Below are 107,083 nucleotides of genomic sequence, written 5' to 3'. Positions count from 1 at the left end.
AAGTTCAACATTATTTGAACAAGTACAAACAACTTTAGTAACCTTTTTTCAGTCATGTCTGGAGCACCTTCCATGTTATTCATATTTAAATGCCAAACTGGCTCATTGTTATCTCTTTTTCTGATCATTTTACTAATGACAAATCCGAGGGGGGGGGGGGGGCGACTATGAGGCTGCAGCCACCCCCATACCAGAAATAAATTCTTTCACCCTCTGTCTATGCATCTTAATGTTAAAAAATATATATATATATATAATTTCCTACATCCATTCTATCTTTATCAATTATTTTGTTTTCGCTCTTCTTAAGGTTGATACACAAATTTGCGATAGTAACAGGAGTGTTAGTTTTCCGAAATTTCCCTTCAAATTTCTGAACTTTTTCCTTACCTGTTCCAAATATTTATACATTTACTCACTGAAAGAAGGAAAGGAGAAAAAAGTGTAGATATAATAGCTACTTGTTTTTCTTTCCTTCTCTCTCTTTAATTTTCGTGTTTAATATCAATTCTTAAAATTTTGTCTTCTTTCTCGCTGTTTTTCACTATTTGTTTAACATCTTTCAGCTTTTCTTTCTTCTATTTCATTTACATCACCTTGTCAGCGTAATTGTTTTGCATCCTTAACAAGAATTGAAAATTTTGCCTTCAAATTGCATACCCTAGTAGCACCCGATATCGTAGCGTCATCTATACGTTATTGCCGTATATCATTTCATCTACCCGATATCGTATATCGTTTCTACTGTATAGCTCGTCATCGGCACGATATCACGAGAAACGACATTTTACAAAATTGCTGATAATAGTCATATTTCAAAACTGTACCGTTGTTTTATGAATAAAATGGAATAAATCAAAAATAATTCAGTTTCAATAAAAAAAATTCAAATATTTGAAATTTCACGCATTTCTCTAATTGCGAGGTGATGACGCTTACGTTATCGTTACAATGACGCGTAAACGATGTAGGAAGATATCGCAAACGATGACTGCACAATGACCGCTTGCGTTATCGTTATAATGACGCGTAACGATATTGTCACTGGCGCACGCTCTGTCGGATTAGACATCGTTTTATATCGTAACCCGATGACGGAGCGATATAGGATTGGTTATTTTCACGATATCGTCGTACGTCATTGTAATTTTTTCTTTCTTGTACCCCTTTATATTGGATAGTCACTCCTCTCTAAACAAGAAATTTCAAAAAATAACTTATTCTACGTTCGAAAATAGGTTATTTTTCTTTTTTTTCTCTCTCTCTTTTTATTTTTTATTTTTAGGAATGACAACGATGTTTTTCGCTTCATCCAGCCAGAGGGCGTTCGCGCTGTTTTCAAATTCAAATTTCAAATGTAAACAAACATTTGCTTCGAGCAAACGTGGAAGATTTCATAATTAATTTTCGGGATCTACATTACGACATTTGACTGTTTTGTGTCAACAAGCCCTAAAATTCAAAGTCAAACTCTAAAATAAGGAATTTGTGACTAAAATTTAAATATTGGTTTAGCGATAGTGAGTTTGAATGCAAGGTAATTGAACGCTGTTATGGTTGAAACATGATTTTTTTTTTGTTGCTATTTGAAACTAAATCACAAATTTAATTCCTTATGCAAAGCTGCTTCATTAAATTTATTTCAGATGAAATTCGATTAAAATAAACACTTTCATTGTATGTAACTAGGTTTAGTATTTTTTTAAACTGCACAATAAAAATGGCAGATACGCTTGCCTGCTCCTGGATTACCCATCTCATTACTAGAAATGCTGCAATTTTGAATGTTCTACAGCAAGATGAATTATAGTTTGACATTTTGATTGTTTTAAAGTTTGATTTTCTTCATTATATCCCCCCCTCCCCCTGCATTTTAAGAAGACCCTGTGCCCTCTTTTTAGTATTCAGTAAGTACACTGTCCTTGCGGGAAAAACACACAGAAGATCTTGTTTTAAAAATAGGCAAAAAAGCATCGGCGGGATGGTTTAATTGATGGAAAAAACTGCTTTTCTTTTCTGCTAATTTAGTAATTTATAATTTAAAACAGTTTAGTTGACTGATTGCTATTTTAATTTGCAGCTGTAAAAATGAATGCTTAATTGAAAAAAATGTTATTGTATTCTGGATTCTTTTTGGTTATTGTTATCAAATTATATTTGTCCCAAAGCTATTGCATTAAGCGTTACTGTACTGTTTTTTCCTAACATTTGCAATGAGTATATGTCCATTGCCTCCCTCCCCCTGAAAAAATTTGAAATGATGGGCTTAGTGCACAGTAGAACTTCTTGAAATTCTACCTTATGGTTGCAAAAACAGACAAGAAAGCTAGTGAAATAGAATTAAAATGTACAGTGAACTCTCGGTAACTCAAAGTCCCAAGAATCTGGTTAAAACCTTCCAGTAATCAGCAGTTTGAGTTATCGTAATTTCCGTTCCTATCATTCTCAAGTATAATTTTTATTTTGTTTCTCAAAAATAGTGCATGATACATGAACTATTATAACATGCATAGTTTGTATAAATTAAATATTAGTATGTACTAAATAAAAATAACTTTACAGAAAACAGAATAAATTTTTTAAGATACTGCCACTTAATGGGGTAACAGATAAATGACTACCCCGATTGTACGAATAAAACCTGAAACCAAAATGTTCCCTTTGTCGAAACTACAATCTTAAAACGAAATTTTCGACGATCTTTACTAATGATGCTAGGTAACGGTGGGAGTCGGAACAGCTCTCCTTTTTTTTTTTTTTTTGGAAATTGAGGCTCGAAAGTGCAACTTTAAATGATCTTTTTTCCTTTTTTGATGTGGTGGCTCTAGCGAAGAAAATTTTCAAATTTGAAGACCAAAAAAAAAAAATAGTAGGACATCTTTTATGACAGCCGGGAAGAAGGCGTTTAGCCGTTCTTAACCAGAACGATTTCGATATTGAAGACTTAAATACGCAATTGGAAACCATCTCTGATTACATTGCGAGAAGGGATAGGGTTCGGTAACTCTTCCATAAGTGTTTCGAAATTGCAGTCTTACCAAAAACATTTTTGAATGATTTTAATAATGTTGAAGAAGAACTGAAATCGGGGGTGCTCTCAGGAAAAAATTACAAAGTTGAGGACCTAAAAACGAAATCTTAGACGATTTTCAATGAGTTGGGAGTAGGGATGAAACCAGGGTCACTCCTTTGGAAAATGTTTGAACTTAAGGTCCTAAAAAAGAAATTCTAGACGATCTGTGTTATGATGTGAACGTGAGTCGTTAGAGATCTTTCCCATAAAAAGAATTTGAAATGAAAACTCTATATATGCATTTGTACTACCTCTAACGCGTCTGATATTACTGGGTTGAGGTTTGGGAACTCTCCTCCAGAAATTTTTTTTCATTTTTGGTCAACTTCAAAATGTTGGGAAGGGTGAGGATGCTCCTGAACAAATGTTTGGAAGTTGAGGTTCTATAAATGAAATTGTTTGCCAGCTTCGATGATGTTAGAGAGAGAAATAGTATTCGGGACTCTCCTCAGAAATTTTCGATATTTAAGTCCTAAATGCGCAATTGGATCGTTGTAAGAAGGAATGTGGTTCATTGAGTTTCACTCGGAAACATTTTGAAATTGATGTTTTATTCAATTTGTTAGGCTACCTTTGGTAGTGTAAAAAAATGGGGTTAGGTTCAGAAAACGCCTCCTTCCTCCTATTTTGCTTTGTCCGTAATATATTTTTAATTTCAAAAATATGTTGTAAAGCATCCTGCCATACTTTTTCTTTTCCAAAAATATTTAACTTTTAGTTTTCCCGTAAAGGAATTTTCAAATTTCGATCTCAAATTTTTGTTCCCCCTGAAACAAATTATTAACACTTTGGGCTAAGGTGGGTATCTTATGTTTTTTTAATTTTATTTTTATTTAAATTTAAATATCATGTCTCTTGAATTTCTTGATACACTTTTGTTCACCATTCATTTTTTACCTTAGGACGATTTAGAACTGCTGGTATCTATTCTTTACCGTGTTCTAAATTACTCTTCCTCACTCTATTTTTTTTTATTCTATTTAAAACATATTTTGGGGCATCCCATGTATTTTTATCCATTTTTCTGGGATCTTCGTGATGAAATTTTGAATAATAATACTTCTAAAAATAATATGTTGGAAGCAAACTCCGATAACAGATATAATTATGAACAAAATATATAAAACTGTGTACATAATTTACTATCAATTTGGAACTTGCACGCAATTCATGTGTATGTAGAGAATTTAAGCAGTCTATGGCAAATATTTTGTGCAAAATAGGTGATATGTCTTGCAGAGGTGCCCCAATGGAGGGGTCATGGGACTTTACTATGACATCCCCAAACTTTTTCACTCTTGAACCTGTGCAACCTTTTTTTTTCTTTTTCTTTGTGCCCTCGAATCTGTGAGCTCTTCGGGAGGACCCAGTCTAACCCTGAGCAAAGCTATACTTTGAAGAAATTATTGTTCAAATCAAAGATATTGAAAATTATCTGCTTTTACTGGAAAAGGACCTCGACTCAAGCATACACCCCCTCCCCTATCCTCAAATAGCTTTTTTTCTGCCTAAAGAGCTGGTTGCATATCTATACTAGTTGAATTTTGCTCCTTCATAATAGCACACCACAGTTTTTTTTTTCAACAAGCTATTAATTTTTTTCCCCATGACTTGTGCCCTTTTCGGCTTGCACCTTTAGCCCAGGGCTTAGGGTGGCCTATTGTGTAATCCGGCCGGATTAAAGACTCCAGCTTAATTGAATAATTTTCCTGGGTAATTGAATAATAGTAATCAGCTTTCACAAATATTTTTGTTGAAAATTTTTTAAAATAAATTTGAAATTAGTAAGGACAATTATTGACGTAAAAATGTAAAACAATATTTTCCGCCCTCAACGGGCGGCGAGAAAAAACTTGAATTTTCCATCAAAACATTTTGTCTATTCTTTTTACTTCCTTTTACAAAAAAGGAAGTATTGTATTCGCGAAAAAATTTTCACTCAAAAATCGCCCTTAATTTCCATTTTGCTCACCCCCAAATGAATGTTGAGTTTTTTTTTCGATTCGACCACATGCGGAAAAGTGCCTAAGAATGTATAGACACGCGAAATATCCATTTTGACCATCACCAAGGTAATTACAACGACTTTTCTCGTGACGTCTGTATGTATGTGCGTATGTGTGTGTGCGTATGTGCGTATGTATCTCGCATAACTCAAAAATGGTATGTCCTAGAAAGTTGAAATTTGGTACATAGACTCGTAGTGGGGTCTAGTTGTGCACCTCCCCTTTTGGTTGCTTTCGGATGTTCCTAAGGGGGTCTTTTGCACCTTTTTGGGGGGAAATCATTGTTAATATCAATGCAAACTTAAGTGGTGTTATAATTTGGTAAACACTTGGCTTGGCGACGATTTTTTTTTTTTTTTTTAAATAACTTGGTATTAACTTGGCCACCGATGGAAATATTTAGAGAGTTAATCATTGAATCACATTATTTTTATTTATTTTTGAAAGTACAGTAATTCATTTTCAAAATTATTTTTTGGCAACAGGGGAAAAACAAACGATTTCTTTTTTCTTACTTTTTTTTTTTTTACTTAAGTATTATTTTCCCGAAAGAATTTTCACTCAAAAATCAACCTTAATTTCCATTTTGCTCACCCCCGAATGAATGTTGAGTTTTTTTTTTTTTTTTTTTCAAATCGACCACATGGATAAGTGCCTAAGAACGTATAGACACCCGAAATATTCATTTTGACGATTCCCGAGTTAGTTACAACGAATTTTTTCGTGACGTCTGTACGTACGTATGTGCGTATGTGCGGATGTGTGTATGTGCGTATGTATGTCGCATAACTCAAGAACGGTATGTCCTAGAAAGTTGAAATTTTGTACGTAGACTCCTAGTGGGATCTAGTTGTGCACCTCCCCTTTTGGTTGCATTCAGATGTTCTTAAGGGGGTCTTTTGCCCCCTTTTGGGGGAAATCATTGATAATTTTGATGTAAACTCAAGTGGTGTTATAATTTGGCGAACACTTGGCGATATATCGCCAGTCTTTTGATCGCCAAGTTTTGTCGCTAACTTGGTGACAAATTTGGCGATTTTTTTTAAGTTTTAAATCTGGTTTCAATTTGGCCACTGTAGGAAATATTTACAGAGTAAACTATTAAATCACATTAAAATTACCAATAATGGGAAAATGACATGAAATTGGAGTAAAAGGAAGTCATGTGATTCACACATCAGCTCGTTTTACTTCCTTTTACAAAAAAGGAAGTATTGTATTCGCGAAAAGATTTTCACTCAAAAATCGCCCTTAATTTCCATTTTGCTCACCCCCAAATGAATGTTGAGTTTTTTTTTCGATTCGATCACACGTGGATATATGCCAAGGAACGTACAGACACCCAAAATATCCATTTTGACGACCCCCGAGTTAATTACAACGAATTTTCTCGTGACGTCCGTATGTACGTATGCATGTGCGTACGTGCGTGTGTGTGTGTGTGTGTATGCATCTCGCATAACTCAAAAACGGTACGTCCTAGAAAATTGAAATTTAATACGTAGACTCCTAGTGGGGTGTAGTTGTGCACCTTCCCTTTTGGTTGCATTCGGATGTTCCTAAGGGGGTGTTTTGCCCCTTTTTTGGGGGAAATCATTGTTAATTTCGATGTAAACTCAAGTGGTGTTATAATTTGTCGCACACTTGGCGATATATCACCAGTCTTTTGATCGCCAAATTTTATCACCAACTTGGCGACAAATTTGGCAATTTTTTTAAATTTTAAATTTGGTCTCAATTTGGCTAATGTTGGTGATATTTAGAGAGTAAACAATTGAATCACATTGAATTTGCCAATAATGGGGAAATGACATTAAATTGAAGTAAAAGGAAGTCATGTGATGCACACATCAGCTCGTTTTCTTGCTGCCATTACAAGAAAAGACTATAGTGCTGTCGTAGGAGTACATTTGAGACATAGAAACAACTTGGTATTAAGAAAAACTAAATTATTTTGGACCAAATGGAAACTTCGAGATAAACGAATATTTAAGTCATAAGCCATCGAGAGTTGACTGTAGTATAGTACAGTGGCGTAGCTAGACCCAACTTTCGGGGGGGGGGTTACTTCTTTTATATATATATATATATATATATATATATATACATATATAATATATATATATATATAGTATATATATATATATTATATATATACATATATAATATATATATATATTATATATATACATATATAATATATATATATATTATATATATACATATATAATATATATATATATATATTATATATATACATATATAATATATATATATATATTATATATATACATATATATATATATATATATATATATATATATATATATATATATATATAAGATAATCGCTTGGAATTTTTTCCTTTTCTTTTTTTTTTCTTTCTCATCTCTCTTCTTTTTCTCTTCTTTTTTTTTTTTTTTTTTTGAGACTAACGTTTCGGGGGGGGTTTTGTCCCCAAAACCCCCCCCTTAGCTACGCCCCTGGTATAGTAATCTGATGATAAATTTTATATGCTCTTGAAATAGAGGAAGGGCTCTTGGTTAAATTTTGCCACAAACTAAAATTAGGGTTAAAACAGTTTTAACTTTAGTTAAATAGGGATGCCCACCTGGGGGGGGGGATCATGCAGCCGACTGCGTCCAAAAAAGTTTTAGTGGGGGGATTTTTTACCTTTTTAGGGGGGTCTTCGTGATTTTTAGGGGGTTTGGGCACTCCTGAGTTAAAACTGTTTTGTGAAATTCCTTAATTGGTCTTAATCAGGGCTACAATAACAAATATAGAGTGATTTAGCAGTAAGTTACCGCCCCTAAGCTAGGGCTAAGGCAGAAATACAGCGCGGTTATCGAGGCCCGTATCTATAAATTTTGGGCCCTCCTGCAACAAAATCTGTAAGGCCTCCCCTCAAAGGCCAACAGTGTAAATTTTCAACGTTAATAAGTCTTAGTGCTCATGTTTTATTTAAACCCCTTAAGGACGTGCCCCCTCCGCACTCCAGGGTCTGCGGGTATGCAGATCAGAGCCTGCGGTTATCACATCCAGAGACTGCAGTTTCGTTCTTATTAGAACTCATCAGTCTAAAATAGTGAATAACCAAGCTGGAGACAGATGTAATCTCATTGAAGCTGAGAACGCCAACAAAGGGAAGATAAAGTAAATTTATCTCACCATTGAGTGTCTGAAGCATTGCGCAGTTCGACTCATGATTAAATTCACAAATCAGGAAAAAAACCTACAAAACGTGCAAAAATGTAAGCCTAACTTGAAAGATTTATAGAATGAAAGCCGTACCGTCTACTACGTTAAGCTGATTCCATATAATGTAAAAATTCCTTCAAAACCGAAACAGTTTTGAGGTTTTTAAACTTGGATTGAAATTAAAAGATTGGTTAAATCTCGGAGAGCTGTAAAATTATGGGAAACTTGTTTCTTTGCTGACATAACTTATAAACGAAATGAGTTTAACAAAATCAACATTAAAAAACCCCACGTAACTACCTCGATACGCTTAAACAGGTAAGTTAAAAATCAATAAACTATAATATAATAAGAATAAAATAAAATAAAAACACTTGAACAAATAAACCCAAAATTTGAGAAGAAATATTGAAACAGGTAGAAACAAACAACTATCACATGGTTAAAAATTCATTGTTTGGGGGAGGGACGACCCAGTGAGCCGCTGGGACACTGCAAAGTTTTTGAAGAGGGCGGCTTACAATTTACAGATCCGGGCCGGCTGGAGGGCCATGGTTTCAATTCCTGTCGGTGTAAGTTTATCCATGTTTGCTAATGGTGACTGGTGCATGATTAATCTGTCGAGATCTCAGTCTTTCAAGTTATCCTGTTTGCATTTTTGAAATTCACCAGCCATAAATGAGTTATGTTAGCCGTAAAATTTGTGGATTAATTTTGAAAAAAAAAAACCCAAAGGCATTGGTTGAAATGACAATAGGGAAGTATTCGATTTTCTAATTTTATTTTTATTTGATAGAGTAACATACATGAACATCATCTGCGAAAAAATTTTTACGATACGACTAATACTTTTTTTTTAAATAATTTTTTAAAGTTCACGCGCGAGTGACGTCATTTGCTTGTAAGTCCTTTGACTGACGTCACTGCCGCGCTGCGAGGCGGCGGGGTTGGCTAGGACAAAGAAGTGCTTGGCGATCTTTGGGGGAAGGCGCGGGAAAACAAGAGCCTTCTAACAGCAGCGCGCATAAAAGCGATAAAAGGCTAGTGAAAATCCTTTGCTATCTGTAGGGTTTAATGCATTCTGCGATTGTTTTTAATTTGATTTTCTTTGTCATGGCTAGTAGAATCAATTACAAGTATTGCTTCGTTCCTGGATGCGTATCTACATCTAAAAAAACTCCTCACAAGCGATTTGTTATTATTCCGTCCCAGCAGGATCTTCGAAAGAAGTGTTTTCAAGTGTGTTTATTAATTAAAATTTGAAAATGAAAATTTGCACTTCATTTTAATTAAAAACTATGTCAAGTGAGAAATACAGTTTGAAATATATGTTCACAACTGTTCATAAATAAATGTTTAATAAGCATATGAGATATTTTTTAAAAAAAATGCAAGTAAACAAAGGAATTTAAACCCCGCACAATAAACTTAAATAGAAAGTAATAGATGCATTACTATTTCCATTTTAATAACAATGCAAAAACTATTAATACTTTCTTTTTAACATTCAAACTATCTTCAAATTTTAACTATTACAAATTGATAATTTAAAAATACATTTTCAGTTTATCACCAGAAGCGTTTCTATATATACAAGACCTTTCTCACCTGCAAAAAGGTACTTATTTTATGAAATGAACACCATTTTCAAATTTATTATTTTTAACAAAAGAGCAAAAAAATATATTTTTCCTTTTTTTGCTAAGTTGCACAAAAACTCAAGGATAATTAACATGTATTAGTGGATTTAAAACAATTTTCCACAAAAAAAAAAGCAGATCAACTTTTATTGCCAACAAAGCGAAAAATTTTCATGCAAAAACTGCTCTAAAACTTAGTACTGGAATCACTTGCAGTAGGGTTGTTACAAAATGCGCGCCTCATTAAAAGCCGCCAAGTAAGAACTGGAATAGCGCTCTTACATTGTAATTTATATATTCAGATAAAAAAAACCATCGACACACAAATGGAAATGATCAATCTTGATAAGGGAAACTAATGCGAATAATATGAACTGCAAACATAGACGGATATGTACGTACAATTTTAAAGAATAACAATGGCGAAACTTTGTTGTCTCACTCCCCGTACTTCTAGGACATTAAATCTCTCGTCCTTTCGAAAAAAGTCAAACACCATGAATGACTTTACTTGAGGAAGGTTATTGGATTGACCTTTCGTGAATCCTAGCCCCATGATGGAAAAAATGCTGGTTAAATGACAGAGGCGTAGGAACTTAGTGGAAGTAGGGGGAGCTGAGACACATTATGCCATAACCAAAAAATAATTTGGGGGGGGGCACTTAATTTTTTCTCCATAAGAAATTAGCTTCTCTCTCCATCTCTCTCTCTCTCTTTCCCAGCAAAGTTTTCAATCATATTTAATAAATACATTGTATATAGAGATAATGAGGTGATAAAACTCCGATTTTGAAAGGGGGTCGGTCAGTACTCGAATATGAGTTCGTATAAATAGAGGAGTTCCGGAGGACCCTCCCCGGGGAAAATTTCAAAATTCTTGTTCTAAAAACGAGTTTTTAAGCGATTTTTGGAATATTAAGGAGAGAAATGGTACGAATAAACTTCCCTGAAAATTTTTCGAAATTAATGTTTTAAAAACGGATTATATACTATATTTGTTAGCGCTAGTGAAACTAATATGACTCGAGGGATTGTCCTCGATCGAATTTTCAAATAGATTTACATCTCCCTCCCAATATTTCGAATTTGAAGATCCAAAATCGCAATTGTAGACCATCTTCAATGATGTCAGGGGAAAAGGCTGTTCTAGGGCTCTACTCTGGTAATTTTTCAAAAATTGTCCTAGAGAGCGTTCTTTAATGGTGTTATCAGAAAAGGTTCAGAGGTTCCTTCTCCTTATTTTTTTCGAAATTATAATCTCTAAAAAACGCGAATGCGGATGATATTTGTCATCGTTAGGGGCAGGTCCCGAATAACAAAATGTGAGGCCCTAGACCTGCAATAATTTCAGGGCTCCCTGAAGACTCTATTAGTCCTGTTGGAATGCATTTTCGTGGGCCAAAGAACTATGTAAATTATTTATCATGTGCATTCATGAATCCCCTTCGGGGCACTCGAAATTGTGGCATGGTAAATTCGCTACTGGCAAAATTAATAAAAATTCTCCTTTAAAGAAGTTCTTTTCTAAATAAAAAGTCATTATTTTTTTATTATTACTTTTAAAAATACATGGAATTTTTTCGTATAGTTGTAATGCTATGCATAATTCTTTCAGTAATTTGGGGCCCCTTAGGCAGGCCCGTGTCCAGGATTTCATAAAGGGAGGGGTTGATACTTTTTGCCTTTGTAACTTACGTTGTTCAAAGGAAAACTAACTATACGTGTTGAATAGTTAATTTTAGTTCGATAACTAAGCTTTTTTTAAACGTTTTGTGTGTTTTTTTAAAAGAAATCTTATTTGTACGGTTGAACATTTTGTAAAAGCGGAAAAAAAGTCACACATATTCGTTTTATGCCACCTAATGTTAGTTTCTTTTTTTTTTCTTTTGTTTTTCCATCAAATAACATTGAACAGGAATTTAATGAAAACAAAAATTTTATTTAAAAAAAAAATGCTGTTTTGCATAGAAACATTTTTGTAATGTGTGAAACGACTAATTCATCCAAACACTAAAGACGTACCATAAAAAACCTATAGTAAGCAAAATTAACCATTTTCCCAGCCCCTAAGTTTTTTTTCTTTTTTTGGCTACATCATTGTCTAATATTCTTTTAAATAATTTTCCCCTGCATGCTTACAGCATTGCCGGACTCTTTAGCCATTCCTCCATCGTTAATTTTTTCAAGCTCTTAGAAGCGGAGGTGCTTGGGAATCCTACAATTGAGGAAAATGTTAATTGTTAGAGATGGAGAAATATTAAAGAGGGTGAATACTGTATCAGAGTTTAACTCTAAAATTAATTAAAACTTAAAATACGTTTTGGAAAATCGTTTAATGATTAATTGATTTCTTTTTCAATGGGAGGGGTTTAACCCCTAAAACCCTCCCCTTGGACACGGCTCTGCCCTTAGGCCAGGCCAATTAGGCCCAGGTCTAATTGGCCTGTGAGGTAATCAAGCTCTGGTTAGGGGCCGAGTAATTTTTTGAAATTGAATTTCCAAAAACGGAATATTATTTAATTTCCCATGTTACTGGAGAACAAGGTATTCAGGAACTCTCTTTCGGAAATTTTCAGGGAACTGAGTCCTGAAAACAAAATTTGAGGTGCTCTGTAATAATTTTGAAGGAAAGGGAGGACTTTGGCAGAGTAGCATTTAGAAGACTCTCTTATTTTCTGAGAACTAGAAAAAGGGAAAAGGATGAAACATTGGTGGAGAAACAGAACGTTAGAAATGTGTTAAAATGAAATGTTCGTTATATATTTTATTGTTCAGATAAATTTTAGTAAAAGTCTTTGAGAGAAACTAAAATATTGTAGGAGATTTTTTAATAAATGAAAAATAATAAATGAAAAGTTACAATTTTGGCATGAAAGTATATCTGTAAGTGACAAAAAAATCGTTAATTAGGAAAGCAAGAAATATGAATAACTCTAACTTCTTAAAGTATTATGTTCAAAATTTTTCATTTTGATAAACTCGCACCTTTCAAAACAGATTTTTACATAGTAACTGTTTTTATAATCATTGAAAGATCTTAAGAATATTATAATAATGAAGATTTCTCCGATTTTGATTTATGTGAATTTTTGTTCCTGTAGTGTAAGTACCTTTAGTATTCCTTGAATGATATTTCTCTTTGCAGTTTTATAACTTCATGAAAAAATCTATCCCTGTCGGTTTAAAATGAAATAAAGTAACGGATACATTTTTTTTAAATTTTTTTTACCGTGGGATAGTTCTAAAAATTGCGTTTTTTATCACAGCAATGATTTGCGCCCCCAAAATTAATTTCTGAGTACGCCGTTGATTTATTATGTTGTTTCTTTTGATAATATTTCCCATCAAAAAAAAAAAAATTGTTTGAATAATACCTATTTCGGGCGCTACGGGTTCTCTATCTGGCAACAGATTACTTTCGGTTTCGATAGATCATCGAACAATGACATTTTTGCTATCTGATGGTACCTTTTGATCGAAACATAGAATTTAAACCCGAAATATATGTACGTTCATGATCCCTCTAGAATTAATTTAGGGCTGTTCATTGTTTTGTAACTACATAATTAGACTTTTGGGAAATCTTTAAAGAATTTTCTTTGTTCGGGGCTTAACTTTTTTTAAAGGAGTGAAAAATGATCAAAGAGAGAAATAAACGACGGAGTAAAAAATAAATAAATATATTTGTTTGTAAATGGGGATCCCCCCTCCCCGAGTTCTTTTTATTTATTTGTTTATTTTTTAATGTAGATAACTGCAATGAATAAAGAAAAATACCACTTGGTCTTTTAGTTAAACTTTCATGTAAAATTTTGCAAGTTTATTTTAATCAACCAGTTTCAAAGGACGCCGCTGGAAATTCTTTACATTGTGCCTAAGAAGTCAGATATCTTAAAATGAGATAAGTTTCTGGAAAGTTGAATCCCTTGATTTGAACAAGTTGCTTACCTTAGTAACCTTTTTTATAGTTATGTCTGTATCACCATCCATATTATTCATATTTAAATGCAAAACTGACTCACTATTCTTTTTGTGATCACGCGACAAAAAAACGGTATGCGAGGCAAAACCAATAAGAATGTGAACTAAACTGCGATGCCGCTCTCGAAACACGAGATGAGGTGGGGAGCAAACCCCTATCGGTACTGGTACTGATTTTTGCAGGCCGCGGGGCAAAGCCCACTTTTCCGCAGCCGGTAGGATAGCTTGTCAAAAATTCTTTTAATCTTCTTCCGGGAATCAAGAGGTGTGTAAACAGTGAGAAAAAGGGTGAATGTGGACTCAAGTGCACGGACCACTCCGTCTGTCCCCTGTTTTTGTTGCTTATTGGGGGAAATTCTTAGAAAAGGCAGATCACATTTTTGAAATCAGGTTTGAGGTAAACAATGTATGACAGAAAGCGTCTGTGTGAGAATTTTTTCGGGGGAGCTGAGCCGGTCTGAAATATTCCAGGGGGAGCTCAAGCTCCCCCAGCTCCCCCGGCTCCGACGCCTATGTTAAATGATTTAAAAAGGCTGAAAAAGACAGTGCTATTCACCTCCTGGTAGGCGCAACACGGCATGGAAATGGAGCTCTGATCGGAACAGGGAAATGACGTCAGCTGCTGACGTTTTAGGCCACACCTCTTTTTTGCGCATTGCTCTTTAAAAAATTCATAAAAAATCAATCGTTGGTTTTAAAAATCCGGCCATGGTGAATTTTTGTGTTTTGTAAGCCTGTCAACATTGTGCAATAGTTAAAATTGGAATATTTGATAGGTTGATACTTCCCTATTGCATGCGATTGTGGATGTTTAGTGGGGTCGTGACTCCATGATCCTCTCCTTGTATCCGTCCCTTAATACTCTGCTCTTAGCCAAAATTTGACTATGTAGAGGGAGATGATGCATGTAGTTGTTTGAATGCAATAACATGCATTTTGGGCAAGTCAAATATCTTTAAAATGAAAAAAGCATGTTTTCAGCAGTTTTGAAAATTAATTTCAACACTAGCTGGGTCATTTTGATAGGCAAAATTTTATTTTGTCATTTTAATGACCTTGCTTGTTTCTATTGAATAACACCAAAGAATAGCTATTGCTGTTGACTAGTGCATCAGGTGGAGCAAAGAAAGTTTGCGAAGTAAGTGTTCATTTTATTATGCAGATCAGCAATTCTCAACCAGTGGTCCCAAGGACCAAAAACTGGTCCACAGAAAAATTTGACTGGTCCTCAGAGGTTTTTGTTAGTTCATGTTAAAAAAGTTACTTTATTTTTTTTTAAAAAGTAGGAAAGAAAAAAAAAGATAAAACGTTTAGCTCACAACATTTAGAGTACAATCCCTGGCACACATGTGAGTTTCGACATCTTGAATTCAAATTATGTTTTTCGCAGCCACAAGTTATGATAGGATCATACTCTTTGGGATTCTTGTTTTTACAAATGCTTCCTATTGTAATTATAATTAAGAAGAACTTAATTTGGACTTCAAGATGTCAAAATTCAAATTAATGCAGGGAACTGGATGCCAGATGCTGTGTGCAGGGTTCTGGATGTCTACAAAGGATTGTATAAAGTCAAGAGGGTCCGGCACAAATGAAATCTATTCCAGGTCAGGTGACATGGATGCCACAGCCCAGGAGGAGCACCCGTCTGTGGATGCTGGGGGGGGGGATGCAAACAGGAAAGAATGTCTTTCAACATTCAAGTAAAACCACAAACAATTGTGACTTCTCAATAAAAAATTTTGCATTATCTAACCTATACGATATCTTTTACGTTAATTTTGTTATTAATATTCATACTTTTCTACTTTGTTTAACATTGCAGTCTTTATTACGCATGTATAATTATATCAGAATAATTTCTAATCTTATTCTTAACATTTAAATATTTTTTTAAAAATAGTTCTTAAAAACCAGGGCTGCAAAGTGGGAAGAAAAATGACCAACTCCGACTCCTTTACTCTAAAATCAGTCCGACTCAAACTCTGACTCCGCAAGCACAGGGAGTATTACAAACTTTGGGAGAAAATGACTCATTCCAACTCTTGAAATTTCAAACATTTGATTCCTTCTTCACCCCAAAATCAATACAATTCCGACTCCGCAACCCTATTTAAAACTAAGCAAAGCTTGATTAAACTATTTATCAATTAATTTTTATCAAAGGTGCCCACAGGAAAAGATTATGGTGCAAGTTGTGACATCAAAAAAAAATAATAAATAAATAAAGGGGGGGGGAGCAGTAATTCATTTTTTAAAATTTATTGATTTATTTTTAATTTAAATTATTAATTTACTTCTATTTATTTATTTATTTAGCTTGTATGTGTGTCATTGACGTAGCACAGATCTTTTCTATCAAAATAATAATAGCAATAATAATTAAAATAAATAATCAAATAAATAATTTAAAAAAATCAATAAAATTAAGAAAAAGTGAAAAAATAAAAAAAAAGGAAAGAGAGTTGAGGGGGGGGGGGGCAAACCTGATTTTTATTATTTCTTTAAAAAAAGGATGATCATAATTACAGCTAGCGATGTCGACATATAAAGCGAAATAGGGTGATATCGGAGTAGTCAACCAAATGATGACAGCACGATGTCACTTACGATATCATCACAATGACGCTTACGTTATCGTTACAATGACGCATAAACGATATAGGGGGATATCGGAACTATGGGCGAAACGATGACGACACAATGACGCTAACGTTATCGTTACAATGACGCATAAACGATATAGGGAGACATCGGAACTATGGGCAAAACGATGACGACACAATGACGCTTCCGTTATCGTTGTAATATCGAATACGATATTGTTACGATAGCGCACGCTCTGTCGGATTAGACATCGTTTTATATCGTGACCCGATGACGCAGCGATATAGTATTGGTAATTTTTACGATATCGTCGTACGTTATGTGCTACTAGGGTAACAAATATGTCTAAACGAATGAAAAAACTTTGAATATACATTTAAAATTTAGAGTTTTAACACTGAATACAAAATTTTAGATAATTTCAAATGTAACTCAGAAAGATTCATTAGTCATTAACACCCCTAGATAGCAGATAATGATACAGAACACTTTCGTTTACATCGATAAACTTTGGTAATGACAAGGAGACCTCAGCAAGAATTTTAACTACCTCAGTCGCCCCCAGAACAAAATTCTGGATTCGCCACAGCATTGGACAAACAAACCCGCATGCAAAACTAATAAGAATATGAACTGAACTGCAATGCCGCTCTCGAAAGCCGAAACACGAGCTCAAGGTGGGGAGCAAATCCATATTGGTACTGATGGTACTGATTTCCGCAGGCCGCGGGGTAGAGCTCACTTTTCCGCATTTCTGGAATCAAGAGATGTTTTAACAGTAAAAAAAGGGTGAAGGTGAATTCTAGTGCACTGACCACTCCGTCTGCCCCCTGCTTTTGTTGCTTATTGGGTGGAAATTCCGAAATTCCTGGAAAAGGCAGATCACATTTTTGAAATCAGGTTTGAGGAAATCAATGTATGGCAATAAGCTGCAGTGCTGGAATTTTCCGGGGGAGCTGAGCCGGTTTGATATATTCCAGGGGGAGCTCAAGCTCCCCCAGCTCCCCCGGTTCCGACGCCTATGCAGTCATTAGGTCAGGCAGAAAAAATTATTGATCTGGGCATCTTAATAAGTCAGTATTCAAAGTTTAGTCAACAGTGCAGCATAGCTAGTAACAAAGCCAATAAGATTCTTGGGTTTATCAATAGATCCTATTTTCAAACAGATCTAAAGAAGTTCGTCTGCCCTTATATAGAAGTTTGGTAAGACCTCATTTGGAGTATGCTGTTCACTTTTGGTCTTCTTATCTTAAAAAAGATATTAATGTATTGGAAAGAGTTCAAAGGCGGGCTACAAGGCTAATAAATGGACGTTCTCATTTAGACTACGATTCAAGGCTTAGAATGTTAAAAATTTACAGTCTTACGCAAAGAAGAGACCGGGGGGACATGATTCAGTTGTTTAAATTTAATGAAATGAAAGATGTTACGGGGCTAAAGTTTAGCACTGAAAACAGGACAAGGGGTCATTGCTTTAAGCTATTTAAATCTCAGGCTAACATGGATATTAGGAAAAATCATTATTTTAGCAGGGTAGTGGAACCTTGGAGCAACTTACCAGAATATGTGGTAATGAAGCAGAGTAGTAGGTTGAGCAGTAGATAGTTTTAAGAGGACCATTGATCTTCACTGGGGATTGTAAATTGACTAGGACCAGCCTAGATGGGCCCAGAGCCTGTTGCTGTCGTCACTTTTGTATTTGTAAGAGTATTAACTTGAGACTCCGTATAGGGACTTTAGTATCTTAACCACAAAAGGGCACCGAAGAATCGGAACTCCGCGGGCTACGTCGCCAATCTCAACCGGTAGCTAGCGGTAGATAAACGAACGCAAGCACGGGGGTTGAAAAGGAGAAGCCAAAAATCTGTGCCTCTCATCGATTTTAACACATTAGCACGTAATGTAATGTAGTGGGATTAGAAAATGTCCGTCTGTCATTTAATGAATTTTTTTTCGTAAACAAGCAGAAATTCTTCTCTTTTGACATGGATGAAACAATTTTAAAGAAATTGGAAACATGTTCAGAAAATGACGTAAATGAAGCATTAGTGGAGTTCAACAAAAAAGTACGTATTTTGTTTAATATTGTCTAAACGCTTGTGGTAAATATGTACATGGTACGTATTGACCAAATTTCAAATGTCAAGTTGAGCAATATAAAGGGTTCAAAATCCAACCCAAAAATTTCAATGCTCCTTTTTTTTTCTCTCTCTCTCTCTTCTTGCATACATATTACAAAACTTAACTGTTTAATTATCGAAATAAAATGATTTTATATGTATATTTTAGAGATGCACCGAATATACCATATTTTGCCGACTACCGAATGTTCGACTATTTTTTTTTTGAACTGTAGCATTGAATTTCATGCCAATTTAAAACAAAGAGTTTTTCGATTTTGCGAAATGTAAATGCATTTTCATTAAATTTATCAACATTAAGTATTATTATTATTAATTTGAAATAAATAAAAAATTAAATTATTCCAAACGCAATAAATGATAATAATAATTATTTTTATAGCAAATAACCAATTTGGTTTATGTTTATCTGCAATTCTGCATAAATGATTAATTTTTTTTTTCCTGATTTATGATTTGATAAAACTATGATTTATGGTAACATGTTACACGTCATAAATAAAGAATCTTGCATGCATTTACCTTACATGCAAATACAAATTGTTAAAATGTCATTTCAAAATTATAATCTATATTCAAGTGACATCCTGCTATCATGGTGGTCCCCTCAGTAAATGAGGAATAATTCTGTTATTAAAATTGAGGAATGAAATTCAAACGTTGCCAGCTATTTTAATTTTTGATCTTTAAGTGTAAGGGATTATTAAAATTTGATTACAATGATTCATTTTAATTAGTTGTATTTGAACAATTTTTCATATGGTCTAAAACAGGGGTTTCCAATTTTGTACAATTGAGTTGGAAAGCTAAATAATAATGAAACAATATTTTTGAAAATATTGGGAGAGCTAGAGCACAGGCCCGTGCCCAGAATTTCATAAAGGGAGGGGTTGAAAGTAGGGATGCACCGGATATCCGGTAACTATCCAGTATCCGGCCTATCCGGCTGATTTTTTAACTATCCGGAACTATGAGGTATCTGATCCGGCAAACCACTCCGGATCTGGATATTCGACAGTTTTTTGCAGGATATCCGGGCAGTTATCCAGTAAAAATGTGAGAGATATCCGCGGTTGATGTGGGGTTATCCGGTACGAAATGAGGGTTTAATTTTGAATTTACTTTTGCAAAAATTCCAGTTAAAGCTTTCACAGTTTCATAAACTTTTCAATGATGCTTTCTCTTTTAATTGCTGCTTCAAAAACGATCATTTATCTTCAAACCTAGCTTCTGGCATTCCCCCGTGTGTCCCCCCCCCCCTCTCATTCGGGAATCTGCTGAACGGTATGTTGCCAATAATTTCTCCCTCCCTCTCTCACTCTCTCTGCTTTAACATGCTGAAATGAAAAGTCGACCTTGAAATGGTTCATATCAAAACGCTTGAAGTTGGAGGAGCGGCCGTGTTGAAAATTAAAATACAGTCAAGTTCCGACTTGCGGGAGGAATGCATTCCACTACTCCTCTCGCGTAAGATAAAATTTAGCGTAGTAGAAAAATGTATGAATTCGGATTTTTAGAAACGCTAAAAAATTTTAGGCATATGTAAACACCTCTCACACTATTTTGAACCATTTCTTAACTATATATTATTTAGTGTAGCTAAAATAATTTATACAGAAAACAGAAACCGATTATCACCGAATAATGCAGAAAAACTTCTGTTTGTAATGAAAAATCTAAAATATTCCCCTGCATTGATAAATAAAGATTCTTAAGTGTATATTGCATGAAATGGAGCATAATTCTAACTGTCATATTCAACGCCGATCTTAACTTGAGTCCATTGGAAATTTTAGAATGTTGACTAAAGTAATAATTGCTTTTACCAGAATAATTATTTTAACTAAGACTTTCAACTGATATTTAGCATTTAAAATAGACAGTGAATATAGCAGTGAGAAATAACAGCTATAAGTTATTGCTTCATTTTCTTCTTTCTAATTTTTTAATTGTATAGTATAATTTTTAATAATATATTTAAGAATTTAATTTGTATTTTTTAAGAATGTGTATTTTTATTTTTTCTAGAATTAAAGTAAAATTTAAGTTTATTGTTCAAATATAAATTTATAAATTTCATTTAAGAAAGATTGAACATGTTTAGCATATTTTTAAATATTATATATAAGATGTTAATTTGCATCATTAAGAATGTGTAACTTTATTTTTTGGAATTTAGTAAAATTTCAAGTTGATTATTTAAGAATTGGTTTATTAATTTATTTTTAAAAGCGTGAACGTGTTTAACACTCGACTCTTAATAGTTTGTTTAAAATGTTGATTTGCATCATTTACGAATGTGAATCTTTATTTTCTGAAATTAAAGTGAAATTTTCAGTTGATTATTTAAGTATAATTTTATTTATTTTTAAAAAAAATTGTTAACATGTTGAGAACGACTTTTAATATTTAAGATATTAATTTGCATTTTTTAATAATGTGAATCGTTAATTTTCTGGAATTAAAGTAAAATTTTCAGTTGATTATTTTAGCATAAGTTTATTAATTTGTTAACTGGGTTGCCCACCTAGGGGGGGGGGGTATTTTCTCTTTTTTTTGGGGGGGGTATTTATGGTTTTTAGTGGTGGTCCCTTGCTCTTAGGGGGGCACCCCTGTATTTCAGATGCTAATTTGCATCTTTAGAGAAAATGTACCTTTATTTCTGGAATTAAAGTAAAATTTTAAGTTGATTATTTAAGTTTATTTACTTATTTTTTGAGTCAAACTGGGCCTGTTTTAATATTTTCTTTTTTAACTTGTATGTTAGAAAAATTTTACACGTGTATTATCTGTAATAAAAATGATTTCAAAGCAAAGTTTTATTTTTTGTTATTTCTAATTTTGAAACAAGAAAATGTATTACTTTATGATGAAGTTTGAAAAAATTTCTACACGTCATGCAAATCTAATAACAAATACGACTCATTATACGACCTTTAATATTTCAACTATGAATAATTAAAAGTTAAAACCATGTGTACATTACATACAGAATTAATTTTTGCCGAAAGTTTGTCTCTTTCGAAAAAATCTGTCGAAATAAAACAATATTTTAATGTTTCATTTTATATATAGCACAATTCCTAAATTAAAATATAGAGGCTCTAAAAAAGTACATTTGAATGTACTTAACATGTTTTTAAAGAAATGATATGTGGAACAAGTTTGATTTATTGTTTTGAAACGGCGTTGCAGAAAAATATGCGAACATGCAATGCAATCGAAATGCCAGATATCCGAATCCGGCAGGTAAAGAGCATCGAATATCCAGTATCCGGCAAAATCACTATCCGGTGCATCCCTAGTTGAAACTTTCCCCTTTATAACTTAGGTTGTCAAAGGAAAACTAATTATGCATGTTGAATAGTTCATTTTAGTGCGATAACTAGACTTTTTTTAACGTTTTGTGGGTTTTTTTAAAAATAAAATCTTATTTGTACTGTTCAACATTTTGTAAATCTGAAAAAAAAAGGCAAACACATTCCTTTTATGCCACCTAATGCAGGTTTATTTATTTTTTCTTTTGTTTTTCCATCAAATAATATTGAACAGGAATTTAATGAAAATAAAAATTTTATAGCAAAAAATTGCGGTTTTGCATAGAAACACTCTTCTAATGTGTGAAACGACTAATTCATCCAACACTAAAGGCATACAATAAACAAAACCTAATAGTAAGCAAAGTAACCATTTTCCTTGATCATAAATTTTTTTGGCTCTCCTCTGATATACCCCCCTCTTGGCGAGATTTTAATTTTTCGCTCGATACGAAAATCGCCAATAAGGCGATAACTTGGCAACCCTGGTTTTGCAACTTGAACGCTGGAAAGTAGTTTCTCGGAGTCTGTCTTTTTGCACGTGTCTGTGTGGTAGGAGGTAGGTGCTCATATGTTCCGCTCTTAGGGAGATTTTAAGTTGAATACTCTAAAATAAAGTTTCAATTCAAACTTTATTTTAGAGTATTCTTTTTCTTGTTGTTTTTTAATGTTAATTTAGTTGAATTTTCTATTTTAATTATGAGTTCGGTTTGTGATGTTGTCCAAAAGTATCAATTGAAATTTTTGAATGAATCTTCTTTTTCTTTTTCGTCAGGTCGTCCAACGTTTGGACATACCGGAGTCCTAAATAGATTTTTTATATTTAAACTAATTGAAAAAAAAGAGGTTTTTTTAGAATTTTTAAGGGAAATTGGTTTACTTAAGAATGAAATGTTATGTTCTAGATGTAATTCTGTTATGAAAATTAAAAAAACTAAAAAATGTTCAGATGGGTTAATTTTTTTTTGTAGAAAGGTTATTGGGGGTGTTGTTTGTGGAAAAGAAGCAACGATCAGGAGTGGGTCATGGTTTAGTTCTAGCAAGTTGAAAATAGAGGAGATTTTTTTGATAACATATGAGATTTTAATTGGGACCAAAACTGCTGATATTGAAAGTCAATATTTTTTTTCATCACAAACTTTAGCCGATTGGCGAAATTATATTAATGAAGAAATATTAAATTACATTGAATTAAAATCCGAACAAATAGGGGGGGGGTTGGGAAAGTTATTGAAGTTGATCAATCTAAATTTGGGAAAAGAAAATATAATCGGGGACATGCAGTTGAGGGACAATGGGTTTTTGGGGGGGTTGAACGGGGTTCGGGGAAAACTTTTTTGGTTGCTGTTGGGGATAGGGGTAGGGAAACTCTATTTTTGGCAATTAAGCAGTGGATACTACCAGGCACGACGGTGCACTCCGATTGTTGGAGGGCATATGATACATTGGGGGAGGAGGGGTATGAGCATTTAACAGTCAACCATAAACTTAATTTTGTAGATCCAGAAACTAAATGTCACACTAACACAATTGAATCCACATGGAGACACGTTAAAAGTACTCTACCAACATATAATAGATTAGGGGATTTTAAATTTTATTTAGCTTATTATTTATACAAAAAAAATTGTGAATACAAAAATGAGGATATGTTTGTAAAGTTTTTGGAAATAATTCGCGAAATTAATTGGGTGGAGTACAAAATACAAGTAAAATAAGGTTGTTTTTTTTTGGAATTTTTTTTGTCAAAACAAACATAATTTAAATATTTTTGTAAAGTAATGATAATAAAAAATGGGATAATTTCCCTAAGAGCGGAACATATGTGCACTGCCTCACGTGAGGAAGTAAAAGAAAAGTAAAAAAGGTAAGTGAACATATTTTGAATTATTGTGTTTTTAGTGTGTTTCTGGTAGTTTGTATTTTGGTCTGGTTGGCATTTTTGTAGCACAAAAATGGTGTTAATTTCACATAAAATCTGTGACTTTATTGTATACTGAACGGAGGAGATCTGTGACTTATATCCGACTGTGATGTATATTAAAAGTCGGAGGGATAACGGACCGAGCGGCAGCGAGGTCCTGGCGAGCCCGAGGTCTCATAGTACTTTCGTAATGAGACCGAGGCAGGGCCGGCGAGCCGAGGTCTCATTACGAAAGTACTATGAGACCGAGGGCTCGTATCCGGGAGAAACAACGGAAAAAAATTAATGCATTAATTTCATTAAATAATTAATGACATAATTTGAATTTTTCCTGTTGGCGCTAAAAAAGCATCGCTAGGAACGATGTATGACATATGACGTCATACATAGTTTTCTTGGCGACGCTTTTTTGGCGCCAACAGGAAAAAGTCGCCAAGAGGGGGGTATATCAGATTTGTTCCGTTTTTTTTTTTTTTTTTTTTCGCAACGTCATTGTCTAATATTCTTTTAAATAATTTTCCCCTACTTGCTCACAGCATTTGCTGGACTCTTCAGCCATTCCTCCTGTTAATTTTTTCAAGCATTTAGTAGCAAAGGTCGAAGGTGCTTGGGAAAGCTACAATTGATTAAAATGTTAATTCTTAAAAATGGTTAAATATCAGAGGGCGAATACTGTATCAAAGTATTAACACTAAAATTAATTAAAACTTAAAATACATTTTGGAAAATGGTTTAATGATTCATTGATTTTTCTTCAATGGGAGGGGTTTAACCCCTAAAATTCTTCTTAGTCAATTATCTGATAATTCTGAGATCGATGAATCTGCAGATCATGGTACAGTAAACATCAATGACTGAGTTGTCATAACGCATAGTTCCAACCAGTGGCGGCTCGTGCCTTGAAAATGTGAGGGGGACAGATGCACTTGCAACCCCCCCCCCTCCCCCCCAGTTTTTGAAGAAAAAAAGATGACTTTTTAAAAAAATATTTTTTAAATATTTAAACTTTTTTTAAATAATTATTTGTGTTGAATAAATAAAATGAAATTCATTTCAAACAAGGGACAAGCTACAAAATACCTAAACTATCAAGTAAATCCCAAAAGATATTAATCTTAGCTGGCGGTGTATTTCATTAATCTTATGGTTTATGTCCATAATTGCTGGCAGAGTGGTGCACTTTTAATCCCTAACTTTCAAAATAAAATTTAATTAATCAGATTGGGAAAAGCTGCAAAATGTATCACGAAAATTATTAATCTCACTTTTATACCTAATACGCTTTCCGGCACTGCAGTACGCCTCCCTTGCAGCACCGCTAAGATGCTGTAAGGGAGGCACTTTCACCCCCTGGCTTTTCAAAATAAATAAATAAATTTTAAAAAGCAATATTAATCTACTATTTTTCTCTTTAAAACGACATGGACAGTAATTTAAAACAAGTAAAAATTTCTGTGTAACAATAGTATAAAACATTTTTTTGAATAAAAATAAAACAAATCTTATAACGATGCATGCGCGCACATACCTACAACACAACCCACAACAGTGGCGCAACTAGAAAATGATTTTTAAGGGGAGGTTGGAGGACACAAGAGGAAAAAAAATCTCATCAATTTGATTGATTTGGTTTCCTAATCAAATTTCTCAATTTTGAAACTTGTAGCTTTAAAAATGCAATTTTAGACTGTCTTTGGTGATGTTAGTTGATAAAAAAGAAATTTGTAGAAATTTTAAAAACTAACATGATTTTTATTCATTGTGATGTAGCAAGTATTTTATAATCAATTTAATCATTTTAGATCAGTTAATGTTTGATAATTAGAATTAAAACTGAGACATTTTTCTTCATGATTTAAGGCTGACACTAGGGAATTTCCCTAAATAAACCACTTAAATTGCCCAGCCTTTTCTACTTTTGTGCATTTTATGCCATTTACATTTTCGTAAGAATCAACACAACTTGGGTCTTCATCAACCTGCTAATGCTAGAATATTGCTATTTTAATTCTTCTTAGTTTTTGCTTTTGGTTTGGTTTTCTAAAAGTGGACCAACCTACTCTGGTTTCAGTTCTGAAAAAATGCCTTTTTTTTGTAAAAAAATAAATAAATAATAAACTACAAATAATTATGAACAAAAAGAACTTACTCTTGAATAGAAATTCAATTTATTACCCTATTCTTCATGAAAATCATTTTAAAAAATAAAGTTGCGAACTTATGAAAGTTACTCTGCACTGCCAATACAACGATGAAATATGTTTCTGAAATAAAATTTTTTCAATATAACTACCACATGATTTCACTGGGATTTTTAGGACTATAGGTGTTATTTGTTGATCTTAAGTTAAAATAAAAAAGATAAATAGTACATAAAAAGTAGTCGAAAACTTTGTACTGCATAGTGAATAAAATATGACAACGTATATAAAGTACAAATTCAAAATGAAAAAAGGTTAAAAAACCAGCAAACAGCTGTTTCGGCACTCTAAAATACAAGTGCCATCATCAGTGCAAATAAAAACGAAGACAGGTTCAACCCGACTAAAACACAGTCGAGGCGAACATTGGAATGAGAGACGAGTTGTAAAAGATATATATATGAGAGCAGTACCGGAAACGATGACGTCAGGATTACGTCAGAACTACAGAGGACAGTTGCACTCAGGAGAAAACATCACGCACAAAAAATAAATCAATCAAATAACAGACTTCCAAACATTAGGAAAAGGGGGAGTGCTAGACAAATCATTGACGATTAAATTAGCATTTTTCCATATGTAATATGACTCCCAAAAATCTAAATCATGAATGGACGAACACACGTGAATAACTTTGGCGGAAGAAAAAATAAAATTATGGCCACAAGACCAACAATGTTGAGCAATAGAGGAGCGTTTGAGATCCTGTTTTTTGACGTAGTTTTCGTGTTCATTTATCCGGAATTTGAGGGATCGTCGAGTCTGCCCAATGTAGGCCAATTTGCACTGGCAGGAAACACTATAAATGCCCCATTTGTCAAGGTTCTGAACAGGGTGTTTTCTCCTGAGTGCAACTGTCCTCTGTAGTTCTGACGTAACCCTGACGTCATCGTTTCCGGTACTGCTCTCATATATATATCTTTTACAACTCGTCTCTCATTCCAATGTTCGCCTCGACTGTGTTTTAGTCGGGTTGAACCTGTCTTCGTTTTTATTTGCACTGATGATAGCACTTGTATTTTAGAGTGCCGAAACAGCTGTTTGCTGGTTTTTTAACCTTTTTTCATTTTGAATTTGTACTTTATATACGTTGTCATATTTTATTCACAAAGATAAATAGTATTAAAACTATTGAGAAAGGTCTAATGTGCCCCATGGTCCAACAAACCAGATTCCCCCTACTAGTATATAAGTCAAAAACGTGAAATGTCTCTCTAGTTTTTTGAATTCAATATTGCTACAAATTGTTGCCAATTGTAATTCTTCTAAAATAATAACTATCATATGGTTTTCAAACTTTTCGTAATGAATTTGTGTGTATTTATATACATAGATCATATTTATGTTTCTGTTGTAAATGTATGTTTTTACCTTTTAATTATCATTGATTGTTGTCCCAATTTTTTCAGCATGCTCAGTCTTTTTCGTTTCCTGAGTTGGGTGTCCAGTTGAAAAAAGTATGTTATTTACTTGTATGAATGTATGAAACTAACTTTTTTTTGTTGTTGTTTTTCTAGTTCTTGATTTCCTGAAAGTGTAAGGGTAAAATTTTTTACTTTCGCTTAAATGAAGGGCTAAGATTAAATTTTTATACAAAAAGAAACTCCCCTCCATGCTTTATATGTGGAGGAGATCATAATTTTTTATGAGATAGATAAAAAAGATGAATTCCAGGAAAAAGGCGGCGTGTCACTTGAGTTTTAAAACTTAATATTCTGTCACTTGCCATATACCATTCTCTTCAGAAATAACTGAACTTCTTGAATCTTAACCTTTTTTTACCAAATAGTTTGATGACTTCCAGAAAATCAAGGACAAAATCAAGTTTTCTCTTTGTGTTTTTACAGAGCAAAAAAAATCTTTTTTGTTACATACTGTAATTTCAATAAACTTGTTGTCAGCATATAATATTTAGGTTAACTTTTATCTTTTGAATCTCTAGTTAAACTTTTTGGGGAGAAATTTAAAATTTCTTTTTTTTTTCGACCATGAAATAGGTCCATTACTAAGGTGACAATTGGATGTCCTTCCGATACCAAAATATTACATCTCAATTAGTTCACGAAGAACCTATTGGGTATAGAAACTAATGTTTTTTTATGCAAAGCAGAATTATGCCCCTCGTCAAGGAGGCATAGTTATAATCAGGGGTGCCCATCCCCCCCAAACTCAATGGCGCAAATCCCCCTCCTCTCCAAAAAAAAATTTTCTCGCTGTTGAATCGGGTTAAACATAACAGTTTTTAGAGTGTTTAATTTCTAGTCAAATTCATGGGGGGAGGGGGGAGCGCTAAGAAATACCATTTGAACTGGAATAATGTTGGATTGTTGACCCGCCTTGCCTTTCCAAATTTTACAACGTGGACCTTCAGTAAACAAGTTTTGGGTACCCTTGAATTTTGCTATACCTTTTTTTTTTTTTTCAAACGTCTGACTAATTACAGGGAGAGTGGATTCAATTTTCTGGCTTGGGATGGAGTCATTACTAGATGTACATTATGAGTATTGAATCGGAAATTTATTGTCACTTAAATAAGAGGTCCGGGGGGTTCTCCCCCGGAAAACTGTAGAAATTGTAGTTTTAAAACCGCAGTTTTAGACAATCTCTGGTGATGTTAGGGGGATTAAAGGTTTGGCGGCCCCTTACTGGTAATTTTTCAATATTGAAAAGCGCAATTGTAGATAGTCTAACATTGTGTTAAGGAGAGCTCTCCTTTGTTTTAAAAATTGTAGTTCTAAAAACACAATTTTAGACTATCTGTGGGAAGTGTGGATGTTAGGAAAAGAAGAGATCCTAGTGCTCGCCCCTGTAACATTTTCAAAATTGAAGTCTTAAAAATGCTATCTATGGATGAGGGAAAAGCAGTTTTCTGAAATTGAAGCTCTAAAATCGCTATTGTAGCCGACCTTTGTGACGTTAAGAAAAAGAGTTTTCGGAAGCTCCCCGGAATTTTCTCGAAATTAAAGGCCTGAAAACCGAATTTAAGACGATTTTTTAATAATGTTGACAAGAATGGGAGGGGGAGTGCTCTACTTAAATTTTCGAACTTGTAGCTTTAAAAACGCCGTTTTGATAGATCTTGGTAATGTTAGTGGAACGTGAATTTCGGTGCCATTCTCCCGGCAATTTTTTGAAATTGATATTCCAAAAACTCAATTCTAGGTTTGTCTTTGATCGTGTTAAGGAAAGAGGGAGGAATCACGGGCTCTCTCCTATAAATTTATCAAAATTGCAGTACTAGAAATGCAGTTTTATATTACTCTTGATGATAAAGAGGGTGTTATTCTGGCGTTACAGTGGGGGCGCTCTCCTGGAAGTTTTCCAAAATTGAAGTCGCATAACCAAAAAAGATGGATCGCACTCACCGTGACAGATATTTTCCAAAAATCCTCAAAAATAAATTCAGCTATTCAGCACACATCGAAAATCAGAACTCGAGAATTTTAACGAATCAAATATCCTCCTATACATATCAGATATAGAAGAAAGTATAAATATGATTTATGAAAAATATTTTAAACACCTTAAGAACAGACTGTTCTACTTACATCTGCGAAAACCAACATCACTGAAAAAATTCTTCATAAACTTAAGATAGCTAATAAAGAAAATATATTAATTGTCGATTGGAGGGATAAAATATATGTTATTCGCAAACTTCAAAATTAGTGCTTAACGATTGTCAAGGTGCAAATGAATCAATTATTTTAGAGCATACTGGTCAGAATTATTTCAAACAATAAAACATTTTTGACCTCCCTCCCTCTCATCATTGTTACACGTATTCATCATGCAAAATTGTGCTACTTCCAGAAAATTTATAAAAAATTGATAAGAAATCAAATCGTCTGATCCAGCTTTGAAACCGACACCAACTCTATGCCGTCTTTGATGTGTTTCCTTCATTGAAAAAGACACACGGTCATTAAATTTTGGAAAGAGTACCAGGGCCGTCGCTAGGTCAAAAAACTAGGGGGGGGGGGTACGCTTTTGGCGGCACCTTAATTGTTTCAAACGCATGTTCCAACATGCAGAGAGAGAGAGAGAAGATTTGACTTCCGGTTTAGCAGGGATAGTCATATTAGTAGACCTTAGTATTAGTAATATAAATTTAATCGTAAGGACAATAATCAGTCAGAATTAGGGTGTGTCGAAGGGCTACCTTCTTAACTCATTTCGAAATTGAAGACATAAAAACGCAGTTTTAGACTATATTTTAAATTTGGGAGGAAGGGGAGAGGAGGTCCAGAATATCCTCTCCCGATATTTTTTCCAAATTTTGAAGTTCAAAACACAATTGTGCGTTATATTTAATTATGTTCAGAAGTGGGGGTCCGGAGGCTCTCCCCCGGGAATTTTTAAGATTGTTATTTGAGAAACACAATTTTAGACGATCTGTGGTGATGTTGAGGGAGGAAGAGACTTGAAGTCATCGTTCTATAATTTTTGGAAATGCAAACTTCAATCACGCATTTCCAATTGTGAATTATTTCTAATTGTGGCACGTAAAGGGGGGTTCAGGGGCTCTCCCCCGGGAAAATTTTGAAAATTGTAGCTCGAAAAATGCAGTTTTAGACGCTCTATGGAGATATTAAGGAAAAGAGAGATGCGGCACCCCCTCCCAAATTTTTTTAAATTTTGAAGTCTTAAAAACGTGATTGTAGACTTTTGTTTTGTTAAAATTTAGTGCATCGCCAGTTTCTTGAAATTAAAGCTCCGAAAACGTAATCCAAGCCAATCTTTAATGAGGGGGGGGGGGGGAATTTCGAAGGGGCTCGCAACCAGAAATGTTTTGTTATTGAAGCACTAAAAGCAATATTTAGGACATTTTTCGATGATGTTGGCGAGAGAGAGAGAGAAGGGGGGGGGGGGAGGGGGCATTCTCTCAAAAAAATTTTGATTGGTTGAAACCGCAGTTTTAGAAGAATTTCCGTACGGTTAATGGGTGGAGAGATTTGGAGTCCTCCCCTGGCAAATTTTCAAAATTGAAATTCAGTTAACGCAATCGTAGACGCTCTTAAATGCTTTTAGAGGGGTAGAAGGTTTTGGATATCTCCCCCGAAAAATTTTCCGAATTGAAGCCTTAACAATGAAATTTTTGATGATATCGGTAATATTTGGAGAACGACAGTTTCGGGACACCTCAGGGAGTTTTTTTTTTAATTAAAGTCCAAAAGACGAAATTTAATCAATCTTGAATGATGATGAATGATTAATTGAGAGGGCGTTTCTCGGAGGTTATGTTGGGAGCACTCTCACGGTTCTTCGAAATTGCAGTCCTAAATACTCATGTGTAGATCATCTTCAATGATGTTTGGTCAGGGAATGGATTTTGAGAACGTTTTCCCGGGATTTTTTCAAAACCTAAATTTTAAAAACTCATTTCCAGACCAGCTTTTGGGACGTAAAAAGAAGGGTTTGGAGTTCCCCACTCTTCCTTTCAGTTTGGCTACGTCCCTTCTATCTTCATTTTAAATTTTAACTATTGATAAACATATTGTGGTAATATTTTTCTTCCAATTTTCCTTTGCCAAACACGATTATTTGCTTGGATTTTCCATAATAAAGTTTTCAATTTCCCACCTAATATTTTTGTTTTCTTGCAATACAAGCGTTCGCGACCTTGGAAAAAGGACTTAACATCTTGAATGGATGTGGTAATTTTCTGTGATACCTTAGGTCTCTGTTCCACTTCATTTTATTTTAAATATGCCACCTGCATCTCTTGATCAAGCTTTGATTTACTTACGATTTTTACATTCAAACATTTTGAACTTTTGTTGTGAGTATTCATTAAAATACTTTGAATCTCTATTTGCATTTAACTGGTTTTCTCTCTCTCTCTCTCTATTTCAACTTTATTTCGGTGATCCATACATTTTTCTCCTCTTAGCAATGATTTTCAGGACACCATTTTTCATCAAAAAAAAGAAAAGAATGTTTCGGCGACCCCTATCCTTTGGTCTGTCCTAATGAAGATGTCCCATTTATTTATGTATTTTTTTTTAAACTGAAGAACCATGAAGTATGGTTTTGTATAACCAGGGCCGCCGAGAGACAAGGCGTGCGCCATGTTAATTTTGTCGCCGGTCCTCCCTCCCATTATGCTAATTTTACTCTATGCATAATACTTTAATTTGAGCCGAGCCCCTAGTTTTCGACTAGGCAGACATACCCACTCTGCGGCTTAGTGAAGAGTGTACTGTGCTGAATACTTTTTTCGCGTTAATAAAAATGTTTGAAGCGTACATTTCAGCGGTCTTTACTTATCTTAATAGACACTCTTAATAAAAGAGAATCGTGGATGTTCCTAAATTGTATTTTAAAATTACATTTTCTATTCGAATTTGACAGAAAAAATACTTTTTGTCACTATTATTTCAATTGTTCATTTTATTATTACTATTTTAATTTTTTAAAACAACGAAGAATTTCCCCTTTTCTTCGTTAGTTCCATCGCTAAAATGAAATTGGCGGCCCCACTTCTGAAAAAAATGGTGGGGGGGGGGTTGCTATGGTGACGGCTCTGAAGAGTACGTGAAATGACGTTCTTATTGAATGAGTTTAAATATTTTTTCTTTTCAAAATTCAAAAATTTCATGTTTTAAAGAAAAAAAAACATTTGAAAAATTCCCCCTCCCAAAAAAAATTTTTGATGGCGCAACTTGCGCCATAATCCCCCCTGTGGGCACCCCTGGTTATAATTTTAATGGATAGTTGATTTGTGTAATTTTTAATGGTGTAGCAGAAGGAAAAAAAATATGGTAACGAAAGGACATTTAACTATGGGCTGATACAGGGTAAAATTTTAGAATGCTAGTATAAAAGAAGCTGTTGTTTAAAGTTAGTAGTCACATTTAAAACATTTTTAAGTAGTATTTTACAAAAATTATGTGTGCTTTTATTTAAAAAATAAACTTTTATTTCTTTTTTTTTTGAATGTTTCGTGACTTTATTCAATTGTGTGTGACGAAAATCTTGAAAACTACACTTAAAAACTCCTAAGCATATGAAAATTATTTTGGTATGACATGTTTGTGATATGACAAGCCAATTCAAGCAGAAATATATGCTTAAAAACTTGAAATTTATATTGAAACATTATGATATTGAAACTGCTTTCAGATTTGTTGCCACAAGTCACAGGAAAGGACTGTTGAGAGCATTAATTTAACCGTTAAATGCACTGCAAATAGATCAGTAAATTCATAGATCAACTTTCAAAAAGATGGAGAAAAAAGGATCCATTCTCATCCTGACACACAAAATATGCACTATTTGAATAATATAACAAGTTATGTTATTGAATATAGTAAGTATTTTAGCAAATCGAATGAGATTTCACTTCAAAGTCAACAGACTCTCAGTTATAAATAATGTTAAAAATGAAGATACTGCTGAATCCAAAACACCAAATCATAAGAATATGCCAAAGGATTCATTAACGTTTGGACAAGTTTTATTAGTTGGATGGAAGGGAAAGAAATTAACAAAAAGTAATGTTGGACAGGTACTTCATATAGAAGATGAAGGAATAGAAATAACTTGTTTGAGAATGCATAATAATGTGGGAATTGTCTTCGTGTTTGTTGAGAAAAGTTCTATGGATTATGATAAAATTATTGAGTATTTAAAGAATTCAGAATTGTAACAGATGGCTCAGGCATTAGATAGCATTGTTTCCAACTGCTGTATTAACTGAATAAATGTTTGTAAGTTGAAATTTTCCAAGTTTAATTGCTTTGGACTTCTTGTCCTTCCATTACTGTCCTTCCGTTACCCTTAACAAATACATAATTTATATGCTTAAAATAATTATTTTTTAAAACTAGAGGTGGAATTGTAATGAGTAAATACTCCTGTATGTGCTCGAATTTTTGAAGAATTTTCCGTTTTATAGTTTAGTTGAACTTTTGGGGAGAACATGATAGCATGAAAATCATGTGGCACAAATGTCCTTCCGTTACCAGTTTTTAAATTGAATTTAAAAAAAAAGTTACTTACGAAAAAATCTTGCCTTTGGATTTTTTAGCAACTTACTATGATGTGTATAAAAGTCTATGCATCAGTTTTTGAAAAAATATGTATTTTGATGTGCTCACGGACAAAAATGCATATTTTTTTTTTTTTTTTGTAAAACTGTTTTTCCCTTACTGCTGGAATTGAAGAAAAGCAGTATTATTTGACAATTTTTATGTTTGCTTTCCCGTGTTCTAGATGTTAGCAGTTGATGTCTTGTTTTGCTTCCATAAGTTGATCTAAATTCTAAATGTTCCAAAATTTAATGAATATTTTAAGTCATAATCAGCTCTAAATTTTATTTTAATGGAGAACATTAGTATTCATAACATTTTTAGCAATTCATTTTCATGCCTGGGGATAAAATACTTGGAGTATATTAAGTTTTAATTATGCCAAAAAATAATTTAAAAAATGTATTATTCATTTGCACTTTTAAAGTTAAAGAAAACTTTCCATTTCCTCATATCAATAGAAAAGGATCGCATAGTTTACTTCACAGTTCTGTAACAGAAACAGGGAAAATAAGTAGACGAAATTCTTTTTTTCAGAAAATAAGCCTTGAACATTTTTGAGATACATACAATAAAAAAATCAATTGATACCCCAAAACATGTTTCTGTTCTTTTTATTAATACAAGGACCTTTACACATATTTAAAAAAATGAGCAAAATTCTGCATTTTCATGGAAGTTTTTCATACGTACTTTATAACTAGTTGCTGGATTCAAAATTTGCCTTTATTAAGATAATACTTTTAATTTTGTGTATCTACTTTTTACTTACTTTGTGCCTAATTGTATAGTCACAACATGAGTAATAAAGTCACAGCCATCAAAATAAAAAGTAATTTTTATCATTGCTTTCTTTGATAAGAAAAAATACAAGAAATCTAGTTGATTCTGCCCTCTTAATTAACAATATTAAACTGGCTTTTTTTTTTTTTGTAGGCAGGGGGGGAGTAAAAGGCTTTTCCAACATATTTTTGCCAATTACTTTACAATGTATATAACTATTTGTTAAACTTAACATAATAATAAGTGTTTAGATAACATTAGTGTCTTAGTAATAATGGCACTATTGTGAAAGGCATTATTGTTTGTTGTAATTAATGTTTGATAAAGCATATGTGTGACTTTCACGCTAGTTCAGATTTCTCTACGTTACTTGTGTATTATTTTACACTTTTCCTTTTTCTCAGGTTGACAGATATCTTTGTCTAAAAGCATAAGCGCCGAGCTTTAGAACAGCCTTAAATGAGGCAGTGAGAAGCAAAGGGATGCAAGTGGCAAAATTAAAAATTTGGAGATAACCAGTACAAATAGTAGGGGAACCTCTCCTATGTCTTGGGGCAAGATATAGTACCAGTAGCCCTGGTAAATGCTACTGTGCAGTATGATTTAGAAAAAAAATTCAATGAAAGCCTACCTAGGATGTTATCTTTAAACGCATTTTACTCAAAACTTGAAAATGTCCTCTTACATCCCTTTGCTTCTCACTGAATCAAAAGTACTGTTCTATTTCATTGTAATTTAATTCTGTGTAATATGACTATGTTGATGCTAAAACAGTTTTCCTAAGCCTTATTAGAACCTTATTTGATGAACTATCAATTCATAATTAGATCCATGAAAGAACAGAATATTGCATTCTGTTCTGTCCACAAAATTGATATTGCCCATGGAAGGATAATCTGCTACCTCAAATTTTTTAAATTGTTAAAAGTAAACTATTTAGTAAAGGAGTGTTCAGTTAAAATGTTTTTTCGTTTTTTGGGAATTAAAAAAAATATATATGTATTTTGTCCTGATGCATATTACAAGAAAGCATTTGAGAGCATTTTAATTCTCTGTAGAACATACTATGAATTTTAAATGAATTGTTCAATTTTTAGATGTAAATTGTACTAATTTTCATCTCTTTAAGTTCACAACTCTGCTATAAGTTACAACTTTTTTTTTTTTGTTTGTTTGCTTGTAAAAGTTCTAAGCATAAATTTCAGTTTAGTTTTTATTAAGATTTTGCATTAGTTCAGCTAAAACATTTTAAGAACTTCTACATTTTGCATATTTTTGCTGAATTTCTCTAATTCAAAACATTCCTGGAGGGGGGAGGAGGGCGTGCTCAATGGTATAGATCAATGCATGACAATAGTGCTTTGCAATGAAAAAGTTTTAAATATTCAATTCAGTATTTTGTTTAAATCTATCAATTTGAGCAGTCTCAATAATTTGAATGTACTTTGAACTATATTTCATATAGATGTCTTAAATAGTTTGTTTTTAGTCATTTAATAGCTTTTGCTTTAAGACTTTTTACTTTTTAGTTGAGTAAGATTAAGTAAAATACTAATAATAAATCTTTAAAAAATGCAGCTATAAATGCACTGCAATTTGATATATAACTTAAATTTTTTCGGGAAAAAAAATTAAAATTAAAAAATTTATTTATTTATTTTTTTATTTATTTAATTTGAAAAAATCAGAATATTTTCAAAATTAATGCAGTACACTTCTTTTTTTTTTGGCACTTTTAAATAAAATATAAGACTTTTTTTTTATTTCAATGAAATTTTTCATAATTTTTAAAATCCAGGAATTATGTATACTATTCATTTATGTTACAGTAGTAAATGGAAAAAAATGCTTAAAAATTGTACTTACTTTTTATTTTCATACGACGATCTTAGAGAATCTTGGTAAACCATCCAATAAATGTCATCAATCAACAAGCTTAGCTTTTTCAATCATGGTACTTGTTACTCTTCCGAAAATGCCTAGAACTTTCACAAAGAACCCATGCCCGTGCATAGTAGAATTCAATTCCATCTTCGTTAATGCGTACAACTTTCACAAACAACACTAAGTCATCGCATTAACGTTAATGCGTACAACTTTCACAAAAAACACTATGTCAGCACATTGATGGTAATGTCTGCAAGAAGTTCAAAAGTTTCAGTTTCAGGGTTGCTGGCGATAACGCTTGAAATTGGATTACCGTTTCAAGTGTGCCTTGTGTTATAAACAGAATAAAAAATTTCCCTCTTATTATTGAAGATAATAAGCTATTTTCATTCAGCTATGAGTTGCGCTCCGTTTAGTGAGATACGACAGTTCGGATGGAAATGATTTAGCTGGCGGTGTATTTTATTTAATCTCATTGGGTTTTTTCGTTTTTCATTTCTTTTTTAATACAAACATTTCTGTTCAATATATTTCGCAAACCTTTTATTCAGCATAATATCAATGGTTTACGTTTAATTAGAATTATGAACCGTGTTGATACCTCCATTAGTTAATTTTTAATTGTTGCATTAAGATGCTTTTTTAACCAACACGTATTCACTTTTCAGGGCCCACGAAAGGCCATATCAGCCTTGTCAGAAACTAGGGGCGCGGGTACTTAGAAGGGCTCCGCTCTTGAAAACTTTTTAGGGAGATGGGATCTAGAGACCAATTTGACAATGGTTCCACCTTGTCCTTCGGCGGCCCTGTTAATTTTCCCTTGTACTATAATTTAAAAAAAAAAAAACTGATTGAAGAATGCAGTTAATTTCTTGAAATTTCAAGCACTCATCCATCATACAGAGCTATAAAAAGTTAGGTATTTTTGAGTCAGTATTTCAATTTCTTCATAATTCTGTTCCGTATTTCCGTTCCAACCAATATATCGGACGGATAGAAATCTAAATATCATTACCGTGGTAATAGTTATATATCGATATATGATGATATATTGGTATATCTCCCAGCCCTACTCTCTACCATTTTTATATCCGACAAGTGTAAATAGCCTTCACTGTTGATCAAATGCTTTTTTTTATAATTGTTTTATTGTAAACATTCAAAGTTTTAGGATGTGCAAAATAACTTATTAGTTGTTTTTTATTGTTATGCTTTAACACTGTATTCTAATTGTTATCTTTGATTTTGTTTGTAGCGGTTTGTCACTTTACTATTCAAACAGATTTCTAATTGCAAAACTGGGCAAACCATATGTCTGGAAACCATTCGAATCTTAAGTCGTGAGAAGTCTCAAATTGAGGAACTCTTCACGAAACAGATGATTGGAGTTTTGGTGAATTTAGCTGGTCTAATTGCGGAAGAAGAAGAAATTCTTAATCATTGTACTAGAGTTTCTGACACTAAAGGTAAATATTGAAGTGATTAGAATTCATAGTTTCCTTAAAATGGCTTATAAACACGATTTTTTTAATAATTTTTCATTTTAAATTATGCAACAATATTTCATTATAGATGTGGGGATTATTATGAATTAACTGATGTTACAATTTCTAAAAGTTGTTCTTTATCTATCTTATATATTTCAATGCAACCATATCTATTTATGTATGTAGTGTGTACGTATGACATTCCAGCTCCTCAAGAAGGGAAGAGTCAAGAGTTGAACCAGGTATCAAAAGAATTGAAATTTTATGAGGATCATGGATTGCTTAGTATTATCTTTTTATGGCTTTAATTGATAGAGACATGACTTTAACTGAGGAGATATAAATAAAATATTCAATTTTCAGCTATTTTTCACCCATTCTGTATTAGCAAGCGGCAGTTGGCCACTTGCCTATGATGCCTCTTTTTGTGGTTAATAAAATTGATGAATTTTTCAAACTTCTTTATTATTGTTTTTTTTTTAAACAAAAAAGTAAAAATTGAAAATTGATGTTTTTTTAATTTTTTTTTTAGAATTTATTTTTCTAATGTAATTTAAAAATGTGTTTACTTTGTTTGCAAAAGGAAAACAAAAAAAACTCATTGTGCTTTGTTAGTACTGCTACTTTTCTAAGTTAATCTGATAATTGAACTTTGAATCTTTCTATGATTTACCTAAGTGCAGTCTTTTTAAAGGAGCTGTATGATAATTTTTCTGCTTGTAATGTTATGTGTGATTAAAAGAAATGTTTGTTTTCTTCCTTTCAGTTTGACCGCTCTACCTTATTTCGAGGAAGCATTTTTGGTTTTTTAATTTGCAATGCTCTGCTGGATAAACTTTTGAGAATTTTATGGAAATTATTCTCTGTATAAGGTCTTGAAATATTGAAACTTGTTGCACTTATATTAAATATGAGTTTATTAATAAAATGTATGGTTGTAAAAAACAAGTTCAGTGTGTAAATGATTTATGATCAATCGAATAAATGAATTAAAATCAAACAAAAAATTGTCTACATTATACTGTTGTAATAAGTTGTAAAAAGTACAGGAAACTTTATTTTAGGCAAAAATTTGCCTAATTTGAAAACAAATTTAATGTCAAAGGCAATCAAATTTTGATAAACTAAATTTTAGCTTAGGTTAAATAGGATTCTGATTCCACCTTAATCTGTATAAAATATTATGCTGTTGTAAAGTTTTGAAAATACATGGGGGAAAATATTTCTCCGTAGAAAGATTTTATTATGTGTTACTGTTTTTAATTGTTTATTATGTTTAAAATTTAAATGCATCAAATGCTGTATCTTATTCCAATATGATCTCATGTTTTCCTGTCACATTTTGATATTTTTTTAAACTATAAAACTTATAAATCTTTTAAATTAAATTTGCTGCAAATTGGTTGTAAATTAATGTTGGAAATTCAGCACATTGTTTTGAGGAAAGGGGGCCATGTGTTGTGCTTTACTTAGATAACTTGAAGTAAAAAATCTGAAAAACATTTCAAGTGATGGCAGTACCAGTTCTACCTCTTTACCCAACTTATAGAGTAGTGACCCATTTTGTGTTTCTTGGGTGACAACTTCTTTGTTTTAGTACATGTCGTATATAATTTCATCACTGTCTTCTTCGGGTAAAACACAACTTGTGCTAACTAATAAGCTAAACTTAATTATTGTAAATCATTGTATGAACATTCAGATGAGATTGTAACAATATTTTATTTATTTTAATTGAATTTGGAGTTCTTTATTTTCACAAGTTTGCACTTGTGAGCACAATATCTGAGGCAGAGTGAACAGCTTACATGTTTCTCTCCATATTATTAATATTAGTGTATAAGTTATAAAGAAATGTATAAACATTTATAATTAATATTTTCTACAATTAATTTACAAATTTACTGTTAATTATATTTGTAAACGATCTTTTTTACAGAACAGTTACAGGAAATAAAAGGACTTGGACTCAAAATATTCTAGTTTATTAAAAACGTAATATTAAATTCCTTTTTTTTTTTTTTTTTTGACATTATCATGCTATCTGAGACCAGAAGCAAAATCTTTGTGTACCCCCTATAAAGACATGTGTGAAAACGTGTCAATATTTTTTAAAAAGTACCATAAAATAATGAAATAATTCAGTAAAAATCTTTTAAAAAAATCCTACAATGCAAAGAAAAAATTATTTTGAAATGTGGACATTTTTACTCTAAGAAATTTGTAATATATTTTGTAAAATAAAGAAATGAAAAAAAAAATCGTTTCACATGTGCTCCCTTTCTTTTACCTAACCGTTTTAGGTTTTAAATGTTTACATCTTAACTTTAGATATTTCTGTTAAGGGTTAGGCTAAGATGTTAAATTTAGAATGTTAAAAAAATATGAAAATAGTATTTTCATGTTTTGTATTTCATGTTTCTGGTGTTTAATTATGATTCTTTAATGTTTTAGTGGTAGTTGAAGCCCAGAAGTGTTTGTGCAATTTGATTTTCAATAGTTCATTTGTGCAAAAGACATGTTGGTAAGAATTATTTATATTTATTACTCTTTGAAGTTTGTTAATGTGACACTTTAAAGTATTAATTCTGCATATGCTTGAACTGTTTCATGATAATTTTTTGCTTTATGAGATGCATGCAATATTTGTAAGTGTTTCATCAATTTTAATCATTTATTTTTACTGCTCATAATTTTGCCTCAATTATTTATTTATTTATCAGTCTCTAAAATATGGGGGGGGGAACTAGTCTTGAAAAAAAAATGTCTACAGAGAACATATGTTTATGTAGAGAGAGATGTATGTAAAAATAACTAGTTTTTTTTTTTTTTTTTTTGTATAGAAGTACAGAAATATTTTGAACTTCCCTGCAAATATATTTCACTCTTTGAAAATTAGAAATATGCCTCAAAAATTTAGTCGAACATATTTTTACGCTCTGCATTCAAATAAAAATGTACTATAGCTGAAAGTGAAGAAAGAAAGAGCAATTGCAATTTTTAACATTACATTTATTTATTTTTATGTTTTTAATTTAGAAAGTCAAGCATTCTAAATGTTAAAAACAAACGTACTAAACTTGCCTGGCAATCTTCCTTTTTGTCCTTTGAAACTTAATTATTTTATGTAATTGATTATTATTATGGTCTTCCTTATCTTCTTATATTTCAATTATCCAACATGAATTTTCTTCTGAAAAATACATATATATATATATTAGGGTGGTCCTTATTTATATGGGAAATTTTTTTTTCCAGAATTCAACAAGTGACGCCCCCTAGTTTTGTGACACTATAATAAAAAGTAATCTGTGCAAAGTTTGAACTCACTTGGTCAATTATAACACGTGCCCCTAAGACGTTGAACTTTAACACTTTTGATAAATTTCTCACAAATCTTTTAGTTTTTACTAGTTTAGAGTTTTTACTTCAGACCCGGTATATCGTTCCTCCTAGGTTTGCAAAATATTTTTACCGTCAGGTACAACTAAGATTAATCTTTTTAATTACTTCATATCATCTAAAGATTTTGCTTTGAATAAGAATGAAATAGTGCTTTAGAAACTTGACCTTAATCGTACACTTTTCTCAATGTGTCTCAAACGTGTGCATTTTTTTCCGATAGTCTTGAACTGTCTGTAAAATAAATTGTTTTTGTGACTCATATTTGGTAAATTCATTGTGAAATTCTTTGATTAATTATGCAGCTCTTTCAAGTGTATCATTCACAACTTTCAGCATTTTAACAATATCTCTTCCCTTTAAATAGTTTCCTTAATTTTGCCATGAAACAGGGTCAAATAGGAAAACATCTTTTGGTGTTAGTAACTTATCAAACAACTTTATTGACTTGTAATTGATTCTATAAAGAGGTAGATCTTTACTAAGAAAGTTGTAAAAATCATCTACTGTTATCTAAAATTTGTTAAACAGTCATCAGATACGTCTTCCTTATCAGCAAGCATTTTTTGGAGTCGTCTTTTCCTATCTTTAAAGTTAATTCCTTCATCCAATACGGACAAAGCTACTAGTTCATCCCCTAAATACCATAAGTGATTTATGATTTTCCAATCACTGCTTCTGCTACATGTTTGTCATAATTTTGTAGGCTGCTAGTTTTTTAGACACACCATATTTTAGAAAAGAGCCTAGATTTGGTTGCTGCGAAAAACCATATCTTCATACAGCATTTAACTGTAAAACAGCATTTACGGGCTTTCGCTTCATGTAAGGTCAATTTAAATTATTTTCGATATATATAAAATTTTAAACAGTAAATTCCTTTTGCCACCCATCTGACTCAGGGATAAGCTCCAGGTTGCCGAAAACATTTCCCTACAGGAGGGACTTCACCCGGAAATATTTTTACAAGTTATAAAAATTCTCTGTAATCTTTCTGAATTCCGCTTTTTACGAACAATAATGTGTCATCAACTTCGTCCTTTAGAATTTAAGTGGTATGTGTACTTGATTGAAATGTTATAAGTTCTGAACAATGGAGATCTTTCCAAAAAATTTTGAAGCACTTAAATAATGGAATATCGGATCTAGACCTAAGAAAGGCAAGAACTTCTTTAAAGGCACACTCTGCAGTACAATTTCAAGGGCATAATGATGGCAATCCAAATATAATATATCACCGTTCAGTTTTTGCCCTAAAAAATTGCATGCACAATTTATACGGCCGGTATTGCAAGCCGTTGTATCAAACACTACAGCTTGAACAGTTAGTAATGAAAAGCGATCATCTAAGATATCATATACAACCGAAGAAATATCTGAGGAGTCCGAGTAGCTGTTCGACATAAGGGCCTGAAGCTATCATGGTAAGCCTATCGGCATTTTCCCTCCTCTTATATATAAATGTAGCTTTGTATACCAGTGAATAACTAAAGTCTAAATTTAAATTCATAAAATTAGATTTTACCCTAAAAGATTTTCTCTTGCTCTCTTACAAGATCATTAGGATTTAAATTTACTGCATCTACGTAGGCTGCTAATAAAGGAACAGCATCTTTGTCCCTAATATGGCATTTGTCTAACAGTGATGAAAGGTGAGCAGATATCAATAGTTGTCAAGCTTGTTTGTGTTGTGGTAGACTAGATATCGAAAAAAAGGTTCTACAGGTTAGGATAGATACCCATTTCGGTTTCTAAATCTTGTGAATTGCAAGAAGAATTTGATGATAATAAAGGACTATGTACTGAAATAGAAGAAAATTGATTTCAAGTATAGATTTTTACATTATTCCAAGTGGGAACTTTTTTAAATTTATATTTTAGACATGGGAAATACAGTATATTTTTATGTTTGAGTCATCAAGGATTTTTCAAAATTTATATTTTAAGAATAAAAAATTGAATAAACATTTAAGTATATTTATAACTGAAGAACAGCGAATTAAAATATAATTGCCATTACTTATATTTATAGCATTGAAGCCTAGTGACCCTATTTGCCACCACAGGAAAGTTTGCAAATCAACACTCCCAAAGCCTGGAGGAGGCAATTTGTTGTTGTCAGAGATCATTCATTGATGGCCTAGGCCATTCATTAATGGCCTTTAGAATCCCTTGGGCCCATCTTGGTGGAAATAAATGTTCCCATTCCATTTGGTTTGAAATGAGCGCAGAATAGCGGTATGCCTGACCCAAGGCCATTGGTGTTCATGTATCCTCTGTAACATGTAAAATTTACCGAATGAAAGTGAGAGAATTGTTGGTGTGGAAGTGGGAACATCTATTGAGGTTCAAAATTACTTTAAATATGAAACGTAAGTATATTTTTACATAAAAATGAGAAAATCAGCACTATTTTCTTCAAAACTCACAAAAGAGAGCCCTAGGGGCACGTGTTAATATTCATGGATTGACTTAAAATTTTGCAAAGATCATTTATTTGTATAATCGAACAAATTGAGGGGGGTGTCGCGAAAAATATCTACAACTTCAAAAATAAGGACCACCCTAATATATATATATATATATATATATATATATATATATATATATATAATATATACACACACACACACATACATCTTTATTTATCGGTTTTTCTAGTTATCACTATAAAATTTATTTCTCTAACCTGCTTTTTTTAAGGGTATTTATTTATTTATTTATTTACTAGCAGTACTCGCACAGCGATGCCCGTGCTAAAAATTTAATGGAAGTCTGTTGAATAAAAAAAATTCACTCCCCCTCTCCCTCTGATGTGAAATGATCGTTTTTCTTTGTATAAAATGCGTACACACCTTTTCAAAAAAAAAAAAAACTATTCAAGTTTCTTTGGAATTTAAAACTTTTCGTCAAATCATTAAATTAGATTCACAGTTGCTTTAAAACTCGATTTAGCGAGTCAAGAGGTTTTTACTGCAATTTTAACTATTTTGCCAAATAAGCAAAAAAAGACATCAAATAATATCTTTCGAATGTAAAAATAATTCCGCAGCTCTATTGTTTATCGCCAAACTTGCCACGCAACCACGCTATTATAATCCATCCGTCCAACAAAAAAAAATTATCCCATGGAACATTCAAGAATCGTCAGAAAAAAGAAGAAAATGTCCTACATTTCACTCGGATAAAAACAAATCAAAAGTTTCTTTTCTTTCAAAACAAATCGCCAAAACAATGAAGTACATTAAAGGTTGCCTTTAAAAAATAATCCTAAACTGAACTACCGATCCGTGCTTAACTTATGAGCTCGGTTCGTCGATATAATCAGTCGATATATATTACGATATATTTCCGATATTTATTTTGAAAATATCACATCGGCTTTCAAATCTTTATATATTAAGAGCTGCATTGCCCGGCTTTGCCCGGTCTACCTTGAGAACAAAAATTGTGTCAAGTGACATATATTAAGCAATTAATTAAAAGAATAACTTAATAACTTAAAGAATAACTTAAAGAAAAAATAACACCATGCAAAATTACTCTTCCAAACAATGACGACAGATATTTAAATACTTTTAAGAAATTAAAGTGCGAAAGATGAATTTTTAAAGCGTAACCACGGAAACATGAAATAAAATAAGTTGAAGAAATCAGATGCAAAGGGTTCAAAAAGCGTAACCATGGAAACGCGAAAATAAAATGGTTGACAACCTGAATCAAAATGACATATTTCGAAATTGATTTAAAAACGCTTGTAAATTTTTTTTCTTTGAAGATAGAAACTAATTTTTTCGACCAAAGGTCGAGAGGGATCTGGAGTAAAAAATCTCGCTTTTTCCAATGCTGTCCTAAAGAAAACTGTGGGACAATTCCTTCACTTTTTATTGATAGATTTAATGAAGAAAGTATTGCCTAAATTTCAGCTAAGCCTAAAAAAGTTCAAGCTAAAAACGCAAATTACTCAAGTCGTAATTAAGTTAGAGCATTGAAATAAATTGTTTGGAACGCAGAAAATTCTACCCTTTTTAACGATATACAATATTAATATGTGCAAGTAATTTTTCACCCCTTTAATAGCCAATAATAGGCAATTTACGTGAAATTTGGCCCCAAATTCGAATAAAAAAAGAACTATTAATTGGATTTTTTTCAAATTATAGCCTATGTTACTCAGTAAGAAAGCACCTTTCATATAGTGAAAGAATTTTTCAAATAGGTGCAGTGGTTCCGGAGATTACCTCGAACATATAAACACACAAAAATCCGCCCTCTCTCTTTATATATTATTTATTTATTTATTTTTAGTTTATTAATTTGAATTTCTTTCATCCTTTCTCCTTTCTCAGCAATAATGGATGCATCGAAGGAATCATGTTACGTTTAAGAACTTATAAAGATCCTGATTTGCCTAATGATGTTAAAGTAAGATTTATTAATATATTTTAATCATTTAATTGTTTTAGTAAGATTGTGGGATTTTTATATGGTATGGATGGTAAATTATTTTAAAGTGCACTGATTTATTTCTTGATAAATTAGATTTTTCTCATTCATTTTTATGTCCTCACATTTTTGAAAGTTTGGAAATAATAACTATATTTTCTCCTCGGACCCTAAATATGCTTCTTTAAACTTTCTGGCAACTTTATTTTCAAAATATATGCAATTTGTTTTTAATTATGTTTATTTATATCAGTTTGTTAAAATCAATGTAAAATAAAAGCTTGCTATGATTTTACTTTAAAATATGAGTATTGTATAGTATGATAATATAATTGCAATATGAGCATTAATTAATAACTTTCTTTCAGTTCTTTGACATGAGAATGTTGTTTTTGCTGACAGCTTTGTGTGCTGAAATAAGGTTAGTTTTATTCACTATTCATAATTACATAATTAATCTGTTTCTGAACCATTTACCGCAAGTAAATATTGAATTTTCGCTAAAACTTCACCTTCCAAAAGTGTCAAATTAGGGGGTTTTTTTTTTTGTTGAATTAGTACTTGATGTGTTTTTGGCTGTATGAAAAATTTCACATTAATCAAAAACTTTTCCATTCATCTTTATACATAAAGGGCTACTTCTGTCCCAATGTCCGGGGTAAACTTCAAAACTACTGGACGGATTTTAACCATTTTTTCACCATAGATAGCTACATTATCAGGAAACAACTTAGGTTATAATTTATTGCTAAATAACTTAGTTTAAAAACATCGTGATCGAAAACAGTAAATGTCATGTAATTTCCACATCAAATGATTAAAGATTGAACCCATTGTTACAAAATTCGTTGCCTAACAACACCAATATTAAAGTTAATCAAAATGATAGTTTTGAATCAAGGCTTCTCCGGAGCCATCATGATATTTATTGCTTTCTTAGGATTTGCATCCTTATCTTTATACATAAAGAGCTACTTCTGTCCGGATGTCCGGGGTAACTTCAAAACTACTGGACGGATTTTAACTATTTTTTCACCGTAGATAGCTACATTATCAGGGAACAACTTAGGTTATAATTTATTGTTAAATAACTTAGTTTAAAAACATCGTGATCGAAAATAGTAAATGTCATGTAATTTCCACATCAAATGATTTAAGATTAAACCTATTGTTTCGAAAATTCGTTGCCTAACAACAGCAACATTAAAAGTAATCATAATGTAAATTTTGAATCAAGGCCTCTCTGGAGCAAGCATGGCATTTATTGCTTTCTTAGAATTGCATCCTCATCTTTATACATAAAGGGCTACTTCTGTCCGGATGTCCGTGATAAACTTCAAAACTACTGGACGGATTTTAACCATTTTTTCACCATAGATATCTACATTATCAGGGAGTTTTAAAGTCTTAGTTTAAAAACGTTATGTTGGAAAACAGTAAATACATGCAATTTCCCCATGTTATGATTAAACATAGAGTAAAGAAATATACATAGAGAGGCCCCGTCTATGGTAAAAAGGAGATGAAGTTGAAGCTGGAATTTTGTTATACAGCGGTGCAATGATGAGCGGGGCTACGATAACGTGATCGCTTCGCGAGTATAGTTTTCACCAATCTCGCAAAGAGACCATATAAAGTAGCTGCCCGATTGGTTTGCATTTTAATTCATGCTTTAATGCAATTTCAAAAATGTGCTTCATAAACTTGCAAAAATATCTAAGTTTAAATTAACAACCAGTAATAACATTCAGTAATGGAATGTTTTGAATCAAGATGTATCTTAAAATACTTAGCAAGAAGCTAAGGATCTTGGGATGCAGCGGTGCAACTTCCGGCTTCATTTTCTTAGTAAAGCAGATCCTCTCTATGTAATTTCTTTACTCTATGTGATTAAATATAAAACCCATTGTTACAAAAATTCGTTGCATAACAACAGCAATATTAAAAGTAATCATAATGAAAATTTTGAATCAAGGCTTCTCCAGAAGAAACATGACTTTAAAGTCATTTAAACATTTAAAAACTCCACTTTTCGCACCCTGAGGGAAACATAGTAGATAGTTTTTTTTTTTTTTCTTTTCTTTGTGTGTGTGTGTGTGTGTGTACTACTTCATTAAATAAAGCAAGCGCACGGTTTTTTTTAGTAATCTTTGTTTTTGTTACTTCATATTTTGGAAATTCTTCAAGTTTTGATATGCTTAAATTCGGGCTTTCGTTTCTAAATGAATATTCATTGGTTCTTTATACTTATTGCTATTTTACTTTTAAGGGTAAGGGAGAAGCTCGATTTTTAATCACGTCAAAGCGGTTTGTTTTGAGTAGTTTTTCAGTTAAAACAGAAAACGAAAGAAAGTAGCGATTGTTTCTTGCAATATTATTACTAGTCCAGGCAACGCCGGGTATTTTTGCTAGTTTGCCATAAAGGGGAAAGTATCAGAATAATTAGTACTGGAACATGCACTGATGCTGCTCCCTTAATTGGTTGGTTTGTTGTTTTAAGAGTATTTATGGTATTTAACCAATCATTTTATTATTATTGCACTCATAAAATGAAATAAATTTCAAAAAATATGTGGATTAAGTTTCATTACTCTCATAAATTTCAAGATCAGAGACAAAAATAAACATTCTGAAATTCATATATATTTGACATCAGATCAGGACGCTACAATGCAAAGTACCATCCAATTACAAAGCCACTAAAATAGAAAGCCTACAAACTGCTTAATAGGTCTCACTTAATCATACATCATTTTGCAACATGACTACAAAACATACAAATGAAATACTAAGCTTTTAGCTAAAAGTATTCCATTCATATATTTATTTCCAACTAAACTGCTGGTTGTTCAATAGATTTATTTTGATCAATTATGAGGAGGTTCTTCTGCCTTTGTACCATGAGCCTGACTATGACTTTTAAGGACACTGTAAGACAGGGCCGTATTTAAGCAGAAAGTTTTTAGGTTTTCAAAACCCCTCCAAAATTTTTAAATACTATTCCAAAAAATGCTTTTCATTGCTTTTTTTTTTTTTTGCTGAAAAATATATTATTGCTATTTTATTTTTTATTATACTTTTTTTCTCAATTAGATTTGAAAAATGATTTTATTATGATTGAAGAACTATGCAATCTCTTTGCTTTATCTGCAGTATTTATTTTTATTGTAGTTATTAAAAACTTCTTTTCTTACAAAACAATACTGCATTTTACTTCTGATTTTGGATATCTGACTCCAACAAAAACATCCAAATTCTTTGAATTTAAAAGTACTAAACTGTTATTTAACATATTTTAAACATATCAAAAAATTTAGGTGCATATATTCAAATGTGCATACATGAGTACACACATTTATTCCTTTGAGTTATTAAAAAGACATCGAATGTTTAACAGAGGTAATTTAGTGTACCCAAAATATAGTTTTTCTTCATGTAACTGATACATTGTTTTTCACGTTTGCTCATACTAATCCCTTAAATAGCATCCTCTCATTTAAATAAACTGTTGTAACAAAAATCAATAGGCTATACGAATGAAATCAAATTTTATTGAGCATATAGATTTCACTAGAAATGTGGCGAAACCCTCCCCAAAACAAAACTCTGGTTATGACCCTGTTGCAAGAATTTTATTTGGTGCTATGTTACATGCAGGGAAATAAATTACTTACCAGATTAAAATGTTAAGATTATTATTATTATAATTTTTTGCACATTTGATGTTTATATTTTGCTCTAATGCAGTATGAATGTACTCCAATATTAAAACTTTAGCTACAGATTTGTCCCCCTCCCTGTTTTTTTGTGCCTTGTGCCCATGCCTCATTTGGCCATGTCTTAATCTGGCCCTGTTTGTACAGAAATTTTGTGAGACCTCGTTTAGAGTATGCTGTTCAGTTTTGATCCCCTTATCTCCAGAAAGATGTTCCCTTAATAGAAAGGGCGACAAGGCTAGTTAGTGGATCTTCAGATTTGTGTTATTATATCCAACTTAAAAATTTGTATTGTCTCAAGTAAAGGAAAGTCAGATGGGACATGATTCAGTTGTTTAAATTGATCGAAACCATGTGATGCCAAACCATGTTGATGGGCTAAAGTTTTGCAGGAAAAGCAGAACTAGACATCATTGTTTTAAGCTATTCAAAGCTCAGTCTAATCAGGAAAAAATTACTTCTTCAGTAGTGCTGTTGGGACTTGGATTAGCTTACTGGAGGAAGCTTTAATGAGAAAGGAAGCAGATAGCTTAAAGAGGGCTATTGATCTTTACTGAGGACTGGAAAATTAACCACCCCAGCTGGACCCCAAGCCTGTTGCTGGTCGTCATTTTTGTATTGTAGTCTATTGTACTGAAATGTCACATTTCTTGTTGAAATATTTGTAAATTAGAGTTTCCTGACTTTTTTTCTTGCCTAGGCCTAAAGTAAGGACTCAGCTTCATGGTTTGACTTATCTTATGGAAGTGTTGGACTTAATACTGAAAGATAATGTTGAAAGCAGTTTACAACAAACACAAAGTACTGAAAATCGACGCAAGTTCAATAAAAGTAGCAAAAGAGGCAAGAGTAACCAAAATGAAGTTGAAAGTTGTTTTGCGCCTTGTCTTGTTGATAAAGAAGTAGAAATGGCGTGCGAAGTTTTAAAAGTTCTTTTTAATCTTACTGTGAATGTTGATAAATACAACATGGAAGAGGTAATTTATGCTATTTTTATTTTTCTTTAGATTAAAAAACTCTTTCATGCACAGGCACGTAAATTTATTATGTTATTTTAAATTACAGGAAGAAGAAGCTCATTATATGAGGCTTGTTAGTATATTGCACGATATCTTGTTGAGTGATGCCAAATCAGCAGAGAAAAAGGAAGATTTGCAGAGGTAAATTCATAGTCATGAATTTGAATACATTAAGTTTTTAATTTTTACTGATGATAAAAAAAAACATTAAATCTCACATTTTCTTGCTACACAAAGAAAATTCAAGAAAAATATTACGTGGTTTTTCTTACGCTCTTACCCCTGCACGAAAATAGATTCGAGTATGTTGCTGTTAATCAACCAAGCAATGGTCGCAATAAAAAAAAATATTTCTTCTTTCAGCCACACGATTGATCTCCTCACGAATATGCCAATGTCTAGTTATGAAGAACTTTTAACCCCAGTACTGAAAATAAATGATGCTAAGAAAGACAATAGTTTTGAATATGATGGAATGAACATGGAAGCTGTATGTGTACTTCTTAACTTCTTAGAGAAAAGACTGGATAAGGTATTCTTTTAATTCTTGCCATTATGTTTATTTCTTTTTTTTTCTTGTTAAGATTGAGTAACTTATTCATTAGTATGCATTATTTTTGGAAGTGTGAGGCATCTACAAGTTACCAAAATCATATTTAGTTGAGTTGTATTTTTTCAGCATGCATATAAGTACACACACTGATTATTTTCATTTGTTATAAGTCATTGATTATTTAACAGGCATGCAAGAAAGTAATGTGTTGCATACATCAGATTTTTCTTCCAATAGCACATGAAATCTTCAGTGAATGTTATACTATGAACTTAGTGAAAGATTTTATTGTGCGAACCGTTGTTGATACAATCGAAATCAATGCCACCAGGAATCTTTGATTGAGTTCCCTGTCTTTCATTTACCTATGTGAACTGTGCACCAATATGTTTGGTCTCCACTTTGAGCACTTGCTTTTGAGTTCTTTGAGCACGAAAGTAAGGAGCGCTCATTCAGTCATGGAGGTGGGAGTGGAGGGAGCATGGTGCAGATTGGCCGTTAAAATATTTTTTGGTGACAATTGAAAGTCCTTGGTTTCTTTTTTTTTGGAAAGAGTTCTCATTTGGGGGGGGGGGGTCTAAAGCATTTTTGGGGGCATCCTTATTAAATCTGGTTGTGAAACCATTGACGTCAAACATTTTATTTACCAGAGTGAAGCTGTAAAAGTAATCTAACCTTAATAGGGTGATAAAGCACAGCTGTATGAGCAATATTCATACATGTGTGGTTGTGAAATGAAAACTATGAGAAATTAAAGAGTAGTTATGTTTAACCCATTCTTTGCCCCAGCCGATGCAGGATCGGCCGCGCAGTTTGTGTTAAAACTGCCCCGGCCGATTCAGGCTCATCGCAAGAAAATGGTTCCTAAGTGCCTTCGACGATCCTGTGTCGTCACGGCGTTTCTAGCAGTTTTTGCTTCAGCCGAATATGTGTCGGCGATCCTTTCAGGGGCAGAACCCTGTTATTGCGCTTCTCTGTTGGGTTCTGGTGCTTTTAGGGGAGCGGTAATCAAGCTCTTTTCCTTAGACAAGAGGTATGTAACTTACAGTATTTCACGAAATTTGTTGTAAATTATTTTATTTTACTAAGATATTAACCTTTCAATTTCTCTTAGATGGGACACGTATAATTCTTCAAATAATCAGGCATTATATTTTTATCTTTTCGTAGAAGCTTTGTTTCTTAGCATTCTGGCATTTGGACTCCTGATGAACAAGTGTGAAAATATTTCCTTACATATTTACCAATATTTCTATGCCTGAATAAAGCAAAGAAACAGAAATATTTTTTTCTTGTTATCAAAAATCCACCTTCTTACCCAAGCAACCTTCATTAAATTGTTCATAATCCTCAAATTCTATAATTTATTTTACACACTATTATTTTTTTAATTGTCTTACACATCTTAATTTTGTACGAGTATGTTTTTTTTTTATTATTATAATGTGTTTACTACGCTTTTTAGTTATTTGTATCCTATTATTATTTTTTAATATTTATTCATTTTTAAATCATGATATTTTCAAACTTAAATTATAACGTTTTATATTCGCGGCACCCTTTGATGGATTTTTAGTGATACAGTTTTGAATATTTTTAATTTCACAAACAAAAATTATAACGACCGCATTGACTATACGCAATAGATGCAAAACATAAAATATATACTACAGTACAAATGAAATGATAATATCTTGAGTTCTTTTCGCTCTACTCATACGAACTCCCTTTCTTTTTCAGATTTTATTTATTGTTTTAAAATAGCTCCAATGTTTTAATTGAACCTTTTTTTTATGAGATTTTAAGAATAGAAACAAAATATTTGGTTTCTTTTCAATAATCAAACTGCCTAAATTAGTAAATAATCCTATGAAACTAACTAAAATTTATCCAAGTATGTTTTAAAAAAAGAAAAACAATCCGACTCGATTTCAAGCAAAAATTTTTTTTTTCTTCTGAAGACATGTTCCCAAGTACGGGCAGTAAAGCTTGCTTTGAAATTCCTTTCTGATTCAAACTGTTTTGTTGTACGAAAATAATGCGGAAGGATTGACCACAAGACACCAAGGGGGCACCTCCTTAGGGAATCCGCCCAGGCCGATTCCTCTCTCAGCTAGGGGCTTTTAGTTGCATGCACAAAGGTATCCTTTAGGGAAATAGGGGATTAGCCGCAAGTTTTGATCTTTTGTAAGCATTTATCTTTAAAATACTTCCCACGCTTGAGCAACTGATATCTGGACACTCAGAAGGGATTTAAAAGTCATCGGAATTAGGATAAAAGAACCCACCAGTCTCTGTGTGTATAGGTCGTTTTGAAGGGTCACAATGTATCAAAAGGCATCGAAGAATACTTTTTATCCTCTTAGAAAATCATTCCCACAGTTATTAAAGCGTTTTGTCCATTCAACAGGTCCAACTCACAGGTTGGATCGGTCAGTCAATTGTTTGAAGAATGCTTTGTTGAGCCATTTTGAAAGATAGATCATCTTACATTTAACAGTTCTTAAGTGTATAAAAGGGAAAAAAAATGATATACTGAGATAAAAGCAAAAAAAATAATAATAATAATTGAATAATATAATTAGTGTTATGAAAATAATTGCTTTTTGTCCTATTCTCTATTGTTTATTTTCCCGTTATGTACTGTGTAAATTTAAGGAATATTTCAGCACATATTAGCAACCTTGTATTTTATTGCACTATTTAATTCAGGGCCGAAAAACCAATAAAGCGAAGCGATTTTCGAATGCAAGCTGAACAGCAAAAACAACATTAAAATCCCGATAGCAAAATGGGGAAAAAAGTGCTATTACAACGTAGCAAAAAGCAACTCCGTTCATTATCTGCGGCATGTGCGTTAAGGGGTTTCGGGCTGATCATGTAATGGGTTAAAGAATTAATATCAGAACAAAAGGAGATGCTTCAAAAAATATTTTATTAACAGGAATAGATTGTTCATCCTCAAAGAAATTTCTCAAAAGAGTATCCTCCAGCTGTAATGACTCCATTCTTATCAGCTGGCCACTCTTATAGATTTAGACTGATACACATTTGCTTGAAAATTTTACATGGCCCATTTGATGAGCATTTACACAATTATGGCTCACATATCTGGGTTCTATCAGCCTGCAAAGCTTCTCCCACTTTTTCTGATTCACCCTGTGTGTGTGTATATATACTTATATAAAATATTTCATTTAAAAATATGTATCATTATGTAACATATATGCATTATATTGTTAGGATAGTACAAATAATCTAAACAATTTCTTCATGAATTTTGTTTTTGGTCACAGTAAATTTACATAAGGGCAAAGTCAGTGCTATCATTTGCAATATGTAAGATTGAATAAGTTATTATTATGCTTTGTTTCTTTTTGCCCAAAAAAGAAGTCATAAAATAAATTAAATTTATTTTGCTAAGATATGTTTGAAATGTTTTGTGCTATGTAACATAATAATGCTTTTGTATGATTTTCTTTATGAAGTATGTAAAAATAATTTTTACTGAACCAAAAATGACTGCATTTTAAGAGCAAATTTTAAACTATGCAAAAATATTTCAACCTAATAATTCCCCCCCCCCCCCTTTGCTGTTATTTAGCCTCATAAAACATATAAGGAAATCCTGTCTCCTATTCTCACTACCTTAAGTGAATGTGCTCGTTCTCATAGTACTATAAGAAAGTTTTTGCGCAAGCGAGTAAGTATCAATCTTCTTTTCAATATATTTTTGTGCATGTATTTTGTTTTTTATCGCAAGATCAAAATTTTTGTTAGTGTAATTGCAGTCCAACCATGGGTTGTATGGAATTGGCAGACGTCCAGTGAAGACAAGTCTCTGAGTGAGGGGCAAAAGTAAAAACTTGATGCACATGTTCCGCTCATTTGAACAAGATTGCTGAATTTAAAGGCTAACATGCATCTGAAAAAGCTGACATCCCTGAAAACTAATCGATGCGTCCATTTCTGCCTGCAAACCAGATGTTTGCCTTTCCATACAATCCGTGGTCAGACAGTACTTATTTAACAAGTTATGAATTTTTATCTTTTCTCGCTAAGTCTCAATTTTGAATTTCCTTTGAATTGTCTATCTGAAAATACAGGGTGTGTCAAAATGTATGTACACCATTTGGAATGTCAAAGAAAATTCATTTAAAACTGAGAAAAATTTGCTACTGGGTTAAAGTCTATCTGTGTAACAGTTATTGGTTCAATCCTTGTGTTAATTCTTGTAAAATTGATGCCCCAATTTGTTAGAAAAAAAAGTTTGATACCTTTTAGAGAAATTGGTGCCAAAAAAAACTAACCACTTCTAGTTCCCATTGGAGACCATTTGTATACCTAATTTTGTTCGATTCATTGCATTATATTTTGATCCAAAGAAGCCAGAAAATGTTTATCCAGATACAGACACACACCGGTTGACCTATCTCAAAAATGTCGATATGTGTTCATCACCTTTTAAAAGCTTCATGAAATTTAGAAACTCTTATTTGTTAATTTTTTCAACAAAGAAAACTGTTTCAGCCAAAATTAAGTGTTCATTATTCATTTTGCTACAAGTTTTGAAATTAGCAATTTTCTAAGAAATCTTTATGCAAGGAAGGAAATGGCCACTTTTGAAATCAGATTGCAAAGGAATTAATTATCAGAAACTTAAAAATAAGGAACAGCCCATTTCATTATTTCATTTATGTTATAATGTAAAAAATATTGGATTGGACATCGGTTCTAAAATAGTAAACATTTCAAAAACTTCTTTTTCAGGTTTTACCTCCTTTAAAAGACGTCATGAACAGACCAGAAGAAGGAAATACTTTAAGAAATAGGTAAATGTTCTTTTATTATCGTTACTAGCCCAGTAAATTCAGGATTTTTTTATAATTAAGAAATATTTTCAGAATTTGTTCCTCATAGCATGTAGAGTAAATCTTAAAAAGTCCCCTAAATTTGTGTGTCGATACAAACATATACCATCCAAAATGGTGGATCAAAGATGGCCACCTAGTACTTTTTGCCTTCCTTATAACTCGGTCAAAAATGCAGATTTTTTTTAATTTAAAAACAAAACTGTATGTTCTAAAAGTAATACTGTTTTGGTATATGCCCTAAAATAACAAATAAAAAACGTTTTTTATTTATTTTTTTTTTTTTTGTTTTCTAGTGATAGCAAGCTACAATTTTTTGACCTCTTATTTTGATCCTTATATTATACTGCTGTGTGCAAGTAAACAGCAGTAACTGCAGATTTTGTAATTTTAATTTTTTTTTTTTTTTTTTTTTGCATTTTGAAATCTATATTACTATAGTTTTGTAATATAGATTTCAAAATGCAAAATGTTTATTTGGTTGCCGCAAAAAAAAAGCAATTTTTTATCAGTGGTAATTAGCAGTAACTGCTTTTATTGCAATATTGTGCTGGAAGTCGGTAGTATGTACTTACAGCTCTTTATCTGCCCACGGAAGAACAGTAACTTTCTCCCGTGGGCAGGCAAATGGCAGTAACTGATTTTTTTTTTTAGTAAATTTTTTGCCTATAACCGTTCTGTCATGGAAGGGTAAATGGCAGAAACTGCAAAAAAATCTCCTTTTTTTTTTAAATCTATGTTACTTTAGTTTTGTGGTGCAATCATGTTTATTTGGTTTGCTTCTAAATAAAAGCATTTTTTATTATCAGTGGTGATTACAGTAACTGATATTATCGCTACATTGTGCAGGTAATCAGCAGATATATTTACTGCTCTATACCTGCCCATAACCGTTGTCCGAAGAATGGAACATAAATGAATCGCTGCCAAAACTTGCACCAAGACACAAAATCCATTCTCGCCATTTCTTTTTTAGTTCAACTAAGCACAAGCAATAGCACCCTGATGGGAGGTTATTGTGTGACCTCTCAAAAAAAATCGGCAAATTTAGAGACAATATTGCATTTTTAAAGATGATTCCTAGTCTCTTCTCATTAGACGTAGGTGTACGTGCCAGGTCGTATTTTATCATTCCTTTAAATTGGGAGTTATCGCATCTCAAAAATTTAACTTTGGGCGTCCTTCAGCTCAAGAGAGATTTAAAACAATTATTTAAGGAAAATAATCAAACTTTATTTCAAATAAAGTCGATTAAAACGTTTTGTAATTTCGCAGCCATCAGACATTTAAAAAAAAAATCTTTGATTCTTCATATCTGTGTTCTAAAAACAATAAAACAAAATCAGTTCTTGCTAATATACAGTTATAAAAGATAATATACGAGAAAATACAAGCAATACTTGGCAGATGATAAATAAATGTGTTATAACAGAACAGTGTTGTTCCAATTGTTTTGTTTTGTCGCAGATGATATTTTTCAATTTTTAAAGCAGCTGCACTTTTAGTAGTTCAATGAGAGCCATTGTTAACGCATGAAGCACTTCTTTCGCCTAAATTTTCATAGAGATTTATTGCATTATTGCAAAGTGCGGAATATTAAGCGATATGTCCTAATTTTTAAAAATGCCTAAAGAATCTTCCAGCCACCAAGTGACAACACAGAAACATAAAAGAGTTCTGTAATGCCATAAGCAATCAAAACACGACTATTGTCAACTATTTGTTGTCAGAGGAATCGGAGCAAGAGCACTCATCTAGTCCACCCTCTACTCAAAATTCTATGCAGAATGTTGAACTTCTTCATCCAGCTGATACAGTGAATCATGCTGTCCCTTGTCTAAGACAGCCTACAAAAATATGATGTAGAATTCAGGCTCAACGCATTGCTCGAGATGCAAAAAAACTTCAGCTTAGAAGAGCTTGCAATTCCAATACTTGCAAGCTAAACTGCAGCAACATGATTTCCCTTGAGGAAAGAAAGAACATTTTAGAAGAATTTAAAAAATTGTCTGATCACCAGAAAAATTGCTGGATCTTCCAAAGAATAAAAAAATCTGTAAAAGGGAAGAGGACTGAATCGCTGCAACGGAGGTTTACTTTAAATTATTTACTCGAAATATCTACTGGAACCTATCCTGTCTGCAAAGTTTTCTTTCTGAGCACCTTCGGGTTCCACCCGAAGAATGACAAGATAATATCAACTGCCATTAAATTTGCTGGATATGACTTGATTGTACCTCCACGCTCACATCGTGGCCAACAAACCCCCAGAAACAAAGTTGATTGAGACCCTATATGAAGTCGTATTTTATCATATAATCTGAGCATTAGTCAATCATTAATCTTCCAAGCTAATACTATATTGTGCAGTTACTGCTAATTACCCGTCAAAAGTGTTTGAAAATTATTAGTGCGAAGAGCAGGTAAATAGCAATATCTGCTTTGATCAAAATTCTGATTACAAGATCAAAATAAAACAGACTCTCTGAAAACTATTTCGATATAAACATATGGAATGGCCTAAAATCAAATTTCAATATTTTATTTATGTTTGTGGGAAATCAAAAATGCGTTTCTTCAAATATCTCAAAAACTCATTATTTTCTTCATTATTATTTTTGAAATTTTAGTATTAGGTGTTAATGCAGCTACCCCTCGCCATTTCTCTCATTTGGATATATCACGCTTTTACACCGTCTCCCGAAAAGTTATAAACAGGGACGGATCCAGAAATTTTTCAAGGAGGGGGCGGTTTATTTTTTAAATTTACCTCTTACAACGTATCTTATTTACACATGTGTGTGTGGGGGGGGGCGGGGGTAGGAGCAAAAGCATCATTTTTATCTAAATTTGAAAACAACTAAAATATAGAGGTTTATCCAAGGAGGTCTGTGAGTCTATTCCTTGAGTCTCTTGAATTTTGGTATAATTCCAGGGTCGCGTTGTCCCTCTAATATCATCAAAGGTCGTCTAAAATTTCGCTTTTTGGAACTTCAGTTTCAAAAAATTACCGGAGAAAGTCTAAGAGCCCATTTCTTCCCCTAAATCTGCCAGAAATATCTACAACACATCTTTAAGGCTTAAATTTTGCAAAATGCTTGAGGAAAGGCCTCCAGACTCTAAACATCACCTAAGATCATTAAAACTAGTCTTTCTGAAACTTCAATTCTGCTAAGTTTCAAATCCCATTTCTTTCATTAATGTCATCAAAGATGGTCTACGCTTGCATTTTAGGACTTCAATTCGGAAAAATTGACGATGTAGGGTCGCTCAAGGGCGGGGCGATAGCTCCTATCTCCCCTCCCTTGTATCTGTCATTGGTTATAAGTATGTAAAACCTTGCTTTGAATTTGAGATCATTGGAGTAAAAACATTGCATTTCTCAGGAAAAGTTGTTTCTGTTTTTAATAAATGAGCAAAATTAGTGTTTTATATTATCTAAAATTGTTGCAGTTTCAGCTGTAACTTTAGCTTCTTATTTCATCATAAGACAATAAAAATATTTTAATGCATTTTCTATCTGAAAAGAATATTGTATTTTTTTTATTTAATTATTTATTTATTTATTTATTTATTTTTGTAGTTTGTATTAGGGTCATTTCATGGTATTTTTGACATTTATGTATAGTCCGTAACTTGACCTTTTTTTGCCATAACTTTTTAATTTACTGTTTGATTAGCATATTGTTTTATTTTGAGCTTTTCCTACAAACACACGAACTCAAATTAAAATAATTTGCAAATCAAGCAGTAAATTTAAAAAATATGGCAAAAAAAGGTCACGTTACGTACTCTACATAAATGTCAAAAATACCGTGAAATGACCCATTAGGAAATTGTCCTAATATGAGAATGAAATTTTTTGTGAGTGCACGCATCATTTGTTTGTATATTTAATGTATTGCTGCTTTTCATGACTTCCGACAAGCGCAATATAATGAAGGGTTACTGTATTTCTACCTTGAACTTTTATTACTATTTATACCTTTATTATAACTTTCACTATTAACTTATAAGAAACTTTACTATTTATACCTTTACAGTAATGTAGGATTACTGTACTTACCTTACATACAAATATTCATATTCCTGGATGATAAAAACTGAAACAGGGTTGCCACAGATCTGGGAAAAGTCAGGGAACTTTATTAATCGGGGAAATTCGAAAAAATTCAGGCAAAATTGATTAAGTGAATTTTTTTTTTTTTTTTTTTTTTTTTTTTTGCTGGGGAAAAATTAAGTACCCTTTTTTCCTATGCATTTTATACCAATTATTTGTTAAATAAAAATAAAATTAATGAAGTGCGATTATACACTGCCACATATTTATGTGTCTTTTTTTCCAAATCAAAGCATTGAAGCTTAAGTTATTAACCGCGGGATGAACTTCCTAAGATTGCTTTGTTTCTGTAAAGTTATTTATTTTAGGTAGCTTGTATTTTTTTTCCACAGGTTCCATGCTAATCAAATAAACAACCTTACAAGCAAAGAGAACGCTGTCATTAATGACTTGGCTCATTTTCCTTTGCTCATTGTCTTGTAGTTATTAGCATACGATAATCACGATTTCAAGAAAATTCTTTGTTTTAAATTAAAACTGGTAAAAGCTTAAAAGTTATTACTTGGCACTTTTGATTTAATTGCTAAAATTGAATGTTAAATGAAAATCAACTTTGTTTTTTGCCATTGTATTATTCGCTGTCGCCTTAGATTTTACAAAGGGTTTTTTTTTTTCTTTCAGACTTTAAAATTCTTATATTTTAAACCAAGTTATATATTTTGAAATTAATAATTGTTTTTTGCATTTCAGTGTTATTTGTTACAAAAAAAAAAAAAAACATTTTTCGACAAATAATAAAATCATTTGAAATTCAGTTGTGTACATAAGTAAATATTTTTACTATTTTTGTTATAGTTAAAATGCTGTATTCATTCATTAAAACTTAAGTTCTTGATAAGAGAACAGCTCAACATGACTGATTGTTAAAAGGTTTCAAATTTTTTTACGTAAATGTGTTTATTATTTATGTGAGTAAAACTACATTACTTTTGTACTTTTACTATTGCTTGTTATTCTCACAGCAACACTTATACTGCATGAAAATTCAGTTCAAAATTATTTCCATATAAACTTTTTAGTTTTATTATGATTAGATATGTCTTTAAGAGTGGTTTTAATATTTTCTTAGAATTCTTATGTTAACTGGTTACTGGAACTAAAGTATTTGTTTTAGATTTCCTATAATATTTTTCTGTAGATAATTTAATATACTATTTTTACTAAAAAAAGGGGGGGAAATCTTTACAAAATATATTTTTAGTTAACAGCTTAAAACGTTTTAAACGCTGTATTTTATTTAGGTAATATGCAATGGTTTTCAGGTAGGGTAAAGAAAGGAACCATCATCACTGGTAACTTAAATCAGGGAAATTTGGTGAAATTAATCAGAGAAAAGTCAGGGAAATTTTTTCTGAAGTTTCTGTCGCCAACCTATGAAAACAATTTTTAAAAGTAATGTAAAATTTAGTGTTTTTAGTTGCGTAACAAACTATTTCACTGTTTTTGTTTTTTTAATGTGTATAAAAGTTGTTGCAAATCAGATTTTTCCCCTATGATTATCAGGTTAGTAAAGTTGATGACATCTCCTGTTTTTGATGTTAAGGAACTCGTTGCCGATTTCTTATTCGTTCTATGCAAAGAAAATGGTAAGTTTTGTATCAGTTCTCAATGATATGAAAATGCAGAGTTTATATAGATTATGAATGCATGAAAAAAAAGTGGTATCAAAAATAGATTCTAAAAATGAAGCAAAAATCCCTGAAATATAGAAATCAGATACAAAGTGTTGAAGTTCACCGAGTCTGCAGTGCAAATTATTTTCAGTCTCAAAAACACTTGGAAATACATTTTATCCCATTCTAATAATTTTCAGTGGCAATAGGTTATTGCATTCTTCCTCACTGCGAACTCATTGTTATTACCGTCAACTGTTCTTCATAAAAACAGATTTTGGGGTAATGAAATTAATAGAGAAAGAGAACTGTGGTGTCTTGATCGGTAAGACATTGAACTCGTGACCGGAGGGTCCCGGATTCGATCCTAGTTGGTCGAAGATCCACCATCTTCATTAATGGTGACTGAGGGACGTTAAATATGCTCGTGGTCACCAATTCCTCCAAGTGAAACAATACCTCTGGGGGTGCTGGATCAGTGATTGCTGGGTTTCTGGTCTGAATCAAAAAATCAGAGCTGTCTTCAGGGTCCTCACCAATTGGTTAAACCACAAATAGTGGTAGGTATGGGGGACCCTGGTGTGAAGAGTGAAAAGTGCTCTTCAGACAAGTTTTTGCCTGTCGATCATGCATGATGTAGGCATAGGCAGGGCTCCCAAATGGTCCGCTTTTCCCACGAAAGTCCGTTTTTTATGGTAAAGTCCGCTTTGGACCGCTTTTTAACATTTTGGTCCGATTAGTCCGCTTTTATATTGTTTTTACTTAAATATCAGATTTTAAAAGTTTTTCATTTCGTTAAAAGTTACTGTACACCCAAACACGCCGCCGCAGCGCGTGTTAAACAAGGTTTACACGCCAATGAAAAACCTTGAAAAGTTCTTGCGGGGGGCGGGTGTCTCATTTTCAAGTGCTTGAAAACCTTGAAAAAGTATGAAAAGTTTCTTTATTGCTTGAATTCTTTCAAAAATCATTGGATTGTGCTTGTAATTCTTTTAAAAATATTTCATTAGTGCAATTTTCTGAACATATATATATTCGATATGATTTATCGCGAAAAATTGCTTTCGTGTTTGAGGTTCAATACTTTTTCACCTTGTTAATATTTTGATACTTTTTACAATCCTAAGTGATTTTGACATGTGCTTATCTTAGCTTATTTTTCGTTTAATTTCAATAATTAACGAAGGAATTATTTTGGAAACCATGGCAACATTGAACTTACTCGGACTTCGCGGAGAAATGCTTCTCTCGTTTGAAATTTCAACCCTTTTGCATCTTGTAAATATTTCGATGTTTTCCACAATTGGAAGTTATTTTGACATATGCTACCTTAGTTTAGCTCATTTTTCGTTTAATTTCAATAATTGACGAAGGAAATATTTTGGAAACCATGGCAACATTGAGCTTATTCGGACTTTGCGGAAAATTGCATCTCGCGTTTGAAATTTCAATCCTTTTGCATTTTGTGAACATTTTGATGTTTTTAACAATTGGAAGTTATCTTGATATATACTGCTTTAGATTAGCTTATTTTTCATTTAATTTCAATAATTAATGAAGGAATTATTTTGGAAACCATGGTAACATTGAACTACTCAGACTTCGCAGAAAATTGCTTTTAGTGTTTGAAACTTAAATCTTTTTGAATCATGTAAATATTAAAATATTTTGCTCAACCGAATGTTATTTTCTCATATGCCACCTTAGATTAGCATGTTTTATGTTTAATTTAGTATAAAATAAAAAAAAATTATTTTATGGGAAACATGCCAACATTGAGCTCGGTTCGTAAAAATTTGCTTCTCTGAGCTTTCAATCATTTTGCATCGTATTAATATTTTTATACTTATGGCAATTAGAGTTATTTTGAAATGCTACGTCATATTAAATCGATTTAATTTTTATTTAAATAACTAAAAAATTAATAATTTTTGTGTTGTTTAATTCAAGTTTATTTAGTTTTCCTAACTTAATTTTGATTATAATTAGCTCTTTTTCGGTTATTACTGTTTTTTTGGGGGGGAAGGGGGATATTAAATATAAACAATTGAGCATATGACATTTTAAAGTAGCGTTTGTACATGAAACAAAGTTGAATTATGTAATTTTATGAAGTTGAATTTGTGTACATCATTTCATTGCATGATGCCTGCTAAAGGGGAGAATTTGTTTCCCCCCCCCCCCCCATAAAAATTCAAAGCACTCATGGCCCTTTAATCATGGAGCGTTTTTTTTAAATGTAAGCTTTGTGATTCTTGAAAATATACTTTGAATATGAAAATTGCAAAATTAAGCCTCATGTGGTCTGCTTCTCTTTGTAATTGAGCATTTTAGACATTTTTAGGAAAACTTTCAATACAGTAGATCTGTTTGGTGTGTGATAGATTCATATTGGTTGAGAAGGGATATAATGCTATTAAGAAGCATTACAAGACAGAAAAACACAAAATCCCTGGTTCAATTACAAATGTATCATTACACCTATATGGGAGGGAAGGGGGAGGCACTTAGCTCAGCACTTAAGGAGGCTGCCTTAAGTGCTGAGCTAAGTGCCTCCCCCTTCCCTCCCATCCAAATGTTTGTGTAAATAATGTTATTGTTCAATGGATAAAAAGATCAGTTATGCAGAAGGTGATAAAGGAATTGTATCATTAAAAATCAGTATTATGGTTAATTAACAAATTATCTTCACGGATTTAGCCAGCAGGCAGCTAATTTGCCTTTTGGTACTTCCTTGGGTTTAAATGAATGGTCCTCCCAAGATCCTCTTTTTAATCCTAACTGGTCCTCTTTAGTCCTCTTTTTGATTGAAAATAGTCCTCCTTAACCCTTTTCTAAAGCTAAAATGTGTTGGGAGCCCTGCATAGGCAGCAAAGTCCTTTATCGTAAAATCAGTTTAGCGTAGGATAGAAGGATGCTTAATGCCTTAAAAAGTTTTGCAACATATTGACAACATGAATGTTTTTGTATTCAAGAGTAAATTCTACTTTTCCATGCTGACTGCCCTATTATATTAGTATTTGTTATATTGTGGAAAAGAAAGCCTGCTTGCCACATTTAAGAGTTTTGTGAGTTTAGCAAAATGAACTGTCTGTGTAGCATCTACTTATTGTATTGCATTTCTGTTATTTAAATGAAAGACAGTTTTGTTAAATAATAATGCTTTTTAAATTTTGTTTTAGTTGGGAGACTAATAAAATACACTGGATATGGAAATGCTGCTGGTTTGCTGGCTAACCGAGGATTAATGCTTGGAGGCAAAGGAAGTACTGTGTACTCAAGTGAATCAGAAGATAGTGATACTGAAGAATACTTACAGTATAAAGACAAGTATTGCACTTTGGTCAGTTAAAAAACATAAATTATTAATTTTTTTGCAATTACTTCTATATGGAGAAAATGTGCTTCCTTTCATAGAATAAATCCTGTTCTTGGCTGTTATCAGGAACCTTCGCCTAACCCGATGGAAGGTATGACTGAAGAGCAGAAAGAATATGAAGCACTGCAATTAGTGAACATGATGGACAAAATGTCAAGGTAAATATTAATACTGTTGTGAATTAATTTGGAATATTTACATATTGTTACATGTTCGGTGCAGCTTCGAACTTTCTTCAAATGACGACACAGTTCTTGAGAAAAACACTGTTGATTTATTTACCACTATTAACAAGAAATAGCATTAACAACTGCTAAATTAACCACAGCAATTAGGCAAATATTGATTATAAAAGCCAACCCGACTGTAGCACTCGTATTCACATTAAAATGCACAAAAACACAGCTCAAAAGACAGCCCAACGGCTCAGTCGAGACTGACTTTTTATCACGCGTCACGGCTATTTATAAACATCGAAAGAGAGCTTCTCAAATATTCCAGAAAATCCTACACTGTTCTACCACTTTCTCATTTCTTTTCATTCACAAATTTTTTCATTCTCAAATAAGGGGACCGTATACAGTGGCGTAGCTATGCTTTCTGCCGCCCGGGGCGGTTCCTCAATTTGCCACCCTTTTTATGGGAAATAGTTCATACATTAAAGAGTCAAAAGTGTTTTTAAAAAATTTTGAAAAAGAAAAAAAATATTTTTTTTTTCCTTCTTATTTTTTTTGCAGAAGAAAAAAAAGGAATTCAGAACTCCACCGAAAAACTCTAAAAGTGAAGTCAAAATTGTTAATTTAAGCAATTTTTGGTAATGGTTTATAGAAAAGAGGCTTGATTTTTTTAAATCAGTTTTGTGCTTTTTTTGGTGACGTTAGGGGGATTGGGAGTTCGCAAGGAAATTTTCCGAAATTGAAGTCTTAAAAAAGCAATTTTAGGCTATCTTTGGATACGTGAAGACATTGGGAAGGTTCAGCGGAGCTGTCCGGTGAGCTTTTCAACTAAACTGAAAATCTTGTAAATGTAGGTAGGCTGTATCTAGTGGTGTAAGGGTCTCCCCTAACTCCAACAAGGACTGGATTTTAATCCCGAAATATTATCAAATTTGAAATCAATTTTAGTTTATCTTTGATGACGTTAAGGAGAATGGGGAACGTACGCGAGCTCTCGAGAAATTTTCTGATGCCGAAGTTTCAAAAACGGAATTGTAAGCTATCTTTCATGGCATAAATTTCTGACTAATTCCAAAAACGTTGGGAAGTCAGATGGTTTTCCTGTTTCCCTACAAAATGTTTTGAAAATGACTCCCTAAAAACGCAACTTTAGCCTTTGTTTGACGGACAACGTCATGAGAGAGAGAGAGAGTTCGGAGGGGGATTTCCCACCCGAAATCTTTTTCGAAACAGTTGCTTATTTTAAGCTCTTCATCCCTGAGAAAAGAAGGCTTTGCTGTCTTCCCTTAGAAATTTCTAAAAACGAAATTTGGAGCCAACTGTGATAACGTTAGGTTCGTGCACATTTGGGATCCCTACCTTAGAATTTTTCTGAAATTTCAGTTTCAAAAACCCAACGTTAAGCTATTTTTGAGGACATTGGATGCAATGGAGATTTTAAAATTAGAAGTTGATGTCCTTAATACAAATATTAGATTATCTTTAACCACATTAAAGGAAGGGTCAAGACTCGACCACCCTCAGGAATTTGTTGGTATTGAAATTTTAAAAACTCAATATTAGGCTAAAAGATTAGATGTAAAGGGATGGGGTGGGAGTTATCCTTTGGAAATGTTTCTTAAAACTGCACGTTTGGGCTGTTTGGTGACGTTAAGGGATAGGAAGGCTCTTCTGGTTGCTCTTCCCAAAAAATGTGACACCACCCTCAGTCTGTAGCTTCAGACGCAGGAAGAGAAAAAACAAACAATATAATCCTGAGATGTCCACAAAACCAACACGTGTTTAGTATTTGAGTAATTTTATTGTCAAAGTCGTACCACAGCCTTAGACTTAAAAGACCTTTTTTTTGACTCCAAAAAAAAAATCAAAAACGTGATTTACTAATTGGGGAAACGCGTTGAATTTTTTTGTATCAAAAGTGTGAAATTGCCGCCCCCCGAAAAGTGCCGCCCGGGGCGGACCGCCCCCTCCGCCCCTCCCTAGCTACGTCACTGACCGTATACTTCAGCTGAATGTTAGGGGGTTGTATCTACATTACTAGTGATGTTCCGGATATCCGAGGGAAAATAAAGATCTGTGTTCGTATCTGTATACGTTACGTTACTTTTTTGACGGATCTTGAACGGATCATTTCTATTCCAAAATTTTTTAAATATTTGAATAAAAGACTCTTAAATTCCGTTTAAATTAGCTTTTATTCCCTATTTAAATTATGAGACATCATTTCAGAAGCCAATTTGTTCCCCCCTCCCCCATTGCAAAAAGGAAGGGGAGATAAATTTTAAAAGTGTGTATCAGTGTGTCTTTTTGTGGCATCGCAGCTCCTTAACAGATGAACCGATTTTGATAGTTATTTTTTCGTTCAAATGGTGACTTGATCAGAAGTGTTCTTAGCTTGGCCTTTTTTTTGTGGAACTTTAATTACCGGAGATATTAATTAAAAAACGATCTAACATTTTTCACAATTATGGTAGTAAAAATTTACTCGTACGTTAATAACGTTGGCCCTAATTTAAAGTACGAAGTTTTCTGCGTTTGATATTTATTTGAAACTTCCAACTTATACACAGTAGGAGCTATAATCTTGTTAAGTAAATTTTAAAAGCAATTCTAAGTCTTTATACGTGTGATTGGTAGCGATTTCATAGTCGGAAGTTGAGAAAAAGCTCAATGATTTAAAAATTTTACCTGCTGTCAGTTCATATTTGTTAACAAATGTGTTCTGACCCCCGAAATTCATCTTAATATGAGGTCGGCTCTCTGGGACATGTTTTGTTTTTTTTTTAATTTTAAATTTAATATTAGTTTTTGTTATTGTTTTGGGGTTTCTGTTATTCTTTGTTTTTGTTTTTCTCGGCATCCTTTAAAAAAAGTGAAACTAAATTCTCTATTTACTGTTGGTAAAGGTGTTCCCCAGTGCTGACCCATTCCTTCCAACTCTTCCTCAATTTTTACGGAGATTTCTTTAAAGAGTAAATCATAGTCATTATATTTTTGCCGCAGTTGACATTTTTGAAGAAACTGAAATTATTCTGACGGGAATACCTTCCGTAAAAAATTTTACACTTGGATAGTTGAATTGGGTTTTAAAAAAAATTGAGATCCGTATCCGTATTCACGGATCTTGACACTAATGATCCGGATCCGTATCCGCGGATCTACTTTTTTAACGATCCGGCACATCACTATATATTACATGAAACTATTTACAGGTTACGTTACTAAGACAATTTTAGATGAAAGATAACGCCAAATTTAGCTAGATTACAACAAATTAATCACAAAAAATAATTACTACTTACAGAATTTGTAACAATATTAATATAGTTTCAACTACAGTCTTTTTAGTTTGTTGCAGAGCAACATAGTAATGGGTAAATTTCAACAGAAAAATAATTTTGGGTGGTAAAAATTTTTTGCACAGACTTACAGTTGGTGACTCAAAGGTTATCATTTATAATTTATAATAAATGGCAGCACAACTATCATTTTAATGAGCCTATATTTATTTAGAAAACTAACAAATTTTTTTCATTGTTAATATGTTTAGTCTTAAGTTACTGGCAATATCTTCGTAACGAGAATTATGTATTGCTTTGAGCTTTTTCACATTTTGTAGCAAATGTCAAAAGTCTGAAAGTGTAATATGAAAACATTTTATCTTTCAAACATAGGAACAATAGGAGGAAAATTTACTGAAGTAATTATTACTAATTAACGATATGGTAACAAAAGTAATGCCCCCCACCCCATTGGCGCCCATATGCAACATTTTAAGGGGGGCTCAAATATTTTTCCCATGTTTTAGCAGGATATTTTCTCTATAGAAACTGGTTTCAGTACAAATTAGAGTTATTAAAGTTTGACATTTTTAATAAATTATTCATTAATGGCTAGAGAAGAAATGTGTTATCATTTTTGCAAAGAAAAAAGTACTAAACGCAAGGAAGTTTTAATTTCTAATAGAGGGGGGGGGCTTGAGCCCCCCCCCCCTTCCTTTACACACACACAATAAGTGGAAATGTGACGTGTATGCAAAAGGAGCTTGACTGTATTTGGACTTCTTAGGATCCTTAAAAAAAAGCCTTTCTTAGGTGGCTGCATTAGAGGTTTTACCTTTTGCAAACCACGTGAACCATGTGGGATCCTCCAATATAGTATGCATTCTTTCATGTGGCACCACTATTGATGAATTCCATTTCCACAAGAATTTCAAAGCCCAGCTTCTCCACCAGATGGAGGCACCCTGTACTGTCACCAGATCAAAAACGTAGGTTGTGGGAGTGGGGGAGTGTATAAAATTGATCACACTCTTTAGTATTTCAAACGCACCTTAAATGCAGAGAAAAAGAATGGGCTTTTTTTTTAAGTTGTTCATTACTAGATCTAAGTATTGACAATATGTGCCTAGTCATAAATATAATATTTCCTTAGAAAAATTTTCAAATTTGTAGTCTTCAAAATGCAATTTAGACAACCTTTGGTTATGTTGAAAGGGCAGAGGTTTGAGGGGCGCTCTTCTGTCCATGTTTTGATATTGAAACTTGAAAAACGCAACTGTTATCTCTGATTATGTTATGGGGGAAGCGAGGGAGGGTCAAGTACTCTCTTCTGGGAATTTTTCAAAATTGTTGCTCTAGAAACATAGTTTTATACGTTCATTAGTGATGTTGCTGTGAGGAGAGATACGAGGCCCCACATCCAGAGAATGTTCTTATTTGTGGTCTTAAAATTGTAATTTTAGACAATCTTTAAAAATGTTAGGAGGTGATGAGATTTGAAGGCGCTCCTCAACATTTTTCGATAGAAAAACTTCAAAAACGCAATTTTAAATTGCATCTATGTTAGGGAGAAGGTAGTTCAATGGTTCTCCTTCCAACTTTTTTCAAAATTGATGCAGTCAGTTTAGATAATCTTCTATGGTGATGTTAGGGGGCAGATTCGGTGGTTTAACCAATGGAAGTTTTTCAAATTGAAGTCTTAAAAACATCATTGTAAGCCATCTTTGGAACAGTTTAGAGGGCTGGCAATTTTTTTTTTCACTTTATTTTGTTTTAAATATCATACCTCCTGAATTTCTTAATAAAGTTTTGGTTTGCTTGTGTTTTTTACATTTAAACACTTAGAACTACTGGTGCAACTATTCATTACAGTATTGTAAATCTTGCTCACGTTTCAACTTTTTTTATACACAAAACGTTTTTTGGCGGCCTACGTATTTTTCTCAAATTAGCTGTCTCTTTTATGATGACGTTTTTACAAAAAAAAAAAAACAAAAAAAAAGAAGAAGAAAAATGTAAATATGTTAGCTGCCCCTATAAAGCTGTTATGTCTATTTATTTATTCACTTCTTTCTCTTTTTTTTTTATATTAGCCTGAAGCTTTTTATAGGTTTGTAGAATGCACTAAATACTGTTTTTTCCTTTAAAAATTTGAAACGTACCTTTATACAGCCTTTAGTTAGGTTAATTATTATGCAAAATATTCAACGTTTCTAAATTATATTCAAAGATTACATTTACTTTTTAATTTTGCAGAAAAAAATACTTTTTGTCTCTTTTGTTCATTTATTATTGCTATTTCAATTTTTTAAGACTGCATGGGTTTTCTTTTTTTTCTTTTTTTTTTTTTCAACACTAAAATAAAATTGGTTGCCCCATTTCTGAAAAAAATGTAGTAAGCTTATTAAAATGCAATTTTAAATTCAAATTAGTGTTTTAATACACTGTTATCACAAACCTATTTTCGGTTGTGATGAAATTGAGATATTACTATCTAGGTATTATTAGAAAATTAAGGAACAAAAAGATTCCACCCACTGTTTTAACTAAAATTTATATACAATTGAAAAAACTTTTGATTTTCTGTTTATGATTTTTTTAAAATATCTTTGCTTATTTTTTAACCTTAAATAGTTGTTATTTTTATTAGAATGCTTTCATTTTTGCATTATTAATCTCATCCAATATAATTTTTGATAAATGCTAAATCCATTTCCAGACGTGTAACATTTTTATGCGTACACTAGCTGAGTTGCCTGGCTTTGCACGATCTACCTCAAAAATAAAAGTTATGTCAAGTTACGTGTGTTCAACAATTAGGCTTAAATGATAGAAAAAAAATTTTTGTAAAATTTCCGATCAAAATAATGATTCTTAACTTTCGTTAACGGCAAATCTGAAAGCCCCGAACAAATTGAACTCAACCCTCCATTAATACAACTAAAGTCCTTGATTATCATCTGCTGGCAGTTTAAAAAATTAAAAAGATAAATGGCCAAAAAATAATCAAAAGGGAGAGTTTTACTTCAAAGCAAAAGGCAAAAAATCTATTCGTTCACAGTAGAGAAAAAAAAAATGGTAACCAATCAAAAATGATTTTATTCACGCTAATTTCAATTAAGCTTGTTGGCAAACCATAAATTTTGAATTTGATATTGGAATTCTATTAGATGTAGAAATGCTTTTAACTTTTTCCGCAGTGATTTACAGCCTTGGTTTTTTTTTTTTTTTGAAATTCGAAGGAAGTAAATCATTTTTAGGTGTATTTTTTGCAGGCTTTCAAATGGGACCTAAATCAAGAAAATTGGTTTATTATTTCAGGTAGAAAGAGCCATTTCATGCCATTTTTGGGACCTAAAATTATAATTCAAACGGTTCAGTTTTTTTTCGGCATTTTAAAACACCCTACGTTCCTTCTCGGGTGCCCAAGTACCTCCCTGCCAAATTTGGTCGAGAGCCAGTGTAAACTAGATTTCTATAGGGAACATGCATACATACATACACATATATTCTCTGTTTTATTTATATAGATTTGTACTTTATTCCCAGAGTTTCAAACTTTTATTTTTAATTTTTACCAGTTTCAATGCAAGGAACCATTACACTGCCATGGGCGGGTAAATAGTGGTATTTGCAGAAATGAGATTTCAAGATATTTGAAGAAACGCATTTTGGATTCAACATTAACAATAAGGAAATTAGATTTTTTTTTCGCTCTTTCTTTCAGCGGATATCAAATAAGCAAACTTCTGCTATAAACCTAAAGTACAATAGATGGCAAAAAAGGAACAAAATGAAAAATGAAAAACTTGGAGTTACTGCTTTTTACCTGCCCACAACATTACGTATCATAATGTAAAGTATCTAATTTATTTAATAAAATTTGTATTAATAAAATAATTATTTTGATGGTCTTTTGCAAGAGTGAACCATCATCCATAATGTTTATTTTTCAATGAGAAGATTCAAAGTTAGATTAATATAGAAAAATACACATAAAACATATTTGAATTTTATAAACTAGGAAAGCAGTTCTACCAAGTAATACTTGACATGTTTATAGTAGAACCTCCCTTAAGGGACACCTCTACTTAAGGTACATTCTTTCTGGTCCGAATCCCTTTGAATAGGGACGTCCATGTATTTGCCTCCCATTAAGGGACACTCTATTTAAGGGACAGTCACAGAGAAAAAAAATTATGTATAAATGCTTGAGAAATAGTGAGTTTTCTGGAATTCAAGTTTCACTTTTTCTATCAAAATAAATTGAAAAAAGTTTAACATTAACGTATGTTATGGAAACAAGTATGTATTGTAAAAGTCTTGCTGATATTTACAGGCATGATTTGAATCTCAGAAATTTATTCAAGCAGGCTCAGAGCCAACAAAAAGTGCACAACAACTAACAAGCTTTGTATCTATAAATTGAAATTTGAACACTAATTGTAATTCACATTGTCTTGCACTGAAAACTACATGACAAGAAGCAAATCCATTTAATGATTTACTTCAAAATAATTTTTTTATCTACAAAACTTTGTTATTACCAAGTTGTTGACTAAATTTTAATTAACAACATAATATAAACTTAGAAATTTCAATAAGTGAATTTTTTTAGTCTAATGTGTATGAAACATTTTCAGTATTTAATCTTAACTGTTAATAGTTTACGTTCATTATAAAAGTACTAGCTGTGTCACCAGACTTAGTGCGTCATACCTCAAAAATAAAAGTTATGTCAAGTGACGCATGTTCAACAATCAGGCTTGAACAAAAAAAAAATCAGCAAAATTTTGTGGCAGATTGCGGAAAAATAACCAAAAAGGAAACATTTTAAATACCCCTATTACAGGAAAAGCCTGAAAGCAAAAGCCAGAATTTTGGTTGTTCATATTCGAGAAAAAAAATGGCAACAGATCTATCTTCTCAATGATTTTCTTCACGCTACAAATTTTAATAAAAGCATTGTTACGTAAAGCTGAGATGAAACACTGAGTGATAATTTGAATGGAGGAAAGCCTTCGAAAAATAGGGATTTTATGTCGAAATTCTAGGTATCATGATTAATAGTTTTTAATTGATATCTCCGCTAATTATTATTGTAGGATTATATTAAATAGCCAAACATAAAGATGGGCAAATTACGAATCTATCGATACCTGGTTCGATGGTCAGTTCACTGGAGTTTGGGAGAAGTAATACGGATAAAGATACATAGATACATACGCTCAGTTTTTAATTATGTTAGATACTGAATTAACACACTGCCTACATCAAAGTGCCTCTGAAGAAGGCACACCTCTATTTAAAGGACAAAATATCTGGTCCCACTTAGAGATTAAAACAGTCGGTAAAAAAACAGAAATTTTCCGAAAAAAACGGGAAAAACCATTTTTGCCGATGGGGTTTATTTCTCCATTATTATTGAAAAAATGAATTTTTTCAACTTTTCAGGAAGTTTTAATCGAAATTTTCAGCAAAAAGTGATTAGAAATTTCTCATACTTAAATTCTGATGCAATTTTCTCCCCCCACCCCCTTTTCGTATGTTAAAATACTGTCTAACTTTGGTAATGCAAGTTGTTGTATGATGACATAATTTGCTTATAAATCAAAAAACATTTAATTCTTTTTGAAAAAAAAATTAAACCAAGATCCTTAGTGAAGAATTTATTTTCCTTCTTCATAAAACAAACAAGCATAACTGTAATCACAAAATTACGTTTCTGCTGACTGTGCGAACCAAATGTACAGGGTGCGACAAAAAAAAACAGGGCAAGCAATTTTCCATGCAACTTTATTAAAAATAAATAAGCAAAACACAAAAAATAATAATGTGAGAAGACCTTTAGCAATCAATAAATTAATTGATTTCAAACTGGCCGCTTTTTAAAGTAATACAGAGGTGCAACTGTTTATTGAAATTTTCATTCAAGGGTTGCAAGTCATTTAATCAATACTATTCCCTATAAAAGCAATTGGTTTAAAGAGTTCAAACGTGTGTGGAGTTTAGGTTAGATCTTTGCCTCTAAAATAGATCATACAGTGTAATAAATGGAATTGAGGTCTAGCGAGTAGAGCATCCACTCTAAAGATGATATCGTGTCAAAAAACTGCACCTTGCACCATTCTTGTCTTTTTGGCTGTATGAACAGGTGGAAGTTGAATTGAAATGTCTTGTCTACATTTTTATGCTGAAGTAGGCTTGCCAGATTTCTGAAATGCTAAAGCGGGATACCAGAATGCCCCCCCCCCTCGTCACAGTGTCGCGGGTATTCAAGGGTACACATTGTTGGCTGGTTTTTAAGAGTGTAGTTTATTTTTTCAATGCTATGAAGAAATGGTTCTAATTATGAACTTAAATTAGGGGTAATCATAAATGACACAAGCATATAAATTTAAACATTAAATTTTTTCAAGACAATATTTACAAATTACTTAAATAAGAAGAAGCAATTAAAATGAGGGAAAAAAAGTAAAAATGTTTACTAAGTGGAACCTTTTTCAGAAAGTTTTTATTTTTTTTTTTTTGATGTACAATCGGATCTTGCTACAACGCGATCCGACTTACGCGAAATGGCTATAATGCGAGTTTTTCGTGAGTAATAAATTTTTTAGTGCGGACACAAATTACTCGCATGCAACATGAAATTTTTCGGAAAAGAGCGGCGGAGAGTTAGAATGGGCTTCGTTGACGCTAAATATTGGTTTTGTGAATGGACTTTCACCCCATAAACATCACTGAAAGCGGAAGTTCACCCACTGTATTATTCTAAACAACGCTGTGCTTTAGTTTATACAATAACCGCTCTGATTAACTTTTTTTTTTTTTTTTCATTTTACATATGAACGTTAACAAAATACATTCTGATAACATTCTGATCGCGCCGCATAAACCTTCTTCATCTTTTAAATTATAAATATATTTACTACAGCTATACTGTTGAGAGCTGTAATAATGCTATAGTGTACATACTGTAAGTACCATACTGCTTTATTTTAAGTTTCTCTCCCCCATTAATCATTGATCTTGTGCTAAATTACAGAATTTTATGCCAAATAATAACGCTTTTTCTAAACTACAGAAAAAGTCGGTTCTCTGTAAAAGATACTGCAATATATAGTAAATAAATAGTTTGAAACAATATGAGAGATGTGTACAAACGTCTGAAACAATTGGGTATGCTTATAAAAAATTACTAAACATACCTTGTTCCACTACGCGAAATTCCGACTTACGCAAGATGTCTTGGAACGCATCCCTCGCGTAAGTCGGGACTCGACTGTAATCTTATTGTAAAAATCTGTACAATCCGATCGGATATTATATTTATATGTCATTAAGCCTTTAATCGTAGATTCCTTAATCAAACCATGCATTGTTCATCAAAGAAAATACTCTATCAACAGGTGCAGACTTTTTTTATCTCTATCAAAAACGGCTAGCTCTGAGGCGAGCGACTTCAATATTATTTCACGCAATGCGGTGTAATGTGCAGCAAAATTTCTTCTGCTGCTAAAGCTGCACTCTTTAGTGCTGGATATTGGATTTGACTGTATGATAGCGATTGGCGAGACAAGACAATATGATGACAGCATTATAATTTATTAGCAAAATATCACACTTCTATAGTTTTCATTTTTCATACAGTGCGGTAAAAGAAACAGAATAATTCTTCTAAATAATCCTCATTAGTTATTATTTCAAAACATTTTTGAACGTCTATAATTAAATAGATTTTTTTTCCTGGACGCCAAGTAAACCGGCCGGGACACCGGGATTTTTTCTGAAATCCGGGACTGTCCCGGTCAAACCAGGGCATCTAGCAAGCCTGTGCTGAAGTGCTCTTAGGTCCACAGAGGTTAGGTACAACAGTTTCTAAACTGTCCTTCTGGTACAATGTTTGATTCATTTTATGGCCCTCATCCACAAAACCAGAGATTTTTTGTCTCTTGTGCTGATTCCATCACAGACAAATCCTGACTTTGGATTTTGGGCGATGTATAACATTTTCTTATGTGCTTGGAGTGTCTACAGACCAAATCCTATTGTTCTGGGGGTTATAAGCTGGTTGAACGGTAAATGAGTGAAAGGTGACTTTTCTAGCGTGGACTTGTAGCCCATCTCAAACGTTTTTGGCATCATTTGGAACTCGTAAAACTTCTGCTTGAGCTGTTTTTGCCCATAGTCGCACTTATAGGTCACAAATTTCCATCTTACAAATGACTTCTTTTGTGGAAACCCAAGGATTTCATTGACTCTCTTTTGGATAACCAGCTGATTAACTGAGATGTTCACTTCATTTTTGTACACTTTATGGGTATCAACTGTCATTTCCAAACTGATTGAAACGGCATACGACATCAAATACTGTTTGCCGAGGCAGAACAAGCAAACGAACTGTCATTCTACTTGGCTAAACAACTTTAAAATAGCAGGTCTTTTGCTTAAAATTGTAAAAAAACTGAAAAACAATGCATAAACTAGGAGATATCTTGTAAATTATTTTCTAATAAAGTGAGATATAAAAATCAGAGTCAAATAAAAATATAAAGTATCTGCGCACGTAACTCAAAAGTATCTGCAAGCTAATAATTGTCTTTTAAAAAAAAAAAAAAAAAACATTTTCAATCATAAGAAATAAATACATTTTGTAAAAGTTTGCTGGCTGAAACAGCGCTATAAAGCACAAAATTGCAAATAATTGCAGCTATATGTTTTGAGGTTACAAAGAACTAATTTTCATGCCAATTATGTGAGCCTATGAATGAAAAGATCTTAGTTAAATTTTAAAACTAAAATACTTTAAGCAAATATCTTTCCGTTAGTAAAATCACATATTTTTGGGAATTATATCTCCACTGAAGATCATACATTGGTGGAACCTTTCTCTTCTTAAACAAAAAGCTGCTCTTCTCAAGTCAAGAAATCAATTGGATACACAAACTTCTGAGAACTGAGGAAAAACTAGCTATTTGTTGCTTCTTGGAAATGCTATGTTCAGGTAGGGGACAAAAACAAGTGTAATAACTGTAGTAGCAAGAGCATTATTTATTAAGATGAAAGATACCACTAGGAGCAAGTCCCCCATTTGCCTTTGGTCCCTTAATAGCCCAACGCTCACAAGGATTCCAAAACTATACCGTATTTTCGGACCTAAGCACCGCGGCGCTTACGAGAAAAAAAAAGGTAAAGAATTACCGATGTGGCGGATACAGTAGGTGCGGTACGTACGATTTTTTTTAAAATTTTTTTACAGAAAATAAACTACTTTGAAAAGAAGCAAAATAAAATGTTTGGAACTTTCTTCGAAATGATAGGGATTGTATTCAAAATGTATTTTAGTAAAAAATAGCAAAATTTTCGTTTTGAATTTCTGGTAGCATTATTAAACACGCTTTTTTCCCCCAAGTGATAAACTATGCAAAAAAATGATGAATTCACAATCGGAGTTTCCCACCTTTTTCGCACAGTTTAGCTTCTAACGTAATTTAAGTCTTTAATAAACGGGAAAATAATATTAAATTATGCTAGAATGTGTGTTATTGCTATAGTTTTTAGTTAAGAGGATTGAGCTAAAATCGGAAAAAATATCCAAATTTTCGAGCATAGATCGTCAAAATTTGTGAAATTTTTATTTCGCGGTAAAGTTTGAATTTCTTGCTTTAAGCATTGTTTTTTGGACTAAGGTGCTGAAATTTAAGCGAGTTTATCCTGTAGTTATTTCAAAGTAAGTTCATAACTTTTTAAAACATCCATAAAGGTGATCGTTCAAAGTTTTTTTTATGCGCAATATCAAAATTTTTGGCAGCGATCCGAAATTCGGCTAAGTCCGTGGTTGTCGGATTTAGGGTAATTAAATATCAGTAATTTGTTAACAAATTCTTTTTTTTTTTTTAAATATTTAATCGGTTTAAATTGCGTTCGAAATATCTTCAAAAAGGAAAGAAACTAACAGAAACAACTTTTCTTTCACATTATTTGTTAAACTTAAAGCGTGGCGTTTACGTCGAGTGCGGTGCAAACTTCCAAAATTACGGCAAGTGTGAATTTGCTGGCCAAGTATGATAAGCTTTAAAGCATGGACGGATTTATGGGGGGTGCAGAGGGGGGCAATGTCCCCCCCAGCTTTGGGAGGACTTTATGTAGTAACAACACATCTTCCAAAAATTTTTTTGAACGATCATTATTAGTATTATTATTATTTTTGAATAGTTCAGAAGGGCATGGGTGGATTTATAGGAGAAAAGGGGGGCATAGAGGGCAATGCCCCCCAATTTTGGGAGGATTTCATATAGTAACAACACATTTTCTAAAATCTTAAAATAAAAAAAAAATAAATAAAACATTTTTTTTTTTTTTTTTTTTTTGAATCGTTCCGTGAAAATGAAGAGATTAACGAATATCCTTTTCTGATTGGAGAAGAGAAAAAAAAAACATGAAATACAAATAGTACAGCTGTCACTGGGGTGCTGAAAACATGTCTAAATTCACTATTTGACTGAAGACCATTTGAGCAAGTATATGAATGAAAATATAGGCTAAACGAGCTATGCATTCAGCTGCAACACTTATAATAATTGACGATTACTTTTACAAATTAGAACTTAAAACAAAGGGACCCCCCCCCCCCCGTATTTGCAGTACAGAACGATCTACTCGTTATAATTTGTTTTCTTTCTTTTCAGAATGTTTATTTTCAATTTGCGTGATTTCAAAAACTAGATATTTTGTGTTGTTACAGCCAAAATATTTTGATGAACCTTCTGGATTCACACGTTCAGATTATTAAAATTGTAAAATCCTTTAACTGTAGAAACTGACGAATTTTCGTTAAAATTACAAAAATCTGCAGGTAAGAGTGAATTACATACAGGGCCGGATTTGCCTATAAGATAAACAAGCTATAACTCAGGGCCACAACTTTGAAGTGGGCCCGTAACTCAAAATTTCATGATTGATGGAAAAAATTTCATGATTCGTTCCTTAAAAAAAGGAAAGTGCTTGAAAAAACTAATTTTATTTTCAAGAGTTTGAAAGCTTTGAATATTTACGAAACGTGAGGCTACAAACCTTAAATTTTAAAATTTCTAACAAATGATAGGGGGAGGAATGCCAAAATATGTCAAATTCAGTTCCTTGCTACATCCTGCATAAAAAAAGGAAAAATCACAGTTCTTACGTTTGTAACATATTACTTGAAATAAATTTTTCCGATTCACATGTTTCATATCTTGCTATTTATTTAATCCCGAATGCAGTATTTTGGAAATTCTTTTGTATTGATTGTTTTTATGCTACTTCTACTGCATATTGTTGATCTGTTTAGCACAGAAAAAAAAAAGATACACTACCTCCATTCCTTTTCGTTTTCTGCCCTGCTTATAATTTAAAAAAAAAGGTTATTGTAATGAGAATTCTATAGTTTATTTTATCTTTTAAACTTAAAATAGCTTTTTTTTACAAAGTTTGAAAAATACTGTACAACTGTATAATCTAGTACTCAAGTTCATCTAGACTGGAAAGTGCAAATGAGGTGTCTTAAATTATTAAATGTTCTAAAATCCTTGAAAAGAATTGGAGCAGTATAACCTACTAGGGCTCTTGTGCCAAAACACCCAATCTAACCAACCAAACTTTGAAAATAATTAGATAAGTCTTTGAAACTCCTAAGCAAAGTGTGCTTCAATTTTATTTCTTATCAAATGTATAAATTATGAATTGTTCAAATAAGTAGTATGTTACTCTCATGTTACTATTTTTCTAAATCTGTATACCATTTCTTTTAAAATATTAACTTACATCACAAAGCACATTTAAATCATAAAACTTAAAAATATATATATATTTGTCTATTTTTTCCCCGAGATTTTTTGTCTGTTCAATTAACACTTACAAGGCTTTAAAATATAGAATTTTATATCCATTTTACAAAATTTCCTCCGGGGGAGAAACCCCCGGATCCCCTAAAATTGGAGATCTTCTATATCCTACTTAAAAGGGAGCCTTGCATCACTCTCTTGATACCAGTCACCCCTCTTAAGGTCAATTAAAAAAGGACAGCATATAAAAACACATTAATGAAAACGACACACAAAAAAGTAAAGCATAGCCTTATGCATCACAGGAAAACAAACCAAAACATGTGGGGGGAGGGGGCATTAAAAATGTTGCTCAAAAAAGATTCTGCCCCCCCCCCCCCCAGGAACTCAGTCCTAAATCCGCCTATACTTTAAAGCCACAGGTGCTTTTGTGATTTGATATGAGCGCCGAAAAAAGAAAGGAAATACCAAGTCACATGAAAAGAATTGCTCAGTTATCACCACATGATGAATAGGGAAAAAGAGCATTTTAGTAATTTTTTAACAAGGAAAGAAGGACAGGTGGGAAACTTGAACATTATGGCGAGATGCACATGTACGCAATGAATGTATCCGCGCTGCACCAAATATTTTCTTACATCAGCGAATGTATCAGCGACCGTCTATATTATCTAGCTATGATTACTACATTTTACATAAGCAATATTAATTTTAAACAAATTAGAAGTAAAGAAGGAGAACTTGATTGATTGTCGCGAGATGCGCGTACCGGCAACAAATGTATCCGCACAACAACGAATATATTTACCTTATGCGCTTGCGTATATCTACTATCTATTAATAATTTTTACAAATTAATTAAATAATATCAGTTTAAAACAAATTAGAAGTGAAGAGTAAGAACTTCAACAATTATCGCGACATGCGCATGCCCGCAGCGAATCTATCCTCCTTACGCATTTACGTATATACTATCCATTTATAACTTTTACAAATTAATTAAGTTATATCAGTTTGAAACAAATTAGATGTAAGAATTTGAACGATTATTGCAAGATGAGCGTATCCGCACAGCAGCGAATACACCCACCGAACGCGAGGGTGTCTGTATGTACTATCTGGTAATAATTTTCACAATCTAAATAAATAATATCAGTATCAATTTAAAACGAATTACAAGTAAAGAGTATGAACTTTTACAATTATCGGACGACGTGCAACTCCGCGGCGATGTATCCGCACGTCAGCGTATCGGCGTGCGCGCTACATTATCTATCTGTGATAAAAATGAACTCATTAAAATGAAATTACTTTACTTCCATTTGATGATGCAATCTTTCTCTGTTCTTTTTTTTTTTTTTTTTTTGCCGCACTGTATACTGCCGTGCTACGCACAAAAGTGAAATCTACATTTCAGCTCAAGCTGAGATATTGTGTTTTAAAGTTTGGCTCTTCCATGTATTTGATTCAGATGTCTTTTTTTTTTTTTCAGAATTTTTTCAAAAAATAGTTCCTGATCAAATGATCCTAAAACATTTTATTTATTAAGTAAAATAGGAAACATAGAAAAACTTGATTATAATAACTCAGTTTTGTTCAAAAGTGCAGGTATGACTACTTTTACTACTGTGCTGAGTATGGCCGTAGGAATAAACTTAAATTCCAGTTTAAGTTTTGCTACACCTTTAGAAACCATTACGCAGTTTTGGTTTGATGTTTCTGTTGGGAAAAAAAAGAAAAACCAATTTAGTTTTGCTTTGGACTTAGACTGGATTGGAAAAAATCAAAATCAATAGCTTTCATTTTCAGACAGTAAAGTTACATTGCAAGGAAGGGAAATCAAACTTATTTTTCTTTCAAATAATATTATTCATGCTTGAAAGTCAAAAATTACAATTATTATTTCAAGTTTCAAGGCAATCTAAAAATGTCATTGTTATGATTAGACACACCATACCCAATATTATTGGCTGAACGACAACTTGACTTATTTCTGGTGTTTGACCAAGAAAGCTCTCAGTTATAAAATAAAAAGCTTTTTTTTTCTAATTAAAGTTTCTTTATGTGTATTTCTGTCAAGCAGAAAAAGAAGATGTGTGAATGGCATATATTTTTGAATGCTTAACTCTGTATATGTTCAAAGAAAGAGAGTTATTAAGAAACCCTATTTTTATTCATTTAAAAAAAAAATCAATTTTTCCAATTTTTCCCGGAAAAAAAAAATTCACCATTTCAAAATTTCCGGAAATTTTGCATCTCTAGTCCCACTTGTGTCCCTTATTGAGAGGTTCTACTGTATTTAATTAATTTAAGACAGAAAGCAACATTTGCAGCATATTTATATGTTAAATCAGAACTTTAAAAAATCACACAGTTCACGCTGGCAAGGCTGTGTCCAAGGTGAGGATTTTAAGGGTTAAACCCCTCCCATTGGAGCAAAAATAATAAGTCAAATAAAGAAAATTATAAGTCAAAAAAGAAAATGTACATTTGACTTTTATTACTTTTAATGTGAAAGTTAGTGTGCAGCGCTTCTCAAAAAAAAAAGAAAGAAAACTTTTTTGCTGAAGTTTTTCTGCAATTTAGCACTGTTAAAGCTCTTACCAACTGGAATAATATTTTGGAAAAACTATGGTGGAAGAATAGCTCAATGACTTGTCACTGCAAAGCCTTAACTGCATTAATATTGCTAAATGAGGTTAGGATCGATTTAGCATGTGTTGCAGCTAAAGATGCATTTGTGATTGAGTTTGGAAATGTAATTTACATATGCAATTAGCTCTTTCTTGTTAAGTTTACAAAGCATTTTTTCAGAATATAAAACATGTTATACATGCTGCATAATAAAAAAAATCTGTAGACAGTTTTTAATACTAATTGCAACATACCACATAGTAAACAGATTTGATTAAAAAGAAACAAACAGGGTTATTTAAAGGAACAAACAAGGTTTGATTTAATGTAGGTATACTGCGGTCTCATGTTCAGCCAGAATTATCCTTGGAAGGGGGGGGGGGGTAGCAAGAAGGCATGGCAGTCCTTACAGGTATAGAAAGTCCATTTTAGGATAAGAAATTTTATGTAAAACTAAAGTTTGTGAAGGATTGAACTCCCCACCCCCCGGATAATGATTTAGACGCTTTATAACCCCTCCCTTTATGAAAATCTGGACACGGGCCTGCACTCTGGTATAAGACCATGCATTTGTACGTGTAGGTGTGATCGGGCAGTCACACTTACAACACATACGTCCTTATTTTTTATGTGCAATTTTTTTTTTTTAGTTGATACAGGGTGTTCCAAAAATGACTGATACGTTTGAAAAATCAATAAAACTAAACGGGCAGCGATAGAAATATACGTTTGTTGCATTATGCTTGGGACAACAATAAATTTTCAGACAGACAGACTTTCTAAATTAGATACAATGTTCCACCACAGATGGCGCTGCAGGTAGTTTAAAAGATATAAAAGACAGCCTGTAAGATTGTCAAAATGACCAGTGTATTTGAAAAATGAATAAAAGCTAAACGAACAGTAACAGAAATGCATTGTTTATTTGCAATATGCTTGGAAAAATAGTAAATTTTCAGGCAGACACCTGCAGTCTCCTCTAAATACCTTCAGCACCATCTGTTGAGGAACATTGTAACTAATTTTGAAAGTTTGTCTCTTTGAAAATTTACTGCTGTCCCAAGCATAACGCTACAAACAATACATTTCTATCCACACCCGTTTAGTTTTTATTGATTTTTCAAATGTATCAGTCATTTTTGGAGCACCTTGTACTTTTTTATATTATGTTGAGTAATGGCTCCTTGCATCCTAACATGCAAAAATTACAATCCAAAGTTTGAAATTCCGCAATTGTATGCATAAAAATTTCACACCTATGCAGATGGATTAAGCATAAATTGTTGCAATATTGAATTTATCAAAATTTTAATGCTTGAACCAAAGGTCATCATTTCTTGAATAATATTTGTTTATAGTTGCTCTTTTATACTCTGTAGAGATGGTCTAATTCAACCAATGAGGGTGGGGGAGGATGGTAAACCACATGCTGTCAGTCATATCCTGGAGTTCCAAGAAAAAGGAGCAGCAAAAGCTTCTGCGCCAGGAGACTCCGATTCAGATTAGGAGCCAGTCTAGGAGAGAAAGCTCTGAAAAAAGTATTTTACTCTCTGCAGACGCTCACCAAATCAATTCCGTGTCCTCATCTTTTGTGATTTGTTTTAATGTGAGTACATTTTTTCAGTGTGCAAATTGTTCGAATTGTGTAAAGTCTTGCTGCATGTGATTACTAAACATGGTTTACCTTGGAAGATAATTTTCTTTAAAAGGTATCATTTATTTGCATTTGGTATCATTTTATTTGTTTATTTAATCATGAAAATATTACAGCAAATTGGGAACACTATTTGTAAAATAAATTTCTTGTCATACATGCATTCGTGAATAGAGAATTTTGTGTACATGGGACAAATCTATAAATATGTATAGCTGTATTCTGTTTATTTATATGACAGTGCATATGTCGCATTTAATGTATATACATGTGTATCTATAAAATATGCAAATATATGCACTTTCCTTTTAATATAATATGCATTGAAAACAAATCACCCATATTGAGATGTGAAAAAAATTTACTTTTGAAATTTTGGTACAACATTTAACAGATAATGTGTTGTACATTATATGGTATCTTTTTAGCTAATTTTTTGATAAAACTAGTTAATGCATATATTATTATCATAACCACTGAGAATTCGCTTTCCAAACACTGAGACAGATGCTTAGTATCTTCAGTGAGGAAAGCTTTTATTTTATGAAAATGTTGTGGCTTAAACTATGGAAATATTTTAACTTATTGTAACAAGTCTTTGATCAATATTTAAACATGGTAGGTAGCTTAGTAGTAAAGTTTTTAAAAATCCTATATGCAATGTATTTTATTGGAAGCGCTCAGCAATTTCTGATTATTTATGTTTTTCGATTACCCAATTAGTTTTTAACCTGTTAGAATCCACATTTGGTCTAACAGGTCTAGGAAAATAATTATGATACTGCCAGTTGGACCAAATGCAGGTTCTCATGGGGTTGGTCTATTAAGTTGCTACATGAATACAAAAGTCTGCAGTACTAAATATTGCAAAAACCATCTCATTGAGTATGAGATGAGGACTTTACAAATCCTACTTTATGAAATTAGCTTAGAGAAAGAAAAGTTATGACCGATATATTTGAAATTACTGTTTTATAAATTTTTGAGCATTTAATATAAAACATTTGATAAAAAACAATTATATACTGCTATTCATTTTATTCCTATATGTATTTTTCTAATAAGTAAGCCAGCAGTACTTATAAAATCTGTTGTAAGAAATTATTTACAGAGGTATCTCTAAAATTCCTTTCTAAGGTTCCTTTTATGTGAATTATTTTTTAAATTGAGGTAATTTTATCAAAATCTCTGATGTTTTGGAAGAAAACTAAAGACATATTATTAAATTTATATTTTAAAAAGCTCTAGCTCACTGAAAAATTTAAAAAATTTCATTTTTGTTTCCGGGACTACATGTTTTTTATTCAAACTTTGCATAAGTGACATTAAATGTCAATAATATTTTGCTCTAATGAATAATAATATTTGAGTGAATATTGCTTTACATTTGATCCACAAAACATCTTATCATGAATTGTTAACAAGTTAAAACTCTAATTAAAAAAAAGTAAATTAAGGCAATATTTTTAAAATCGATTTTTTTTAAATATAAATTTATTTCATTTTTGGCCTAATGTGCAATGTTATTAAAATTTTTGAAAACTTATTTTCTCTTTACTTGTTGCTATACCTATTGTGTTATCCTTTAACAAGGATATTTAGTAATGATAAATATAATGCATAATGTTACGTAACAGTTTTACATAGTTTAATTTTCAAAAGTGCTTTGTGCACAATAAATATTTTGTAGTCAGTTGAAGAAATCCAATGCAATAAAGCAAAGAACTTTATTAAGGAAACTTTTTTTCTCTCTCTAATTTTCTTTACAAATTTGTGCTTTGCTATGTGGAATTTATTTAACCATGCAATTGTTGCAAACATACTTATTTACAATCCATATATATATAATAGACAATGATTGAGTAACCCACGAGTTTCAGCAATGAAACCCTCGCTACGGCATGATAATTTGATAACATGTTTTTGAATGTTTAACATGCAGGGAAGTACTTTATTTTGAAGATGTTAAACTGGATCCGGTAACTTAACTGTTTTACTTGTAAGACTCATTTCAGGGGAATGAAGAAACGAAAAAATAGTCAACAATGAACTCTACCTACTGGAGTTTAGGGTTAATCCACTGGAGTTAGGGTTACAATTTCAACTATGAAAATATCACCAAACAGGCAATTGCTTCGCACAAATGCAGAAGCAATTTTCACCCGTCATACCTTGACAGGCGATTTTCTAGTTTAAAGATAGTGGTGCAATATTGGCTTTTTTTTTTTTTTTTAATGTCACCTACTGTCTCTTTTCATTACAAGTTAGGTTTGTGTGCAATGTGCATGCACATGTTTCATCATTTGGTAAATTCTTGGAGTTACATTTTGTAAATTGAGAATTTCCTCTTCCCAAAAATTTAAATTCAAGGTGCCCCTGTTTTTTGTGTTATGCCTTCATCTTTTCAATCTTCTTAATTTGTATCTTTTCTTGCCTTCTATGTATTTGTAGGATATTTTGTCTAACTATACATACATATATGTAATTTTTATTGCACCATTTTGGATGTTAAATTGCACAGATCATTTTACCACCTCCTAGCCATGTTTAGCAGCTATTTACTTATGAAATCTCTCATGTCGAAATTATTGTTTGAACTATATGTAACATAAAATATGGTGTTTTGTAATTTATTGCAATGTAAATGCCTTTTTTCCCCATATATATACACTGCAACCTTGCTAAGACAAGCTCACGCTGGGTAAAATTTTTCAACAAATTTCTCCTTGACAGACAACATAGGAAAGCAATAAATTCAGCACATCATACTTAGAATCAACAATATTTAGGGTGGAAAGAAAACAGGGCCAGATTTGGAAGTGTGGAGGCCCCGGGGCAACGAAGGAGTGGAAGCCCCTAATCAGGGTTCGAAAAGATCATCATATTTTCGAAAATATCCAATACTTTGATGTATATCCGAATAATTTCGATACATAGGTGTATATCTGATATTTTCGATCGGCACTTTAATACTAAATACATCTTGAAGTTACTGCTATGTATTTTTTTATATTATTATTATTATAATTTATAGGGGAGAAAAAACATAAAATTTGCTGACCCGTGAAAGTTAGGATATTTTGTAAAACTTTTATTGTGGGGACCCCTTTGTTGTGGAGGCCCCAGGGCAGTAGCCCCGCCTGCCCTCCCCTAAATCCGGTCCTGCTTATCCTAACTTTTTGTGGGTTGAAAATATTGGATATTTTCAAAAATATGATGATCTTTTCGAACCCTGATTAGAGGCTTCCACTCCTTCGTTGCCCCGGGGCCTCCACATTTCCAAATCCGGCCCTGCCTGAAAGAGAATGTTGGCATTAGTATGACATAACTTTCGTTGTTTTATTCTTTTCACAAATAGATAAAACTATCATTGTAAAACATTTTATTCATAAGAAGATGTAAAAACAAATCCATCATCACAAGCAAATACCAGACAGCTTGTTATGGTATCCAGAAACCAGCATGGGGGCCCATATGCAAAATTGTAAGGGGGGAGGGCTCAGATATTTTAACCATGGTTTAGCATGATATTTTCCCCATGAAAACCAATTTCAGGACAGATTAGAGTCATTAAGATTTGACATTTTTAATTACTTATTTATTAATGACTAGAGAAGAAATATTTTTGCAAAGAAAAAAATACTAAAAACAAGGAAGTTCTAATTTTTAAGGGGGACTTGAGCCCCCCCCCCCCTATATGGGCGGGGGCCCCCCATGGAAACCAGTTTCACCCTTATTAGGGATTATCAGTATGGAATAACCATAACAGAGCTGAATGTCAGAAACCTTTATCATTGTTGATTTTAAATCAATAAGTGAATAGATTTTCAGGTATGAATTTGGGTATTGAAATTTTTTATAGGGAGTGGAGTGGGATATAACTCAGGTAGATGTAGCTTAAAATTTCAATGATAAATTGTGGTGTGGAATCATTATTGTGACTCTAAGCTTATACTTCCTCCTGAATTGTCAACTTGGAAATTCAGTCGGCCTAAATACTCAAAGTAGATTTCTCATTTTTAAATAATCAATTAGTTTTAGATTACTCCCAACAAAATTACTTAAAAATCATACTTTGTCTAAAAAGTTCAAATTGCAAAAATTTGCATAAATTGAGAAACATATAGTATGGTTAAAAATTCAATAATTGAAGCTCAAAATATCCAATTTGCAATTATCTTTCCATAATTCTTTATCTTGAAGCAGTCTACATCTAATATATTAGATATTTAGCAATTTTAGTTCTTCTTTGTGTGTTTTCTTGTTGAATGAAATTAGTCTGAAATGAAAACTGTTTCTGTAAAATGGTTTTGTAAAATGAATAATGAATTTATGTTTCATATTTTGTTGTACTTTTTTTTCACACAGAAAATAAGTTTCTTTTTGTTAAAAAATGGCATTCATTTTATACATATTTTAATCAGATAAAATTCAGCTTTGAATAAGGATAACCATGTAGGTTTCATTCTTTAGAGAACTATTTTAACCAGAATATGTGATGTATGCACTCAAAGTATAGTCTTATGTTTCAAAAATTATTTAATATTTCTTAAAACTTTTGTAAATATCTTAACCTACCTTATAAATCAATTTTATACCATATAAATATTGCATGATTTTTTTTTTCTTTTTTTTTTTTTTTTTGTCCAAAAAAAGTTTTCAAGATTTGACCAGAAGATCTTTTTTTTTTTCTCTTTTAGGCTGGCAGGTATGGTTTCAATTTTATAAGATGTATGATCATGATTAATCAGTATTGTTAGGGAGAACTGTTTACAGTGCTAACACTTAGAGCTATAACTCTCCTGCAAAATTTGTGTGGCATTGATGATTGCATGTAAACCATTTAAAGAAATAAGTTTCAAAGCAGTGGGATTTAATCCCACTGCAGTTGCATATATCTATAGTTTAAATAAGCACTAGTCAAAAACTTTTTTGCGATACTTTTGACAGTTTTTGTCAAAAAAATTTGAATAATTATTGCTTGGCACGTATTTGTATATATGCATTTCGACTACATTTAATTAAAAATTTCATTGAAAATATTTTTAACTACTTATTTTTCCAAATAGAAAAGCAGGCTTTTTAATTTTGATTCTCTGGCAGTTTTGTTTACAAACTATGCAACTCTCCCCCTTCCCCCTTCCACGCCTGTTTTTTAGATGATCTTCAGTAATGTTTTTGTAATGCTTGAATTTCTGTTATTCATCATTTGGTGCTAATTTTTCATACTTTTGTAGTCTGCATTTTGTTTAATGTACCACATATCTTGTACCATCAGTATCCATGTGCTTTTAATGTTATAATACTTCTGTTGTGTTTGTATCAAAAGGAATAAAGTTTGAAATATTTATATATGTCCTAAATGATGTATAATGTTTTAATGTGCTTAGAATTTCAAATTACTTTACCTTTTTCCAAATTACTTTTGTTCTTGTGAAAGACTCATAGTGACGAAGCAGTTTACAAATCATATTTGCCTTTCCTTTTTTGTTAAACAATAATGAAAGATAGGTTTATATTCTTTTTATACAATTCAAGGTACAGTTACAACAGTTTTATCCAAATACTTCAGAGATTGGCAGTGGTTTTTTGTATTATTCTTTGGTATCACTAATAATTACAAAGTATGATTATTACTTGTTTATTTATTAATGACAAAAGGATTTCTATTTTTTCACCAAAAGAATTTTGTCCATTGTTGGTACCATAAATGATTGCATTATAACTTTTTTATTATTTTTAGAACTTTTTATATTTATTTAAATTTTTATTAATATCATTTATAAAATTATTTGAAGGACTCAATTTTTGTATCAAGAAAAAAATATGAGCTCTGATTTAATTTTTTGTCTTTTTCAAACTAGTGTTTTTTCCCCCTTGATTTTACAGATACAGTATCAGATTGCTTACTGTACCAGACTGTTACCTAGGGTACCAGTTTCCATACATATAACTAACTGAAAAGATATTTCCATGGGTGCAAGACCTTCCGTCTCAGGACGGATTTCCGTCTTGTACAAAATTTCCGAGACAGAGGCAGGGACGGAAAGAAATTCCATGACTTTCCTTCAGTTTTTACTAAAAAAAGAAAAAATGAGTGTTTGAAAAATATGCTTTAATATTACTGGATCTTTCCATAACCACGAATTTACATCGACATTCTCTCGATTTTTCACCATGGGCTTGTTTTGTTTGCAACGTGCTTTTGGATTCACGCCGTTTGACTTTTTTAGGTAGCTCTGTTTTTTCCAACTCACTGCATTGCATACCGCGGAATTGCTCGCTATTCTCTCGAATTGATGGCCTTTCGTCTTTCATTTTCACTCGTTACTTTCGATCATTCTTTCGTTTTTTTCTCATTAGCGGGTTTTTTTTTTTTTTTTTTGCAAACTTACGCATAAATGGAAAATTATGTACGCTCTTAAATTGTCTTAGAGTTGAATCTGAATCACCGATTGAGTGTGATTGCTGGCGGAATGAAATGTTCACACCACATCAAAGAGCGTCCACCATTATCACGTAAAATGGGAACTATCGGGAATTTTGAAGATTTCTAATGAAAATAGGAATTCTGGAAAGAGTCGGAGGCAAATTCCAAACTGGTTTGAAACACCGATGTGCAACTGTTCCTGCATCTTTGGCATGTTTCTGGTAAAATATTCTTAGACTTGAAGAATCACTGAACTCCAATGACTTTCAATCTAACACTCGCTAGAATGGAAATAGGAGGGGGGGGGGGAGAGAAAAGAAACACGAAAAATAACGGCAGCACGAGTTTGCGAAAAAACGCTGTCTTGCAAAGAGTGTGAGTCCGCAAATTTACCCACGATACTGAAGTCTTAATACATTTATATTTTAGAGAATGTAAGAGGGGGGGGGGACTACTCAAGGACTCCAGAATACAAAATCGAAAAACTTATTTTTAAGCCATTTTTAAAGCTAGGAGTGGTTTGGGATTTCTCCTCTGGAAACTCTAAAAAAAGGTCAAAAATGTTTAGGCTGTCTTTAATGATGTAAAAGTGGGGAGGATGAGGTTTTAAACAAAGTCGGAAACTGGAGTCTTAAAAACACTAATCTAGGCAATCCTTAGTGAATTGATGAGAGATGGTTTCGGTGTTCCAACCTAAAAATGTTTTGTAGCTTATGCATTAATAACTATTTGAGGCTACACTAAAATGACTTAAGAGAAAGGGTATTTGGGACCCTCTACCGAAAAATGTTTGTAATTGAAGTCTTAAAACTTTTAGGCTGTCTTTGGTAATGTCAAGAGGGGGGGGGGTCTCTTTAGGCGAAATTCCGAAACTAGAGTCTTGAAAGCGCAACTTTAGACCATCTTTAATGAGCATAGAGGGTGGGGTTCGGGGTCCCCTCCCCCTTCAAAGATGAAACGTTCAGAACTCTGCTTTAGGGGATTTAAGAAGAGGGAATTCGAAGTCTTCCTCTCGATAAATTTTAGAAATTAAATTCTAAAAACTTCGGTGATGAAAAGGAGAACTACAAATTTAAATCAAATTTAGTGAACTTAAGGGAAAGAATTCGGGGGGGGGGGGTCTCTCTCCCCCGAAAATTTTTTTATGCTAAAGTATTAAAATGCTATTTTGGCTATTTTTAAATGAGTTAAGAGTTAGGGAATTCAGGGGTCTTTCTCGAAACATTTTCGAAATTGAAGTCTTAAAACTTTGGGATGTCTTTGGCGATGTGGGGAATGTTGCTCTTTCGATAGAAAAATAAATCTGAAACTCAAACTTACACTGACTTTAGTGTGCCTGCTTCACAAAAGGAGAGAGAGGGGTATTCCGCCGCCCAGCCCGAAAAATTTTCGTTTCTGAGGTTTTAAGAGTTCTCTTTCGAAAATTTTTCGATGCTGAAATATTTAAAACGCTACTTTAGGCTGTATTTGAGTGCCTTTTGAGGGGCATGATTCTTGGGCCCTCCCTTGGGTGAGGATTCAGTTCCCGTTTTGCTTTTTTTAATTAATGAATATTGGATATTGTTCCTAATTAAAAAAATGTATATGTACTTCACTGAAGCTGTTTTTTTATTGCTAATTCTACCACCCTGCGATCATATAAAAGAATTCTTTTACAAATGAAGACTGGAGGGGGGGGGGGGTATGGTGCTAGTTCATTAATCACCCATACCCTTCCCCCACCTTTCTTTCTTCTCTGGTTTGTTCGCGCTAGCTTGGGTAGACTTTTCGATGAGAACTGATTTATGTTGCAAAAGTGAAAATCTTATGTCCCAAGCGATTTTATTGCTGCAATAAAAAGGTTTACAATCGGCAAAAAATTAATGACTTGGAGCCCCGAACGCTTTTACCCCTAACATCATCCAACATCGTCTAAAATTGCGTTTTTCGAGCTTCAATTTCGAAATATTTGTCAAAGGAGAGTTCTTGAACTCCATCCCTTCGATAATGCATTCAAAAAGCGTATAAGTGTTGTGAAAGATGGAGTGCAATTTCGTTTTTAAAAGCTTCAATTTCAAAATCTTCAAAGCTTCAATTTCGGGGAGAGCCAGCCGCCCCCCCCCCCTTCTATAATATTTTTGAAGATCGCCAAGGGCGCACATAGGCAAAATTTTAAGGGGGGTGCTCAGATATTTTCCTCATAGAAACCGATTTCAGTACTGAATAGAGTTATTAAAATTTGACATTTTTAATAACTTATTCATTAATTGCTGGAGAAGAAATGTTTTTACATTTTTGCAAAGAAAAAAGCACTGAAAGCAAGAATGTTCTAATTTCAAAGGGGGAGGGCTTGAGCCCCCCCCCCCCCCCATATGGGCTCCCTTGAAGATCGCCCAATATTGTGATTTTGGGACTATCAGTTTGAAAAATTGATGTAAGAGAGTCCCTGAAGTTTGCCAAATTGACCTATCATTGCGTTTTTTGGACTTCAATTTAAAAAATTTCTGGGGGAGAGACATCAGACCCACCGTTATTGGTGGTTTTTAGGTTTTTGGAACAACGATATCAAAACGCTTAAATATTACAATTTAAATTAGGTCCATGGTGTTAGAAAAGTCAAAAGCAAAAAAATCAAAATAAACAGATTCCAAAACTGCTATAGTCAAAAATTTACAACATTTATACTCATAAAATTTTCCTTAAAAACGCATGCGAGGGAGAGGGGGGAGTTCAAAATATTTTCCGTCTTGAACACATCACCAAACTTGCACCCATGGATATTTCTCATACTATTATTTCATTTGCAAATCAAATTCAACCTGTGACTGTAATTGACTTTGACCAACCAATAATAGACTAATTTAGAAACTATTATCTGCATTTGGCGACTATTTTTCATATAAGAGGCTGCTAAAAGAACCAGTTTTAGTATTGTTGCTCAGTGCAAGGCGGATCCAGCTTCTGGTTTAGGAGAGTCATCAGGGGTGCCCACAGGGGGGGATTATGGCGCAAGTTGCGCCATCAAAATTTTTGGGGGGGATTTTTTTCCAGAAGTTTTGATTTTCTTTAGAACATGAAATTTTTGATTTTTGGAAGGAAAAAATATTTAATCTTATTCAACAAGAAATAGATGCATAAGTAATACTTTTTTCACGTACTTTTACCAAAATTTAATACCCGTGTCTCTTTTCAATAAAGGGAACATCAGAGACGGGATGGAGTTTGTGCCCGTTTCAAAGCTTGATCAGACGATTTGCTTCCTATTTAATTTATTATAAATCTTCTGAAGTAGAACAATTCTGCATGATGAATATGTGTGACAGTGATGAGAGGGAGAGAGAGATCAAAAATGACTAAAATAAAAAATTTTCTCCTCTCCTTAGTTTATTGTTTGTAATAATTCTGACCACCTATGCACTTGTCTTTCATTGATTCATTTGCACCTTGACAATCGTTAAGAACTAGTTTTGAAGTTTGCGAATAACATATTTTTAATCCCTCTAATCGACAATTACTATAGTTTTTTCATAAACTAAACATTTCACTTTACTTATCATCTTCTCTACCATTTTTAAACGGATTGGTTCAATTTTTTCATTAGATGATTTTTATTAAAACTTTCAGTGATGTTGGTTTTTCGCCGATGGAAGCATAGAAGGTATCTGATATGCATAGAAGAATATCTGAATCGTTTAAAATTCTCGAGTTCTGATTTTCCATGTGTGCTGAATAGCTGAATCCATTTTTAAGGATTTACGAAGGATATCTGCCACAGGGCATATGTGTGCTATCCATCCTTTTTGACTATGTAACTTCAATTTTGGAAAACTTTCAGGAGAACGCCCTTCACTGTAACGCCCGAATAACACCATCTTTATCATCAAGAGTCATCTAAATCTGCGTTTCTAGAACTGCAATTTTGGAAAATTTATAAGAAAGAGCCCTGATTCCCCCCCCCCCCCCCTCTCTTCTTAACATAATCTAAGAGAATCCTAAAATTGCGTTTTGGAGTATATATTTCGAAAAACTGCCGGTTGAATGGCACTGAAACTCACCTTCCACTAACATTATCAAAATCAGGGCCGACGCCGGGGGGGAGGGGGTGCTACCCCCCCCCCCAGTTTTTAATAAGGGGAGCCGCCAATTTCCTTTTAGAGATGTAACAAACGAAGAAAAAGGAAAAACTCTTCGTTGTTTTAAAAAATAAAATAGTAAATACAAATGAACAACTGAAATAATAGTGACAAAAAGTATTTTTGTAGTAAAATTTAAATGGAAAAAGTAATGTTAAAATACCATTTAGGAACATCCATGATTCTCTTTTAATCAGATTGTCAAAGTAAGGGCCGCGGAAATGTGAGTTTCAAACATTTTTAACGCAAAAAATAGTATTCAGTGCACTATTCACTAGGCCACAGAGTGGGTATGTCTGCTTAAGCGGAAACTATGAACCTGGCTCAAACTCAAGTATTGTGCATGAGTAAAATTAGCATAATAGGAGGGAGAACCGGCGAAAAAACTAACATGGTGCGCGGCTTTTCTCTCGGCTGCCCTGGTTATACAAAACCATGCTTCATGGTTCTTCAGTAAAAAAAAAAAAAATAGATAAATAAATAGGATGGCTTCATAGGGGCCGCCGAAACATTTCCCATATGTAATTTTTTTGATGAAAAATATTGTTCTGAAAATCGTTGCTTAATGGAGAAAAATGCCTGGGTCGCAGAAATATATTTGAAACAGAGAGAGAGGGGGAAAAAAACAGTTTAATGCTAAGAGAGATTAAAACTATTGTGATGAATGATCACACCAGGAGTTCTAAATGTTTGAACGTAAAAATCGTGGGTAATTCAAAGCTTAATCAAGATATGCAGGAGGAGCATTTAAAGTAAAATGAAGTGGAATAAATAAGACCTATGGTATCGCACAAAATTACCACATCCGTTCAAAATGTTAAAAGTTCTTTTTCTGGGGCCACAGACGCTTGTGTTTCAAGAAAACAAAAATATTAGGCTGGAAATTGACAATTTTACGATGGAAAATCCAAGCAAATAATCGTGTTTGGCAAACTAAAATAGGAAGAAAGTATTACCATACTATGTTTACCAATAATTAAAACTTAAAATGAAGACAGGGAAGTAGCCAAACTGAGGTGGACAACTCCTATTCCTTCTTTTTACGTCCCAAAAGCTGGTCAGGAATTGAGTTTTTAAAACATAGGCCTTGAAAAAATTTCGGGAGAACGTTCTAAAACCCATTGCCTTCTCAATTAATCAATCATCATCATTCACGGCCGAATAAATTTCGTCTTTTGGACTTTAATTTAAAAAAAAATTCCTGAGGTCTTTCGAACCTGACCTCCTCCTAATATTACTAAAGATCCTCAAAAATTTTATTGTCAAGGCTTCAGAAAATTTTTCCAGAGAGATCTCCCAAACTCCCCACTCCTCTAACAGTATTTAAAATCGCCTACGATTGCGTTAATTGAATTTCAATTTGAAAATTTTTCAGGGGAGGACTTCGAATCTCTCCACCCATTAACATTAGCTTATCAAAAATCTTCTAAACCAGCGTTTTCTACAGATCGGAAATTTTTCGAGAGAATGCTACCCCCCCCCCCCCTCTCTCTCTCTCTCTCGCCAAAATCACCGAAAAACGTCTTAAATCTCGTTTTTAGTGCTTCAATTTCGAAACATTTCTGTGCGTGAGCCCCTTCAATACTCCCCCCCCCCCCCCAATCCTCCTTCAGTGAAGTAAGTGAAGTAAGTTTGGTAAAGCTTAAATTACGTTTTCGGAGCTTTAGTTTCAAGAAACTGGCGGTGCACTTCATTTTAACAAAAAAGTCAACAACCACATCTTAAAGCTTTCATTTTCAAAAACTTTTGGAGGGATGGCGTTCGCATCTCTATTCTCCTTAATATCACTAAAAATCGTCTAAAACTGCATTTTTCGAACTGCAATTTTCAAATTCCCCCCCCCCCCTTTACCTGTCGCAATCAGAAATAATTCACAATTACGTGCTTGGAGTTTGAAGAAGTTTGAAAATTTATCAGGGGATGACTTCGAGTCTCTTCCTCCTGTAACATCACCATAGATCGTCTAAATCCGAGTTTCTCAACTAAAAATCTTGAAAAATTGCCGGGGAGAACCCCCGGACCGCCTCTCATAATCAAATATAACGTACGATTGTGTTTTGGGAACTAAAATTTCTGTAAAAATTATTGGATATATTGGACCTCCTCTCTACTTACTTCCTCTCCAACTTAAAATATATTCTAAAGCTGCGTTTTTATATCTTCAATTTCGAAAAAAATCCAGGAGCTAGCACTTCGACACCCCCTATTTCTGATTGAATATTCTCCTTACAATTAAATTTATATTGCTTGTATTAAGGTCCAGTAAAATGACTATCCCTGCTAAACCAGAAGCTAAATCTCTCTCTCTCTCTCTGCATATTGGAACATGCGTTTTAAACAATTAAGGGGCAGCCAAATGTGTACCCCCTCCCAGTTTTTTGACCTAACGACGGCCCTGATCAAGATCTATCAAAACTGCGTTTTTACGTAAAGCTACATGTTCGAAAATTTAAGTGGAGCGCCACTTTCGTCAACATTATTAAAGATCGTCTTAAATTTCAATTTAGGGCTTCAATTTCGAGAAAATTCCGGGAGAGCTTCCAAAAACTCTTTTTCTTAACGTCACAAAGGTCGGCTACAATTGTAATATTAGAGGATCAATTTCAGAAAACTGCCTGTCCCCTAACCATAGATAGTCTAAAATATGGTTTTAAAGACTTATATCACGAAAATTTTCCGGGGGCGAGCCCCCCTTTTTTTTTTTCCCTAACATTACCACAGATAGTCAAAAACTGCGTCTTTAGAACTACAATTTTGAAAACTTATCGGAGGAGAGCCCCCAAACCTGCCTTTCTCCCTAACACAACGGTAGACTATTTACAATTGCGTTTTTGAAGTTTCAATATTGAAAAATTACCGGAAAGAGGCCATCAAACTTTTTATCCCCCAAACATCACCAGAGATCGTCTAAAACTGGTTTTAAAAATACATTTTCTAAAATATTTCGGGGGAGACCCCCCCCCCCCCCCGTTCTCTCTAGCTAACTGACTATTATATTTCTGTTTCAAGGTTCATATTGCATACATCTAGTAATCACTCCATCCCTAAACAGAAAGTTGAATCCATTCTCCCTGTAATTATTCATACCTTTGAAAAAAAAAGGGGGGGGGCAGCAAAACTCAGGGGTCTCCAAAACTTGTTTACTCAAGGTCCACGATGCAAATTTTGGGAAGGCGAGGCGGAACAATCCAACAATATTTAAGTTCAAATGGTATTTGTTAGCGCTCCCCCCCCCCCCCCCGGAATTCGACTGGAAATTAGATATTTTCAAAATTTATGTTTAACCCGATTCGAAAGCGAGAAAAATTTTGGGGGGGAATTTGCGCCATTGAGCTTGGGGGGGATGGGCACCCCTGAGAGTCATTTACGGAAAGGGGTGGGAGGTCAAGTAGCAATTTTAGGGCTCAAAAAAGGGGTATGGGCAGAGGTTTTTTTTTGCCATATTAAGTTCCTCAAATGCAATTTTAGGCTAGATATATTTGGTCGCTTAAGGGAGGAGAAGGTTATGAAACCTCTCTGGATCCACAACCTGACTCGGTGGCAATCCTGAGTACTGTCCAACCACGAATCACAATAAATTTTGTTAACTTTCACTTTTATTCGGAACCACGTTTTGCCTGCCGTTTCCGAAATATAAACAAAAACCGCAAAATTTGGCTCCCCCTTCCCACCTTTAACTCCCCTCCACCCTCCCCCTGGGATCCAGGACCTTCAATATGTTTACTTATTAATTACTTCTAACAAATTTCTTACTGAGTAAGTGCTGGCTTTCTGCACTTCCTCAGTTCACTTTCGTTAAATAATGCCATGGGTATGGAGCTAATTCATATACTGCATATATATACTAGTTCTGCAAATCTTCGTCCGATATTCTTGGTAAGGGGGCTGTTCATAAATGATGTTACACTTTTTCTCAACATTTTGACCCCCTCCCCATTTGTCCACAAAGTACTTTTCATAAACTAATTTTTATAAACATATTCGTATTAAAAAATGCTTGATGTCACACTTCTTACTCTTTCCCTCCCCCTTATCACAAAGTCACAATTTTATGACCCCCCCCACCCCCAGGGGCCGGATCAAGGGAATCGAGGGTTCCTTAAGCATTAGAAGTGATGGGGGCCCCTAGAGCCATGGGCGAGGTCAAAAAACAGGGGCGGGGGTCTGTAGCGTCTAAATTTTTCACACCCAACGTTAACACATATATTTTTATTGAATACAAACAAGGAAGGAGCACCCCCCCCCCCCCACCTTTTTTTTTTTGAAGAAAATATAACTTTTTTTTTGTATATGCAACTTTGATATTTCTCCGGGGACCCCTAGGCTATTGCCTACATTGCCTATTTGGTAATCCGACTCCCCCCCCCCCAACCCTTAAACATCATTTGAGTTGTAGTAATCCACAAATACTTCTTTATTGTTCATCTGGATTGTCGAATTCATTGAAGAAAGAGGAAGTGCGTGATCCTTTCGAGTCAGTTTGAAATTTGTGAATGGCAAGTGTTCCATTTTTTGCCATGAAAGTGCGTGTTTGAAATTCTGTAACTTTTCATTGGTTGAATAAAATAAAACAAAGTAGCATATCACATTGAAGGAAATTTAAAACTCTACATCTGTGTCATTGATAATTTTTACGAATACTGATCCTGGGAGGCACTAGGAGCAAATGTTTGACAAAAAGAGAGAATATTTCCGAAAATCATCGATTTTTTCATAAAGTATACCCGGAAAATTATTCGAAATTTGACACATATGTGTAGAAACAGTTTCATAGTAAATTTATTTAGCTTGAATTTTTATTTTAAACGCATTTTTTTCCACCGTTTCTGACATTTTCTCGAAAAACCCAAAATTTTCTTCCCCTCTCCCTCTCCCACCTTTACGCTCACCCCCTAGGGGTCGGAGACTTTTGTATGTTTACTTACTAACTACCCCTAACAATATTGTGAAGTCAAAAATTATCGCATATTCCATGCACGCTACACCCGTTTTGAACACTCATTGAATGTTATTAAATGTTATTTAGTCCAGTTGCCATACTTAAGGAAAAAGGACCCTCCGTGGGAAATTTCGTGAGGAAATTGTGAGACCAATTCTAATACATTCCTTATGGCCTATATAACTATGCCTCACCGGGTGTTTTGCTTGAACTTGTGTCAGATGGCCTGTGTGACGTCATTATCCAAGATGGCGGCTGCACTAGATATTGATGAAAATCTTCGGTTTTAAACTGATTTTTGAGGCATATTATGATATTTTTTCAACTTATCTTATATATTTAATATTTTAATACTATTATATTTCAAATTTGAAAACTAATTGCCAACTTAAAATAAGTTATTAATTTGATTTTTTTTTTTTGTTTAGATGCAGATTGTTAGTAACCAATAACAATTAAAAAACATTTTGGAAAGCTTGTACGATAAAATCAAATTTATTATTCCAAAAAACCTGCAAAATAATTTGCATACACGCGTTTCGGGGTTATAAGAAGCATTTTTTTTTTAATGCTGAAAAAAAATTACAACTTCCGTTACTTAATATTAGATGTAATGATAATTTTATTTATGTTATCAAGTAATGAATGATTGATTTCATTATCTAAAACTCTGATTTTAATTCAAAATATAGATTTAAGGGGGTCCGGGACACATTTTGAAATTTTTTTTATTATGTACTTTAGAGTTTTGAAATTTTTTGAACTGATTCATCATTTATTTTAATAAGCAAAATCATAACATAAATATGAAAAAAAAAAATTTTTATTTAAATTTAATTAGTTTTTTTCAAAAAAAATGGGGGTTGCTTTAAATTGCTATAACTCAAAATATTGTTGGTCAATTTTCAATTTTTTTTCAAAAAAGTATGCACAAATATCTAAGCTTTAGTTTTTATTCGGGCGATTTTAAAAATATTGATTCAATAAAAAATAAAAAATATTTGAAGAAAAAATTTCGAAAAATTCGAAGATACTTTTTTTTTAAAAAAATCATAATTTTTGCAGTAAACGTTTTTTTCAAATTCGCCGAATAAAAATTAAAGTAAATTGCTTGAAAAAGATATGCTCCAAGTTTCATTACTTTATCTCTATCGGTTCTTGACTTATAAGAGTTTGAATGCAAGAAATCGGGAAAAATTGCATCATGGAGAAAAACGCGTTTAAAGTTTTAAAGTTATGTACATATTCGTTAGATGCATGCAACAAAAATAACTATAACTTTCCGTTCTATTTAAGGTAGAAACAAGATTCAAACGTCCCTCTTAAGCAGAAAAAAACAGAGCAATTTTTCAAAATTATAAAAAAAAAATTGCAAAATTTGAGGATTTTTGTGTCCCGGACCCCCTTAAAGGTAAACAAATAATTTTTACTTAAAGATCTTCATCTGATGCGTTATCAATATCGCTTTGTTGGCTATGATTTTCACATAAGTCCTCATCATCTTCACACACAAAGTTCAGTGCATGAAATATTTTGAGATTTGCATTTACATGAAACAATGCATTTTTCTTTACGCAGCTGCATCGAATTAGTTTTAAAATTGACTCAGAAGCACAAAAAAGTGTACACATAACTGGAACATACTAGAAGTTGTCTTCCTCTTCCCATCCGAAGTCTGACGGTGATGTTAAATTTGGGTGCTGCTGGTCAGCAAAATGCCGTTCCAATACCTGATAATACGCTCTTAAAATGTAAGGGGACAAAGATGCTCTTGCAGGAGGCAAATTTTCGTTTTGAGACTGCTGCTTGGAAAACATGAACCAAAGAAATTCTCCAATATCAGAAATCTTTGTCAGCGGCACATATGCAGAACAAATAGAAGCCCTTCTTTTCAATAACAATTTTATCATTTGTAAACGAATTCATCAGTTGACCCCCAGATGAGTCAGAGAGCGTCGAGAGTATCTTTGTCAGCCGTCTTATAAATTTTCCCAAAAGAAGGTTTTCCCTTCTAAGCAAGTGAGCTTGTTATACTACTTCCTGACAGATTCATAATATTCCTCTTGTTGTATCTAGTCCTAATGAAGTCATAATGCTGGTCATTCTTCGGTTGCTACCTACCCCAGTCAAAAATGTGCATGGACAGTGAAATGATTTTAACCAGAACAATGCTAGCAAAAATACATCGGTGGTCAGGAGAATATCTATGAATACTGGTTGCACTTTCTCTAGAAGCATGAAGATAGTCCAGTAGTATTTTAATACCCGCCTCTCCACGACTGCTTTGCAGTGCAGACAAATCACCCTTTTAATGTTGATTTAGCTTCATTTCTTCAGCTTACGATTAGGTTTTTTTCAATGCTGCGTGTGTATATTGACGCCTTATTCGCCAGATAAGGTGTTAAGTTATCCTTTGTTTTTACATAAGAAAGTAGGGTCTTCATGTGTTCATTTTTAATATTAGTACAATAGGTTATTTTGAACTCAGTGGGTGTTAATGTACTTTTTTCCGCATGGCAGATTTTAGCGAGTTTTCAATGTATGTGGCAAACACTAAGTGTGTTTCATCATAATTTAAAAGAATTTCCTTCATCTTTTTATTAAATTCTGCAGCTAAATCATTACATGTTTTCACTTGCTTTGGTTTCTTCTATGATTGTAGCTGCGCCATTCCATAAAGAATACCAACACTGTAAGATTCTCTGTTCATCTTGCTTCGATATGCTTGTGCAAAGAATCTTCGATGCTGCTGTCTACTTTTTCTAAGCTACATTCTTCTAAAAACTTCATTAACTTTGATTTTTTTTTATGACAATTTTATCTACCCATCCAGATTAAACGTAGACTGTGGAACAGCCTAAAATTCATACGCTGTTTTTAAATCAATATCTGCTCGACTCCTCGATGCAACTAGCAGAAGTTTAAATAACGATCGGCTTTTAACTGCAGAACAGTGCCAGCTATATTTGTTGCAACTTTCTTTGTGCTATTTTTACATAGATTTAGCTTTTCTTTTTTCACTGGGCCCAGAAATTCGTGTTTTCAGTTTTAATTCTGTTGATACTCTGATGGCACTATATATACATTGCACATTTTCATGTAGTCGCTTTCCTCTTGAACCTGTAAAATGATAATATTTACTCGTTAACGCTAAACTATTTTTCTATTGAGTAATGTATTTACTATTCTACCAATTAGTTTCACACTCCTTTTCTCTTGCTCCAAAGCTTCGTCTGACTCTAAAGCACAAAACGGTACAAAAGACTTTTTAACAGCCCAATTGCCTTCCATGAATTTATTCCGAAGATTTTGTTGCTTTACTTTAAGACGCTTCATATTAGTCAAGTACCATGATATCATACTTGCATAATTTGTTAAATTCAAAGCAAAGAAATAGGGAACGAAACCTTCGAATGAAGAAATGTGTAATTCCCGATTTCCAGATCTAACAGACCGTATAAAAGTAACATGGTATCCATCATATGCATGTATAACAAAGCAAGTTTAAATGTTGCATCCAATTGATTCTGTGTCCTCAAATCTTTCATTTTTCTCATGCATTTTAAAATCTAGTAATATCTGCACTATATTTGAGGAAAATTCTTTTGTTTCACCATACTTTTTTACTTTCTTCTATATCTAATATATAGAAAAAAGTATTGGATTCGTGCAAATTTTCGAATTTCGAATTTTGACGGATTCGAACGTTTTGAGGTGTGCTGAGTTCATTTCGACCATTTTTGAAAAATGTCTGTCTGTCTGTGTGTGTGTGTGTGTGTGTATGTGTGTGTGTGTGTCACGTCTGTGTGTGACCAGTTTTTTGTGGCCGCTCTACAGCAAAAACTACCGCATGAAATTGAATGAAATTTGGTACACACATGTGCCCCTATGTGAACTTGTGACCATTGGTTTTTGGCGCGAATTCCTCCAAGGGGGGTGGAGCAATGGGACGTTTTTTGAGTTACGCGTGCTTGCTATTCCTCAGGAAGTAACTGACGGAATCAAACAAAATTTGGTCCATATGTTGCCAGTAATAGGAGCAGGTGCTGATTCAATTTTGGTGTCAATAGCTCAAACGGGGGTTGAGTTATAGAACGTTTTTTTGTCGTCAATTGTGACTGCTGTATCTCAAGAAATAACGAACGGAATCAAACAAAAATTTTTTTGACAAGTAGCCCTTAATGGGTATAAGAGCTGATTTTATTTTGGTGTCAACAGCTAAAAAGGGGGTAGCGCAATCGCCCGTTCTTTTTTTCCATTGTGAGTGCCCTATCACAAGAAGTAATGCTACGTTCTGGTTGAAATTTGGAATATATATATGAATCCATACGTAAATAGGCTTTGGTTCAATTTTGACTCTAATCGCTCCAAGAGGTGTTGATTTTTTTTTTTTTTTTTTTTTTTTTGCGAATAAAAATAGTTTTATTAATGCAACAATAAGAAAGATAAATCGTAATAGATTGTCGTCTGCGTATTTCTCGTGATTTTAATTGTATGGAAATGATCGGAAATATTATCTCAATGATTTAAAATGTTTAACTGTTGCCATCTTATGTTTGTTAACAAATAAAATATTTGTAATTAATTCAAGCAAGGCTTTTAAAATAACTTTCAATTTTCGCTCTTTGCTTTGCTCTTGCAATAATTCAGACATTGGGATGGTTGTCAAGTTTTTGCATGTGTAATTTTGTTTTTGTTGGGAATATTGCTTCCTCGTCAAGCATGGGGAGGGATCAGAAAAAGGAAAAATATAGAAGAAAGTTTCGTGATGGCCACAACATACTAGTTTTTTTTTTTTGAAAGCAATTTTTGCACTCGATCATCGTATTGAAATTTCATTTCTTCATTGTGTATATAAAAAGCATCGAGGTAACATTTAAATAGTGCAACCCTTAATGTAGAATGTGCTTCTGTAGCCCATCTAACACACTTTCCTGCAAGAATTTTTGACACTACAGGTTCACTGTATAACTCAGTCAAATTGTCGTCCAGACCTGTACAAGTTTTTGTTTGACAGGGCAAGTTTTAAAACTGGTTTGTATAATCTAATATCCAATATCAATCCCTGTTGGTAAATTTTCCCCTAAAATATACTTAGTTATATGTACCAGTTTCTGCATGAACGTAAGCTACGTTGATGAAATGAAACGAGCGTTCTAAAAGGTGCAAGAAAAGCTCCTAGAGCATAACTATACAGGTTATAAGGAATTCTGTTAAACGATTATACAGTCGAACCTTGTTAAAACGAACTCAAATGGACTTTAAAAGTGTATTTGTCTCAAAAGTAGCTCGTTTTATTTGAAAAAAATAGTTTAAGTGTAAGTACAGTAGAACGGGGATCGCAAATATAGTTCGCTTTAGCAGTAATTCGTTATAAGCGTGTCTGAATTAACGAGGTTCGACTGTACTAATGTTTAATGATTTTAGCCTGAAAATTAACAGTATTTTTTAACTGTAAAAACTCACCCGAAACACTTTTAAACTAGCTTATTCTGAATGCCAAAGTCAAAAATGAAGACTTCCGAATTTTTTTTTTTAATGAGTTAATTAACAAATAAATTAAGTATTTTACTTTCCACTTATAATAAGAAAAGTAATAGAATATTAATCAGGCAAATTCACCAGAAAATTATCACAAAATAACCAAAAATTGAGTCATAATTGCAAAAACTCATTACAACCGCCATCTTGGATTGATGACGTCATACAGGCCGTCTGACACGAATTCAAGCAAAACACCCGGTGAGGCATAGTTACCCAGGCCATAAGGAACATAATAGAATTGGTCTCACAATTTCCTCACGAAATTTCTCACGGAATGTAGTATGCCCCCCTACTAATTCCTAGTAGGGTACTAATGAGAGTTCTGCAACAGGAGGCGGTGGCGGTAGTATGCATCTGCAATCCGCCTCCCCCTCCCACCGCCTCCCCCACTTCCTCCCCACCCCCTCCCGACCTTGGGGTTGACCCTCCCCACGACCGGGGCCGCCGCGAGAACCCGTAGAAGGTGACGAGGGTTTTTCCCGCGTTTTAGATATTTTTCCCGCGTTTTCGGACTTAGAATATTTTGAACTTGTTGTCATGGTATCCACAAAGTTTTTACTTTTTGGATGGCAACACTTGTTTGAGTTTCGGTTTTGGAATGGCAACACTTGTTGTCATGACAACCACAGTTTTTAGTTTTCGGTTGGCAACACTTGTTGCTATGTTTTAACTTATGCTATGTTTAACGTCGGTGGCGCCATCTATTGAGAGGTTTATTTTTTATTTCCGGACTTTGAATATTTCTACGAATTTAATTATTTTTATTTTTACAGAGTGTTGAAGTTGGGAATCGAACACCCAAACTTTGAGTTAGCAAAAACGTATGCTAACCACTATGCTATATTTTTCATTACTCTTTCAGTCTTAATGTGAATCTGTACCATGACAACGAATATTACAATTAAATTAATTTTAAAACCATCAGTTAATTTACTCTTTAGTACTAATCATGGCATATCATTAACTGAATTTCAGCTCATAATTGAAACTATCATCATTATTATTATTTTTCATAATAACAAAGTTTTCACTTAAGTAAAGATTTATTTAAATACAACCCATTCGAGATTTTAGATTTGGTTCAATGCTTTGTG

At 32.9% G+C, this 107,083-nt stretch overlaps 1 protein-coding gene across 1 annotated transcript; it reads left to right on the top strand.

Annotated features, from left to right (window-relative positions):
- The first annotated feature begins 18,450 nt into the window (after positions 1–18,450).
- On the top strand, positions 18,451–85,512 carry LOC129222533 (synembryn-A-like). The gene is made up of 15 exons (XM_054857046.1): positions 18,451–18,571; positions 27,498–27,545; positions 38,047–38,257; positions 40,733–40,802; positions 46,030–46,105; positions 46,495–46,547; positions 50,543–50,819; positions 50,908–51,002; positions 51,225–51,393; positions 55,019–55,117; positions 56,185–56,246; positions 61,909–61,991; positions 65,201–65,348; positions 65,436–65,555; positions 84,669–85,512. The coding sequence occupies exons 1-15, from the start codon at positions 18,491–18,493 to the stop codon at positions 84,814–84,816; spliced, it is 1,740 nt and encodes a 579-aa protein (XP_054713021.1). The 5' UTR covers positions 18,451–18,490; the 3' UTR covers positions 84,817–85,512.
- Positions 85,513–107,083: the final 21,571 nt, after the last annotated feature.

The sequence above is a fragment of the Uloborus diversus genome, chromosome 5 (assembly GCF_026930045.1).
Source record: "Uloborus diversus isolate 005 chromosome 5, Udiv.v.3.1, whole genome shotgun sequence".
Classification (NCBI taxonomy): domain Eukaryota; kingdom Metazoa; phylum Arthropoda; class Arachnida; order Araneae; family Uloboridae; genus Uloborus; species Uloborus diversus.
This window is presented reverse-complemented; position numbering and strand designations above follow the sequence as displayed.

Excerpts from the sequence above, each read along its gene's own strand:
- LOC129222533 (XM_054857046.1), top strand. The coding sequence starts at position 18,491 with ATGGATGAAACAATTTTAAAGAAATTGGAAACATGTTCAGAAAATGAC. Across the intron at positions 27,546-38,046 it reads TGGGTGTCCAGTTGAAAAAA|CGGTTTGTCACTTTACTATT; the intron begins GTATGTTATTTA and ends TTTTGTTTGTAG. Across the intron at positions 61,992-65,200 it reads CGTTCTATGCAAAGAAAATG|TTGGGAGACTAATAAAATAC; the intron begins GTAAGTTTTGTA and ends ATTTTGTTTTAG.